At 42.5% G+C, this 144179-nt stretch overlaps 4 protein-coding genes and 5 pseudogenes across 20 annotated transcripts in view; 5 read left to right on the top strand and 4 right to left on the bottom strand.

Moving 5' to 3' along the window:
* PRR14L (proline rich 14 like) overlaps window positions 1-13028 on the top strand; it is a 47758-nt gene extending 34730 nt beyond the window's left edge. For 6 of the 7 annotated variants that reach the window (XM_039862029.1, XM_039862027.1, XM_039862025.1 and 3 more), the window contains 4 exons: window positions 442-613; window positions 1173-1279; window positions 7304-7375; window positions 8594-13028. In XM_039862029.1, coding sequence (XP_039717963.1) covers window positions 442-613; window positions 1173-1279; window positions 7304-7375; window positions 8594-8870 — 628 coding nt within the window. In that variant the 3' untranslated portion in view covers window positions 8871-13028. Of the gene's footprint in view, window positions 1-441; window positions 614-1172; window positions 1280-7303; window positions 7376-8593 lie in introns of those variants that run through there. The other variant, XM_039862032.1, reaches the window with a different exon arrangement.
* Window positions 13029-16022: 2994 nt separating this feature from the next.
* On the bottom strand, window positions 16023-20372 carry LOC120601923 (heterogeneous nuclear ribonucleoprotein A1-like; annotated as a pseudogene).
* An 8623-nt stretch (window positions 20373-28995) lies between these two features.
* On the top strand, window positions 28996-73356 carry PISD (phosphatidylserine decarboxylase). 7 transcript variants are annotated; one of them, XM_039862055.1, is made up of 11 exons: window positions 29057-29119; window positions 35294-35373; window positions 38418-38593; window positions 54646-54758; window positions 58692-58890; window positions 60484-60649; window positions 62066-62302; window positions 62495-62633; window positions 62856-63002; window positions 63257-63417; window positions 72102-73356. In XM_039862055.1, exons 3-11 carry the CDS (start codon window positions 38418-38420, stop codon window positions 72120-72122), a joined length of 1359 nt encoding a protein of 452 aa, XP_039717989.1. In that variant the 5' UTR covers window positions 29057-29119; window positions 35294-35373; the 3' UTR covers window positions 72123-73356. The 7 variants fall into 7 exon arrangements, with proteins under 7 accessions (XP_039717990.1, XP_039717992.1, XP_039717989.1 ...); XM_039862054.1 differs by lacking the exon at window positions 72102-73356 and adding an exon at window positions 64000-65264 and having other exon boundaries at window positions 62129-62302; XM_039862052.1 differs by lacking the exon at window positions 72102-73356 and adding an exon at window positions 64000-65264.
* SFI1 (SFI1 centrin binding protein) lies at window positions 65213-131799 on the bottom strand. The gene is given in 32 exon segments (XM_039862036.1): window positions 65213-65424; window positions 65502-65613; window positions 66068-66399; window positions 67580-67811; window positions 67963-68043; window positions 68733-68992; window positions 69065-69241; window positions 69378-69452; window positions 69869-69943; window positions 70375-70535; window positions 72983-73079; window positions 74526-74628; window positions 75724-75800; window positions 76321-76416; window positions 76910-76985; window positions 77724-77902; window positions 78227-78308; window positions 82457-82587; window positions 85972-86038; window positions 86921-87018; window positions 88623-88715; window positions 89671-89741; window positions 91388-91549; window positions 93133-93289; window positions 101851-101953; window positions 103600-103717; window positions 111318-111412; window positions 112368-112478; window positions 120730-120801; window positions 122047-122220; window positions 131661-131701; window positions 131704-131799. Coding segments are annotated over 32 exon segments (3876 nt in total). The 5' UTR covers window positions 131767-131799; the 3' UTR covers window positions 65213-65319.
* On the bottom strand, window positions 73477-73595 carry LOC120602040 (uncharacterized; annotated as a pseudogene).
* On the top strand, window positions 97091-97206 carry LOC120602071 (uncharacterized; annotated as a pseudogene).
* A 4461-nt stretch (window positions 131800-136260) lies between the features above and the next one.
* LOC120602034 (uncharacterized) lies at window positions 136261-136389 on the top strand (annotated as a pseudogene).
* Window positions 136390-138040: 1651 nt separating this feature from the next.
* Window positions 138041-138159, bottom strand: LOC120602076 (uncharacterized; annotated as a pseudogene).
* A 5339-nt stretch (window positions 138160-143498) lies between these two features.
* The window catches only part of EIF4ENIF1 (eukaryotic translation initiation factor 4E nuclear import factor 1), a 41522-nt gene continuing 40841 nt past the window's right edge, over window positions 143499-144179 (top strand). For 2 of the 5 annotated variants that reach the window (XM_039862040.1, XM_039862037.1), the window contains exon 1: window positions 143547-143692. The gene's annotated coding sequence lies outside the window, so the exon portion shown is untranslated. Of the gene's footprint in view, window positions 143693-143842; window positions 143992-144025; window positions 144147-144179 lie in introns of those variants that run through there. The other 3 variants (XM_039862041.1, XM_039862038.1, XM_039862039.1) reach the window with 3 other exon arrangements.

Genomic DNA, 144179 nt, shown 5'->3' with positions numbered 1-144179 from the left:
AGACATGGGGGAGGAGAGTCAATATCATTTAGCCAGCTCATTGTACCATAAGTTCTCTCTCGCGCTATTTCTTGATCATTTAGCCAACTTCAGTGTCTGAATGAGATCAGTCTCATCTAAGCATATTTCTTTTGTTTCGTTCACTAAATGTCTTCTTCCCGCTCCCCTCAAAAATCTGTTTCTTTTTACATTTTTCCTTATTCAATACATTTTCATTGTTTTATTGCTCTATACCAGTGAGGTGCCTGCCCGTACTCTTGCAAATTTTTACATGTGCAGACAGGGCCTGTGCCCAGAAGTGACTAGAGAACAGGTTGGCTGGAAATGTCATTGCTAGAAAAAGGCTTCAGCCCTGGTCTGAGTGTTAAGAAATTGAAGGTGCTGAGGTAGAAAGTAAATCCGCTCATATTTTCTTTTCTGGTTTTCTCTCCATGGTGCTAGGCTAGAGCCTCCATTCTCTGCCTTGGTACCAAAGTCTTGCTTGGTAACAGACTCAGCTGTCAGCAAGCTCCTGCTTTCAGCCTCTGAATTCCAGGTTCCTGGATTTGATGAACTGGATGGTGTGACAGCAGCGTGCCCCCATCCGCAGAGTAGCCCTCCGGAACAGAAAGAGGTAAATGGAAAGTGCTGGTTGGGTCAGGTGACAGTGGCACTAGAGATGTCCATCCATAACTGCAGATCACATGATAGATACAGAGAATCCCTGAGTATCTTTATTTACCATCTTTAGCTTCAGCTGAGACATTACCAAGACAGGAGGTTTTCCATCTGGCCACTAAAGGATACCCTGGATCTCTTAATCTACTTTGTTTCCCAGACTCTTTTTTCTTGACAACAGTGTTTAGAGAATTTAACAGTGTTTAGAGAATTAGACTGCAGAGCTGCTTCTTACATTTAAAGGGGATGAATGAACAATGGTGTTTTTTAATTTTGCAGCATCTACTGTGTCCAGTTGCACACTTTCATATTGATAACTCAGTATCTAAACTGAATGTGCAGTTCTCTTTTATTATAAAAGGAGTTAGTTGTTGAAAACACTTTTGGCAGGAGTAGGAGGGGAAGCTTTGTCATAAACTACTTATTAGAGTCATCTATAAACTGAGGAAGGGATATCTTGAGTGTCAAGAAAAAGGCTTTATATGACCATCTTTCTTTTCAACCCTTAAAAATAGTCTGAGCCAGAGAAGAGGCCAAAGAAAGTCTCACAGATTCGCATCCGGAAAACCATTCCAAAGCCAGACCCTAATCTTACCCCCATGGGCCTTCCTCGACCCAAAAGGTGAGCTCTTTTCTCTAACACGCATAGCTTCGCTTTTTTGGAAAATTGTTTGGCAGAATAAAATGACCTTTTAAATTATCATACACTCTGAGCTATTTATCATACCCCTAGGAAATTATTCAAAAGAATTCATTTGCAGTGTGATCAGAGATTTATGTGCAAGGATATTTAATGCATTCTTAATCATTTTTATTGAGGCATTTGTGCTGGTCCTTTGCATACAAAATCTCGGTTCACCCTCCAGTGATGCTGGGAGGTAAGCGCTGTCGTCCCCTGGTTTAGTGAGGGTGCTAAAGCTCTGGTTAAGAAACTTGTGTTAGGCCATAGTGTCAGTCATGGCACAAGTAGTTTCTGTCTCACAGGTTTTACCTGACCCTACAACCTAAGCTCACAACATTCTGTGCACAAAACTGAGAAGGGACCTAAATGTCATGAGGGAAAGAAGTTTAAGTTTAATTTTTCTAGAAAATGTCAGGTCCATGTTATGGTCTATATTATAGCCTTGAAATTTTTGTTTCTAAAGAGGTATTGTTTATGGCTGAGAAAATTGCTAACCCTGTAAAATGAAGTGGGAAGAAAAAAAGGTAGATTACCAAATTATGTATTTGGCATGATCCCAAATTATGTATTTGGCATGAGTCCAGCTTTGGAATTATGCATATCATTATACAGACACACTATTAAAATTTAAACTTTAAAAAGAAGATCTCCAGAGCGATATTTTCATGTGGTGGATTTCACCGCATTTCTCACTGGCAAATGGAAGCCTAACAGTGGTCCCTTAAGTAACCAAAGGTAAATTATTTAACTTCGCCGAGCTTCCAGAACTTATCTGTAAAATGCGAATACAAATTCCCAATGCTTGAGATTGCTGTACAGTCCAATTGAGAAAAAAATGAGTACTATATCTGTTATATTACTTCACATAACACAAATGCAAGAGTTAGCTATTACCATGATTTTGATTGACATTCCACTTTTTCTACGTAGTTTTTATCTGAATGTATTATATTTTTCTACGTAGTTTTTATCTGAATGTATTATATCTTTATCTGTTATTGATCATCCTACCATATGTCTTTTCAAGAGGTATTTTTTAAATATTTCAGGTATCCTAGGTTGAATAGTTACGGGGATGAAATAGGATTCAGAATCAGATATACTCAATCTTGCATTTATATGTAGCTATCTAAATTCTGAAAACCTTGTTTATATAAATAAGTAATTGGGAGTGGAGTTTCAATATAGTTATGACATTCAATTTTTTATCAACTTCTTTCAGATCATATGCCAGAAAAATCAACTGTCATCAAATTATATTTAACAGTTTATCACCTAATTTTTTTGAAAGCAAAGGATCAAAAAGTGATGATTTAGATAAGTTCTGTTATTCAGACACTGGAGGCAGTCAGTGTCTCAGTGGGAAATACACCAGAAAGATCTGACCACTAAGTGTCAGGTGCCTAATTTGTATGTTACTCTTAACACTTAGAGGTACTTTATGTAATCCATTCTAAAGAAAGGAGTTGAAAATATACAATTTTAATAAACCTTTGCCTAAGATATCTTTTGATAAAATGCTTTTATTAAAGTATTCTTTTGTCAAAAAACCTTGAAGTTGCAGATTTAGTGCATTAAATTTATGGAAAATTCTTGATATACAACTAAATTGTCAAAGGCAATTTTTACTACACAAGTCCATCAACCAATTCCTTCTACTTAACTCTTATTTTTCAACTCAAGTAAATGTTTTAATTTTCACCTTTAAGAAAATTAAACACACTTTCAAGAAATAAATTGTGAAACGCATCTTGTAAGGTAGATTTGTAAAATTAAAATCATGTATAAAAAACATTTTATCCATTTTAATAATACATTATTAAAACAACATGGTAATGCTATTTCTCATTACTGAATTTATAATGAAGCAACGTAATGTGTAGCTAAAATAATAAATCGTAAAGTGAAGAGTATGGTAGAAAATGTGATATTGCTTTAGTAAGTATGCATACATGAATCAAACTCTGTTATTAGACTTTTAGGAACAATAAGAATTATGTAAAAAAAATCAGAAGTAAATCCATTAATTTATATAAACCTCATGAGTGCTTCAGTATCTATTGTAAGAGAAAGGTATATTGTAACAAACCACCTGGCATAACAGTTCATTATATGATTTTTGTCATTAACCGGAGATAGAAATTACAACATTTTATAGAGGTTTCATGGGAAGAAAATTTTATTAAGACTTTTTTGTTTTATATAAATTATTTCTGTAGTCATGTCTTCTATAAACTTTTGTAAAAAAGAGACATAGTTCCTCAAAAATAATTTGTACCCACCCCCAAGTGCTTGCTGTTTTATCTTTGGCCTTGTTTTATCTTTAGCCTTATTTATAGATCTTTTCTCTCTAGGTCAGAGAATAAAAACCATTGTTACTTAAGCAGTTAGGTCATCTTAGGGGTTTAGTGTGCCCCAGTCATTTTCTAGGCCAAAAATGAGATGCCGTTGTTATATTCTGGATGTCTATATCAGCACATCTCAGCATCAAGACCAGGCCTTATTGCAGAGTTTTCAGTGATAGCTCTGAATCTGTCTTATTCATGATAGAAAAAGCAGCAACTTGTCCTATAAAATGCATGAACTTTAGGTGGTGAATTTACCACAATTTCATCATAAAATGATGTGGCCAAAAATAACCTTGGAGATTTTTAACTCTTGATTTTTGCCATAAAGCCAGTGAGGAACAGAACTATAGTTTAAAACCTATACAACCAGAGTCTGGTCAAGATGGCAGAGTGGTAAACGTTGTGCTTGCCTCTTCCCATGACCACATTAAAATTACAACTAAATTATGGAACAGTCAACCTGGGGAACCATCTGAAGACTAGCTGAACAGAAATCCTAACTAAAGATATAAAGAAGAAGCCACTTCAACATTGTCACATCAAAGATAAAAATAAAACCATGATCTTACATCTTAATTCCCATTTTATCATCCTTGTGACTTTAGGTGTATGTAGGGTAGGAATGAGGTGCTACAACTTTTTTAGCAATGTGGTAGATGCATTATCTTGCTAACTTTCCTTTAAAAAACAGATAACATGCTCAGTAAATATTAGCTTTTATGTGTATCAGTAAATTGTCAGAAGAATAAGGAATTCTTAGAGACCAAAAGCTAAGTGAAAGTAGCAGTCCAGAGAAAAAAGAGGTGAGTGATCATTAAAGCCAGCTTTTGCTTTGAGGGCATTTACAAAATCAGGGTTATACCGAGCTTATGTTTTCATTGGCCTCGTAGGTGCAGAGGACAAAAGACGAAATCTATTCCATTACTAAAATGAGAGTCTAATATGAGATACACATATACACTAAATCAACACACACCCAAAAAGGACAATGACTTCACTATGAACCAAAAATTAAACCTGTGTTCCAACCCTGCCTCAACTCCTTAGAAAACAGTAAAGGAAATTACCTTCCCCAATTTTGTCACTGGATGGAGGAAAAGAACTCACCTTTGAGAATTAATAGCCACAAGCTGGCCTTCTCACAGATGTGTATCCTGAATCCATGTGGCTTAGGCAGAGCGAAAAGACTTTAAGCTGAGAATTTAGTTTACAGTGGTCCCAGGTTAGTAGTGCCCTCTGGCTCCTGAAATAAACACATAGCTTCTCAAGGAATCCACTGCCAAATCTGGCCTTTTGTAAAAGTTAAGGGAATGTAAAACAACTCCCAGTAAAATAAATCTCAAAGCATGGAGGGAAGCAAGATTCCTTGCATGAGTACCAATGGAAATAACAGCAAATCAAACCTGAAAAGACTTATGATACTGGAATTACTGAAGAATATAATTTAGTATATGTTTAGGGAAATAAACTACATACTGTATTATTCCAACTATATGACATTGTGGCAGTTTTGATATTACTAGAATAACAACTATATATCAAGATGCTTCCTACTAGAGGGAAATCAAGTCATAAAACAGATCAAGTGATAGGGGGATCAAGGAACCACCAGGTGGACGACATTTCAGAGTAGACTCTCAACAAAGTCACTCCAGGCAAGATGGCATCTCCACAGAAAGTGTCTGTGCTTTCGAAGTAGACTGTTGTCTCACCACTTCTGGTGAGAGAAGTCCCTCTGAGGAAAGCAAAGTTTGTCAAGAGCTGTGGAATTCCAGAATCCAGTCTTGGCTCACCAACCTTCACCTCAGTTCAGAAACTGGATATATATACATACTGCTCTGACTTGCAAGTTGGAATGACTGCCTAGAAGCCTGATCTTTCACTTTCTGTTTGCCTATCCAACATCCTCAATCTAATGTAGCTATTACGGTGGTTAAGCAAAGTAGCTGCTGTTTTTTGGAATGCCAGCGCTGAATCACTATGAAAATCATATTCATGTTATTATTCGCGTATGATTTCCACAAGCATGTTCTTGCTGAATTGGAATTGAACTAAACTAAACCTCAGTTAAGATTTTCAGAAAGCCAGGAAGAAACTAAAACATGGTGCCCAAAAGTTAATTGCCATGCTCTGTAGTCTCTCCTTTTATCTGAAACAAGTTTAAGGCACAGAAACTTTGTTAATGATTTGCTCTTTTATAATAAAGTTATTATGTTCTCTGAAATTTCTACTACAAGTGGTGACCTGAAAGTTGACTATTATCTTTTACATTGCAGCAAAAAATTAACAGTAAACGAATCGAATATACTCTTAAATAAATAAAAGGGTGACTTTTATGGTGTATGAACCAGGCATTCCTTGAAGACTGATTACAGGTCTAGGGCAGGAAATGTACAAGATGGGTGTAAAATACCTTGTCATACCAGAAAGTGATGGAACGCTTAAAGACTGCTTGGGCCATTTCAGAGAGATTCAGGAACCAATTTGAAACTCCCACTGGCCACAGATGAAACAGCCTGAGTATCAAAAGGAATAATAAACACAGTAGATTGAAGCATATCAAATATGTTTAAATCCAATAGTTTGTAACACTTTTGAAAAAACTCATTGGCTACATTTGGATGATATTAGGGAACCAGTGAATTGTTTTGGAAATGGATAAAGGAACAGAACCAAGCACATGACCTGCTTTTCCTGTGCAAGCTGTACCTCGGGGTTACCAAAAAGCTGATAAGCACGAAGTTTCTCTTTAGATAGAATTCTGCCTAATGAAGAAGGAGTAATAGACTGTCACTATGTATGGCCCTAAAGAAATAATAAATGTGGTCATATTTGTAAGTGGCTATTCATATCATAAAATGTGACAAAAGGTATCATGTCCCTCGAGGTGGAAGTATACATCTAAAAATCTATCAAAACAGAAACACCTAAATCTGTGCCTCTGTATATAATTGCCAGTCTCTAGAAAGTACCTACAGTTTTTTTTCCCTTACGTTTGGGTCAGAGAAACATGTTAAATGACACCATGTAGATGTAATCAAGAAAACCTGAACTGTGGAAGCCACAGGTCTAATGTCCTGGTTTCTTCAACAAATAAATTACAGAATAAAAAGGGAGACAAAATAGAACACTAATAGCATATAAATTGGGTCAGTATCGCTCTGACATTAAAGTTCCAGGGACCTTGTGTGGAAGAAGGGTAAAAATATTGATGCACTTACGTTTCTAAGTTAAATATGCTCGTTAAAAGTCTTGCCAACCACTGAAAGAATAGAAGTGTATTTCTAAGCTAGGGGAGGGGAGGTAAGAGAGAGAGAGAGCGGGGCAGTCAAGGATAAGAAAAGAAACATTGAAAAGGTAGAACAAAAAGAAGCTGTAAAATAAGATAATAGATAAAAATTGTCATATCATTCCCAATAAGTATAAGTGAACTAAATTTCATAAAGCTGAAGAATGGGAGCCTGGAAAAGAAAATTCAGTGCATATTCACATGAGTCTCATCTGAAACTTACCACAAAAAGGTCGAAAGTAAACGAATTGAAAGGATAGATTTGGGAAGCCAGTCTTAATCTCGCTCTTCAGGGAACATGACAGATTTATTTTGTTCTCTTTTCAGGTTAAAGAAAAAGGAGTTTAGTTTAGAAGAAATATATACCAACAAGAATTACAAGTCTCCTCCTGCAAACAGGTAGGTACATATGAGTAGGAAATGATAGATGGGGAGGGCTTCTGAAATGATCAGTGTAAATCTCCAGTTCTTTAACTTCAGAAAGGATATGTTCAGTTCTTGGAAATAACTTGAGTTGATATTTTTAGCTCCCACCACTTGAATTGGAAGTCTTGGAAAGAAATGTGTGTTAGGTTAGTTAGATACAGAAAATGTAGTCTTTTAGTTTTGTTTTGAGTTTTTACTAAATATTCTGGCTGTCTTCTTCAAGACTAATAGTCATGGATCTTCAGATAAGAATCCAAACCCTAATGCTGAAAGAGCTTCACTTGGCTGGCTACCTTCGGGTATGAATTCAATTCAAGTCATTGAAAATTTATTAAATTCCTGTCGTGTCTAGGATGTAGCAGGAGAGTTCTGGTATTTTATCTTACAAGACACACAGTCGCTCTAAGACATTCATACAAGACTATTTACTGCAGCATTGCTAAATGATAGAAAAGGATTTGAAACAACTTAAAATATCCATATCCATTAATAAGGTTCTGATTAAATTATGATTCATTCTTATAATGGAATACATTGTATAGCCATTTAACAAAATGAATCAGATACCTTTGTACCAAATTGGAACAATCTTAGTTATTGGTAGGTCAAAGAGGCACAGTATGTGGGACAAAGTATGCAGTTTGCTACCGTTTAAGTATTGAAAAAAAACAAAGGATATATGCAGTGGGTTAGCAAAATTATAGGCCAAATCCAGCCAGTGGCCTGTGAGCTAAGAAAGGTTTCTATATTTTTAAAAAATTGTTTAAAAACAAAAAGAATAGGTAACAGACGTATGCGGTTCATTAATTTTAAAATGTTTACTATTTGGACCTTCACAAAAAAGGGCTGACTTCTAATATATGCTTATTTATGCATGTCTGTACATCAAATGACTTGGAAGGATACATGAAAAATGGTTGTGTTGCCAATGGGGAGGTGTTGATCTTACTTTTATTCTTTACCTTTTTGTCCAGTTTCAGTTTTTTCACTACATACTTAAAGTACGTATTCATATCTATATGTGCGAATGTGTGTATATGTACACACACACATATATATATATAATTTTTTATACATAAAAAGTAGATACTGGCCAGAGGAAACAGTTAAGAAGGAGTTTCAGCTACGTGACCAAAGCAGTTTCCCCATGAGTCAGTGTGTTGGTGATTCTGTTTCATGCCCCACCCTTAGGTGTTTAGAGACCATCTTTGAGGAACCTAAGGAACGAAACGGCATGCTAATCTCAATCAGTCAACAGAAGAGGAAGCGAGTTCTAGAATTTCAGGATTTTACAGTCCCACGAAAGAGGAGAGCTCGCGGTAAGGTCAAGGTGGCAGGCAGCTTCACCAGGGCTCAGAAGGCGGCGCTGCAGAGTCGAGAGCTGGACGCCCTTTTGATACAGAAACTAATGGAACTGGAGACCTTCTTTGCCAAGGAAGAGGAGCAGGAGCAAGCGTCTGGTTGTTGAGAAGCAGATTGGTTTGGGGGTCTCAGTGTTAGATTTTTCTGGGCCTCCTTGGAAGAGGTTGCCTAATTTTGCTGTATGCCCAAACCACTCAAAATGCAGTCCATGGATTTTTACCTGTTTCAAGATGCAGCCTTTTTTGGAACTGGTGAAGGAGGGTCCTCTACTTTTACTGCTGAGTATAGAACCTCAGGAATGCTCCCTTTCTCCTGGAAATGGTCCCAAATGACATCTTGCCTCCTCCTCCTACTCTGGCATCCACGGAAAGAGGACACAGCATACCTTCAAGTAACACTAGGATTCCAAGGACTCACAGCATTTGCACGTCCATGTGAAAGTTCTGCATTGTTTACGGTGGTGCTAGACCAAGATTATTTAGAGACGTTGCCTAGGGAGGTTTACCTGGCGTCCTGTCCTATGTGGTCTCACTGGCTCATTTCAGTAGTTGAGGAAAGATGAGCTTGTGATGTTTTCTAATCCTTTGAGTTCGTCTGCCTAGAACCTGGGGGGTGTGTGTGTGTGTGTGCACGTGTGCATGTGTGCGTGTGTGTGCGTGTGTGTGTATGTGCGCGCGTATGTATGTTGCTTTTCCCCATCATTTTTTTTCTCCCCTCTGTGACTGTGGGTCACTAGTGCCAGAGGAGCCCGTCCAGGCCCCATTCGAAATAAGTTGCACTTTTTAATGTTGTGGTGTAGATTACTTTCATTTGTTTTCTTTCTTTTTTTTTTAATTGCTGCATGTTTGGAGCCTTTAAATGTGATTTTAAAACAAAATTTTTAAGACATTGAGGAGAAAGACAGTACATGTCTTCAGAAAATATGATATAGGCATTTGACCCAGTTTATCAGTGCATGGTATGGGACAATTTTTCCATTCATATATTTCAAGCAATTCTTTCCCCACCTCCACCTTCTAGTGTAATTCATTAGAGGGAGCACTTTTTTCATCTGGGTTCTCATTCTTGCCCACTAAATAGATGGATTTATTTTAATGACAGAAGTAAGAACAGGTTTCTCTCCCAGTCATTTAAAAAGTACTAGGAAGGTTGGGTGTGGTCTTAATGGGTTTTATCTGAAATAGTGTTATGTAACAAAGCTGGGTACTGACAGCTTGGGCAGTGGTACCGACCGACCCAGAGTGTTTGCAGCAGTCAGAGCAACCTGCTTTGAGAGTGGGGAGAGGTGACGCGCTGTGGTTCAAACCCAGTGATGCGTTTTTATGCTGGGATCACGGAATTTCCATGGCCAGCCCTCTCTGAGGACACTTTATTGTACTCTGGGCTCCTGTGTCATACCTACTGGAGATTCTGTAGAAGCCGGAGTTCGGTGAGTTTCTTCTTTTGTACCCACAAGAGTCTGTGGGCAGAAGGATGCCGTGTGGGTCAGCAGGCCCAGAGCTTTCATTCCTTTTCCACTAACCCCTGTGCACCCTTACCCTGCTTCCCCTCCTCTCCTTCCCTGGTGTTTTATCCTTTTTTCTCTCTCTCAAAACAAGAGTTCAGAGAATTAACATTCCTTGGCTGGTGAATGGGATGCCAGATTCAGCCTCAGGACACTGGTCACCTCTTCCCATCCTCCTAGGAGCCACTGCTGGGAAGCAGCCGTCAGTGGCAACTGTCAGAGCTCCAGAGACATTTTAAAGTTAGCCTGTTAGAGGAGAGAGAGTGGTGCCGTCCTGGAATGTGTCTCCTAGGTTTCTTTTGTTTTCTCATTTGTCAGTGGGTGGGGGATGGGTGGGGTGGGGGGTCTCTATGTGCCTTTCCTTTGCAGGTTGACAGTCTATGCCACACTGGAGTAGAAAAACTGACATGAGCAAGAAAAAAACAAAGTGCCACGTCTGTCTTCTAGGCTCACTGCTTCAGACATAGCATTTAGTAAGTGAAATAAATACACACCTGGTAATCCACGGAGGCTTCTAAGGCCATGGCCAAGTAGCATTAGAAGAGAGCCAAGTTTCCACTCTGGCTCTGAATGATGTGAACCAGATTCTACCATTCTATATCCACTTCGCCTAGACTGTGTAGACATGACCTGTGTTTCACCTCAGTACCTCTCCCTTCCTGGGACAGGGTCCTTAGACACTAAATGCTTCTCTCCGTCTTTTTACTTAAGGGAGTGGGATGAGTAATAATACATTGTGCCATTGTACAAATGTTTTTAGGGAACTCCTGCTGGACAAGCTCACAAGCTCCCAGTGAGTCAGCAGAACCCTGTTTGCTAGCTCCATTGCTAGTGTAGACGAGTCAGTGATGTGGCAGCCATGTCATCTCACAGACTAAACTTGAGGTGAGCACAACTGTGGTATCACCATCATAGAGATACAGCTTCGAGTTTGCCCATTATAATTTGCAAGGGCCAGGAGCAGTGATCTGGAACATTGCCATCTGGGAAGGGAGAACTGGAGGAAACGGAGAGCTGGGCTCCTCCTTTGTCCCGAGAATGTAAGAGAGAAGCTGCTGCTCTGAGGCCAAACCTGTCTGTCTTTGAAATTCTTGCCCTGCCCTGTGGCTAGGGCCCTTCCCATGCTCCAGAGTTAAGAAGGGCCGCCCCCACCCCCTCCCCGCTGCAAACTTGAAATTGCTTACCTGAAGTTGGTACATCGGGTTCTAGCCATGCTCAGCCACACCTGTCTTAACATCTATTTTCACCATTGGCCTAACCAGCTGCAGTGCTATCTGTGGTCCTCGGAGCCTGTGGTACCTGCCCGTGACGGGAGACGTTAGTCGGCTGCTGGTTTGCCACCTGCCCAGAGCTACAGGAGGTCTGGTTCCAGGGTGAGAGTTGGTACAATTTCTGAGTTTGGGGACTTCCCACTGAAGTGGTGGGGAGTTACAGTTCACTATAACTTACTCAACTCTGGAGGTTTGGCATTGTTAATACGGGAAAGAGGAGAAATCTCAGGTCCTATCAGGGTTCTGCCTATCAGTTTTTCACTGAAACTTTCAACTATGGTTTTATTACATCTACCAGTTTATAGCTATATTTGCCTCCCCCACCCACCTTCCCCTTTTGGTCTCCTTTCCAGCTTCATTTCTCCATTAGTTTAGGTGTACTTTATCACCTGTTCATAGCAGATTATGTCCACTTTTTCTTACTGACCTTACTCTGAGAGCTACAGCTGAGGGAGGTACAGTGGAAAGATATGTAGCGTTTGCCTTACTTGGAGCCTGAAGAGCTCAGAAACTCATGCTGTGAATTCCAAAACTCAGTGCTCCTCCAAGAGCTGTGAAAATCATGACACTTTGTCACAATTTTGCCTGAAAGGGTCTTTTGAGCGGGTGCCAGGGCCAACCTGAGGTAAATTCCAGATCCCACCCTCTGGGCATGATCCTCCCCCATGGCGCATCCCCAGCCTGCCCAGCCACCAGCAGCACTGAGTGCAGGCTTCGGTGCAGCCTAGTGGAACGCAGAGCCAGTGGTCGCCTCCAGGCTGGGATTCCATCTCATAATCAATACCATGTACATTAAGATCCGCGAAAGACCAACTTTTAGGCAGTGATGCTTTTCTCCCATTACGGGGGTGGTGGGGGAGTATGCAGTTGGTGCTTTCTTTAATTCCCTTGTTTTGTTTCTGTAAGCTTTTCCCTCGGTATCATGGAAAGGACCCCTTAGACACCACATTGTGGGTGGCTGTTCCAAAGTCTAAATTGGCCAGAGGTGCGGAGTGACCTTTCTTGGATTCATGCAAGGGAAGGGCTTCTTACCACAATTGAACTTCTTATGTAAAAAGCTGGCTGGGGAGGAAGGCTCGATTTTAACTAAAATCAGATTTTAATATTACATAGCCACAAATTGAGCAGCCTAAAGGCTATTTTAATTGCAAAGTGAGGTTCCCCATGTAGCCCGCCAATCTAGTACAACATTCTTAGATTTGATGCTTGTTCATCGTGTCTTCACAAGCCCTTCTCTGGTGCTGAATTGGATTTGAATTCTTGGTGAGAGGTCTTAGCATCTTTTGGGGCTGGTCTGGGCCAGTACATAGCTGCCTGTGTTTATATATTATCATGGTCAATAGTTCAGTGAAATTTGTACATTTTTTGGTAACATTGGCATACATGATGCCCCTGCAGTTCCTTTTCTGTTTGGTAGTTTGTGACTCTAAAATTCCCACTGTTATGTGTGTTAATTTATGAAAATAAAAAAATTTTTTTGAAAACCTTTCAAATAACTCTTTAAGGCTGTTATTTTCTTCTTATGGCTTAGAAATGAGTTAAAATTTTATCTGTAATGTCATAAGGTTGTATTTTTTAATAGACAGTTTCAAAGTTACACCATGCATTATCCCTTCCAAACGGTCACCAGTTTCTGAGGACCATTCTGTGCTTGAGACACTTGTAGAACTAACTCCACCTCTCGCTGGTCCCCTGAGCCTGCAGTGGAGTTTTTTCAGTTTACTCAGTGGTGGCAGATCTCTCTTATGAGGACATTTGGTAATAGAAACAGCCAAGACTAGTTCAGATCCCAGTCATACCCAATTAAATTGGGTGGGGTTGCTGAGCAAGTATTTTAGGTGTGATTTTTTTAAATAGTGTGATTTACTTTCTCACATGACCAGGAAATCCAAAAGCAGTTATAAATTCTGGTCAAAATATGTTTCAAATATTAGCTACCTATTTGGAATAAGAGCCTGACTTGCTAAGGAGACTATATTGGGACTGTATAAATATGGTGGAGCACATTCATCTACTTGTAAAAAGTTCTCGCCTTTTAGCACAGATCCTTCTCAGCTGTATGTGAGGTTAGGCTGTGTGTCTTCTGGTTCTCATCTCTTTATTTAACCAATGGAAACTGGTGAAAGAATGACTGAAAACATGGCTCAACACTGCACCGACATGTTCTAGAAAGAAGCATGATTCCTGAGGTGGTTCTTCCTCTGTCCAAAGGAAAAGCAGGACCAGTTTTCCTTCTTGGCCTTCTTCCAGTTCTTGGACTTCTACAGTAAAGAATTCTGCCCATGTCACCTTTTACATTTGGAGAGCATTCTGCCTGACAGCTGTCTTTGTGCTTGTTTGGTTTCATGATTACTTGGAGAAGAGTACTCTCCTATACCTTTTATTTAGGAGGTAAAAGTCAGTTAACAGTTAACCCATTTGCCATTTAGAAGAAAAAAAAGTACAACTCACTGCCACCGTTAGTTTAATTTTACATACACGTTTTTGAGGCTGAAGCAAATCTGACTGGTTTTCAATGTGAAAAGAAAATATAAAAACTGTTCTAGGAGATATTTCTAAACAGAACTAGTCTCTAGTCTTAATGTAACAGAAATGTATACATAAATCAGATTCATCAAATGAATCTTCAGCTAACGACTTCAAAAACAATGTCAACATCATGCGTAAGAATGATACATTTTCTAGGATTCGACATTTTCAGTAATTGAGAATTACTGTATTTTGTAAATGGAAATACCACTACTAAAAACAGAATGCTATAAATAGAATAATGTCATTTGTTTTCAAAAACTTAATATACTAGAGCGATGCAGAAATAATAATAAAAATAAGATAATTTTGTGGCAAACTTTTGAGATAAGGTTAGTACTGTAATCCGTGAATTATCTCAGGGTGAACACTGCAGCCACAACCACTGCCAGCAGATATTCTCGGGCAAACAGGAAATGGGTTACGGCAGTGTTAACTCATTTAGCGTCTTCCATCACAGAACCTCAGCGTTGGTAGGTCCTCCTGAGAATAAGAGGACTAGTCCAAGTAGACTTAAGAGTCCTCTTTGGTGTCCTGCCCTCTTCCAGTAATGGAGACTTCATTTCTGCAGTTTCTTCTGGGATTTCTCTTGAGAGGTGTTCTAGAAAACTCCTAACTCTTCAAGCAACTCCCATGGTTATAGGTGAGTCTTTCATGACCTCTTTCTCAGAAGTCTGGTGTCAGAATTCTCTCTCACTATCTGCTAATACCTTTGCTTTCACATTTCACTGAGAAGCATTTTGAATGGATCCATTGCAGCTCCAAGGAGACCAGGCATAGTCCCACCTTATGATATGTTCACTTGCTGTCTGTCACCTGTGCCTGGAATGCTCTTCTCCCACACTTCTACATGGTTCCCTCGGGCACTTTATTCACACCTTTGCCTTTCCAGATCAGTCTTCCGAAAAGTGTCCCCTCCTGTTCTACATCCTCCTTATGATGCTTTTATAGCACTTACCACCACATTCCTGTGTTATGTTCATCGCTGTAAGCTCTGGCCCCTCAGATACCTAAAATAGTGCCTGATATATATGGTAGGAGCTCATGGGTGAATGGCCACTTTCATTCACAGACCTTGTTGCTGCCTGATACACCTGCGGAAGTCCTCTTCATCCTCCCAACTCCAGACAGTTGAAAACCTCTTAATTCTTCTCCCTTCAATTACTCTTCAAAGGATATAACTGGAGGCTACCCAAACAGAAGGTGAAACTGGGCACTTTCTGGTGTCTGATGCAGCCGCACCCACTGCTGACTTGGCGCTGTCTGATTGGCCGTAGCTCAGGTAGGGCTGGGCCTTAACGTCTGGCAAGGTAGGTGCTTGCGACCTAAACTGGAACCTGCTTCCGTGGCATGTGCTTGTCTGGGCGGGGTGGTAGGGGCAAAAGCTCGTGTGGATAGGCATCATTTAGGGAGTTTTTTCTCACTTGCAGTTTTAATCTCGGAGTTTTGAAAATGGGGGAAATGGCCCCTGAAAGAGTGCAAACGTGGAGGGAAATATCCCTAAGTATTTCAGCAGCTGACGATTCTGGGCACCTCTCAGGCCCTTTCCCTACTGTTGCCTAAGTGATCATTGTCAAAATAGTTTTGCACTGGTCACAGCCACTCCCTTACAATCCTTTTGTGCCTCTTTCTCTTTGACCCCAAATAAAGATAGTAAAACTAGCATGTATTGAACCCTGACCAAGTGCCAAACATTTTATATTTATTGCTTCCTTGAAGCCTCATGACAACTTGATGAAATGATATTTTTAATCCCCATTTTGTTGATTGGGAAACCGAGGCTTAAAGATAGGGTAAGTGATGCGCCTTTGTAGTAAGTGATAGAGCCTCAGTCTACTGACCTTGAGGCTGTGCTCCCAAACCCTGCGCCTCCACCCACACCTTCCTCTGTAGCCCCATTTCCCCTTTGGCGCTCTACCACCCCGAATTTCTAGTTCCTCATATCCTCCCTGCTGTCTCTTGAAGCTTTTGCACAAAAACCGTACCCTTGGCTGGAAGTATTTTCTCCCGCCTCTCCATTTGATGGTCTCTACTTCTTCAGATCTCTGGGGGTTTTCCCCAGCCCCGTCCCTCCCTACCCTCGGAACTGCCTGCTCCCCCATTACCCTGTGAGCTTCTGGAGGGCAAGGTGTCGTTTGCCATCTCCAGCCTCTTGCACAGCCCCAGCACACAGGCGCTCGATCTCTACTTACCGAACAGATCATGACTCACCTGGGCACCTGTGGCACAGAGCTATCAAGCCAGCCCTCTGGAAGGTCATGAACAGGTGAGAGAGACAGACACATGGGTCAGAAACTGAGAAGCGGCAGACTGGCAAATTTTATGATACAGATAGAAGTACGGAGGGGATAAGGTTGAAAAGACAGGTTGGTTTGTTTGTTTGTTTTTACAAAATAAAAGTTGCAGCAAAGAGCAAAGAACAACATAACAAGCACACATATTTCCACCACCCAGCACTAACAAGGGTTTACATTTTTCAATTTGCTTCCAGTCATGTTTAGAAGAAAGAAAACATTACAGATATCACCAAAGTCCCAATAAACTGTCGGTCCCTGCTACATCCTCCTTCTCCGTTCTAGAGATGGTCACTATCAGAAGGTTAGTATTTGTCCCTCAATGCCCGTTCTCCTCTCTGTCTGTCTCCTTAAGCAACTTATAACTTTATTTTTATGATTTTTTAAAAGATAGGTTTATTCAGTGTCATAATTGGACTATGACATTTAGCAATCAACAGCCTGGGCGCAAAAATGTATATTAAAACCCTTTGTTGTAATGTTTTACACTTTGCACTTTACACAGAACAGAAGCTAAAATAACCCGTTGTATAATTAGTCAAAGTCCTTGAGTTTGTCACCCACACACATAAATATTGTCTGAAACATGTCTTCTTTACAGCAGCAAGGCCTTGCTGCCACTGTGCTTGGTTGAATTCACAAATCTATTATAACCTGTAGCTTCCCTGTCAGAGTTTCCCCTTTTATGGGTCCGGAATTTGACGTTGTAATCGCCAAAATCACTATAAATCTTTCCACTTCCAAAACTGCTTCCATCATTGTCAAATCCACCATAGCCATCTCCACTGCCACCATATCCACCACCACCACCACATCTTCCGCCAAAGTCACCTTGACCACTGCAGTTTCCTCCATGACTAAACTTGTCATTTCCACCAAAACTACCATCATGGCCACCACCAAAGTTTCCAGAACCACTTTGGCTGGTCGAAGCACTAGCCATCTCTTCCTTAGACTGGGCTTTCCTCGCGTTACAGTTGTGGCCATTCATTCATAGGATGGTATTTCTGAGTGAGTTTGTCTACAAGGTCACAGTCATCAAAGGTCACAAAAGCAAAGCCTCTCTTCTTGCTAGTCCCTCAGTCGGTCATGATTTCAGTCACTTCAGTTTTCCCATCCTGTTCAAAATCATCTCTTAGGTGACGGTTTTCCATGTCTTCTTCAGTGCCACCCACAAAAATCTTTCTCACAGTGAAGTGGGCACCAGGCCTTTGAGAATCTTGTCTTGAGGCAGCCATCTTTGGTTCCACAACTCTTCCGTCCACCTCGTGTGGCCTTGCATTCGTGGCTGCAGCCACTTCCTCCACGGTGGCATACATGCATGACAAACCCAGAGCCCCTGGAGCGCTTGGTGTTTGGCTCTTTTTACCACACAGTCCGTGAGCATTCGCCACGGCTCAGAATGGCTCCACAGACTCTCCTCAGTTGTTTCAAAGCTCAACCCTCCCATGAAAAGCTCCTGGGAAACCGAATGTGACAACAGTGGGCGGAGAGAATTGATGCTCACTCACCAGCATCCACAGGCAGAAAGAACATGAACCATACACAACAGGTCCTCAATTAACGTTTTGTTCAACATCATCTTCTTATGACATTAATGCGGGGGGTGGGGTAGGGAATCAGTTATGGCTGGGGCCACTGACTCTGTGGAGTTTTTATGTGCTCTCCATGTCTGTGCAGTTTTTCTCTAAGAACTCCGGTTTCCTCCCATATCCCAAAGATGTGCACATGAGGTGAATTGGCATGTCTACGTTGTCCCAGTATGAATGAGGGTGGGTGCGAGTGTGTGCACCCTGCAATGGAATGGCGTCCTGTCCAGGGTGGGTTCCCACCTTGCTTCTGAGCTGCCGAGATAGGCTCTGGCCACCTACAACCCCGAAGTGGAATAAGAGGTTGGAAAATAATGATCTTACTTGTTTTTATTCATCTTTCTTAAATGTATGAATAGCTCACATTTATTTCAATGTTTAATATTAGAAGTGTTTGGGGTCTTTATTTGGAAGTAGAGTGATGTTTTGTTTTGTTTTGTTTTGTTTTTTACCAGAAATATGCTGTAGGAACTTACTCTTTTGTTTATATCAATTAGCCTGTGGGAAAATGGGATTCATTATGTGTCATTTCACTTAAAGTCACAGTTTCCAAGAACTGATCAATGACATTCAGTGAGGCTGTAGAGTACTTAGTATGTATCATTTGGGATCTCAGTTATTTTCATTCAACATTTTGTTTTTGAGATTTGCTCAGGTTGATGACATATGTAGATTTCATTGCTATAGAATAGATCATCATAGAAAGATAATTGTAGACTCTTATCGCCCATAGGGATTTAGAAAGATGATGCAGTTTATTGGAGGAGACCTGGAATTGTCTGTAGATCTCTATTTCAGGAAAGCAAAGGCCAAAGTGGGTTCTCTGGGCAAAGGATTTTCCAGCTGAGGAGTATGAACATAAGCCCATCATTAGAGCAAAGATGTCAAAGTCTTGATTCCTCTTGTTGGCCTTGGAAGAAAAATAACTTTAGAAGCAGGAGACTACATCCTCATTTAGCAAATTGCCTTATTTCCCTGTGATGTTCCATTTGGCTTTGTTGACGTGGTACATCTGCCAACTCCAAAACTCAAAGGAAACTTTCTTTTAAAGAACTGGCCATCGCGAAATGTTAGTAAGATTCTTGGCAAGATTAAGTCAACTGTGAAATAAACATGAGCACGATCAAAAATTATACATTGTTAAAGAATGTAGATTAGGAAACTGAGGCTTAAAGAAAAAATGTAAAAATAGAATATAAACTGTTTATTCCTACATCCTAGGTACGAAATTTAAATTCGAAGTGCTTTCCTAGTGCATATTAGCGATCTATTGTTGCAATATTGCTACCTAACAAATCACCCCAGATTCAGTGGAGGACAATCGAGCATTTGTTTTCACACAAGCACATTTAAGGCTTCTGTTCTGATATCTCAAAATGCTCCACTGACCAAAGCAAGTCACATAGCCAAGTTCACATCGACAGTCCCAGCTCCCTGCTTGGCCTTCTGTAACACCACCCCCGTGGAGAGGTTGAAGTTGCCTCATTACAGCCTGCCAAAGGAGAGGTCTAGGCTCCCCATTTCAGCTTTTGCTGGTGGGGGTGGCGCCAAAGTTTTTTCTGAGATGTTTGGCTAGGGTAGGGTGGTTATTGTCTAAAAGCTTTCTGTCTTGCTAGCTTTCCCCTTTTCCAGTCTTTTGGCTGGAGAGAGCAGGCTTTTGTCGTTGTTTTTCCTGTGCCCATTAGCATTTTCTGGTTGCCAGCTTTCTTGGGTCCACATCTGGGATGGATGAAGCAAAAAGAAAACCCAGGGAACTCTCTGCTGTGTCGTTCCTTATGCTCTGATGAGCCACCTAGCCACTCTGCCTCTGTTCAGCTTTCAGAGTCTTCTTATGTTTTATAAATAATGCCCAGATATTTTACTGCACAAAGCGAAAAGACCAGAGAAAAGTACATCTACTTTATCTCCTCAGAAGTGGAAGTTTGAGCATAAGATTTTCATTCACAGAGCCAATCGTGTCGCTTCCCTGCTCCACATACTTCAGTATATTAAGACAAACCCGAAATTCCTGCCCCATTTGCCCCCTTGCTGTCCTCTCACCAGCCTCATCTCGGCTCCTCTCTCCTCCTCTCCCAAGGTACGTTTCAGTTCCTCAAACAATGCTGAAGGGTTTGCACTGGCTGTTCACTCTGCATGGAACAGAATTTCCTCCACAGTCTTCCTGCTTCCCCTACTTCCTGCTTCCCCTACTTCTCCACTCTTTCAGAGTCTATATAGTTTCCTGCTGCTGCTGTCACAAATTACCACAAATTTGGCGGCCTAAAACATTACAGATTTATTATCTAACACTTCTGGAGTTTGGAAGTCCAAAATGGGCCTCTCTGGGCTGAAATGAAGATGCCAGCAGAACTTCATTCCTTCTGGAGGCTCTAGAGGAAAATCAGTTTCTTCACCTTTTCCAGGATCTAGAGGCTGTCGCATTCCTCGGCTCTTGACTCTCTTCCAGCTTCAAAGCCAGCAATGGCTGCTTGAATCATTCTCATGTTTCATCCCTGACTCTCCTACCTCCCCTTTCCACATTTAAGACTGCTGTGATTACATCGGGCCCACCTGGATAATCTTAATCCTGGTCGCAACCTTAATTCCCCTTCTCATGTAACAACCTATTCATGGGTTCTGAGGATTAGGATGTGGACATCTTGGTTGGGGGTGAAGAGACCTAGCACAAGGTTTCATTGCAAATCACCTCCTCTGGGAGCCTTCAGTACCAGTCACTGCTGCCAACCCAAATTAAGGAAGCTGCAGTACTTCTGAGTGCGCTTCTTAATATCTAACAGCATTAACCATACGTAAAGTTAATCATGTTACATGTGGTATATAATTTTTGGAATTGGTTACAACGCTTAGGTTGTATAACCACTTGTCTTCAGACTGTAGCTAATAACTTTAAAAGCTACACGGTGCCTTACATTTTTTAATAATGATTTTCCTTTATGCAACAAACATCATAGGATACAACAAATATTTTCGTTGGGGGGTATTGAAGCCTAAAAACACAGATGAAGAAACACCTCTCTCCGATGTCTTCTCACGCTAGAATATAAGCTTCATGAAGGCAAAGATGCCCACCCCTATGCCCAGCACAGAGATCCTACAAATACATACTCACTGAGTGAATGAACATGCCCACCCAGATCCTGCCATAAATGTTACAGCAGTAGTAGTTACTTCTTTTGAAATGGGATCTTTTCTGAGTCTCTCATCTTGTAGTACTGCTATTCACCAAATTTCTCGTATAATCCTAAAAGTCATTTTGAAGCCACTGTGTTTCTAGCCAATGAGAAGGGATGTTGGGTTCTGTAAAGTGAGGCTAGAGAACGTTAGCCAGCCTCCACGGCTGGACCCTCCAAGGCCACATAGCCCTCCATGTGATGACTGCCTCCACCCTAGAACCAGGCTAGTGACCGTCTGCCTCTAAATTTCCTTTTACATTGACAACTATTCTAGAACATATTGTCCTGTAGGCAGTAATTGATGTATATCTACCTCCTAGAAAACTTGGGACCACAACTGGGATACCTGGGTCTAACTATGGGCCTAGTATGAAGGAGACTCTCAGCAATGCTTGTTGAAGGCTAATCTCCTTTTTTTGTACTTTTCCAGGACACCTAAGATGCTTTTCTTTGTTTCTAGCACCAAACTGTCCTCCTGTCTCCTTCTCCATGTCCTGTTTGAACCCCAAATCTAACTCATGATTGATGTCCTCCATTTTTAAAATTGAGCTGACATTCATATAACATAAAATTAACCTTTTTTTGGTGAAAGAATAAAAATATTTTTATTTCCTTTTTTGATTTCCATTGTATTTTTATTGTGGTAATATATATATATATATCACATGAAATTTACCATTGTAATCATTGTGAGTATATAATTCAGTGACATAAAGTACATTCACAAGGTTGTACAGCCATCATTACCTCTATTTCCAAAAATTTTAATCGTCCCAAACAAAAACTCTACAACTATTAAGCAAAACTTCTGTTCCATCCTCCTGCGCTCCCAGCTTCTGGTAACCCCTATTTTACTTTCTGTCTCTATGAATTTGCTTATTCTAGGTGCTTCATAAGAATGGAATCACACGACATGTGTCCTTCGTGTCTGGTTTATTTCACTTAGCATGATGTCTTCTTCAAGGTTTATCTATGTTGTAGCATGTGTCAGCATTTCCTTCCTTTTAAAGGGGGAATAACATTCCATTGTACATGCAGACCTTATTTTGTTTATCCGTCTCTCTGTTGATAGACACTGGGTTGTTTCCACCTCTTGAATGTTGTGACTAGTGCTTCAGTGAAGACCACATACAAGTACCTGCTTTCAGTTACTTTGGGTAGATGCTTAGGAGTGGAATTGTTGGATCATAAGATACATTCTGTGTTTAGCTTTCTGAGGAGCTGCACACCGGTTTCTACGGTGGCTGCACCGTTACTTTCCCACCAACATTGTACAAGGGCTCCAATTTCTCCATCCTAACACTTGTTCTTTTCTTTTCTTTTCTTTTAATTATAACTATCCTAATGGGTGTGAAGTGGTGTTCAAGTCCTTTGCCCATTTATAAATTGGATTGTTTTTTGTGTTGTTAAAATTAACCATTTTAAAGTGAACAATTCAGTGGCATATAGTATAATCACAGTGTTGAACAACCATCTCTATCTTGTTTAAGAATGTTATTATCACCCCCAAAAAAAATTCTGTTGTGCCCATGAAACGGTTACTAATGTTGCCCCATTAAAACAGATGGACAAACAGGTTTTGAGACATTAAGCAACGGTTCAAGGTCGCACTGTGTTTGGACCAAACTGTGTCCCCACCAAAGCTTGTATGTTGAAGTTCTAACCTCCAGAATCTTCAGAGTCTGACTGTATTTAGAGAGAGGGTCTTTAAGAGGTCATTAACTTAAAACGAGATGGTTTGGGTGAGCTCTAATCTAATACAACTGGTGTCCTTAGAGGAAATTTGGACAGACAAAAAAACACCAGAGATGTGCACGTGCAGATGAAAAACCGTGTGAGGGTGCAGTTAGAAGGCAGCCATCTGCAAGCCCAGGAGAGAGGCTGCAGAAGAAAGCAAACCTGCTGACAACTTGATCTTTGACTTCTGTCCTCTGGGGAACTGTGGGAAAATTACTTTCTGTTGTTTCAGCCAGCCAGTCTATGGCGTTTTGTTATGGCAGCTCTAGCAAACTAATACATACCACTTATAAGAGGCACAGCCACGACTCAGACACTCCCAAAGCCCAAGCTTCTCTTATTGCATCAGGAATGATGGTGTACCCTCCCCATCACCACCCGGGGCTGACCTGACCAGTAGGCACATTAGGAAAAATGCTAGCGGCCATGCTATTGCTAGAGTCACACAGCAATGTCTTAATTTTAATTTACTTCAAGTAAGAAAAAATTAATATAATAATGAACCAGGCCTGGATTCTATTATCTTTATATCAACACTATTATAAAATATAATTTTTAATACTTTTTTTTATGGAGAAAGGGATCCATTAATGTTAACGTGCCTAGGGCCCACAAAAGCCATAACACAGCTCTGCCACCACCATCCACAGTGTGCACGACTTCTTTGCAAACTGAAAGTTGAATCACAGGGGATTGCGAGCTGGTTCTTAAATCCTAGGCTAATCCTGCCCCCTCGTGGCAGCAGGGAAATTTCAGAAGATGTTAATGCCCAGTAGCTGCTGGATAATTCGCACCTACCAGGGTGCTTTGAAAATGTACTGCATCATATCATCTTCACAGTTCCGTGAGGTAAGCGGCATCTGATGTCCAGATAAATCATCGAGGATCAGAGTGGTTCAGTCATTTAACCAGGGTTACATTACTAGTTAGTGGAAAGTTGGTTGCAATCCCTGCCTGGGACTACAGAGAATCCTGTTTATCTGGATTATTCATTGTCGAGATGGGAGCCTCAGGCAGATGAGAATTACATTAATAGTCCAGAGTTTCCAGTTTGGAGACAAAGCAGAACCTGTGGTGAGTTTTACATAGTCAGCATAGTCTATCGATCTGCATTTATTTAGAGCCAGAGACTGTGCTGAGGGAACTGTGATGGGGATTGTTTCTAAATGTAACTTAAGTTATCAGAGTCATCTAAGGAGGTTACATTTTCAAAGTAGAGAAGAGATCTGACTTTGATGCCTCATTCACAGCTCTTTGGAATCACATGTCAAACTGTCTATAGTAATAAGTATTCAAGTATTAAGTGTGCACAGGGAAAATGAATAGCTTTGTCACACACACACACACACACACACACACACACACACACACACACACACACACACACACACAGTGCTGATGGTTTCTCCACTCGCACACACACCACCAGCCTCTCTGAAAGAAAGGCACTGGGTGCTTTGACCCTCCTGGCTGTAGGAGTGGGTAGCAAGGACAAGTGTTGATGGGTAGAGAGCTTATTTTAAAGTTTGGGACTTTTTAAAGCCATTCAGTTATCCATTTCTTCTCCCATAAGCTTGGAAAAATAGGTTCTCTCTAACCCATCTATATTACAACGGATTGATATTTTCAGGGGTTATCGATGGCAACTGGAAGGGCTAGAATTTGGTTACTGTTGTCCAAGAGTCATCCAGGAGCTACTTTGGGGTAAGGTCTTCACTTTGGCTGCATCATGCAAACTGCACATACCTGTTTCAGGTAAATAAGCTACCACCATTTATAAGTTGCTCCTCTACTCCTATTGTACAAAGACAGCTTCTCCTGGGCCAATGAAGGTGGTCATGATCCTGCAGTGAACTTGGCCCCATTGCCTACATTTATTTATCTGCCTACAGGTCATGCACCACATTTAGGTCTGCAGCATAGCTTTGGAAGAACTTAGTAACGTTCTCTGAGAGCCCAGGGGCTGGAGGTGAAAGCTCATGACCCTGCCTGCCCTTCTTACGGTCTTTATGGATGTTTGCTTCTAACACTGCATCTTTCTTTTTTATCCCCACTTCTCTCCCTCCCTCTCTTTGTCCAACCCCTCTCCTTTATCTCCTTTGAAAAGACACAACTCAGAACTTATTTGATATTTGAAAATTTTATGAAAGAGAGTCCCAAATCAGACACATATTGTCTTAAAACCATAGAACTTCATAGCTGGAAGGAGGCATTAAAGATTTTATACATAAAGATTTTATACACATACAAACATATATACATATATGTATATATTCTTAAAACTTAAGAGGGTTAGAATACATGTGTATCCATTCTTAAAATGTAAGAAGGTTGTATATTGGTGTCTTATTTTTTATTGTTGTTCACTCTTGAAGTGAGTTGTAATGATTACCCTCCTCTGCAAAATTGTGCTAAGATTTCTATAGGAAGTTTCTGAGGCTATGACCTACGGATATGAGTGTCCGATTAGTGATTCTGCTGGAAACTATGACCTCTGCTTCTCTGGATTGGCTAGGTACTTACTTGACCCCTTGCAGCCTCTGAACTCATCAGCAAGCCTTCCCTGGCATTTTCCACAAGGATGTCCAGCTTTCCAGCAAGCCCTCTGTTTATTTCCCCCACATATTCTAGGACAGTGTTGGGGGAAGAAGAAAGTTCTTCACCCTCAAGCTTCTTTCTGCTGGTCTAATAATTAAATTTACACAAGACTGATTAGATTAACAAGAGACAATAGCCGAATTTAATTACATATATATGTATGAGAACCCCACACACGAGTGAGTCAGAGACAGAAACGGAAAATGAAGTATATGTGGCATTCTGGGCTAAAGATGAGGTAAAGTACCTTGGGACTTCAGAGAGAAAGGAAGGTCATTCGCAGGATGATAAGAGCAGATGTTCAGCAAGTAATAGTTTGCGCTGCCATATAGATAAGTCGTAAAAAGTTATTTCTGGAGATAACTCTTAGTAAGGGCAAGTCCCCTCATTTAAATTCTTTAAGGGAAAGATAAAAGTTTCTCATGAACCTGCAGGGTCTCTGTTGCCTTCAGCTCAAAATAATTCATATGCCCTAGTGGCACATTTTGGGATGACTCATTCTGACCACTACAACAACTAACCTGTTCCAAATCCCTCTTATCCCTGAGGTAGTAACTGAAAGTCAAAGACCAAAAACCTTATCCGGTAGAGATGCTCTTTCTTCTTAATGAACTACATCAGACTCCCCCCGCCATGTCTCCCCCACATTTCTTTTGAGGCTGTGGCCGGCACCCCTCACCCTGATGCCACCATCACTCTGAATGACAGGGCAGGAGCCCCCAGTCACTCTATGTGGCCATGCAGAGTGCAGACTAGAGGTTAGCAAACTTATTTGTGAAGGCCCAGATGGTAAATATTTTAGGCTTTGCAAACAATACAGTCTTTGTTGCAGCTACTTAACTGATTGTAGCTGGAACACAGTAATAGATGATATGTAAACAAACAGGCATGGCTGTGTTCCAGTAAAGCTTTATTTAAAAAACATGGGGATTCCTAGTTTGTCAACACTGCTCTGAAGGATAACCATCTCTATTTGGGCTCAGGAGACTCCTCCCACCAAGATTTTATCAGCAGACTCACCAATCCAATGTGTTTGTATGTGGGATGACAAGGGAAAAATGAGATGAAACAAAATCTGTCAACATATGAAATCCATATGCTGTTTGTTTCCTTACCCTAACCAGAGGAGACCATTGTCAACATAGAAGTAACTGGAAGTTTCTGGTCCAGTGTACATCAAAGGCAGCTGGGAAGTAGCTAGAGAGTTTGAAGTGGAGGGTTTCTTGACCATAGCAAATTCTCTCAAATCTATCTCAAGCAGCTGCAGTATTTCCTCCTTTTAATTCCACTAGGACCTGGTGTGACAGTGCATGAGCTGGAAGGAAGAGAGACTTCATATCCCTCACCTGCACATCAAGCCTGAGATTTAGAAGGATCATTTCAGAAATAGTCTCTGGAAAAGAAAAGTAGAAAACTGCTGATTTTTTTCTTCAAAACTTTTTTGGCTGTGGGATGAGTCAGAGAAAAACTGGAGAAGTTTTCATGAAGCAAACTTCTTTGGCCAGGCTTAATTCAGCAGTTGTTGTCTTTGTTTTTGGCTTTCCCGTGTTTTTTCATTTTTATTAATATAATTTACCAAGTGGAGAAAGCACAGAACTTACATGTATTGTTCAATGAATTCTGATAAATGTATACACTCTGTAACCACCACCTAGATATTGCCATTGCTCTAGAAAGTTCTCTCATGCACCTTCCCTTGTCAGTGACAGTGCTGGAAAAATTGGATAACTTTATGGAAAAATGAACCTAACTTCATATGCAGAAATTAATTTGAGATGAGCCATACACTGAAATATAAAAGATAAAACTACAAAGCTTCTAGGAAAAAAAAACAAAACGGGAGAATATCTTTACAGCCGTGAGTTGGCAAAGATTTCTTAGGATTAAAAAACTATAAAAGAAAAAATTAATAACTTACACTTCATTAAAACTAAAAACTTCTGGTCATAAAGAAACTCCATTAAGAATATGAAGACTAGACACAGATTGGAAGAAATACTTGCACTACATGTATCTGTCAAAGAACTTATATTCAGAGTACATAAATAACCCTGACAACTCAATAATAAAAAGTCAAATGACTGAATTTTTTATAGTGGGAAAAAAACTTGAGTAGACATTTCACTAATGAAGCTGTATGAATGGTCAATAAGCACAGAAAGTGCTCAACATCACTGTCTGGATAATATAATTTAAACCAAAATGAGAATATCACCATATTCATTAGATTGGTTAAAATTAACATTGATGAAAATGCGAAGCAATCAGAACTCATATATTGCTGGTAGGAATGTAAAATAATACAACCAGTTTGGAAAACTTGGACAAGTTCTTATTAAGAAAATATCTTCCTGCCCTACAACCCAGTAATTCCAGTCCCAAGAAAAATGAAAACTTCTGTTTACAAAAATACTTGTACAAGTAAGTTTTGACAACTTTATTCATAATAATCTCAAACCAGAGAGAACTCAAATGCCTATCAATAGGAGAAGGACAAACTGGAATGTTTATGTAATGGAATATTACTCAGGACAAACTGGAATGTTTACACTAATACAGTGCTAGAAGCTAGAACAATAATTGCCTATGGATAGCAGAGATTGTATGGAAGAGATTGAGGGAACATTGTTGGCTAATGGTAAGGTTCTAAATGTTGACCTGGATAGTGGTTGCATGGCTGTATACATTTATCAAATCTCACTGAATTATATTTGAGAATTTTGCATTTCTGTATGTAAATTTTACCTAAGTAAAAAAGGCAATACGTTTTAATCTATAGGGTAACCATTAAAAGACTAGTACAAAAGTTATAACTAATCAGTTAATAGATGAGAAAGAATAGAATAAGTAAGAAACCTGATCTATCCAAAAGTAGGTGAAAAAAGAGAAAAAGGAATGTAGAACGATTTGGTCAAATAAAAATCAATGTAAGATAGAATTAAATGAAAATCTATTGGTAACTTAATGATGGACTAAAAGCTCCAGTTAAAAGATAAATATTATCAGACTAAATTCAAAAACAAGACCCAATAATATGCTATTTACAAAAGACATGCTATAAATACATGGACACATAGAATTGAAGACATAATAATGGAAAAAGACATACAAACACTAAATAACGACAACAAAAACACATGGCATAGGTGTACTAATATCATATAGCTAGACTTTAAGATCAATAGAATTGTTAGAGACAGGGACATTCATAATGGTAAAAAGGGCAAATCCAGAAGGAAGATATATAACAAACTGCAATTTGCATAAAATATATTCAATAAAAATTATAAGAACTAAAATAAAAATAAACGAGTATATATTATAGTTGGAAATATGAACATATCCCTCTCAACTGGCAACACTGCACCTAAACCCAGGTTTAGCACAGAGGGAGCGATCACCTCCCCTACCTACCTTACCTGACTGCAGATTCCTGAAGCTGGTGGGGCGGAGAGCAACCGGAAGGAGGAGCTCAGTCGGCTCCGCCCACAATCCTCCGCGTTCCTCATTGGCCCCGTGAGCTCGAGGCTCGTGACGTCACATGCGTGCGCCCCTCGTGTGAAAGGGGGGCGCGGCTCACCGAGGAGGAGACAAGATGGTGGCGCCCGTGGGACAACTGTACCTAAGACTGCTGCGCGAGGTCACGCCGTGGCGGAACAGGTATGGTGCTTGGGGAGGCTGCCTCGGGACGGGGGTGGCCTGGGCCAAAGGGGAGAAAGGAGTCGTTTCTCTATCGCGGGCTCACTCTGAGGAGAGCTCGGTTGAAGACAGCCACCCACCTTCACCTCGAGCTCGGGAGCAGGTATGACTGCCGCCGCGTAGGGCGGTCTGGGTTTAGTTAGGGTCTGGCTTAAGCGCTCTCCATTTGCCCTTTCCAGCTAGGTGGAAGGGCACAAAGGACAAGAAAAAAAATGGAATAAGCTGCGTCCCCTCCACTAGAGTCGAGACAGGAGTGGACACCTCTCTCGGGGATTCGAATCCTCTTTAACGGATTCGAAGGGGCGGTGTCATGTGGGAAGAGCACTGGACTGAGAGTCCGGCGCCTTTCGCTTTGGATTGTTGTTCTTTGAAGCGAGGGGTTTAGGTTTGGTAGTCTATTATGGAATTGGGGTCTTGGTTACTGTAGTGACTCCCAACCTTGGATTCTTAGAGCTGGGAGACACCTGAGGGGTCATCTAAATCCACCTCTTTTTGGAGTTGGCAAAATCGAGGCCCTAAGGGAGGGACTTGTTCAACTTCACCAGAAAGTAGCAGAGCCAGGACCCCGACCCGGGTACCCTATCTCTCATACAAGAACTTTTCCCTCAGGCTGCTCACCGTTTGGGCATTTATTATTATCCCAATACCTTAGTAGCATTTGGACTCTCGAAAAATGGATTAAAATGCTGGTAGCAGTGACTCAGAGTCAGCTGCTGGGTATCATTTCAAAGAGCGCCAGTTTAAGAGACGCAGGGTACTTTTGTGTTTCCAGCAGGGTTCATTTTATCAGCGTGACCTAAGCTCGCTCTGTGACCTATCATTGTAATTTTGGGAAGTAGAAGTACACTGGATTTGGACTGAGAGGGAACAAAAACTGTCATTGGTTTTGTCATGAAAGCTTAACTCTCCCATTATTAACTATTCAGAGGTAGTGTAGCTCTCTCAGGAGGGGGCTCTGCAATGCGGTAGTTTAACTGTTCGGATTTGGACAGGTGGGGCTCTGTGGTTTCGTCATTACCAGGTGTGCTGCTGTCGTCAGCCATGAATTCTTCTAAACTGTGTCATGAGTTGGAAAGACTAAAAAATGACACTCCTAAAATGTTTTTTAAAAATGTACTCACTCAGTGTCATTAAAAAAGGGAGGAAGGTCACACTTTAGTGCCAATGTAGGTAGAAAAGACGATTTAGGTGCAGTGGTTGGGAGGGATGAGGGTTTGTGTACAATAAGAACTCTTAATTTTCAAAGGTATTATATAGCAAGACAAGAAACTATTGATACATGCAGACAACAAAAAGATAACATATTTTTGAGTTTTAAACAAAGCAGGATCTGTGAGACATAGATGAAAGCCTCGTATTTGCAGGTAAGTTTTTCAGTGACAGGGTGATTTGTGACAGGTGGTAGAACAAAGAGAAAACAACATCTTGGGTGATAATTTAGAGCCATGTTTCCCAGAATTAAATTTGATAAAAGAATGAGGTGGTTATTTATTAGAAATAGAGATTCCCAGATATATCTTCACCCTGTTGCCAAACTCAGATTCAGTAGGTGTAGGTGAAGGCTACAAATGTCCCAGATGATACTTAGGTTCAGGCAAGTATGGACATAGAACCTAGGGAGTGGTTGATTTTGCAAGACTTTCATTCTGAAATATTATGACATTCCTGGCACTGCAAACCACAGTGCCAGGAACCAAGAAGGAATTGGGGGGGAATGAGAAGAATTAAAAGACATATTTGAAATAGGCCTCATGTTTAAAGAATTTTGCAGTTTAGTAGAAGAGAAAGGAAACACACTACTGATATTAAGAATGCTTTATAAGCAAGACAATATGGGCACAGACCAGTCAGCATGGACACTGGTTATAGACAATTGATATGGCTATCCTAGTGTGTGCCACATGAATAGTAACTCTATTTTAATAATAGTAATATTATAATAGTGATGTGTAGGTCCCGTTTTTACAGGTGGAGAAACTGAGGTTTAAAATTAGTTAAGAAATTTCCTAAGGTCAAAGAGGTAATAAATGGCAGAACTGAGATTTGAGCCTCTTGATCAGACTTGAGTGCTTAATCAGAGGCTTTAATTGCCTACTTTTAGGATATTCACGTGAGTTCACCATGTGGAAGAGACATCTGATTGATCTTATCCATTCTCTCTGGGGCTTAATCTCTTTGTTGAGATTGTACTGCAGTAAGAAGACAAACCCATTCCTTCACTGAGACATACAGACAATATACAAGCAAATATATATATATTTAGAATCTGTTTCAGATAATAAGAAGTGCTATGAAGAAAAATAAAGAATGGTATTTCAGGGGTTAGAGAGTGCTTCAGGGGAGCAACTCTTGGGCATATGGTGGCCAAGAAAAACCAAACTAGCAACTCTTGGGCATATGGTGGCCAAGAAAAACCAAACTGAGGAGGAAACATTTGAGCAGAGAACTGAATGGTAAGGGATTAATCCACGTAGAGGGGTGTGCTCAGTAGAGCAAATAGCAAATGCAAAGGTGTGGAAGGGGGCACGAGTGTGGTGTGTACAAGGTTTGGCAAGGAGAATGAGTGAGGAGGAGAGGGAAAGCAGCAGGAGATCTGAGATTTCAGCAACTACCAATTATATAGGGTCTGGTCTTATTTTTTCTTTTGAAAAGATCACTCTGGCTATTTTGTGGTGAACAAGATATAGAGGGCCAAGAGTGGAAGCAGAGAGCACAGGTGGGTAAGAGATCAGGTAGCTTACGCTAGGGTTTTATTGTACTTTGGTTTATCGTGCTTCACATATGTTGCATTTTTTTACAAATGGAGGGCAAGACCTTCCACCAGCAAAAAAATTACATTATTGGGGTACTTGCTTTATTGCAGTGGTCTAGAACCGAACTCACAATATTTCTGAGGTAATGGGGGATATGAAAAATAGGGAGATAAGGATATATTTTTGAAGGTCTTCATGCTTTGCTAGTGGATTGAATGTAGATAGTATGAAAGAAAGGACTTAAGAATGAGTCCTAGGGTTTTGACTGGTGTAGCTGAGTAAATGATGGTGCCTTTTTCTGAGGTAGTGTACCAATTTTAGTAATGCTGCTACTATAACAGGTAAACCCCAGCATCCCAGTGACTTAACAGAGTAAAAGCGTTTATGTCTTGATCTTATAAAGTCCCAGTGAGAGCTCCTGTTAGGTGGGACAGCAGTGATTCGAAGACCCAGTCTTCTGTCATCTTTAGCATATGGCTTCTCAAGGTCTGTGTGTTTGTCTGCCTCAAGCAGGCTGAAAGGGGAACACCTGGAGGTGGATGCCTGGGAAGCCTGCATGGTCCTCACATTGATTAGAACTCAGTTCTGTGGCCACACCCTACTGCAGAGGAAGCTGGAAAACGTAGTCTCTTGTGTTCCCAGGAAGAAGAGGAAGAGGATTTGTTAGACATTTGGCTAGTGTCTACCACAGATGGACAGCTCTGGGAGAGGAGTAGGTTGAAGAGAAGTGAGGGAGGGTCAGAAATTCTGTTTTGGGCAGACTCGGTTTGAGATGATTGAGAGTGAGAATGTTGGATAGCCAGTTGGAAATATGGATCTGGAGGTCTCTGAAGGAGCATGAGGGAATCACCAGTATCTGGCTGTTTAAAGATGGGACTGAATGAGCATCTCTAGGGAGAGAGCGTAAACAGAGGTCTGAACCTTGGTATGGCACTGGTTTAAAGTTAGGGAGAGACCAGAGAGGTAGGAGGAAAATCAGAGTCCCAGAAGCCAAGTGAGGAATTTATTTCACGAAGAAGAGGGTGAAGGGGGTCAAAAGATACAAATTTCCAATTATTAAACAAGTCATGAGGATATAATGTACATCATGGTGAATACTGTTAATAATACTGAATTGCATATTTGAAATTTGCTAAGAGTAAATCTTAAAAGTCCTCAGAAGAAAAAAAACTTGTAACTGTATGGTGAATGATGTTAATTAGACTTATTGTGGTGGTCATTTTGCAGTATATACAAATATCAAATTATGTCATGCACCGGAAACTGATAGGATGTTATATGTCAATTATACCTGGATTAAAGAAAGGAAAAAAGGGTCAACTGTGGCAGATGCTACTGAGAGGTCAAATAACTTGAGGCCTAAGAAATGTGCGTTGATGTGGGCAAAGTGACATGATAGGAATAAAAACCTGGTTGAGTGGGATTAAGAGAAAGTGGGAGGTGAGAAGTGGTGACAGTGAACATAGCTCTTTTTAAGAGCTTAATATGAAGGAGAGCAGAAAAGTGGGTAGAAACTAGAGAGAAGGATACATAGTGGACAGTGTTTATGTATGATTGGAGGAAATATAACATTTATATGAGGATAGGAATGATCCAGTAATAAGACAAGTTGATATAATGGGTCATTTGCCAGGAGCTGAGGGCTACAGCACTGTAGGAGAAGCAAACTGGGTTCTCAGGCAGGGCTGCTGACGGAGGAAGACCCATACTCAAACTACCTGAGTGCCTTGCATCTGGTTACAGTGGCTAACCGATTATCTTCCATGTGTACCTCCCCCAGCCAAACAAACGAACAAACAGACAACAAAATCATTCAACAATCTACAAACATTCTTTTATTTTTAGTTGGGAGTTCAGAATTAATTCTGGAACACAATACAGTAGTGTACAGAACACAGTAATGTACCTTTTAATCAATTTTTACACTTGTTCTGATTGTTTGGAAAGCAGAGTTTTAGGCTTTTAGCTTTTGTGGTGGGCGTATCCAGTCTGAGATGAGTATTGTTGAATGCTGAAAGAATGGTCGTAGACCTTCTTTGTGTTAATAGCTGTACATCTTTCTGGCTTGAGGGATGGTGATCATCATGGTCTCATGCTTTTTTCTGTATACAAATCTTATTTGCCTATTGGAGGATCAGATTCATCACATTAGCCATACTTGCACCATGTTTCGAGGGTATTTTTAAGTCAAGGAAATTTCATGTGAAAAAATGAAGGTGCCTAAATCTGATAATGTTTACAGGATACTTATATAAGACATAACTACTAAATACCCATGAAAATAAATATTATCGTATGTATAAATGCAGTTGTTTTTCACAAAAATATCAATTTAGACATTTATAATAAATCATTCTATCATAAAGGGCTCCAAGGAAAACAGAAAGACTTATTGACAAGGACATAGTTTCTTTAGATTTCAGGTCAGCGAATGGGGAAACTGAAGTGCCGTCTGAATTGAAAGTGGAATGATTGCTCTTTAAGGGAGATCCAACTGTTAACCAAAAAGTCATTAATGCTTTACTCACGGGCACTGTCACTTACTGCCACTGGGGATATGTCAGTTTCCCTGGCTGAAGATAAAACAGAGAAGAGAAACTAAATCAGAAATATTTTCTTAGAGTTTCAAAGCTATGAAAATAATTGATTTTTTTTTCTTTAGGCTGTTTGAAACCTATTCACTGTGTCAAAGTAGCATTTGTGGCAAAGTAGCCACAAAAGATAATTCCAAAGTTCTAAACCATTGAGCCTTCCAGACTTGAAGTAGATTAGAATAGTTCAATATGACTTGTTTGTGCCTTTTTTTTCCCCAGCACACTTAAAATTTAAAACTTCAGTATTAGATTTAGGGTTAGGTGCTTACAAGGCTATGTACAGCTCTTCTTTTGTGATGCAGAAACCCGGCATTGTGTAGGAACGCTGGCTTCCCTGCTTATTATGATCTTATGCTTAGTTAAGAAAACTAATTTTTTATTGTGAAATAGTTTCAGACTTACTGAAAAGTTATAAAAATAGTACATAGAATTCCCAAGTACCCTTTACCTGGATTCTTCAAATGTCAACTGTATTTGCTTTATTATTCTCTCTCCCTTTCCTTTACTCTCTTCCTTTCTTGATGTGTATACATACGCATATATATTTTTTTCTGAAACATGTGAGAGCAAGTTACAGATTTGATGCCCCTTTACCATTAAATATGTCAGCATTTTTCCTACAAGGACATTTTTTTACATGACCATAGTACAGTGGCCAAAACCAGGAAATTAAGACTGATACAGTACTATTGTTGAACCTGTAGCCTATATTCAGATTTTGCTAGTTGAGCTAATTTTTTTTTAATTTTAAGAAAAATATTTAATGGTTCATTTTTGCTTGATTATAGCCTCCTTCACTGTGAAATCACTGCCCCGAGCCATTTCCTACAAGCCTTAAGGAAGCTTCCTCTCAGAGCCTTTTCTACAAGTAAGTAACAATTAGAGGTGATATTGGCCTCTCTGTGCTTCAGTTTGCTCTTTAGTAAATTAGGATACACATAGCACCTAATCCATAGATTCGTTGTTAGAATTAAGTGAAATCGTACCCATGAAGTGTTTATAATGTGCCTGGCATGTAGTGATTACTGAAGCACTAGCTATTATCTCATCGTTTTTGTGGGCTGCATAGTATTCTGTTGTATAACTGTACCATTCGGTGTTCTGCATTTATTTTCAGACTTCCCACTACAGGCAATTCTGTAGTAACATATCTTTGTGCATCTTTAGGATCAATTTATAGAGGTGTAATCGTTGGATCAAAAGATTTATGTATTTTATAGTTTGGTATTTAGGCCAAATTGCTCTTCAAAGAGGCTTGTCCCAGTTTACCCTCACATAAGCAGGAAGTGTTCATGAGTACATCAGTTCCCCACACCCACACTGTGAATCATGAACCTTTTTGATCTTGTAAGCAGCTATTTGAACCCCTCCGAAAATGTGTCTTGTCTTTAGAATCTAAATACCCTTTTTATTCTGTCATAACAAAAGCTATTTTTAACTGCCAAATAAGTACCTTAAGAAAATGAGATGATTGATGAGAACAAAGACATAAAGCTTATTGTAGAGAATAGTAACACATCTATGTGTCATTTAATTAGGACTTGCATGCCAGAACATGTAGGAATCACATGAAAGATAAAGGTGGGGAGCCTCAGAAATTAAGCTATAATCTTGGATCTGCAGAAAAGCTGTGCTTTTATTTAAAAAAATAAAACAGAGCAGTGGTCAGGAGTGGAGGGCACTCTCTATTTACTATCTCCTTTTGGAAGAGTAAAGTAACAAGAGAAAGAGACCTGTAATTGAAGAAAGGACCAGCGTCCCAGACACATTGAGTAGAGTGGGAATTGTCAGACTAGGATGCTGGCTCAAGGAAGGGGGTATTCAGCAGTTCTCTTGTCACCAGATATTTTAGAAAGACAAAACAATTTTTTTCTCGCTTTTTGGCAAGTCTTTCTCAGTCAGAGGTAGAATATTTAGTTATTAAGTAGTAAGGGTTCATTAAGAGTACGTAGAAGATGGGAGAGAGTAATGACACCCACACTTCCTCATTAAAAAAGAAACAGCAACAACCAAAACATGGATGGTTACGTGGGGAGCAGGACAGTTTCCTTCCATTGGAAGTCAAAGGCAGTATGAAGGGTATGCTCTTTGGTTTTGCACAGGCCACTAAGAATTCGGCTCTTGAGATTTTATTTTAATAATTTTATTGAGATACAATTTGCATACCATAAAATTCGTCCTTTTAAGTGTGCAATTTGGTGATTTTTAGTGGTTTTTACAGAGTTGTGCAGCTGTCACCACTACCAAATTTTTAGAACATTCCCTCCTCGCACCCCCCATCAATAACACTTGACCCATTAAACTCACTCCCCATTTCTCCCTGCCCCCAGCCCCTGGCAGCCACTAATCCACTTTGTGTCTCTGTGATATGTTTCCTGTACTGGACACTTCATACAACATGCAGTCTTCTGTGGCTGGCTTCTTTTTCATAATGTTTTCAGGGTTCATGTTATAGTGTGTCAATACTTCATTCCTTTTTATTATCAAGTAATATTCCACTGTATGGATGGACTACATTTTGTTTATCTACTCATCAGTTGATGTACATTTAGAATGCTTCCATTTTTTGGCTGTTATGAACAGTGCTGCTATTGAACATTCTTGTGCAAGTTTTTATGAAGATACGTGTTTCACTTCTTTTAGGTATGTTTCTAAGAGCAGAATTGCTGGGTTATGTGGTAATTTCATGTTTAACATTTTGATGAACCGACAAACTGGTTTTCAAAGTGGCTGCCTCATTTTACCATCCCACCATCAGTGTATGAGTGTTCAAATTTCTCCACATCCTTGCCAAGACTTATCCTTTTGATTATAATCACCCCAGTGGGTATGAAGCGGTATCTCACTGTGGTTTTTATTTGCATTTCCTTGATTACTGCTGATGTTATATTGGTTTGCTAGGGCTACTGTAACAAATTACCACAAACCAAGTGGCTTAAACAATAGAAATTTATTCTCACAATTCTGGAGACCAGAGGTCTGAGATCAAGGTGTTACGGGGTTGCTTCCTTCTGAGAGCTGTGAGGGAGAATCTGTTCCATGCTACTTATCTAGTTTCTAATGGTTTGCTGGCCATCTTTGGCTTCTTTGGCTTGCAGAAACATTACCTTGATCTCTGCCTCCATCTTCCCATAAACATTCTCCCTGTATGCATGTCTGTATCCATATTTCACCTTTTTATAAGGACACCAGTCATTGGATTTGGGTCCACCATAATGACCTTATTTTAACTTGATTACCTTTCTAGAAACCCTGTATCCAAACAAGGTCATATTCTGAGTTACCAGGGTTAGGGCTTCAACATGTGAACTTTAGGGAGACACAGTTCAACCCATAACAGATGTTGAGCATCTTTTCATGTGCTTATTGGCCATTTGTATATCTTCTTGGAAGATATGTTTCTTCAAATCCTTTGTACATTTTTAAATTATTTGCCTTTTTTATTGTTGAATTGTGAGAGCGTATGAGATTTTGCATTTGAGAATATTAGTGTCCAATCAGAAGTGGGCTTGGATTGTTAAGATCAGAGAGCCCTGGGTGAGAAGTGGTACCTGGATCCCAATCCTGAACCTATTGGTGGCCGACTGGGCAACCTTGGTTAGTTTCTTGCCCTCTTTGTGATTCAGTGTTTTCTTCTTAAATTCTGTGACTGTGGTGGCAATTGGGGTGCATTATAGTTTCATAGGAAAGATGCTTGTCCCTTACTTATAGATAGAATTTGGAGATAGAAGGGTCTTAGTAATGACTCAGGGTTGCACCTGCCTGTCAGAGCCATTTAGAGTCTAGTCACCTTTACTGAAGGCTTCAAAGATATATTGATTTTTCCTAGCCCTCCTGTTGGTGCTATGTTTGCATGACTCATTCTTATCCCTTCTCTCAGGCTCAACATTTTTCTTTTTGTTGTTTTTACAGATGCCAGAAAAGTCCACACTGCCCCTGCTCGAACCTTTTTCCGGCTGCGCCCACTTCGCTTACTGTTTGTTACAGGTGGAGGGTATGCAGGTTACCGGCAATATGAGAAGTACAAGGAGCAAGAGCTGGAGAAGCTGGGATTGGAGATTCCGCCCAAACTCGCTGGTTACTGGGAGGTAGGAATAAGGTGGAACCACCTTGATTTTTCATCTAGCACAACTGTCTTTTAAATGCCCCAGAGTAGAAATGTTTGAAAAAGTGAAATGTATTTTCTTGGAGCTCATGTCTCCAGTGGGTGTTTGGCCAGTTATAGAAGTTATATCTTCAGCGTCATGCCAGGTTTCCCATTTGTCTTCAGATCTACCCTTGGTTTCCCCAAGGGCTCTGAGTAGGAATTACCTGAAATCCTCAGAGTTCATGCTTTATGTTGGGGCTGGCATCCTGGCTGTTCATGCCCTTCTCAGTCTGTGAATGTGCTGAAATGGTTGGACTTTGGGATGTGGACAAGTTCTCACCAGGAACCAGACTGAAATAATCAATTTCCTTTGTTGTTAATTGCTCAGAATGCTCCTTTACATTAGGGTCACACCATAGGGACAGGCTTCGATGCTGTCAAACCAAGTGTGATACGTAATGAACCATCTTATTCATCTGTGTTTCCCGTGGCCCAGGGGGATACCTAACTCAGAGGAGATATTCAGCAAATATTGAAATTGAGTATAAAGGCCATTGGTTTTAAAATTGCCTTCTTTTCAGTTATAATTTAACAGATGAAAAATCTGAAATGTCAATAGATCCTGGTAACCTGGGCAAAGGAGGGGTGAAAGTAGAGACTTTATGGTATTTGGAACGATGCCTTTGGGTTTCTTCATGAGCCACTCCGTATTGGTAATCTAGCTCAGCTGAATCCAGTAGCCAGAGCATCTGGGTTCTGAAGGCAACTCCTAACCATGCTCCTCAGTAGCTGTGTAAACTTGGGCATGTCACTTTCCATCTGGCCCTCTGTGTCTTCAACTGTAAAACAGTGGGTTGGATTGGAACCTGATTCTGAGAGCCCTTCCTGCTCTGACACAGTTTATCTAGGAACCGTTGACATTTGCATTACATGCTACATATAGGCTTTCTTCCAAAATCCCGTTGTGAATTTTAGTTTTCACCCTCTTCCTCCAACAGAATCCAGTGTAAGGATTTCACTTGATTTGCAGCAGTCCTAAAACTGTGACTTACTGAAATGGCCATACAGATCCAGATGTGACCATTATTCTAAGAGGTCTGTGTGCTCATGTGTCCGTCTTTTGGCCTGTTCATATGCTTTGGACTTTACAATAACCTTCGTCAGACCAAAAGAAAAAAGGGATTTTCTGTTTTCCGGTAATAGATCACAAAATCCTTTTGGTGAAGCGTAATTGCGTAGCACCTGAGTCACACTTTCAGAGTATGCTGTGCTGTTTATTTCCTATAACATCGATGGTTTCCTGTAAACATACCCTTCTCCTTTAGGCTAATAAAGTATTTGTAAGACTGTGATCTTATGACTGCACTCGAGTGTTAGACCCAAACTAGCTTTTCTCTGATCCCAGGCATTTGTCAGGCTGCCTCATCGCTGTGATGAGCTCACATGCTCTTAGGAAATTCCCACTCATTTCAAAAGTATCCCAAGAGAATCTACATTTGGGAGAAATTGCTACTTCCAGAATCATGAAAGAAGAATGTCAGTAATTTTTTTTAACATCCACAGCTTATATAATTGAGATTATTGCCATATATGAGTCAGTACCTAAAAGATGATTGTTTGTAAAGAGGATGGAGTTTATTAGCTCCTAAGTTTTAGGACCTGAATACTAACAGGATACTGGTATGGAGTGGCCTAGTGTGGCGTGAGGTCTGAAGCCCCTATTGGTAAAGAACTGGGCTTAAGTTAGATACTGTTCTTTTGGTTGAGTAAAATGGAAACAGGACTGCTCCTGAATTTCAAAGTAGGGCTGCAGCATATCACTTTATGAAGGGGAAATGGACTCAGAGTGAACATTGTAAAATTTCGGGACAGGCAACTGGTTATGAGAGGGAGAGTTCTGAACTGGCAACTAGGGGCTGGATCCTAGCTCTACCCCTAGCCCCACCTGATCACTGTCATCTCGTACAGAAAAAGAGAGTGCCTCAATCTGGTTGATCGACAGAATTGTTGAGGAACTTTAAAAATTAAGGATTCTTTAGTTTTACCCTGAAAGGTGGGACAAGGCCCAAGATCTTTGTTTTCAGAAAGCACCCTAGATGATTCTGATGACAAGCCAGATTTAGGAACCGTGGGCAGATGAGCTGTAAGGTTCCCTTCAAGGCTCCATTTTTAAATGGCACATGGAAACTTGTGGTGGTGATTTCATTGGAATATATAATCTCTTCATATCCTGAGGTCAAGTCTGACATCTCTGGAGCTGAGCGAGAAGACAGGCTGATAATTACTGCTGAGATGAGCCCCTGGGGTCAGTGCCATAGTTGAGGTGATTGGATGATTTTGTTTTACCAAATAGCATTTTCTGGATTTCCAAGAGATAAACACAGGTGGAAGGGGCAGTGTAGCCTTCCCTACATATGAAGCACTCCTGTTAGCCCCTATGGGTCAGTGTGCCAGCAGGAAGCCTTTGTTCCCCTTTCCCATTTGTAAATTTCTCTTGTGGCAGAGAAACATCTGGTTATCACTCTGTATCAAAACTCTTTCAGAGCCCAGTTGTAACACCCTGTGTTGAACAGCACCTCAGTTTTTCTGAACCTTTTTTAGTTAACGACAGCTCACAGAAGTGGGCAGAGCAAATGGTAGAGAGACTTTACAAATGGAAAGACTAGGTGGTAGCAGAGTGGGTTCCAGAACAGAGATCTGTTGATGCCAAATCCTATACTCTTTGAACAATACCTTGTTACTGGTAAAAAGTGCTCTCAGTACAGAAGTTAGACAGTGACAGCAAGAGATGGAGGTGAGCTACCTGCCCACCAGGGCTTGCTGTGTATTTGAGGTGACTCCATGCTCTGAGGGCTCTGACTGCTTAAATGTGAGGCAAATTTGACTGCACTGACTTGAAAAGTTGTTTGTGGTAATGCAGATGAGCATGCACACTAGGCAGTCTTCCGCTAGCAGACTGCTCCTGAAGAATTTATACCAGTAGCTTTTCTTTATTGAAATAAAGATTTTTTTTTTTTTGTTAACAGTATAAAAGAAACCGTAATTCCAAAATCTGTGCCACCTCACTCACTGCAAGCTGCACTCTGGGGTGCGGGCAGAGGGCACAGCTCTTACAGAAGGGCAGGGAGGAGGGGGAGAGTTGGATAGGGTATAAAGGTACTTGAGCTCTGGGCGCCATCAGCTCTGTGACCTTAACCATGTTTCACCTTTCCGGATTCTGTTTTTACATATTTAAGAAAATGTTTCCAAGATCTTTGCCTGTTCTAGGACTCATGTTCTTTTTATACTGGGGAAAAAAAACTTGTAATTGGCCAAAATTACAAATGAAACCTAAATGCCTACTACTGTGGGATTATGGGAATTCTGTAATAGCAACAGTGTAACCTATTAAAGAGAGGCTTCAGTCTTTCTTTATATGGTCATGTGCTGCTTAATGACTAAGGGGATACATTCAGAGAAATGTGTCCTTAGGTGATTTCATTGTGCCAACGTTGTAAGAGTCTGCTTACACATGTGGGCTGTGTGGTACATCACCATTGTGTATGCGGTCCATCATTGACCGAAACGTTTATTCAGCGCATGACTGTGTATATAGTTTCACCTTCCCCAATGTAGAAATAGCTTTGTCTTTTATCTAATTATCTAATGTTCATTTAAAAAAAATCAGAAAGCATTGCAAAATATGAAGATGAAAATGACGACGACCCATAATCCCACAACCCACAGGAAACCGTAGTTGACGTTTTAGGGAACATAGCCTTTCCAGGATTTTGGCTGTGTTTAATTAATAATATGTATTGTTAATTTTTATTTTTAATGAGATAGTCTTTAAAATTTTAAATAAAATATAATCATGTAAAAATTTAAATAATAAAGGATTTACACTGATCTTCCACTCTCCACTCTTATCTACTAATCACATTCTCTCTAGAATCAAGCATGCATTTTTAACATTTCTTGTGTATCTTTCCAGAAAGTCTATCCATACTTATATTTTTCATATTTAAAGTTGATGTGATTTTTTTCAGTTTTACTGAGAAATAATTAACATACATCATTATATAAGGATAAGGCATAGAACATGATGATTTGATTTATACCTATCGTGAAATGATTACCACAGTAGGTTCAGCTAATCTCCATTATCTCATGTAGATACAATAAAACAAAAAAGAAAAAAAATGTTCTTGTGGTGAGAACTCTTATAATTAATTCTCTTAACAACTTTCCTATATGTTACACAGTAGTGTTTAGTCATTGTGTTGTACAATACATCCCTCAACTTATTTGTCTCATAACTGGAATTTTGTACCTTTTAACTACCTTCCTTCAGTCCCTCCATCCCTGCTTTCTGATGTCTTTCATGAGTTCGTTTTTTTGTTGTTGTTGTTAAGATTCCACATATAAATGAGATCACACAATATATGTCTTAGCATAATGCCTTCAAAGTCCATCCATGTCACAAATGGTAGGATTTCCTAATCTTTTATGACTGAATAATACTCCATAAAAGAATATTGCGTGTGTATGTGTATATACATATATACTATAGCTTCTTTATCCATTCATCCATCAGTGGATACTTAGGGTTGTTTCCATGCCTTAACTATTATAAGTGATGCTGCTGTGATCTAATTTTTTAAGTCATCTCTACTGAGGTATTATTTACATTCAGTTAAAATGCGTTTTTAAAGCATACAGTTCATTGGTTTTTGATAAATGTATACACTTGTGTAGTAACTGCCATACTTATGATAGAGAACATGTGCTCCTACTGTACTAAGGTGTGACCCTTCTAGGATATTTACTAAATGCCCCAGGTATTCAGTGAGAACTTTCCACCCGGCCCGTTGAAATGCAAATGTTTCCTGGTCCCTTATGAGCTCTGGGAATTGTTTGGCTGACAGCTCTCTAATTATTCTTTGTGAGCCTCATGAATTTAACCCTAGATAGCATGGCTTAGTACTCAATAAGAGAGTCAGGGGAACCCCTCTGTAGATTTATGGAGTTCTTCTCTGCATAACTCTCTCCTTTCTTGTTTTCTGTCTTAGAGAACGTAGCTCATAGTGGGTGCAGTAACCTCAATTTCATTCCAAACAAGCAGAACTCATTTCAGCACGGACACTTGGAGGGATCCTTATTATTAAAAGGTTCTGGAACCAATTCTAGTACATAGGGGTGAGGGTGGGGGGTGTTTCCGCATACCAACAAACAATTCACACCAGTTGGGTGGCCTACAGTTCAACTTAATTCTGACACTGTCTGCCCAGAGATAGCATTAGATTCCCCTTGTTGAGGGCTCAGTCCCACAAGACTGCCTTCCTCTTCAGATGCCAGTCGCAAATCCATGTTGTCATCGGTGCTTTTGACTGGCTGTAGATTGGAGGTTCCAGTAACCCTTCCCCCCTTGGGTTACAGGTTTTCGAATGTACTCAAAAAGAGCGAGGGTGCTTTAGCTAGAAATAAGTGACAGAGATTTATTTAAGGGTCTCAGGATTTGCAAATCATAAATACTGCTAGGCAATACCCAGAGTGTTCTGAAGGAGAAAGTAAAGTCTGAGAGCTTTTTAGTAAAAAGTACATTTTTGAGAAGAATCAGTTCTTAGCCCCTGGGTTGGTCCAGGGTGGTATTCAGCAGATGTCTGGTGGTCTGTACAAGGGAACATTCATTCATATGGTGAACTGAAGGTTCGATGTATGACCAGGCATTAAAACACGCAACTCACTGATGTGCATCTAGATATTGACACAGGATTGGAAAGTTCAAAAGTTTAAGTTTCCAGAGTTATTTAAAAAATAATTGTTTCCTTAAGTCTCAGCCCACTTGAGGTTGATAATTTAGCAGCTTGACCACAGTGACTCCATGTTATTTCTCTGCTCTATTCCTCAAGGTTAGGGCTCAGTACTACACGACACCCCTCCCCCCAACCTCAGATGCCAGTCGCAAGTCCAGGTGCTTCTAACTGAATGGTTTTAAGTCAGGTTTTCATGATCCCTTTCTTGGGTTCAGTTAATTTGCTAGAGCAGATCACAGGACCCAGAGAAACATTTTACTTACTATATTACTGGTTTATTACAAAGGATATTAAAGGATTCAAATCAATAGCCAGATGAAGAAATACATAGGGCTAGGTCCCAAACAAAGAAACTTCTGTCCTCTTGGAGTTTGGAACCTTGCTCAGTGACACGTGGAAGTGTTATGGTTCCCCAGCCTGGAAGCTCCCAACACTGGGTCCTTTTGTGTTTTTATGGAGGCTTCATAGCATGATTGGTTAAACCAGTGGCCGTTGATTCAACCTTCAGCACCTAGTTTCCCCCCTCCCCTGTCCCCCGGAAATCAGGGTGGTGGGATTGAAAGTTTCAACTCTATTCTTAGTCGGTTCCCCTGGCAACCAGCTGCCATCCTTAAGTGCTTTCCAGTAGTCACCTCATTAACAATAAACCCAGAGTGATGGAAAAGGGCTTGCTGTGAATCAAAAGATACACATTTCACCTTTATGGCTCTGGAGATTTCAGGACCCTAGACGAAAGGCCAAATATTGTAACAAAAGATACCCCCATTACTCTTATCACTCAGGAAATTCCAAGGGTTTTGAGAGCTGCGAGCCTGAAACTATGACCAAATATATTTTGGTCATCTAAACCAAATATGTATTTTTGATAAATTGTAACATCACAATTATATATTGGAAATGATTGCTCATAGAAGCTGTCACCACCCATTTAAGGCTCGTCAGCCCCTGTGTTGCAGTTATAAGACACCAGCTGCTCTTCTGCTCCTGCGCTTTGAGTTCAGGTAGGCCAAGGGCACATTCTACATGCTTCAGGCATCCTGAAGTCCTTTATGTGTTGCTGGTGATTTCACTTTGCTCACTGGATGAGAGAAGTGTATGGAAGAGCAGAAAAGATCAGAGGTCACATTAACATAAAACATGGAATTGGGGGCTATAAGACTGATGCCCCATAATCCCCGAGGAGTGCAGCTAGAGGAGAGGGACCTGGAGATCACCCTCTTTCATCTTGTTTCTCTTGTCCACTTGTTACCGACCTTGGGTTTTTAGGCTTTCTATGTAATAGAAATTGACGAGACCAAACCATAAGCTCAGACAAGGTTCCTTGAGGCTTATGCTTGAGCACAAGGGGATAGTAAGACAAGTTCTTTGGCGGGCTCTCCAAAGGGACCCTCTAGGGTTGTTGTGTAGGGCAGAGTGAAGGAGGGCTTGACATCAGCGGGGGTGATCTTCTCTCTTCCTGGTCATGGTGCCTGCGCAGACACAGGCATGCAGTTGACGCCGAGGTCCTGGCACCTGCTTGGTAGGCCTAACATGGTGGTGCTGCTCATTATCGCCACGCCAGGAAGATTGTACAGCGCTCAGCTCAGGGTTGCGTACGCATGCAGATGTGGGTATCCACTGCCTTGGGGAAGTTTTGCTGCTGGAAAGTTACATATCTCTGCCTGTCTCACACTATCTGTCCTCGTTGCCCCTACCCTCTGTGTGTGTGTCCTCTGTCTTCATGTCAGTCCATGTGCTCCCACCCCTTAATCTGTCCCTTCTCATCACCTTCTCCTGGGTCACTTTGCTGTCTCTTCTGACCCTTCTCTTCCTCTTCTCCCAGAAACCATTCAAAAATATTTTGGTAATGTATACTAACTCAGTCTTAGGGGTACTTCTCTCTCTTCTCTTTTTTTTTACTCCTGGTAAAATACACTGTCTTAGCTCAGCTTGCCATAACAAAATACCATAGACTGGGTGGCTTAAAAAACAGAAATTTATTTTCTCACAGTTCTGGAGGCTGAGAAGTCCAAGGTCAGGATGGTAACATGGTAGGTTCAGATGAGAGCCCTCCTCCTGGCTTGTAGACTGTGTCCTCACATGACAGAGAGAGAGCAAGCAAGTGCGAGCTCTCATGTCTCTTCTTATAAGGGTACTGTTAAAAAAATTCAGTGGAGTAAATTTCAAGATCTAATTGGCTTTATTAAACAGTTCATGAATTGGGGGGCATCCCATCTAGCAACTGAAAAGGCTTTCCCAAAGGTTATAGAAAATGGAAGGTTTTTATAGGAAGGTGGGGCAAGGAAGCTATTAGCGAAAGAAAAGAAAGGATTATTTTTGGACCAAGATATCTTCTTTTATGGGCAAGGGAATGACAAGTGTTTCTTATCATGCAGATTGCTGCTGCTTTCTTTGGGGGAGGAAATGGAGGGGGACCATGTGATTGACCAGTAGATTCCAGACCGGTTGATTAAAATTGTATTTCTGGGAGAAGTTGAAACACTATTTTGGTCAGGTATTAAATCTAGGTTTGGTATCATGGGCTTTTGCATGAATGATGCTGTTTTAGGCCTCTAGTTTTCTCTTTAATAGAACTAATCCCATTTTGAAGGCTGGACCTTCATGACCACATGTAAACCTAGTTATTCCCAAAGGCCCCATCTCCAGACACCATCACATTGCAGGTTAGGGCTTCAATATATGAATTTGGGTTGAGGGACACAATTTAGTCCATAGCATCCACATAATTTAAGATGTACCATTTTAAATGCTTTTAAGTGTACAATTCAGTGGCATTTAGTACATTCACAGTATTTTCACAATAATCACCACTATTCATTTCTAGAACTATTTCATCATCCCAAACAGAAACTTTGTAGTCATTAAACAATTGTTTCTATTCTTCTCAGCCCTCAGCCTCTAGTAACCACTTGTTCTACTGTCTCTATGAATTTGACTATTCTAGGTACTTCATATAATGGAATTATGCAACATTTCTCCTTTTGTGATTGGCTTATTTAATTCACCATAATATTTTTGAGATTCATATTGTAGCATGTATCAGAGTTTCATTCCTTTTGAAGGCTGAATAATATTCCATTGTGTGGAATTTTGTTTATCCATTCATCTCTTGATATTGGGTTGTTTCCACTTTGGCTATTGTGAATAGTGCTGCTATGAATATTGGTGTACAAGTATCTGAGATGTTGCTTTCAGTTCTTTTGGCCGTATAACTAGGAGTGGAATTGCTGGATCATATGGTCATTCCATGTTTAACTTTTTGAAGAACTGCCGGACTTCCACAGTGGCTGTACCATTTTACATTTCCACTAACAATGCACAAGGGTTCCATTTTATCCATATTCTTACGAGTCGTCGTTTATTTATTTACTTTTTATAATAGCCATCCTAATGGGTACGAAATGGTTTGGGAAAGGAAGAAACTCCTCTACTCCCTCGGTTCTTTCTGCTGGTCTAATAATTTACATGAAACAAATTGACAAGAGAAAATAATTTAATTACATATGTACGTATAGGAACATCACATACATGAAAGTCAGAAACCTTGCATATATGAGATGAGACAGAAAGGGAAAATGAGATATATATAGCATTTTGCGCTAAGGATGAGGTGAAGCACTTTGGGGCTTCAGAGGGTCATTGCAGGATAAGAAGAACGGATGTTTAGTAGTTTGCCCTGCCATATAGATAGGTCAAAAAAGTTTATCTCAGATGATCTCTTATTATGGGCAAGGCCCCCTAATTCAAATTCTTCTGGGTAGGTAAGGGGAGGATAGCAGTGTCTCTTGAGCCCAAAGGGTCTCGGTTGCCTTTAGCGGAAAATAATCTACATGCCACAGCGGTATATCTTGGGGTAACTCATTCTTAACCCCTATAGTTCTGTCTCATTGTGATTTTGATTTGCATTCTCTAATGACCAGTGATGGTTGACCATCTATTCACATGCTTATTGGCGATATATATGATATATCATATATATATATATATATATATATATATATATATATATATATATATGAGATATATATATATATGATATATCTATATATATATAAAGAGTTCTTTATATATGTAAAATATATATCTTCTTTGGAAAAATGTCTATTCAGGTTCTCTGCTTATTTTTTAAATTAGGCAGGTTTTTTTGTTGCTGAGCTGTAAGAGTTCTTTATATATTCTGGATACCTGACTCTTATTAGCTATGTGTATTTGCAAATATTTTCTACCATTCTATTCTTTTCACTCTCTTGATAATATCTTTTGATGTATAAAAAGTTTTTAATTTTGATGAAGTACAGTTTATTTTTACTTTTATTGCCTGTGTTTTTTGGTGTCATATCCAAGAAGTCATTGCTGAATCCAATGTCCTGAAGATTTTCTCCTGTTTTCTTCTAAGAGTTTTATATTTTTAGGTCTTATGTTTGTCTTCAAGTTTTTACACCGTGTAGGATTAGAGTCTGACCCTGTTCTTCTGCACGTGGACATCCAGTGTTCCCACCACCATTGTGATTGTCCTTTTCCCATTGAACAGTATTGGCACACCTGTTGAATCAATCTCATTCTTTTTTAAGTAACAGAAATGATATAATACTTTGATAGAATGTTAAAAAAAACAGAGGATAGTCATGATTCCCACCTATTCTCACCGTGTCTGTGATTGCATAGTCACGGACTTTGTCTCTATTTTTAGATGGATACACCTGTTTTGTATTTTGCCTTTTTTACCTTATGTGTATAGCTACATGCGATTTTGCCTGACTGCTTGAAAGCACGTTAAGTGGCTGTACTACTACAGTCGATTCTGGCGCAGCAGTAGTTTTTGCCATTGTGGATGATGTAGAGCACATCTTTCTTTGCACATAGGCCTTTTCCTCAGGGTGAATGCCTACGTGTAGAATTGCTGTCTGAAAAGGTTTGGACACCTATACAGTTTGTGTATGTGTTCGGCTTCTAAAACTTGTTTTTTGTTGCTAAGCCGTAGTTGGCATTGTTGAGCACTGGATATTAGCAAAACAGAAGTTGTCATAGATGAACATGATTCTTTTTTTCTTGAGTTCACGCATTCATTCAAACCTTTGAGCACCTGTAATGCCAGGCTCTGTTGAGATGCTGGGGATCCACTCGTGGATTGAACAAGAGTTCCTGTCTTTATTAGTGGGTAGACAGATAAGAAACAAATGGACACTTGGACATATCAAGTGGTTGAAGTGTCTTGGAGAAAACATAAACAGATAAAGGGCACAGGTAAGCCAGGCTGGGACTGAGGCAGTCAGGGAAGGAATGCCTTGCTTGATACCACATGACCAGAGACTGCATTAGCAGAGGGGAGAGCCAAGGGGCATCTGAAAGGAGAGCAGTCTAGGCTGAGGCTTGAGATGGACAGAGTATGTTTGTCACTGTTGAGGAAGAGCAAAGAGCCCATGTGGCTGGAGGTGCAAAGAGAAGAAAGGTAGGAAAGCTGGAGGACCCCCAACACATTCGGCCTGTCTTATAAGTGAGGGTTGGGTTCTGATCAGATGGCTCTGCCTGCTGTGGAGACAGACTGTAGGGGAGCTGGGGTGGAGGCAGGGGGCCTGCTTGGGAGACTCTTACAGTATCCCAGCAAGAAAAGGTAGGGGGTGGTGGGTACCATGGTGGGGGAAGGGACTCAATTTGGGTATTTTTGAGGGGAGGGCAGATAGGACGCACTGATGGTTAGGATGGGGGAAGAGGGGAGAAATGGAAAATGACTTATGGTTTTTGACTTGAGCAGATGGAGGAGTGTTAGTGGCTCTTCATTGACGGTCTCAGAGGAAATAGGGAACATCAAGACTGGTACCTTAATATGGTTTGTAATGTGCTTTTTAAAAATGTGAGTCCACTTCAACATTTTTCTCTTGTTTATTCTCTGTTTATATTGGCTCAGAGTACTTATAAATTGAACATTTAGACGGAATGGTACAGAACGAGGAACCCATGCTCCTCAGGAACAAGGCTCTCAGCCCTGGTGAGACCGCGAGGACGCTCCGCCCTTAGAGCAGGAGCCACAGGCAGGCAGAGATCAGGAGAGGAGGAGCCGCTTTCACGAGTTTCTTTTCAGGGCTCATGACGTCCTGGAAAAGCTTGGGGTTCATGGTCAGAGAGCCTGTTCATTCGGGCTGCCCAGGCCTGGCATTTGGCCTTCAGGAGGAGAGTGGTCGACACGGGCCTCTGCAGAGAGCTGGCTTTGAGTGAACAGCACACACGGGAGGGAAGGCAGCCAGGTGTGCCTGGAGCTGTGGCAGGTTCTGCATTTGTGTGGCAGTTATGATTTCAGAGATGCTGTCCTTTCGTCCCCATAAGTCAAAAAGGGGGAATAAAGGCTTCGTTTAGTATTTCTTAATGAGAAGGGTGGAAGGTGTGTAGCATCTGTACACCTAAAGTTACCGGGTGATGTCAGATGTCAGGTGTTTCGGGGAGTGCACAGTAACAGGGTTCCTCTGAGCGTCTAGGATGACATCTGGTGACAGATTCTCCTTGGTCTCTGGTATTTCTGAGGTGTTCTTTCTGCCTTGATCTGAGGACAGAGGTGCATATTGTGGGAAAGCTGGCCTGATGGAAATGGGGGACCCTTTGGGGAGGAAGCAGTCCACACAGCTCTCCTTTTGCAAGCCTCGGAGGTAACTCCATGGAGATGGGAGGGCCTGTAGCTGCAGAGTGGTTGCAGTGTAGCTGAGCCGTGGTTGGCAGTCGGCCTATCCCATCAGGCACTGGCCCCCAGCCAGGGGCCAGGCAGACAGAGTGCCGGATACACCTTGGCCGAGTGCTTGGGTCTTGAGTTGCTATGTGTGAAGCAGCAGCAGCAGGTGTGTGGGTTACCATGCAAGCAGGTCCTGCTTGCTCCCCCACACCTCAGAGCAAGAGAAGTGCTGTGTGGGGAGCATGGGCTTGGGTTTTTCTCCCCAGTAATAGGATTTAGAGCATTTCCTGTGTTTTAAAGCAAACACCCTTGATCGAACAGTTGTTAGTGTTTTATCATGTCTGCTTTATCTCTTTCTATATAATTTTTCCTCTAAACCATTTGCAAATACATTGCTGACCCCTAAGTACTTAAGTCCACATCTGGGCACAATAATAATGCCATTTTTTTTCATTTGAGCCTGGCCATGGGGGCTTATGATGAGGTCAGAGTTGTTCAGGAAGCGGCCGTGTGAACAGGCCTGTCAGGACGGGCTGTGTTCCGTGCTCACTCTCTCTCTGTTAGCACTACTGCCTTATTTCTAGCCTCGGTTTAGAATTTTTCAAATATGTGGTGCAACCTTTCAGTTTTTGAAAAGGAGTAAAGACAGATCACTCCATCCATTCTCCCACATTGCCCTGTGTCCTCATTTTTGCCCGCCCACTGCCCAGAGCCCTATCTGCCTGCACGCAGCGCAAAGCTGCGGTGTCCATGACCCTGGGCGGTAGTGAACATGTTCTGCACGTTTTTAAACTACGTACTTATAGCTTTATTCTTGTCTGCAAACAAGCTGCTATTAACTCCCTCGTAAAGTCGTTAAATGAGAACAATGTATGTCTAACTACCTGGTCCCCTGCTGGCAGGGAGCGGGTAGAGATTCAGTAAGTACTATCTTATTTTTCCCTAATAGGTGTTGAGAAAACAGTTGTGGCTGTTAAAATGGGCAAATAGTCAAGTTGGCAGGGAAGTAGATCTCCCTGCCTGCTCAGGTGCAATTTACTTACAGCCTAGCTCGTCCTCAGAGACTCTTAGGCTTGTTCTAGAGCAGGAGGTGAGCTCAGAGGCCTTGGGGCTCCTCCTTCACAGTAATGGTGGGAACTGTGGCAGCCACACCCCCAGGTAGCCCAGGTCCCTACTCCAGTCTTTGCCTCTTCCCTGCCTTCCTCAACCCCGGGACAGCTCTGTGTCTGTACCACTGGGGAACTGCTTCCCGTGGCTTTGAGCACAGTGTGAGGAGGAGCAGAGGACTCTGTCTGAAGATGTGGAACAAGACAAGGCTGAGCTCTGGGGCTGGAAAGAGTCCAAAGTGGCAACTCAGCCACCTTCAGGGCCCTTTCTGCTGGGCTTGCTCCACCTCAAAGTACTTTGTTTCCTTCATCATGCTGTAGGTGCTACCTCAGTTCCCCAGGGAGCTGCTGGAGAGGCTCTGCATGGGCTGTGGGGCATCAGAGAAGTCCTGTGGGCTGGTGGGACTGCTAAGAAACCTTTGCAAATACAAGGGCAGAATTTGGCAGGGCTGGGAAAAGCTCGTGGATGAAGAAATCGTCTGAGGGCATTTCATGCTAGTCCTGGCTCCTTGCGCAGTCCTCTGTGAGGCTGAGCCGTGAGACACCAGCCATCATAGATCTTTTCAAGGGGCCCAACCCGCCCCCAGGCAGTGAGAATTAGCAGAGAACACCTCCCAACCCTGTCCCACAGCTGCCTTGTGCCCTGGCACAGTTGTGCGTGAAATTCACTCTGTAGGGAGCTGCAGTGGTTGACCTAGAGAGGGAGGTTTGTCTACAGGTGTTGGCAGCCAAGTGGCCTGGAGCCTGCAGAGCCTTGCAGTGGCACTAGGTGGCACTCCTACCTAGGGAGGACTGGAAATTAAGGGGCCTCATTCAGTGTGGGAAAGTAAACTTACCAAAGGGTTTTTGTTTTTCCCAGAAATGATTTGTCAGCTGCTGTCAGGAATCTGGAAGGCATGTCCCTACTGGAACACCAAGTGGTGGTCAGATTAGAAGGTGGGGAACTGGTCTCAGGGCAGACCTTGGGCTGGTTTATGAGTTTTCTGAACACCAGTCACCTGATGGTCTTTGAGTGGTCATAAAGGAACTCTGAGAGATGACGTGGAGCCCCCAATTGATCATTTTAGAGAGAAGAGTGTTGGCACCAGGGGCTGCTCAGCAAATGAGAAGCTGGGCTTTTAATACACAGACTTTTATTTTTCCTCTAAAGGTCTAACTGGGGCTGGGCCTGGTCTGGAAGTGCTGCAGGCTTTGGGGATGTCCACATAGTCTTCCCTGATCTTTCTGGTTTGGGTATTTCGTGTTGATAGGATTCTGTGTCAGCATCTTGTGTGTTAACTCCTTTTTATCCCATTTCTCGTGTTTGCTTGGAGCTCTGAGGTGAGAAGGGGTCTGAAGTCTCCCCAGCTCCGAGAATGCTGTGAGCCCACAGTGCTGGACCTCTGTATGGCTCTGTATGGCTCACCACCCCTGCCTCTCTGCTCCTACTGGTGCATTGTAGGTGTGCAATACCATGGAAGGCCTTGTGGTCTCCCTGTTGTCTCCCCTTCTTCCACTGCAGCATCCCAGGTCTGTAGGTTGTCATGGAGCACTTGGGCTGGGTCCAGATGAGGACAGGTGTGTGGGCTGTCTCTGTACTCCATTTTGTCCTTTCCAGGCTGCCCTGGCCCAGCTGCCCATCCCTTCACAAGCCTGTAGGCTCTCTTCCTGTTCTGAGTGTTGCTATAGGAACTAAGTGCTCGGTGGTCAGAAGCTGGGGTTGGTTCCTTGTTGAATAGCCAAGAGCAATCTGAGGCAGTCTGACCAGTGGGTGGCGTGCTGCCCTGGGGCATGACCTGCACAGAGTAACCAGGCTCCTGAATTGCACTCTTTCTTTGGTTGAATAGTGTTCCCTGTCAGATCCTCCCCCTCCTGAAAAATGTTAAGCTGGTTCATTCCATCCTATGTTGAGATGGGGGGTATGGGGCTAGGGTGCTGACCCTGCAGGCTGGGCCTCTGCTCTCTAGTAGGGCAGAAAGACAGGGCACAGAATCACCATACAGGTTCTTTATCCTGCGTGCTGGGCCCAGGGGCGAGCCTTGCCCCATGAATCTTGTTTGCTGGTCAGCACAGGAAAATTTTTATGTCAGGGGATTTTGTACATCAGGGCTGTGTCTGCCTGGAGGAGAGGAAGTGGGACAGGGTGTATGGCTGGGGGAGCCTCTGTCTTCTGGATGGGTTATGGGAAGGAGCAAGGACTTAGATATTAGATACCTTCTGTCGCTTGGAGGGCCAGAAAAGGTGGCTGCAGGTGGCCATTTGCTCAGTCTAGAGAAGCCTGCCACCACCTGGAGGCCTGAGCCTGCCCGGAGGGGGAGCGGTAATCATGCAGCAGCCCCTGCTGCGGACAGACAGCTCCCAGCCCAGAAGGTGGGAGCCATCTCTGGGGAAGTCCCTGGTCGCCAGGGGGCTGTTCCCTTCTTCTCTCTTAAAGGGGCCCCCAGGGCGAGCGGGGCTGGAGGGCGGAGCAAAGCTCCCTTGCTTAGTGTCCGCCCTCCTGCCCCCGCCCTGGCAGTCTGAGTGGCTGGAGCCCGAGCCTCCGCCCGCCAACCCAAGGCTTCCGCGGACGAGCGGCACCTCCCGGAGTCCGCTGCGCCAGGAAGCCGATTGAGACGGGGCCACCTGCCGGTGAGTGAGCTGGGCTCCTTGGGCCCTGCCTGTCTAGCCTGAGAGGTGGCTTTTAGGTTCAGGAGGGCCATCCAGCCCCCTGCCTTTACAGCTTAGAGCCTGAGGCCCTGGTGCGAGGAGCCCACCCTACAGTCTAGACCAAGTTGTGGGCTTCTCCCGGCCCCACATGGCGGTCACGGGGCAGGCTGGATGAGCTCACTTCCTCCACGTCTTGTAGCATCTCCTGGCTTTAGGGCTGGGGAAAAGGGAAGTGCCGGCCCTGCTGGGGAAAAGGGGGTGGGGGTGCGGCTGCTCGGCCGCCAAGGCTGAGAGCTCTAACTGATTTTCTCAGTGCTGCCAAAAGGGCCCGGGGCAGGTGCCAGAGGGGGAGGGAGGTGGCACTGTTCCTCATTGGAACCTGGAGGTGCTAATACATATCACCATGTCACCTCCGAGGGCCGGGGAGGGGGTGACTTGCTGCCCTTCACCCCATTACCTGCTGGCACCAGGGATTGCTGGAGGAGGTTCCTTTCCTTTGGGAGAGTCCTGTCCCCACCTCCGCCCACCCTTCCCTGGGCCTCCTCAAGAGCCAGCTTGAAAGGTATCCTTGGGCCCATCTCTTTGCTTCCTCTTCTCTTGCCCAGGCTTCCCCAAGATGGCTTACCTGTTTCGCTGGAGAGATTCCTTTTCTATGTTCCCTACTTGTGAAGCTTTGTCTGCTTCTAGCCCAGGAATACGGGGGAGGGAGAGGTGGTGGCCCTGCCCGGACAAATCTGCCTCGGTTCAAGGGGAGGTGGGGCAGAAAGCAGCCCTGCCCTCCAGGGTGGGTGTGCCCAGAAAGTCAGGCTGCTGGGCACATGCTGTGGGGGCCCTGGGGTTTCTGCTTAGGCTTCTGCTGACCCTGGCACCCCGTGAGATTTCAGGGAGCAGGAGCAAATTCTCTGGTGGTCTTAGGCTGAACCCCAGCAGAGAGCCTCACTTCCTCACTGCCTTTCTGGTCTTGCCAGGACTCAAACGTGAATCTACCAGGGTCTGAGAACCAGACCGGTGCCCACACGTGCCCCCCAGTAACTGGTAACTGGCCCGGATAGATCCACTTCAGGCGGAACATTCCATTCCACTGAGGGGGGGACTGTTCCTTTCATCCTGGTTAGTGAGAGATGAGTGGGGGCGTCGCAGCATCACTCCACGCGTAAACCTCCAGAACAGTATGTTTTGACAAAGGTGACTCCTCCTAACCCCCATTGGTCTACTCACAGGGGCAGCCACTGCCCCTAGGTTTGGGCTCCCCTTTAAAAACTGACACCTCAGCCCTGTCCCTTCTTCCCGGTGGAACAAACATCTGTCCCCCCAGAGCAGAAAGGGAGGTGAGGCTGCATCGAGCTCTTGCACGGAACTGAGGCAGGGGGTTTCAGAGCAGAGTCATTCTGGGCTTTGGTCACTGCTGTGATCCAAGACTGCAGGTGGGGAGCAAGGGGAATGGCCATTCCAAGAAGCAAGGCCTTTCCCTGCTCTCAGGTGTGGGAAGGCAGCCAGGATTGCAGTAACCAGACTGTCCCTGTCCCCCACCAAATCTACTCTGAGTTTTCATGTTCTATGTGGCTGGCCCTTAGGCCTTGTAATGACTGGTCACAACCCCAAACTCATCTCCACAGTGTTTTTGAGACTCTCAGGAGGGAAGGAAGGTGTCCATACTTCCCTGCTTCAGGAGCTTTCCTTGCAACTACCTCGTCTGGCCTGGGCACCCTAGTCACACTCAGGGAGCTGAAGGGAGAGAAACTCCGGCTTGGGCTCCAAGGGCTGTCACAGGTTGGGATGGAAAGGGGTCTCCGAGATGGGCGGATGGGGAGGGCTCGAGCGCTGCTAGCTGAGAAAGTGAGAAGTGACCTCCTGGGACCCCCTTGCCTCTATCCAGCTGTGAGCTGGACAGATGGTGCCAGCCTCATTTCCTGGGGGACAACCGAATCCATGTCTGCTCCCTGAGGACCTTTTGGGGCCCATGGATGGTGATGTGGAAGAAGCTTGACAGCCCGGTCTCAGTGTCCCGTTTAGAAGAGGTGGTAGAAGAGTGGCAGAGATGGGACTGAGTGGCTAAGGACCCCAGCCTGGCCCCTTAGGGCAGTTCCTAGTCTCCAGGACAGCAGCTCCTTGGGCTGGTCCCTCTTGAGCTCCCTCTACTGTGTGTGTGGTGAGGAGGGTCTGCCCTGCCCCACTGGCTACCTGGCCAAGCCCCTGGGCCAGAGGCCCTGGGGGAGAGAGAATGAAGTGCAAGTGTGTGCATTGGCTTTGAGGACCCCTAGGCTTCAGGCCAAGCTGGGTTTGTCTGTGGGTTCCTGAGTATGCCTTTTTGACAGCATGCCGCAGTAGTCGCCATCCTGCATAGTAGGAAAGTGAGGAAAACTGGCAGGAGGAAGTGGGGGTTCCCTTTCCCTCCCACGAGGCCTCACTGGCCCCCACCAAGAATTCTAGATGTGCGCTCAGTCTGAGTTTTCTAGTTTCTAGAGGCAGGGAGAAGGCCTTGTCCTGGGAGCCAAGCACCAGACTCAACTCTGACTGCCCGTCACCCCTTTGGGCTTGTTCCTCTAGGGAGCAGCGTGGGGCCCAGGCCTACTGGGGAGGGGTGGAGGGTTTGCTCAGCACATGGGTGGTGTGATTGAGGCAACCTAACCATCGTAGGTGGAACTGTTACCAGGAGGTCAGCAGGACCTGGAGCAGGGTGTCCATGGGGCTGGTGGCCTGGCCCTTGGAGCTGGAGGAAGCTTATATGTTCATCTATTTGTAGGTGAGGCCTGGTGGGTGAGCTGGGCACCCTCCTGTCTGGCCCACCCACAGTGAGCTGTCCCTGCCACTCATCAAGACCAGTGGCTTAGGAAGATGAACCTGCTGGAGTGGTCTGGACTCACCCTGGTCTCGGTGGGCCAAGCCTTGCCACCTTCTTGGGTCAGGGCAGAAATCTCTGCTTATGTCTAGACCTTAGGTGGCCTTGTCCTGGGTCCCATAGGCCCCTGCACACTGGGGTATCCAGCCCCTAGGCAGGTGCTAGGCTGGTGTTTTCACCTCTATGGCTGAGGGGGCTGCTGGGTGTCAGACCATTCCACTTGTGTGGTAGAGCCACATAGGAGTTGGGGCTTCTTTCTGGTCACAGCGTGTTGGCCATGTTGGGTCCTGGCTGGGTCAGTTCTCTGCCTTCAGAGCCACTCTGGGGCTGCGTTTCTTCAAGTAAAGATGGCCAGGCGCCTGCCTCCTGCCATCCTATAGCTGGAATTGGAGGCCTGGCTAGTGGGGCATCCTCCCTGGGGCTTTGACTCCTGGGGCTGAGACAGCAACAGCCATGGAATGTTTGCTCTCCTCCTTCCCTGTTATCTGTGAGGTGACCTGACGGGCTTTGTGGAGGCAGCATGTCCTCCTGATAGCCAGGCAGGCCCCTGGCCAGAGAGCTGTCCCTGTTCCTAAGCAGAGATGAGGGGTGGGGGTGGGGGAGTGAATATGGACTTCAGTCCTGGCCTGTCCCCAGCTCCATGCCAGTTTTCCCTGAGGTCACCTAGGTGCTCATCTTCTGAGGAGGCCTTGGGGGGTCGCTGCCTGCTTGGGGGCTCTGAGGCAGAGGATGCAGTGAGGAAGAGCTAGAGTTGGTCAGATGCCCAGGGTCTCACCTCTCCCGCTTTCTCTCCCTCATTCCTCAGATGCTACTTTGTCACCTGAATGGAAAATGGGTCAGGTCCTGGCAAGGGAGGGGCCGCCTGAGCAGCAGACAGCGCGACGCTGGGTGCCTGCCTGGAGCGCAGGGTTCAGATTCCCACTTGTGCTCCTTGGGCCCAGAGGCGCCTGGTCCCCTCCCTGCCATCAGCTCACTGGAGCAGGCAGGTGGCCAAGCTTGGGGCAGAGTAGGCTGAGCTCAGGGCTGGTGCTGCAGGCCCAGAGCAGATGTGTGACCAGTGCCTGTCTTCGCAATAGCCCTGACTCTACCCTGCGCCTCTGAGCCAAGGAAGCAGCCCACCAGCCACCGAGAAGCAGTGACAGCACAGGAGCTCCTCTGGGGGGAAGGGAGGAAGGAGGAGGAACAAAGGCGAGCGTGCTGGCACCGCCCTCCCAGCCCGCCCACCATGTGTCAGTCAGAGGCACGGCGAGGACCGGAGCTCCGAGCAGCGAAATGGTGAGATGCTGCCGGCGGCCTCCTAACCCCGCTGTGCCCCGCCACGACCTCCGCAAGGTCAGAGTTCACGTCCAGCAGCCCCGAGGTGAGGGTGGTCGCAGGGTCCTGGGGGATCAGCTCCCGAGGTTGGAGGGGCCTGGCCTGGGGGGGGCCTGAGTCGGAAAGCCCGCTTCAGGTACTCAGGGAGGCGGATCTGGCTGGTGGCCCAATGTGTGTGCTGCACCTTAACTGCTGCCCGCCACCCCCACCCCTGGGCACCCCCACCCTACACATGTGCTGTGCAGCTCTTCAGGGATTGGTCCCTGTGCTTCTGCAGTGAGCAGGGTGGTGGGGGCAGTGGGAGTGAGGAGCAGTGATCTGTTCAGGCTTTGCTCGGCCCCTACTACTCTTGGGACCTTTTTAAAACACAATGGGGTGGGATGGGAGAATGAATGCAGGGAGCTGGGTGCAGTGAATATGCAGCACCTTCGTTGCCATCACTGAATTGGGCCCGGCCATCGGCTCATTTCTCCATTTTTTCTTTAGTATCAACTGAGGTGGCTCTTTGTTCCTTAGTTTGTTCAGCAGGTAGGGGCAGAGAACACAGCTTCTCCGAGCATGCACAGGCACAGATGGGAGCCTTAGATTATCCGGTTGAATGCAGTCTTTTTGCAGATGAGGAAACCGAGGCCTGGGGCATTCTTATGGTGGGTGGCAGTGTGGTCTCCTGCTGGCTACACTCGGGTCTCTGGAGCATTTTCTAGTGCTTAGGCATGTGACAAAGGGGACTTGGGCCTCACTGATATGCCTTAGGAGGTCAGAGTTCTGGTGGAAAGGTTGAGCTTGTGCTGATTGTACTAGGTTTGGGCTAGTACAACTTGAGGAAAGGCCCACCCACCTTTGCCGAAAGGAGGGCCCTAGGTCAGGTTGTAGCCCCAGCAGACCTGCAAGGCCTGAGGGTGCGGGCAGGCTACCCCTACCAATCTCTGGGTCGTTTCTAATGCAGATGAAGGGAGCAGTAGCTGCTAGGGATGTGTGTGTGTGTTTTTTCCTTTGTGATCTTGTCGGGCCCAACCACTTAATTTATCAGATGAGGAAATAAGATGCCTGGAGATGTAAAGAGATTTCCCCAGATCCTACAGTTGGGTGGTAGCATTTGCTTCCCCACTGCCATGTGCTGCTACGCCGGTAGGAGCTCTGGGAGATCAGAATGTTCTTGGCACCCCAGGAGGGTGGGGGCTATGAAGCTGGCTCTGCACCTGTCTTACCTGTCGACCCTGTGCTAGGCCCAGGTGGTGCTTAGCCTTGAAGGACCTTGCTGGGGCCCCTCCCATGTTCAGAAGCTGCTCTCTCTCAGAAGTTAGGAGCTGGGTCCAACCCTCTGTGTCTCCATTGCCGATGTCCCATGTTCCCCTCAGCTGGCAGGCAGGTGGGAGACTGGGAAGTGAGTCTGCTGACCAGAGGCAGCCATGCTTCTAACTCAGAGTGGGGTTGGGATGAGGGGCGTGGCCAATGCTAACAGACTCCATCGAGAAGTGAGCTTGCTGAGGGTGGGGAGGGGGCTCCCAGTCCCTGGCCACTGACCCTGGGCATGGACGGACATGTGCCCTGCAGGTTGCACTTCCCCCAGCTGGCCCTGAGGCGGAGGTTGGGACAGCTGAGCTGCATGTCCAGACCTGCCCTGAAGCTGCGCTCCTGGCCCCTGATGGTCCTCTACTACCTCCTGCCCTTCGGTGCCCTCAGACCGCTCAGCCGGGTGGGATGGAGGCCCGTGAGCAGGGTAAGTGTGCACAGGCTGCTGACCTGGCCCACCCCCAGGCAGCCCAAGGTTGAGACCCAGGAGACAGTTGTCAGATTAGAGGTGATGGCTGTGGGGGCTGAGCCCTCTGGTAGGATCATGTCGAAAGGCAATATGGTTGAGAGGGCCGGGCTGGTTGGTGGCCGTGTGGGTGGCAGGAAGGTGACTGAGGGCTCACTGTTCATTGCCTGCTCTCTGTCTGCATTCGCGCCATTTGGGGGCTGTGCTTCTGGAGGGAACCCACATTAGGCATTCAGAAATGGTGTTTGATTTCCTTAGAGGTGATTTTGAGAATCCAAATTAATTCCTGGATGCCAGAGGGTGGTTTGGGAAGCCTAGAGCCTGTTTGAGCCCTGTAGGATGGGGATACCTTTGGGGACCTGGGAGCCCCAGGCAGTCCTCCGGAGGACAGGCTGACCCCAAGGAGAAAACCTTGCTCCTGGGTCCTTGGAGAGCCCAGGTGGATGTTGTGAGGGCTTGAAAGGTCAAGGGTACATGAGGGGCCCTTGGCTAATTAGACCTAGGGTTGCACAGCAGCCTTGGCTGCTCCAGTGGACAGGTGTCATCTGGGAGGAGCTCTGGGATACTTCCTCGAGGTGTTTAAGGTGGAGTGAAATTACTTCTACACCTTGGGGATTTGATATCTTGGTTGTGTTCAGACAAGCAGCAGCTGCCAATTAGATGCAGGTCCCACTGCACCAGCAGCACCTGGAAGAGTCTCCTGGCCCTCAGAGCTTGGCTGAGGGGGCCAATTCCCTGTGTCTCCAGGGAGGAGCCCAGGTGCAGACAGCTTTGTGGACTGGCCCGTCATAGAACACCTCGAGGGCCAGGCAGGGCTCTACAGGGCATATCCAGGCCCTGAGTCTGGCCCTGGTGACGGTGATACAGTGAATCTGTGTGATGCCAAAGTCTCTGACTTTGGGAGGAGGAGGTGTGTTTTCCTGCTTCCTGTTAGGACGAGGATATGCACTTTGGGCTGTAGACTTTCCCGTGTGCCCAGGGCGCTCCTGCTCCTTTCCGTGGTCTGGGACACAGGCAGCACTGCCTCCTGCCACAGCCTGTCTGTGATGGTATCAGATCCATTTACACTCCCTCCCCTGCTTCAAGAAGTAAGGCTGTGCTGGGCAGTCTTTATCCAGGGACTACGGTGGCTGCTGTTCACTTCTGTATAAAATAACTGAAACACCTGAGTTGTAGGTTACTATGTCAGTCTCAGCCAGTACTCGTTTGTGAGACTATTTGGCAGCCTCAGTCTGGTTCCTAGTGAGAAACAACCACACCACAAAGCTACAGTGGGGTGCCCAGGCCTCTGGAGGTGACCTCCATGGTGGGAGGCAGCTGTGGGGGGACAGTGGACTTGAAGTGTGGTTGACTCATCTGCCTGCCTGTGGCCTGCAGGTGGCCCTGTACAAATCGGTGCCAACACGCTTGCTGTCACGGGCCTGGGGCCGCCTCAACCAGGTGGAGCTGCCCCACTGGCTGCGCGGGCCCGTCTACAGCCTGTACATCTGGACCTTTGGGGTGAACATGAAGGAGGCTGCCGTGGAGGACCTGCACCACTACCGCAACCTCAGCGAGTTCTTCCGTCGCAAATTGAAGCCGCAGGCCCGGCCCGTGTGTGGCCTGCATAGCGTGGTGAGCCTCGACCCTGCCTTCCACTCCTCCCTCCAGAAACGTGATCTTGCCTGTGCCTTTGGGAACCAGTCCCAGCAGCCTCCAAGGGCAGCCTAGGAGGGGCGTACCTCCCAGGGAGGAGCAGGTCCTGCCTTGTGTCCCCTTCCCTTCTTGTGTCCCCTCCCCGGCAGCAAACCTCTCCTTGTCTTCCAGATCAGCCCATCAGATGGGAAAATCCTCAACTTTGGGCAGGTGAAGAACTGTGAGGTAGAGCAGGTGAAGGGGGTCACCTACTCACTGGAGTCGTTTCTGGGCCCACGTACCTCTGCAGGGGACCTGCCTTTCTCACCAGGTGGGTCCTGGCCTGCAAGTTGTGGCAGGGCTGGAGGTCAGAGGGTGAAGGCTGGGAGTGGGTTGCGGAGGGATGCTGGGAAGGCTGTTGAACTTGAGAGCGGGCCCTGGGCCTGGAATCACTCTGCCCAGAGCTTCGGGGCCTCCCTGTGTCCAGATTGCACACAGGCCCTGTGTCAGGTGCTTGTCTGAGAACCTGGCCCTTGTGTCTGCCCCCCTCCAGACACCTCCTGCAGCTCCTTTAAGAACCAGCTGGTCACCCGAGAAGGAAACGAGCTCTACCACTGCGTCATCTACCTGGCCCCTGGGGACTACCACTGCTTCCACTCCCCTACAGACTGGACTGTGTCCCACCGGCGCCACTTCCCAGGTAAGCCAGGGCTGGCACGTGGCCAAGAGCTACTCCTGTGAGCCCCAGACGAATGTCCTCAGCTTCTAGGTGTCAAAAGATCCAGGCTGCAGATTTGGGGTGCTAAAGCTGGGAGGTGACTGCTTTAGTCTGGCCAAGAGTGGGAAATGAGGGTCCAGCCCACTCTGTATTTGAAATGACATGAGGGCGACGCTGGGCTCTGGGTAGCTGGTCCTTCCGTTGGGTGGAGAGTAACAGTGTCCCTGTTTCTACAGGCTCCCTGATGTCTGTGAATCCCGGCATGGCCCGCTGGATCAAAGAGCTCTTCTGCCACAATGAGCGGGTAGTCCTGACTGGGGACTGGAAACATGGCTTCTTTTCGCTGACAGCCGTGGGGGCCACCAATGTGGGCTCCATCCGCATCTACTTCGATCGGGTAAGCAGAGCTCAGACCCTGCTGAAGCCCAACGGCTGGGCCACTTGGGGTCCCCCTGCCCTGTCTCCTGTGCAGCCAGATCCATCATGACTAATTTCTAGGAAGGACTGGGCCCTGAGCTCCTGCTCTGAGCCCCTCCACACATACTTGCTGCTACTTGCCCTTCTGGAGGTGGCTGGAGAGGGAAGGACTTAACCTTCCAGCCTGGCACTTTGCTTCTGCTGGGAACCAAAGGGGAATATTGATCTTGGGTGGGGCGTGCTGATTGGAGGCCCAGTGTGTGAGGCGGTGGTCACCGCCCACAGCACTGCCTTTCTTGGTGTCGGTTTGTGACTGCCCCTTGCCCACCCTGGGTGCTGGTCTGGCAGCACCATTCATGCTGGAGAACAGAGACCTGCTTCCTCCATGTCCCTGAGTGGCCCAGTTCATAGCTGGTGTCCGGGATTATCTGGTTAGACCTAGCCTGTGGGCTGAATTGCTGTCCCCACCTCCCTTTCCAAGCTGAGTTTGGGACAGGCAGCAGAGGTTTGTTCAAGGTCCAGGGAGAAGGTCTTGACATGCTGTGCGCCTGGCCTCCCCCAGGATCTGCACACAAACAGCCCAGAGTATAGCAAGGGCTCCTACAACGACTTCAGCTTCGTGACGCACGCCAACAAGGAGGGCATCCCCATGCGCAAGGGCGAGCACCTGGGCGAGTTCAACCTGGGTTCCACCATCGTGCTTATCTTCGAGGCCCCCAAGGACTTCGACTTCAAGCTGAAAGCGGGACAGAAAATCCGATTTGGAGAGGCTCTGGGCTCCCTCTAGAGCGACTTTCCTGGCTTCAGCTAGAGGGATTTTTTCCAAACAGAAACAGGGGGGTCTCTTTGAGGAGAACCTCCGTGGCTATCCAGAGAGGGGACTCTCGGGGCCATGGGGTCTGACCAGGCAGGACCTGGGTGACTTCTGTTCCTGCTATCCCAGAGGTGCAGATGAGGAAGTCAGAGCCCTTACTCTACCCTAGACCTACTGCATCCCCTCTTCCCACCCTAAAGAGAAAGTTAAGTGCCGGGATGATCTCAAATTCCCTTTTGGAGGTTTTAACCTCTGTTGTATAAACTGGAGACCCTACGTCTCCTGGCTAAGCATTCAGTTGGTCTGGTTTCCGTTTAAGATGGTAAGTGGTAATGTACCTTCTTGCTGCTCCTCCCATAACTGCTTTTGGTCTACCCTGCATGGGGTGCCTCCTGGCACTGACTGTGGGCCTGTCCCAAAGCAGGGCCTTTAATGCAACCACTTTCTGTTCCCAAATTCACTCCACCCTACTCATGGGGAAAAGCTGTCTTCACTCTTGTGGCTGAATGTATCACCCAACTGCCAGCGTCTTCTGAGGATGGTGACTAATGGTGAGGCACACTGCAGACCCTGATGAGAGTGACCTGGAGCTGGCAAGTTCTTTTCAGCAGGCAAAACCGATTACTGAATCCATTTGAATGGGACAGGCACAGTGGTGGCTGAGCTGGGCCAGGGAGAGCTTATATCCCCTCCCCCAGATCTAGAAAGTTGCTGCTATTGATTCAGGGGCTTCTGTTGGTGGCAGAGGATCCTTGGTATATTGGGTTGGGTGGGGAGGCAGGGTCAGTGCCTAGAAAACCTGTCCCCAGGTGTGTAGGCCTTAGGAAGCCACTGATGATGGGGACAAGGCCAGGTTCACGTCTCCTGGGGACTCTGTGAATTTCTCCTGCAGGAGAAGCCATTTGAACTTTTTCAACTGTATCAGTAGCACAGTATTTTTGTATGAAAAGTGGGAGACTTCTGAACAGTAATTCATTTAATTGCAACATTTTGAAATAAAAAAATAAAACATTTTAGCTTTGTAGTCTGTTCCTGGAGGTGGGCTGAGGCCTCCCTGGGGCGATGGCTCTAGCACAGAGCCTGCCGCAGGGCCTGGACACGGGCACTGCAGGCACTGATAGGCTGGCGCCGGGCCTGGAGCTCTGCAGCCAGCTGCTGGATCTGTAGTTCCACCTGGGGGCCAGGAAGGGACAGGCCGAGCTGAGAGGCAGCACAGCCAGAGCCCATCCCAGGACCGCCTGGGGCCTCACCTCTTGCAGTTGTTCTTGCACCTGCAGCTCTGCTTCCTGGTCCTCAGACTTGGGTTCCTCCCGGCTCAGCTCCAGCCACCGGCGCAAGCTACTCGCTTGCCGCTGGTAGGACCTGAGGAAGTGAGACGCCTGCTGTCTGCCTGGCTGGGCCCTTGGTGGAGGCTTGGGGAAAAACACACAGCTACTTCTGATTTGGGTGGAGGGAGGAGAGCACCTATCCCAGCCTCCACCTTCCAGCAGACTGCAACTTTGGTGAGCCCAGGCAGAAACCCTCCCTGTCCCTCTAAGGTTGCTACTCATGGTGAGAGTCCCCAGCCGGGAGGACCCGTGCTACAGACCCAAACCACAGGCAAGACATGGCAATTCACTGTGTGCAGCTGGGGCCCGGGCCTGTCTTCCTGGGCCCTTTTTGTCCCATGTCACAATCACTGGGTTGACCACTTGCCAACTTTGTCCTCTTTCCCACAGGTAAGGCCAACCTGGCCTTCCTGAGCAGGACTGAGAGGTATATGGGGGACTGGCAGTGCACAGTGTGGGTGGATAGCAGGGGTGTTTCCGGTTCTTACCAGAGGTTCCGCTTCATGGTCTGGTAGTCCTGCAGTTGCCGCTGGATGTCCTCAAGCTCAGCCTCCAGGTCAGTGTGGCCCATGGCAACAAGAGAGTAAACTTGATCTTGACCACCCTCTTGGCTGGGCCCAGGCTGAACTGAGGGAGCCCAGGTGCCAGGAGTAGCCCGAGTACTTGCTGCGCTGACAGGCCTCAGGTACACACCTCTGGTTTCAGAGCCAGGCTGGGTGCCTGTGAAGTCCCCAGGAAGGACCAGATGGGGACTGGGGACACTGGCTAGGGATGGAAGGGCCTGGGGTGTAAGTCCGGGGGAGGTTGGCTGTGCTGAAGCCTGTAAAGGAAGGATGGACACTGAGCAGGGGAGTGGAAAAAGCCAAGGCCGCCCACTGCAGGGGGAGGGTAGGGGAGGGTCCAGGAACTGGGCTTCCCCAGCCAGCTCCCTCGGAGGCCTGGCTCTGCCTTTTATGACTCAACACCAATGGAGAAAGTCTCACAAGCAACCAGACCTTTGCAGTCCTGTCTTACCCCTTCCTTAGAGCCTGCCTCAGCACTGCCCCAAGCATCAGCTTCAAGCCTTACTGACCTTTCACTCATGCCTCAACTGAGCTGTGACCTTGCCTTTCAGTGAGAAAAGTAGAGGCAACTGTTCTTATCCAATCACCCACCTACAGCCCTCCTCCATTCCCTCCTGGTGACGACAGTGTCCTTTCTCCTATGACCTCTCACCCTCTCACCCTTCCCACAGCTCTCTTCAGGCACCAGCTCCATGGGGGTGGCCCAATACCGCTGCTGTCGCCTCCATCACTGAGAGCTCGTGCTCTCTCCTCCATGCCGAGTCCTCAACTTCAATGTCACCCACTCCTCCCAGGTGACCTCATTGGCTTCTAGGGCTTTACCATCAATCTATACTACGATTCTCAGTTTTGATCTCTAGTCCCGACTCCTTCCCTGAAGGCCAGCTTCAATCCTGTTGCTTTATCTCAAAATTTGACAGGTTCAAAAACACTCTTCATGCTTCTCCCCAAGAGGGGCCTCACCCCATTTTCCCTCTTTCAGTAGAACTCATTCCCTGAGTTATCCAAGCCAGACACCTGGGAGCCAAACCAGATTCCTTCTTTCACCTTTACCAAACCCCTCAAAGTCAGTCCTGCCAAGTCTGCGGCCACTAGCACCTTCTGCAGTGTCATCAGATCACAGCAGCCACCATCTTCCCCTACTTCCTACTCATTAAAATCCAAACTGACCAGGGCCTGCATGGCCCTGCATCATCTGCAGTCTCTATCTGAGTGGGGATCCTCACAAAGATATATATAACCTCATGAGCAAGGAGCCTCGCAGGTCGTTCACTACTGTGTCCCTAGGACACTGGCACCTACACTTGGTGAATGAATGAGTGGCCTCCGTGCATCTTCCAGAGCCAGGAGTATCCCAGAGGCAATAAGTATACCTTTGGCTACAGCACCAAAGTCCAGACGAGAAAATGGGACCCCAGGTGACCAGGGAGGACTTACTCTGGTGGGTGCATCCACCCCACGCAACATGAAGGAGGAAGGCGGCAGCAGCTCCAGGCCTGTACTTGCTGTGGGGGGTAACTTCAGGCCAGGGCGACTGGGCAGAGCACCAGGCTGGGGCAGAGGGCTGCTTGGGATCAGTGTTTTCTGGGCCTTTGCCAGGAAGGGCCTTGTCAGGGAAGGGCCTGCTGGCTGAGCCATGCCAAGGTCTTGCTCCCTCAGCACTTCAGGCCTGAGCAGAGGGAAGGCAGAAGCTGGTCAAGCTGCAGTATCCTGAGCAGGAAGGAAAGGGGGCCACCCACCCTCAGACCCCAAGTCACAGGCCCTGGATAGGAGTTAGCCCAGGTTCACATGACCTACCCCTGCCCCCCAGGGTGCCATACCGCAGGGGCCTCTGGCTCTGCAAGGGCTCCAGCAGGAAGTCTGGGCGTCGCGGCTGCTTCCTTGCTAAGCGCACAGCATTGCTGGGAAGAAATGTGGGCTTGTTCCTCCAGGCTGCTCAGGGGCTGCCAGGGGCCTGAGACATCTGTGGGGTAGCGGGGTCACCTAGTCCAACCTCTCCAATCCTATAGGGAAACTAAAGGCCAAAGGAGAGGTTCTTGCCCAAGGTCAGCAGGTGAGTTAGGGTGGGCCTGGGCCACATGGAACTTCGAGCAATTCCAAGGAAGCGAGCTTGATGCCACAGGTGCCTCACCCATGTCCTCTCATTTAACCTCTACAGTAACCCAGGCAATGCAGGTGCTGGTCCCATGTCATGAGGGAGCAGGCTTATCAGGGTCAGGAGTTGGGGTAAGGCAAGTGGAGCAGGACCAAGGCCCAGGATGCTGCCTCTCCCCGCCGGCAACCTTTCTTCCTGGCTCAGGAAGCACTGGTTACCCTGAAGGCCAACAGCTACATCAGCATGGTGTGTGGGGATGGGGCTAGAGCACAAAAAGTGAGGTTTCCAAGAGGGAGCCCATTTCCTGGCTTTAAGGGGAGAAGTGGGACACTGGCAGGCCTGGGGGCAGGAGGGCTGCCCTACAGCTATTCCTCTTGCTAAGTACATTCTCTCCCAGCACCTGGGAGGGACAGAGCCCAGCATCTCAGCAGGGACTCTCCCTCCTATATAATCCAAGCTTTTGTCCTGGGTGGAAGTAAGAGATGGGCTACTCACAGCTCCAGGAGTTGGGGGTCCCCGGCATCCAGGGCCAGGCTGCCGAGAGCCCCGTGAGGCCAAGGAGCTCGTGGTCTCTTGGTCTCCAGGGTGGCATCCCCAGCTGCAGCAATGACATGGTCGGGAAGGGGAACCTCAAACGTCACTCTCCTGCTAAGCATGGTGGATGTGGGGGGCTGAGGCTCCCTGCCTGCCCCCAGCACCTTCTGCTTCCAGAGCATGGCACAGCGACGGACTGCACGGTGGAGACTGTGAGCTGCCTGCAACAGCCACTGTCAGATCATGCCATGTCCTGCCCACTCCCCATGAGAAGGTGGGGCTCCCAGGCCTACCTGCACTTGCTGCTGGGCATGCATCTGCTGCCGGAAGGCCTTCGTGCCAGCTGCAAACCGCAGGAGGCGCGTGACGCCATCCTGGAGGAGCTCCTGGTGGTAGGCCTGCACCGCCCGCTCCAGCCGCGCCGCCTTTCTCCTCCTTTCCAGCACAAAGCCCAGCCACGAGGCCCACACCTCCAGAGAGAGGAGGAGGTGAGGCCCAGCTCTCCCTGTTTAGGCTCCCCCAGGGGCTGTGCCCACCCTGCCTTCCACTGAGGCATGGTCCTTTCCTGGGAGGAGCAGGGGCAGAAGGATGAAGAGACCCCATTACCTTTGCTTGTAGGGAGAAGGCCCAGAACCACAGGGCCCGGGCTGTGCCCTGCTGTTCCTGCTTCCTGTTCACCAGCTGCAGGAAAGAAGTCAGAGATTACAGAAAAATCACCTAAAGGGGGCCCTGGTCACTCTCAGACCCCTCCCTGCCAAGCCCTGAGGGGGCGGGTGACAAATGATCCTCTGGAAAGAAGAAAGGCAAAGAGTACTGGGGGAGGAAATCAGTAAGGGTAGGGTGCCCTGCTCACAGGAGAAAAGCTAAACAATCCAGTGAGAGGGACGCGTAAAGGTTTGCTGAGCAGGATGCAATCCTGCCTGGTATTTTAATTTTTGGATATTACCCTGACATATTCTTTTAATATGACACTCTAAAAACAGGGTCCTGAAATGACTTGGCCTAATACAGGTCACAGGTGGAAGAAAGCTGGCGATGCAGAGAAGTCACTGGGGGCGTGGTGGGCAGGGGAGGGAAAGGGGCTCAACAGCTCCCACCTGTTGTCTCCACTGGCGGAAGTAGGTCCGGCTGAGTGTCTGGGCCAGGAGTTGGGCACCCTGTCTCTGCAGGATCTGAGGGGAGAACAGGCGTATGGGGAGCTGTGAGGAGGCGCATCAGGTGCCCCATGCCCAGGCCATCAGGGAGCAGCCACAGGGTGAGACTGCGGGCCCAAGTGAAAGGTCCTGGGTCAAGCTAAGGGCCTCCGGGACCAGGCAGGGGCTTCTAGGTGACTCCGCAGATCCCCTAGCTCTGACAAGCCATGGTTCAGAGTAAACCCAGTTTCTCTGCTGAGCCATTTTCTACCCAGGGAGGCCCGATCCGAAGCTGGCTTTCCCCCAGCCATCCCAGAAGGGCTCTTGCAGCCTTGTGCCCGCAGGACCCCAAGCCGCCCAGCACCCATACTGGCTGCTCTGCGTTCTCCAGGAAGGACCTCTTCCTTCCTGGGAGGTGGTTTCCTGGCCTGAACAGTTCCACCACACAGGGGAGTTGCTGCCTGCCTCACCCTCTTCCTGAGGCAGCCCAGATGGTGCACCTTCCACCTGGCCAGGCCCTGCAGCTGCAGCTGCCGGCGGTAATGCTGTGCCGCCCTCTCCAGCTGGGCTCTCTGCTGGGCTGCCCTCTGGCAGAGGTCCCGCCAGCACCGAAACCAGGTCCTGAGATGGCCTAAGACAGATTCAAGTCAGTTTGCTCTTTTACAGGATTTATACAAACGACTATGCCATGGTCAACGTATAGAGTGGAGAACGGAAAGGGCTGTGTGGGGAGAGCGGGGGTGTCAGTCCACACGTGGTGAAACCACTACATGTGGACAGTGGCTACTCTTCAACTAAGGACAGCTCTGGTCACCTTGAGCAACTGTGAGACCCTAGGGACCAGAACCAGGTCTGCTGTTTGCTGTTGCGACCCCACAAAGGCCCACTTGCAAGATGCTGCTGGGTGACCTAGAAGACCTCTGGTCTGAAAGAGTGGGAGGTGGCAGCCCCATTTTGCCAGAGAGGAAAATGAGGCTCAGAGAAGTACACGCAGCCCCAGCCAGGCCTTGGAGGAGGCGTGGCGTCTGCTGAGCCATTTCCTCTGGCGCCCGGGCTCCATAGGCAGGAACCACATCCTGCATTTTGTTTCTGTGTCCCCAGATTGTCTCCTGAGGAAGCACTTTCTTCTGCTGATTTTACTTTGGATTTTTTCTTTTCTTAGGCCCTGAGAGCAGTTTCTTTCAGAGACAACAGAAGAGGGTTGATACCAGGGCACTGATGCCAAGATGGGGTGCCTTCCAGCACCGCCAGACGGGCAGGGAAGGTGGTATTCACAAGTCTGGAGGCCAAGTGTTAGTACTAAGTGCTGGCACTTCTTGGGCCATGCTTTAAGCGCATATACATTAGTCTCATTGGATCCTCATGACAACTCCAAGAGGCAGGCACCATTATCCCCACTTTACAGATGGAGAAACTGAGGTGCAAACGACTTGCCCCAGGTCGCGCAGCTAGCATATGACCCTGCCAATACTTCTTAAGCACCCTGTTTAACAAGACTTCTCACACCCTGCCCCTAGTCTGTCCTCCAACACCTGGCCCCATGCTTGGGCTGCCAAGGTGAGCCTGTAACTCGGAGGCCTTAATTAAGCCAAGAAATGGTCCTAGGTATTAAATGCACATCTACTATGTACTGAGAACAGTGTCTTGTCACATGGTCTTCCAAGTCCCTTGTATCATCCAATGTGTACAATCCCAGAGACTGCCACACACTGCCTGCCCCACAGTGCTGTAGAGACAATCAGCTTTGGGCAGCACCTGTGCCTATCACCTTAACTCCCCATGTGGCTGCCTGGGCTGGAAGCTGGCACCTGACCCAAAGTGGCGAGGCCTGGGCTGCACTGGGTGCCACAGCTCTGTCCAGAGACCAAGGGATAGGCTGAGCCCCTCGGTTTCTTTCTTGGGAGTGAACTAGAAACAGAGCACTCGTTTCTAGGGTTAAGAGCAACTTGAGGACACAGAGAAGCATGTCACAGGTGGAACAGGCGCAGGATGTCTGACCCCAGGGTTCTGTCTAGAGGAAAGTGGAGTCTGTGTTCATCGACACACACACTATAGCCAACTAAACCAAAGCTGATGAATTTGTCCTGACGCAAACTCCATCAAGCCAACATAACTTGATTTGTTTTCTCCATGGTCTGACTTAAACCATTTCCATTTGTATTTTCACTTATTCTAACCATGGGTTGTCTCCTCATAGTGTTGGATCCCCACACTGTGAGGTCTGTTTCCACCGTCTTGTGAGCAGAGGCTCCCATCCAGACTGTCTTCTCCAGGCTGTCGTCTCAGCAGATGGACTACCTGAAGCCAACAGAGCAAGTCCCTGCTCTCTAAACTTACAAGGGCCCAAGGATGCAAGGAAGCAGGACCCCTCACGATGGGGCTGACCTGACAAGCATCAGCCACTGAAGCCATCAAAACCACCCCACCCTAACCACTTTGAATTCCTTCATTTCACCTTCATTTCCTTATTTGCCTGCAGATCTCAAGCCTTGGCCTTTTATTTTAACATAAACTGATTGGCAATCATTTGGGAAGAGAATATTATGATGTACTAGATTGAACAGTTATGTCCTTCCATTTCATGACCACCCAGAACCTCAGAATTGATGTTATTTGGAAAAAAGATTAGTGCAGTACAATTAACTGACATTGTATTGGAGTAGGGTGGACCCTTAATACAGTATGACTGGACGTGTACTTATATAAAGAGACACAAACACACAGGGAAGACAGCCATGTGACTGTGAAAACAAAGGCCGAGGCTGGAGTGGTGCCTACGAGTCAAGGAATGCCAAGGATTGCTGGGAGCCACCAGAAGCTGGAAGAGGCAAGAAAGGGTTCTTCCTAAGCCTTTGGAGGGAGCATAGCCCTGTCAACACCTTGATTTTGGACTTGGGCTCCAGAACTCTGATAGAACAATTTTCTGTTGTTTTAAGCCTCCCAGTCTGTGGTGCTTTGTTACCTCGGCAACAGGAAACTAATATACATAAGAAGGAGACAAAGACTTGGGGTAAATACATAGCACACCACTGCAGATCCAGGTCCTTCGCAATGCTCAGCTTCCGGGACCCCGCTTACCCCGGTCCAGCACCTTCTGGGCCTCCCTGATGGCACAGGCCTCCTGTTGTCGGTAGTATATCTGCACCACCACAGCCTCCTGCCACTGGACCAGGACCTAAGTGGCAGACAAAAAGAGAGGTGATCACAGCATAGTCTGACTTCTGGGGGCACCCCAGCTCTACTGGCAGCTCTTCATAAAATGAGGCCAAGCAGTGGACTCACAGCACCCAACACATTCCAGAAGCGCCCACCACCCATACAGACCACAGACCACAGGCAACAGGACACAGCCTCCAGTCCCCTCAGAGGAAGCCCAGTATCTCGGGTAATGGGACTTTTCTACCAGAAGTTCAACTTCATACCATAAAGAAGTAAATGGACTTTCATATGTATATATGTATGTATGTATGTATGTATATATGTACGTACATATGTATGTATAAGGCGAGGCAACCCTTGGTTGACCTCACAGATTGCAAGGACCTTGTCAGCTTATAATCCCTTATTTTTTATGCCTACAGCACCTGGTCTTTCTAGGTGGTCTCCTATCCAAGTACTAACCAGGCCTGACCCTGCTTAGCTTCCGGGATCAGATGGGATCAGGCTTGTTCAGGGTAGCATGGCCGTAGACTTGTTCTAATATTATTTGTTACACAGAAGCCAAACATTACATAAACTCTTTCGTACGTGAGACTTAATGAAATCACACCAACAGAGCCCTTTAAAAAGGAAGTGCAGCAGCCAGGGGAATGCCTGGTGCCTGCTCCCCACACAGTCACAAACTCCACTCCTCCCTAAAAGGCCTCTTCCTTTCTGAGCCATGAAGCCAAGCAGAGAGTCCTGACCCCCCTTCCAGGGCGGGGGTCGCACACCAGCCTGAACAGACCGGGCCTTGACCGTATGCAATTGTTCCTCATCTGCGGGACACTCTGAAGTTGTCTGGACCATCCCAGCCTTCCAACAGGATCCCAGCAAACAGCTTTCTTCTAAAACATCCCTGAGTCCAGGGACCACCTGTCATTTCATTTGTAGGTGTCCCCTCCATCCTGTAATATGTCTTCTTCCCGCAGCTACATCCTGCCACTCCCTCTCTCCCCTAGCACTTAGGACCAGATCCCACCACATGATATTTTGGGGCCACTTCCAACCAACGATGACCAATGGCCTCACATTCCTGAGATGCTCTATGTTTTCTAAAAAGTCCCACAGCCACGAAACTTGAAAGCCGATGAGCAGGAACAAGCATTCTCTTATGACAGATGAGGAGACAGAGGTGTGGCGATATACACGGTCTGTCCCAGCGGAAAATTCCACATATGTAGAAAATACTGGTTCTGATACAAAATAGTTCACCATGTACCATGTTTTTGTTTTAATAAATAATGAATAATAATTCAATAAAATAAATAAAACCCAACTGCTCACACGGCAGAGGAGAGTTATCCCATTTTCCGGGTTCCTTGTTCAGTTCAAATCTCTGGCACCACCTCCCACACCACTGCCTCATAGGAATCTGGTCCCAAACCCTCCTGGGTGACCAGATGGCCTCCCCATGCCTCACCTTGAAACACAAAGTCCTTGTGTAGTGAGCCCTTGCTCGAGAGGTTTTCTTTGCTTCGTCCACACGGGCCACGGTGTTCTCTCTCCAGCGATGTAATACATCCCTATAAGTACACAGGCCAGAGATGGGGGTGACACCAGTATGGAGAGACAGTGGGCGTTTCCGTGACTCATTCCTGGTTACTCAGCCCACTCCTGAATCAAGAATGCCTTATGCCTGCGAACGTGTTTCACTGACAGCCATGATTATGTTGATAAAGATGTGCGAAAAACAGTTGCTGAGCACCTGCCTGTGCCAGGCACTGGGGACACCATGGTGAACAAGACCAAACACTGCATCCTCACCCATTTATGTGCAACGGAGAACACAGCTGTAACCAGGCTATGATAATACAGGTGACTCGTGCCATGATTAGGGAGGCACAGAAAAACAGGGAAGCTGGAGGAAGGGTACTGGAACCTCAGAGCCTTGCCTGGGTGCTGAGTTAGTTCAGGGACTCCCTCTTTCTATGCTGCTCTGAGGAGCTGGGTAGGCACTTTATGGGACTCTGAAGGAGGGACGGCACTATTTAAAGTCCACAAAGGGCACCATCCACTAGAATAGTGTGTGCTGAACAAATCAGAAGAAGGAAAAGACAGAGAGGAATGAGGGAGGCCTGCCAGGGAGGAATGAGTTTAGAGCTTGGCTTAGCAGGTGCTGGAGGATGGGCTCATTAGGGAGCTGGAGCCAAGGCAGTGAGAGTGACCTCCAAGGGTGGCGCAGATGCAGACGGTCCTGAGGGTGAAGAGATGACTCTGGAGAGTCAGTGAAAGGCCCAGAGAGCCAAGGGGGTTAGCAACTGACTGGGAACTGAGAGGCAGCTTCTAGAGCAGGAGAGGTGCTGAAATGGCCCCTCGAGAAGCTGAATCTTCCAGGTCTGAAATGGGGAGGGAAAAGTACAAGATAAGCAGGAGATCTCACAGGTGAGAGCTGCTTCCCAGAGGTCTTTGCTTTGCACACAGCTTGGATTCAAGACATAAGAGGTGAACCAGTGAATGAAGTGCTCACTGTGAAAAAGCCAAAGCTATGCTATGAACAACACAAGGTAGCCAGCCAGGCCTGTCCTCTGCCTGGCCCTGGATAAAACTCCCTACCTGCCTTGGTCTAGAATCTGTTCCCCGATCCTCAGGCTGGGCCTGGGAGACGCTGGGAGACTCACCGTAGCAGCTGCCTCTTGTGCTGGCTCTCCCTGGCTGCCACCTCTTGTAGGACACTCCGTACCTGGCTCTGGTAGGTCTGTAGGAGACCAGGAAGGCTGGAGGCTGCCCCTGGACCCACAGCGCTCCCTATTCCCAGACAGGCCTCAAAAGTACATTCTCAACAGGGACTATAATGCCCAGAGCTCACAAGAGAGTTGAGGGAGGTTAAAAGGCCCAAGGTCTAAGACCAGGAGACCACTCAAACAACAGGGAGAGGACTGTCTTGCTAAGTCCTTACCTAATAAGTCAAACCACTGGACGCCTGGACAAGGGGCCATTTTGATGGTAAGGCTGGTGACCCCAGATAGCACTTATATTTATTTCATTTTCTTGTTTGTGCTCTACTGAGCAAGGATGGAAGAATTTAACCCTGTGGTTATAAGACCCAGTGTCCAGGGTACTTGCTCTGCTTGAAGCTGGTGAAAGTACTCTGTTCTGAGAAGGGCAGGGCTCGAAGAACAAGGAGTGAAGAACAAGGAAGAGAAACAAAGTCTCCAGAACCCTGCCCCTCCCCCACCCGGCAAAGGCAAGATTTGTAGGAAAGCAGCAGCTCCTACCCCCCAGGTCTGCAGCGCCCTGTGCAGCAAGATGTGCTGGCGATGCAGGTCTGCTCGCATCAGCTTCTGTTGCTCAGCACCCCGCAGGGCCAGGAACTGTAGACAAAGAAGAGAGGTGGCCACCGAAGGCCGAGTGGGGCGGGCTCAGCTTTGTCTCCACTTACATGCAGTTTGGGTGAGCTCGGGTAAGGTACGAAACCTGGGAGCCCCAGCTTTCTCATTTATAAATAGGTATCTTTGGGGGTTTTGTGGGAATGAGGTAAGTGCCTGACTTAGGGTAAATGCTCCAGCAAGTCAGCATAAACATTTTTTACCCAGAGTAAGATGCCTATAAATGGTTAGGCCAGGAATTTTAGATTCAGTAAGTTCAAGTAAGAAAAGCCTAGCACCTAAAAGAAGTTTTGAGCCAATTATCTCACAAAACCAGGTTAAAACTCTTCATCTGCTGCCTGGCCTCTTCCCTCCACTCAGAGGCAGGTGGTTTCTGAGGGACTGGGGAGGAGGCCATATGTCTGCTTTGAGTCATGCTGACACATGGCTCCACCTGTCTACAAGCCACACATAGGTGGCACCTGTGCCAAAGACTTACCTCCCTCCACCTGTTCCAGGCCCAACGCAAGAGCCGTGCTGAGTGGAACTCTGCAGCCAGCACCATGCCCACCTTTCTGTGGGGAGAGAGTCAGAGCTCAGTGCTGCAGCCCAGACCCAGCTAAGACCCTCTTGATGGGCGTCCCTTCACAGTCCCTGGCTCCTATCTAGTGGTTCTTAAATTTGGGGACAAGTTAAGACCTTCTCGGAAGAGCTGCCAAAGGATGAGTTCTCCCCGCAGAAAAGTGCTCATATAATCAAATTTTTATGGACAACCTCACAGGGCTTCAAGTACCACAGACACGTACTCATGTGCAGGTGACTGAGGAAGAGGTTAAATGTAGCCAGAGTCCGAGAAGTAGGGAGCCTCTCAGAGAACAAAGTAGATGCAGAAAGGCGCCAAAGCAGGACAATGTCTGCAGTGGACACGTGGGCTGTCTGTCCTGCCCTCCTGACCATGTGGTGTGGTAATAACTGCTACAGCCTGCCCCTGGGCGCAGCTGCTGCTCCTGGGGAAGGGAGGTCAACTATCCTCAAATGGGCCAATTAGTCCATTCCTTGGCCATGGTCACTTTAAGGGGCACGTCTGTCTCCAGTCAAGTTCCTGAGGATGGGAGTTCCAGGCGGTACCCCAGGATTCTCTCCTTATAGCCCTGGTTTTGCTTAGATGGTTTCCAATTGAATTTCTGGAACTTAAAATCAGAGTCTAGGCTAACATGACCCTCTGGATGGGCACTCAAGAGCTGACAGTGCTGCTACTATGTCAAAACTGGTCTGAGATGGGAAAAGCTCCTGAGGCAAAAGCGGCCACTCACTCTGATCTGAGCCCTCGGGCACTATCCCTCCAGATACAGAAAGCCTTCATGAGCCGCCTGTGACGGTGGTGGGCACAGGCCACTGCTTGCCATTGCCGCTCCTGACGATGTGCTGCAGCCTGCTGCTCCCACGTAGACCAGGACCTTTGCAGAAGCTTCCGCTCTGCATGAAGGATAGCCTGTGGCAGGATGGCAGGAACAGAACAGAATGGGTCAAGAAGGAGGGGGTACAGAAGCCAGAAAGAACTAACATGCCATAAATAATGACCAAGGCAAAAGAAATGGACATTCAGGAGCTAGCTGCCCTGGCCCAGAAGCCACCTGTACAAAGCAAACAGATGCCCCAGACTCTGGCCCTGCCTTGTGAGTCTTGGACACAGGCAGGACGTGCTTTGGTATGGGTTTGGATTCCAGGTGATGTCCTGAGGAGAGAACACAGTGACCGCAAAGGCTTGAAACAGGTCTTGCCCATCGTGGGCACCTCCTCAGGGAAAACCACTTACCATTCTTTCTGCCAAGCGGTTTTCTCGAAGCCGAAACATCTTCTGCCACCAAATAGCAAATACTTGCTTCTCTAATGTCTCCCTATAAAAAAATAATAGTAAAGCACTTAAAATGAAACAAAACAACTACAAAAGATTGAAAAGTTCCAAATAATTCGATTTTCTTCCCACACTGTGCTATTAAGAGACAATTGAGGTTGGATGAGGGAAAAGCAAAGGGGAGGGGAAGGAAAGCAGAAAACAATAGCCAAAAACCCACAAACAACTCAATACTTTTCCAAGTTATTTCTGGTGTCAGCCAAGCACTCAGACAGTATACAAAAGTCTCAGACTTTGAGACCCTTGGTTCTTTATCAATTCCACCTGAATTACCAACGATGCCCAGAAATCATTAGTGAAAGCTGTCCTAGCCCATGCCGATCAGCCAGGACACAAATCCTTGCGGGGAGTGGTTACAAACAGATGCCAGACCCACAAGGCTGACTGAGAAGGTCTGAGGCTGCCCTAGAAATGGTGTGTAAAACAAGAGTTCCAAGTGAGGTAGACAGGGAGACAGGTTTGGGAACCACTGCTTTGTCACCTCTGTCTCAACCTTTCTGCTCACCATAATGATGTCAAAACCTGCAAAAACGAGATTGGGATAACTGGTCAACAGTCACCAGGGGCTGTGCACTGGCAAAGCCATGGGGCAAAATACATGAGGCAACTGTTATCAGATCCTGGACAACAGGCAATTCAGACTGATTCTTGAGAGATTGGAAACATATAAGGTGAGCCCCTTAGCTGCCCGGGCTTTCTGCCTGGGGCACTTTATGGACAGTGAGGGAAAGGAGAGGAAGTCTAAGCAGAGCATAACAGCCTCACTAGCCTAACTCAGCTGAGGCAGAAGACTAGTGTTCCAGACCACAGGAGGAAAACTGTGTGGACCTGTGTGGACCTGTGTGGCCTTCCTAAGCCTGGGCAGGTGGACACCTAACCCCAACCACCTGTCTCCCTCAAGGCTGCCACAATGCCTGAGTGCCTGTGGCCAAGGGAGGCCTTCTAACATACAGGCACACGCACGGACACCTTGCACAGTCCACAGAAGAAACACTCAGAATTCTATCTGAGGCTGTCCCAGATCTTCAGTTGAGGATACACAGGTAAACTCCACAAGGACTAGCACCTAGTGGCAGCTGGAGGGCTAAGAGCTAAATGGAGACACCAGAGAGGTTGGATAGGACTGGAAGATGGAGTTCCAGCCCATTTAGAGTGGAGCTTACTGAGAACCTCAGAACTCAGAAAGGTTAAGCCTTAGGAAAAAGAGCCATGCCCTAACAATGAAGGCAAAATCAAAAAAGACCCACACAAAGAAAGAATAAAACCAGACTTGACAGAGTCAACAAGAACCACCAGAACAAAACCCACCACTTGCCAGAACAAAATGCAACACCTTTTAAAGGAAAAAAGCTGTCAACAGAAATAATGACCTAAATGTTGGAATCAACAAAAACTTAAAAACAGCTCTAATAAATGACTTTGAGTTCTTAAATGACAAGATGAACAAAATTAATTACCAGACAGGGAATTTCAGTGAAAAATAAAAACTATAAAAAGGACCAAATAGTTTGGTGGTTCCTCAAAAAGTTAAACATAGAATTACCATATGATCCAGTAATTCTACTCCTAGGTATATACTCAAAATAACTGAAAGCAAGAACTCCATGGGAAAGGGACATGAAGAACTTTCTGGGCTGATGGACATGTTCTATATCTTGACTGGGGTTTGGTTATCCAGGTATGTAACTCATCAAACCGTTTACTTAACATCTCTGCCTTTAACAGTACATAAATTTAGTTCGGTTAAAAAAACTTTCCCTGGAAGGTTAATACACTATCATTTTTATCCATAATTCATGAGATCCTACCATAAATTCTGTTCATATTCCTAAAACATTAAAAAAACCCTAAGAATTATGGAAAGAGAGAATATACATATTTATTTGGAACTCTGATACGCTAAACTCCAAACCAAACCTGTGAAAACTAATTTACCATGAGTTACAATTCAATTCTAAGGGGGTTCAGGGGACAATTAATATTTTGTGCTGGGCACTCTGTATTTTACACAGATTATCCCACTTAGTTTCATGACAACTCTATGAGATAAGGATTATTATCAATTCATCTCCATTTTACATTTGAGGAAACTGAGGCTAAGAAAGACTGAGTGGCTTGCTCAGGGTCACAGAGCTGGCAAGTGGCAGACTAAGGGTCTGAACTTGGGCCTGTCCAGCTTCCAAGGCAGGCTCTTAGGTACTATGCTCCCTCATGAACCGGGAGGGCAGAAACCTGAAAAACTAAGTTTTCTACAAAGAGCCAACTAAACCAAACAAGATAAAATCTAAACCAGGCTTTTGCAGTCCTTCAAGTCTCCTGGCTACTCCCTGTCTCTAATTCGCCCTCTAAGCTTTGTCTCAAGTGTATAGTTGTAAATTCACCCAAGCCCACTCCGCCAAATAATCCTTTAAGAAGCTCCTCTTGGCTATTTCTAAGGTACCCTCAATTTTTGGTCCCTGCGGCATGCCAAAATACAAAAGAGCAATAGAATCAATCATGACTTTATTTGTAAAGGAAATAAAGGGTGTATGTTTTAAGTAATGAAGCCATTTTTTGAATGAATCTTATACCAGACTTCAATACAGAAACTAGGTAAAAGCAAAGCCACTCTCTGTAGGAGAAAAGGCAGAGAGGTAAATGCTATCCCGTCAGCCACTATTCCCTGTGACTGGCAACTAAAAACATGTCTTTGGACTTTGTGCTAAGGAGCCCCTAAGTTCCGGCTAATCTCCTGAGACAAGCTTTTAGAGTCCTCCAAAGTCAAGATCACTGCAACTTCTCCCAACGCATGTCCCTCTCTTCTTGTTTCTCTGTCCTAAATGGATATATCCCATACTCAGGTCATTCTTCAAAACTGTCACTTTATTAGATGCATGTACCTGCTCAACATCCATTATCTATCTATAGATCAGACGTCTTCTCAGTCTGGCTCTCCTCATCCTATACACTCCCACCATCTATCCTCACCCCCTCAGCTCACACCCAAGTCTCCTCCAGGTTCTACCCTAGGCAATAGCTCTGAGCTCTAGAAGAATTTGTAGCTGACATAACTGAGGACAAAAGGATCTATTCCCTTGAACTGTTCTTCAATTGTTTCAATTGTGTAACAGTCTTATCTCCTCACAAAGATGTAAAGTTCCTACAAAGTCATTAAAAAGATCTTCCTCCAGGGACTCTGGAATCAGGGAGATCTGAATTTAAACCCTGGCTCTGCTCATTACTGATTGTGTTACATTTATCACTTTGAACCTGTTCTCTCAGGAACGCTGTGAGAAGGAAATTATTAATGAAGATGATGATACTATTTGTTTCCTTTCTCCCATCATTCCATGCCCACCACAGTGGCAGACACACAGCGATTAATAATTTTTTTTATTAGAGTTGTTTTATTTATAGTTTTGCAAAGTTGGATAACTTCAAATGATTAAAATCTTATGTTACACTTAAAGTAATGTTCACCTAATGACACGATTATTATTCCATTCCTGCCCTTAATTCTAGCAGGTTTTCTCCTTTAAAAGCCATTAATTTGTTATAATTTGGCACAGTAATTTTTATGTCATATACTCTGCCACCTTGACCGGAACTCTATAGTGATTAATAATTTCTTTATTACATTCCACCAACATGTAGTATGGACCTGCTATGGGGAAATTTGCCCCTGCGGGAGCTAAAATGATATAGCTTTGCTCCTTGCCTTTCTTAATTCTGTTGATGACTATAATTTCAAGACTTCAAAAAGCTATGTCTAGCAGAACAAGACCAAGCATTTCAGGGAAATCATACTCAAGAATGCTTGCCAAAGCAATACAAGGTCCACCCACACTCTGATCCAGAAAGCTAATGGGCAGCTTTAATGGAGCTCCCTGTGGCTTGTAATGAGGAAAGGGGCATAAAACCTAGGCTGTTTTGAAAGCATGTGCAATAAAGATGGACAAAAATTTTCCCAGGGGAAAATACTGGCTGTCTTCCTGCTAAATTAAATCAATGAGCCCACATTATTGAAAAACCAGGAGGGACCTTGGCCTGGGGGGCTGGGAGGCTGAAAAGCGAAAAAGCAAATGGTTATAAAGGTGGCAGAAACGGACCCAAGTAGCCTGCCCCAATGCAGACAGGGGCCATAGAGCGTACCTGTGAAAGCGCGCTGCTCTTGCATTAAAAATACTTTCTTGCTGGCGCCATCGCCAGAGTCTTCTCCATGCCCAGAAGGCCGCAGGCAGGGCTCTCCGCTGGAAGTGACTGTCAGCTCTGGCCTGCAACAGCTAAAGTGAAAGGATGAATGACCTTCATTTATACTTTACATTAAAAAAGAAAATGACCTTTCAGAGTCACACTCTTGAGGAAGGTTTGCTTTCTACGCAAAATTGAGAATAAGATCAAAGCATTATTTTTAATCTTTGTCATCATCATAGGTGAAAACTGAACTATAGGTAAAAATTTTTCACTTTAATTAAAAGCGGGTTAAGCATCTTTTCATATATTTATGTGTGTATGTATATTTATATTTATCTAATTTTTTTTCCCTATGTCTTAAGTGTTTATACCCATTGCTTGTTTTAGTATGTCAGCATTTAACTCAATGATATATATGTGGGCTTTTCGAACCTTAAGAAATTTATTAGTCCTTTGTCATGTCTGTTATCAATATTGTTCTCACCCTGTAATAATATCTTTTGATTTTGTTTAAAATGTTTGTAATAGATTCTTTAAATTTTTATGTAATTATAAAAGTCTACTACTATTTCACTGATACATTAGCAGGAAGACAGACAACTGACATAAGAATATATATGCCTCCATCATCTAAAACCTTGTGGAGAAAAAACATGTATGCGTATGTGGCGATTTTTAAAACAGGACTACAAATTCTTTGATTCTCCTTCACTAAGAAGTGGTGTATGTTCTCTCCTTTTGAATCTGGGTGGGACAGTGAATGCTTTGACCAACAGAGAATGGTGAAAGTGACACTATGTGACTTCCAAGGATAGGCCATAAAGGGCCATAAAGGGCCATACAGCTTCTGTCTTGTTTACTGGAATACTCACTTTTGGAGTCCTGGGCTGCAACACAGGAGGCTACCACGCTGTGAGGGAGTTCAAGCCTCTTGAAGAGGCCACATGTAGGCACTCTGGTTAATAGTCTCAGGTGAGGCCAGTCTTCAAGTCATTCCAGCCCAGGAACCAGACATGTGAGTAAAGAAACTTCTAGATGATTCTAACTCCTTGCCATTAGAATCTTCCCAGCTGAGGCCCCAATAATCATGGAATAGAAACTAGTCATCTTTGCTATATCTTATCTCAATTTTTGACCCACAGAACCCTTAAGCATAGTAAAATGGTTGTCCTGAGCTACTGAGTGTGGGGTGATTTTTTTATACAGCAATAGATAACTGAACAGTATGCAAACGTGTGGGTGTATACATGGGTACACACACTCCTACCCACACAGAGGAAAAAAGATACCAGGTTTACTCACCAAATGTCATCTTAAGAGGCAAGATGATGGGTGTTTTTAGTTTTTCTTTATGTCTTTCTACACTTCCAAAATTTTCAATAATGTCTATATACTATTTTCTTTTTATTTTTATTATGGGCATTTTCAAATGTAAACAAAAGTAGAAGCCACAGTATAATGAATCCTCATGAACTTATCGCCCAGCTTAACAATTAGCAAATATTATGCCATTCTTTACATATTACTTTTTAAAAATAAAGAAATCCATAATTAATATTTGTAAAAATAAATTTAAAAAATAAAAATAAAAAAGCTATATTTTTATCTGTTCCTGAAATAGAAAGAACTGATGTGTTCCTTGGATATCTAAATGAAGAGATGAACTTCAGATTGTTAACTAAAGATTAAAAAAAAGTAACAACTAAGCAGGGCTCTTACTATTTTCCAGACCTTCTACTATGCAGGCCATGCTGACAGTATGACAGATAAGAGCACTGACCCCAACCTTCTACCAATGCTGGGCCCCCGTGTCAAGAAGCTCTCTTTTGCCAGGACGGAACTAAAAGAGACCTTCTGCTTCTTTTCCACTTTGAATAAAAACACCTGTCAACTCTGGCACTCACAACCTTTTTCTAATAGATCTCTTTACATTTTGTTGAGTTTGCATTAAATGAGCTTAAGAAATCAAGTGGCAGTGTTCTTTCAGAAACAGCCACAAAATCCAAAGGGACATCAAAGAGTGCAGCCATTCTAAGTATTTTCTAGGTATGGAAGGCAAGCCTGACAAAAACAAGCCATGCCCTGGGCTAACTATTCAAACTCCAAGAACTGAGTCAATCCTTAGAGAATACTCTAAGCAATCAATGGTGTTTGTTCTTTACGTTCACTCATTTATTCATTCATTTATCCAAATACTAGTCAGCACCTACCCTATGCCGACCACTATGTTGGGCTAAGGAGAAGAAATAGGCTATACCCTCAAGAACCTCACAGCCTAGCAGGGAGAGAAGCCTGTAAACAACCATGAGATAAATACTCTGATAAAGATTCAGCTGGAATGGAGCTGTGGGAAGAGGTAACTCCTGAAGTGAAAGGGCAGCAAGGAATAGAGAAGTGCAGGTACAGTGAGAAGCAGGAGAGGACAGAATACACTCACCGAAGGACTGACAGCTTAATTAGTCAGGGTACAATTGTGAAGGAACAGAGACTGTGGTAACTGGAAAGGGCAGAGAAAGAGACAAGGATCAGCTCCCAAAGGAGTCTGTATGCCTCACTAAAAATTTTGGATTCTCTCCCAAAACTATGAGGAATCAGCCAAAATCTTTAGAATCACATGTTAAGACTCTAGCAACAGATGGAGGTGGAGATAGAGAGGGCAGCACAAAAATAACTGGAAGGAGTTTGGTCTGTGTCTTGCCCCATTTCACTGCCAGGCATGGCCAAAAAGAGGCAGGTGCAGCACTTCCAACCGCAATGCCCACGTAGACATCAGTTGAACACATTGCCCTGAGCCTGAACATGGCCTCGAAATCCTGCTCAGTTCAGCACTTTAGACAGCTACCCCTCATCATTAGAGCTGGCCTGAAAGGTCATACTAATTTGCCACCCTCAGGCTAAATAACAAGCCCTGCGAGAGGAGGAGCTTTGTCTGCTTTGTATCACAGCCATATCCTCAGTGCTTAGGGCAGTGTCTGAGGCATAGGAGCTGCTCAATAAGTCTTTCTTAAATGGAACTGAATCTCTTTCTTAATCTGGCTTTGCCAGTTCATCAACCTGACCCTCGTCTCCTCTCACATACTGTGGATACCTGTGCCTCACACTATTTAGCACTGGAATACAGCACTTATGTTCGGCACCTTTCCTAAAATCTCCTAAAGGTCGCACTGGGTCATGGGCTGGTTAACTAATACAAGAAATTAATTTGAATAAAGGTGTGAACAGAATGAAGGCTGATAAGAGTTCATCACTTTCAGAGAACATCTGCATTTTCACAGCAGATGAAAGAATGACTGTTATGCATATTTCCTGACATTGCCAGAGGGGAAAATACCTTTGAGCCTTTCACAGCACCCTCTCTTCCAAATCTGAGCACTAATACTTCTTAGGCATAGGCCTTTTCCAAGAATCTTCCCAAAACAAATGGATCCAAGAATGTAAGCCCAAAAAGCAATCTGCTATGAAGTACTCCATACCTGCTTGTATCGCCTCTTCTGAGTATGCTGTAACCACAATTTGATACTCTTGCACAGCAATGTTATTCTGAAATAAAACACAGAACACCAAGGTACTGCCTATCGAACTTTCAGGTTTTAGGTTTTAAAATTTTTGTTTTGTTTTTAAGACAGGTAAATCTAAGTGTAGTTACATCTTTAGTGTTAAAGGCACCCCATAGATTTCATTCTAAGAGAGAGAGAAATAAGAACTTGATATCTAACGTTAAATCCGTCAACCCTGATTTTGCACGGTGGTTTGCTCCAAAATTTTGACAACTTTCTTATAAACCTAACTAGAGCACCAAGCACAGTGTCTCTGGGACTTAGATAATATGCATGAAGCCCCCAAATATTCTTCTGGTTTTATGGCCAAACACTGGGGCTTATTTATGACCACCCAGGTCTGGGACATACTCCTTTCACACAGTGATTCTGAGAGTGAGAACCGCATTTCAGTTTTGTAAATCAGGATTTAGAATAAGGGTAAACCCTGGTAACTCCAAACAGAGTCAGTTAAATATTGGGATTCACACTGACTAATTAAATGACTAATCTTAAAAAACTGAGGACACTCTCTGCACCCTTCAAAACCAAGCCACAAATATTCACCTGACCTAAACTTCTTCTTTAACAGTATCGCTGCATGAATTTGAAGACATGACCATCCCTAAAGCCTGAAGGGCTGAGGCACTGAGCTAGCAGGCACACACTTTAAGCTACGGTGGTTAAGAACCAGTATGAACATCCTCAGCATACCTCTCCCCGATCAACCAAAAGGAAAATGCAAGCTCAGGAACCACTGGCTTACAGTAGGGTCTTTCGGAATCTGCTGCAGTAACACATGGAAGGGCAAGTGATCACTCCTGGAGAAGTGTGAGTCAGTCACAATAGGTGTCTGGAAGGTGTAAGGGGAAGGCAGAGGCCCTACCTGTAGTGCTCCCAGGCAGCACGCAGTAAGGGTTGCTGCTCTCTTTCCTCCCTCTGCTCAATCCAAGACTGCCAGAGCTTCCAGAACCTGCGCAGCAGCTGAAGCAAAATAGGAAGGAAATGGAAGTTTATTAGGGAAAAAGGTAAAATGATCTCTCTCAATCTATTAGTTAGCAAATTCTTACTCCAAAAGCAAGAATTAAGCAATATGGAGCACCCAGCATATAACAGGCTTGCAAAATAATTATGGCTAAGCTATATGGAGCTATTCCAGGCCAACATAAAAAGCAAAAAGGAGGATCTTTCAGTCTATGAAAATTAGAAGCTATGCCTAATCTGGGCCTCATGGAAGACAATATTTTAGAAATTAAAAATGATCTTACCACATATTACTGCCTATGAAGTAGTCTTGCCAAAAAATGTTTAACTTCGATCTAATCAAGCCCTCAGATCTAACTTCCAGTTTATAGGAACAACGTTAAAAACAAGGAAATCAAATGACATTAAAAGGAAACAGATAAATCGAGAATATGAAATACTGTACAAAATAACTGGTCTTTTTTTAAAAAAAGTCAATGTCATTTAAAAAAAATGTCTACATTATGATAAATGGAATCAGCCAGTCACAGAAGGGCTAACACCGTCAACATGAGGTACCTAGAGTAGTCAAATTTATAAAGACTCAAAGGAGAATGGTGGTTGCCAGGGGCTGGGGAGAACGAGAATGGGGAGTTACTGCTCAATGGATAGAGTTTCAGTTTTGCAAGATGAAAAAAATTTTGGAGATGGATAATGGTGATGGGTGTACAATAATGTGAATACATTTAATGTCACTGAAATATAGACTTAAAAATGGTTAAGATGATAAATCTTGTTATGTGTATTCTATCACAGTTAAACAATAAATATGTTAAACAAAAGAAGTGGGGGGGGGCAGGGGGTTTTTATTAAGAGCCTTAAGAGATATAACCAAATGTAGTAATCAATCCTTAATTGAATCCTGGTGTGAAAAAAAAAGCTTTAAAAGATTTTGAAGGCAATAGTGGAAATTTGACTATAGGCTGAGTATTGGATAATAGTGAACTGGTATTCATTTTGTTAGGGATCATATTGATATAGTGGTTATGTAAGAAAATGTTCTTTTTGGGTGATGCATGCTGAAATATTTGGATGTAAATGTCATGATATTTGTAGTTAACTTTGAAATGATTCAGAAAAAAAGCAAATATTACCAATTGTTGAATTTAGATGGTAAGTACATAGTAGTTTATTACATTATTCTTTATATTTTCTATGTTTGAACATTTTCATAATTAAAAACAAAACAAAACAAAAAACCATCCTTCTATGCCCGGAAACACAATCTACATAGAACATCTGTTGCCCTCAGGTATATGAACCCCTGAAGAGAACAGACTTACAGTGTAAACACAACCAAAGCCTCCTAGAGTATAGACTTAAAGTGTATTCCCTAGGTCAGGGCTGGAATCTACTGTCCCTGACCTCTGACTCAAATGTCAACTTTCTTAGCAAACAGATAAAAAACGGGCTTCGACAAGGCAAAAACCAGGGATTCTCTATCAGCCAGTATGGATTGCTAAAGAAAATAGACCCTAAAGTTTCAGAGTCTAAAGGTCTAGGGAGAAATCTGTAATCACAAAGGTTAAAAAGAGAATGGCTATCAGAAGAGGTCTGACCCTCACCGTGATATCATGCTGCTGGTGAGCGAGATTCCTCCTTATTTGTTGGAGGTGGGCACGGGTCACATTGTCTTTTAGGGCTCTAAAGCAAAAGTGCTGTGAAAAAAAAGGAAACAATCAGTATCAGCAGTGTCTATAAAAGTAACGGCAGTGTCCAAATCAGGTGGCAAGCTCAGTCACAGCTATTCACAACTGTGCCCATGTCCCCGAGAGTGTTACTCTGCTTTGAGTTTCAACTGGGAGCTTGATACAAGCCAGGCCGTACAGTAGGCACTTAATAGCTGTCGAACCACCCCTTGCCATCTACAGATAATGCACAGGTACAAACACACCACCTCTGACTAGAAGAGGTCCCTTGACTCAGATGAGAACATTACAAAGATTAAAAACATCAACTTTGCCTCTCATAAAGGAGAACTTTTAGCCTATGTTTTTTTGGTTTTTTTACCATGTGAGGTCAACGTATTTACCTGTACAATTATAAATGCAGTTTGCGAGAGCAAAACAGAAGAAAGAGAAGAAATACTTGGTGAGTACAGGGTCAGGGTAGGGAAGGACATACACACCTGCCTCCATCAATAATGACTCACATGTGACCTAAGCAAAGCCCATCCCCCCACACCCTGCGCTTCAGTTTTCTGAGACAGAATTCTCAGGGATTCTCATACTGCGCTCTGTGGAACCACATAGGATACTAAAAGTATTGGTGAATAGAGGAAAAGCAACCAGTAGAAGAGTGACTACTCCCCAGGCCTTGCTTCATTCACACCATCTCTATTTTGGTCAATTTCACAGACCAGGCTTCAGCCATTAAAAAGGGGGCCCGCCATATAAAAAGCCCCAGGGCTAGATCATCTCTAAGGTTCCTTTAAGTTCCAAACCCCTCTGACCCCACACTATTACCATCTCTGAGCCAAAATGAGAACAGAGACACCCACAATGAAAGAAGGCTTTGTGACCGAAGCTCACCACATGACCAGATACAAAGAGTATGACGATGTAGGTGCGGGTTCCCCAAGGGTGGATGCCTGAGCAAGGCTGACAAGCTTACCAGCAAGCTGCGCCTACAGTGCTCTTCTGCCACCTTCCACTGGGCAGCTTCTTCTGCACACAGCAGCACATCTGCCAAGAGTTAAGGCCTCTCGTCTCAACAAGGTTCCCACCTCCGCACAGTACAGTCCTAGTGATTCCCTGGCTGCAGGGGATCACAAAATATGACAGGTAGAATGTCCACCTTTCTCCTCCTGATGACTCGAGGAAAAGTAGGCAAAGGTGAACCATGTGAGTTACTTCAAACAGCTGGCCTTGCCTTTCCCCCGATGCTCATTTCACGAGGCAAAAATAGTTGAGATAAATTACCACCAATTGCAGTAAACATTTCAAAACTGCCATATCTAAAGCAGAACGCACCTTTTCTCCCACATTCTCTGACAGTCCAGTCAGATGTTTCAGCTAAAATCTCTGAAGTTATGGTAAGAATCTCCTCATATAACTGGTCTCCCTGTGCTAGCTTCGCTCCTTCAATCTAGATTTAGCCTTTCTAAAGTACATATCTGCTGCACGACTTCTCAAAAACTTTCAGAAGATCACCAGTGCCATCAGGATAAAGCCCAAATTCCTAACCATTGCATATAAGGATCCCCAGCCTGCATCTGCCTGCACTACCCTACTGCTAACCTCCATCCCTCAACTCACTACTGACCCCGTCGCCATCCTTGCTTTTCCTCATCTATGCCTGTGTAAATGCCATTCCTGCCACCTAAAACACCCTTCCAGATTTCTCCTGAGAGAACCTGTCAACCCCTAAGATTTCAATTCCGCTCACACATCACCTCCTAGGCTGAATTGCCACAGTAGCTCTCACAGGACTTGATACAAACCTTTATGACAGCACTATCACACCATATTGTAAAGACTCATTTTCACTGTCTATTTTCCCCACTAGACAATGAACTACTGTTAGTCTTTGAGTTTTCCCATATTCCAAATCTTAGGCAGGAGTTTAAAAAGAAGCAAGAGTTCATGAACAAACAAACGCATGGCTGCACATCCCACGCAGTCTAGATCCTCACGCCTGGGCACATTCCGTGGTAAGGGCAGTGATCAAGAACATGTGCACTGGAGTCAAAAGCCTTACACTTAAAAAATCTTGGCTCTGTCAATGACTTGCTGTGAGTGTAAAAATCACTTAGCTCCCTTGAATCTGTTTCCTCATCTATAAAATGGAGATAGTGATACCCACTCCACAGAGTCACTATAAGGATTAAGGATAATGCATAATGCCTGCACGTAGTAAAAGCCCAATAAATGGAAGCTATGATCGTAATGATAGGTCCGCCAAGAACAGATAGCTTTCTGAAACAGAAATGAAATAAAATGAATTTCTGAAGCAGAAACATTTATGACAGTTTCCACCATCTAGTGGGTAGAGAAAAGCTATGAAATAACACAAAATTCAGGATAGTGGGATTAACTCTGAGGAAGAGGAAAGGAATGCAATCAGGGAGGAGCAGACAGGGGTGTTAGCAATAGGTATATAGGTGTTCATTTTATTATTCTTTAAACTGTAAACGTATGTTATATATACCATTTTGTGTGAATATTCCCAATTAAACAAAAAAATTTAAAAAGAAGCCAACACAGATCAGGACTGTCAAACTGCTTAGCAATTGTTTCCCCTGTATCTCCTGACTCTTGTCTTATAGGCTGCTGAGATCACACTGTCTTGGCTGAGGCCGTGGACAGGGCTGGGTAGCTGAAAAGGATACAGTGTTTCCAGTGAGTAAAGGCTCGACGCAACATCATCCTCGTGGCCAGTGCCTCCACCTGTGCCTGGTGGGTATACAAGCTCTCCCTCTGCTCCAAGGCCCATTGCCAATCACAGAAGTGTGTCTGGAGCACAGTGACTCGATGGAATTGCTCAGCCATCTCTGCAACAGAGAAAATAACTGAAGTACTGCCCACCTCCCCGAACGTTGGGCAATGAGCTGGAAGCATCTTTAAAACAAGCTGAAGTCCATTACTGGCAGACAGCAGATATTCAAGGCTGCTCTCCCAAAGAATCTCAGAATAAACATTTTTTAAAAAAACATGGGAGGGTTATTGGGAATCCATTAGCTACATCTCTTCTCTCCAAGGAAAGAGAAAGGGTCTGTAATTTTAGGGACGAGAATGCTATAAAATCAGTAATATCAAAACACTGAGGCTCCTAGTTACTGCTGATGAGTAAGAACGGTGACTGCTGCTTTTAAAGAGTCAGTTTTACTTCTGCCTCTTTACTGATGTCTCCCAGATAAGACTTTAAGGGCTGAGTCAATGATATACAACTTAGCCAACATGCTGGCAAAGGCTTTTTTGAACTTTCAGTCAGGCTGATCCAAGCAGTCAGCTTCACCTCCTTTTAACACTAATTAGCTAATGGCCTGATGAGCTAAAGTCCAAGAAGTGGAAGAAAGTCAGTCCTGGAATTCGAATGCTGTAATGGAGGAGTGTTAGTCTGCAGCTCATCATGCTTAATAGCTTACTGTCTTCACCTTACAGGCTTGGACAACCAGATGTTGGTCCCCTGTCACTATTCTTAACTTGACTCATTCAAATTCTCCCAAGAGACAGTGTTAGCAGCCTACAACAGGGGTCCCCAACCCCTGGGCCTCAGACTGGTACCAGTCCATGGTCTGTTAAGAACCAGGCCACACAGCAGGAGGTGAAAAGCAGGTGGACAAGAGAGCAAAGCTTTATCTGTATTTGTAGCCGCTCTCCAGCTCTAGCATCACTGCCTCAGCTCCACCGCAGATCATCGGGCATTAGAATCTCATAAGAGCATTGGTCCCTGGTGCCAAAAAGGTTGAGGACCACTGGCCTAGAAGATATCTGCAGGGAGGCCTAGGTCAAAGCTGGAGAGCCCAACCCAGTGTCTAGAACAGTGCTTAAGTCACATCTGCATAGTCTTGAGAAACCAAAGAACAAAAGTACAAAGTACTTACAATCATGACCTATGTATTATTACTTCTGAACTCTCGCTGGGAAATAAATCGTTTGAACAGTGTTCAAAAAACTCACCATCATAAATCACATGCATTTGCATTATCGGGGAGAAACAAACAATCCAAACATCAACAGAAGAATGGCTAAATAGATTAAAGTAAGCCATCCTATAAAATGCAGTCTTTAAAAAAATAACATTTGTGAAGAATACTTAGACATAGGAAGGTGTTGGTTAGTTATGTAAAAATAAAAAAGCAATATATAAAACTGTATGTATATTAATCGTAATAATCACAGTAGTTACAGCATAATTAAAATCCTATTGAATAAAATACATGCATAGAAGGCCAAAATAGAAATAACTAAATATGTACCAAGGATGACGTATTTTCCTCTTTAATCTCCTTTTTTCAAAATTTGTGGCATAATATGGTTGCATTTCTCCTTAATTAACTAGTACAACTGGCGGAAGAAGAATGGAAATTGTGATCCAACCCTCTGTCTCTCAAGCCCAGGACATCTTGCTCACCGTTCTGCTGTCTCTTCACTCTTCGGACCTGTAGGTATTTAAGCCAGGCCTTTAGGGATCTCCACTTTTGCCAGTGCTGATGGTGTTTCACTGCAGAGACCACCTTCTGTCTCTCCCTGTGTACGTGCAGGAGCTGTTCCTGCCACTGTGACCAAGCCTGAAAACCAGAGAAAAGACAATGATCAAAGGAGAGGCAGGGAAGCAGAGGTGAAGTACGGATGAGAAAAAAAAGACAGGCACACTAGAAAGGCTAAAATTAGAAACGAGGAAGTAGCAATCCCTAAGCAGGATCATAAAGTATGGGAATTCGGGGTGAAAGGATCTTTAAAGAGTGCATTCTGCTTTCAGAAAGTAAGTTTTTCTGGATTAAGAATAAAGAGAAATAAGAAAATCAATGAGTAGACAAGCAGCAGGGACAATCCAAGGAGCGATATAATTAATTTAGATTTGGGATAGGTGAGGGTCTGACTTTTCTTCCAAAGTGGGAGGAAGCCTATTGTTAAGAGGACCTCTCTCAGACACATTAGTTTCCTGAAAGCATGCCTACAAAAACTGAGGGTCTACAAAAGGATTCCCTTAAGACTATCCATAAACATGCCCCCTTAGGAAAGTCTTCGTGTACATTCAGTAATATGCACTCTCTAGTTTGAAGATGACTATCTCAGACGACTTCAGACCTTCTTAAACTTGCAACACCTTTTTGCCTTTCCTTCAAGCTGAGTATCATTCTTCCTATTTCACCAAGAAAATAAAAGCAATCATCAAGCTCCCCCTACTCCACCCACTCACCTGACTAGAGGATATGCCTTCCCTCCTGGATAAACTGCCCATGCTTCCATCAAAGGCCACCCCTCCCCCACAATGGATACATCCTATCTTTTCTATCTCAAGTTTATCACTCTGGCAATTTCCCCCACTTCTGCAGCATTGATTTTCACTCTCTATTAGATTTTTTTTAAAATCAGCATATGAATGCGCTATTATTTCTCCCAGTCTAAAAAAGAATCCCTTCAGGGATGTGACAAGCAAAAGCAACAGGTGACCTGAACCTGACACTAAAATGGCAACAATATACAGTTTGAATATAAACTATATTTTAGATATTACCATATCGATATTCAGTTTCTTGGATATGATAATGATATTGTGGTTATATAGGAGAACATCCTTATTTTTAGGAGATATAAGCTTAAACATTTAGGGTAAACTTTGCAACTTTAAAGTGGTTCAGAAAATATATACCTAGAGAAAGCAAATGTAGTGAGATGTAAACAACAGTTAAACTAATGAAGAGTATACAGTATCTATCTTTTCTGTGATTTGGTATTTGTCAAAAATAAAAAGTTGGGGGGGAAAGATTACTGTGACAAAAATACTTCTAAAAAGGAATAAATCAGTAACTCTCAAAACAACCAACACCCCCTCCAGACCACACTTTGCCATCCAGCTAACTCCTCAAAATAGCTATTTTCTAATTTCTCTTCTCCCAGGCAGGTTTCCTTGAATCCTTTTTCCTCAGGCTTTCTGAAACTGCTCTTATCTAGTGAATCAGTAAATCTCCACATCTCAATCCAAAGGTCGAATCTCAGTCCTCATTTTCCCTCAGCTGCCAGAAACTTCTGACATAGCTGATCATGCCTTCCTTCACCTGACTCCTGGGATACCTCTCTGGTTTCTCCTTTGTTTCCGCTGTTGATTCCCATCTTACAAACTCAGTCCTGGAACCTCTTCACTAGCTATTCACTCCCTTTGTGCTTTCATCCAGTCTCATAGCTTTAAATACCATCTGTATGCTGAGGACTCCCAAATTTACATCTCAGATCTGGACCTGTACTCAATAGTCCACACATACATATCCAACTGCCTCCTTGACATCTCATGGATACTCAAAAGGCCTGTAAGGCCGAAGACACGGAGCTAAGAATGGAGCGCCTCCTAATACCTCTCCGCAAACCTGCCTCTCCTCTGTCTTCCCCATTTCAGTAAATGGCAACTCCACCGTTCTAGTTACTTAAACCAAAAACCTGGGAGTCATCTTGAATCCTCTCTGAAATTTCACTTCTTATCTACCCATTAGCAAATCCTGTTGGCAATACCTTCAAAAAATACCCAGAATCCAACACCATCTTGCTATCATCCTTGTCAAAAATCTCACCTGGAATTTTATAATAGCTTCTTAACTGTTTTCTTTGCTTTTATTCTTCATATCCTATGGTCTATTCTTAACCAGAGTGTCCTTTCTCATTTGTTTTGATTGTTTTATCACTTAAGTCTCTCCATTTTATGTGACAATTTCCCTCCCTGCCTTTTTCTCTTTCATGCCACCAATTTGTTAGAGAAACCAGGTCATTCAGCCTATAAAATGTCTCACATTTCAGATTTGGCTGACTGTCACAAGTTTCCTTAAACTCGTTCCTCTGATCCCTGTATTTCTTCCCATGAAATGATTGTTAGATTCATGTTAGGCTTGGGGGGAGTCATGTTCAAATTTCTAGACAAGAACATTTCTCGAGTGGTGCTAAGTACTTCCCATTATTTGTATCACGATGCATATCATGATTGGCTGCCAGTTTTATCAGTGCCAAAACTGTTCCATAGCTTCAGATGGCATCAGTCCAATCCCTCCATTATACTTCCTCCATCATTTTTTCACCTGGTGATTGCTGCCTAGATCCATTTTCTCATTAGGAAGTGGCAAAACAGTGACTTTCCAATTTCAGTGCCCTCTCATTTATTAACTGGAATTCTATAAAGAAGTCTACTCTCTCATTAACCCTCTGGTTTCTCAGAGATTAGTTTGCACAGGAAAGGAAGGATAAAGGCTTAATTTTTACCTTCATTAATTTTCAAAGAAATGAGTTACTGCTCTAACAATCCAAAATTGTGACTGATGAGTTCCTTTTTATTTCTCATCATGAATGCATTAATTTTTATGTATTTGGTATGTTTTCAATCCATTGTAGTCATTATTCTTTTTGATGCTCAAATTGTTCTATTTTAAGCCTATGGTAGTCCTGACACAACCCCATTAACCTTTGTTAATTTCCTCACTTTACAATTACTATATTTTAGGATTATGATGTCTATTTCCTGCTCTAGATATGGAACCAGACATTTCTCCAAAAAAATCTCAGTTCCCTTTAGTGGAAAACAGTAGACTTGGGTCACTGGGGATGCTAAATGCTATATTATTGCCACTGCTTCTACGTCCTTTCAGTAAATAAAGTTAGAAACAGATCTTTTAGGTAAAAAAAAAAAAATCTTAACTCCATATTGATATTTACATTTCCAGTTTCAGATTACAGGGCTCTTATTTTCTTTGATTTTATACCTATAATCTTTTCTTTTACCCTGAAAAATGCTGATTCCTAATGACATTGCCATAGTTATTTGCTTTATCTTACAATGTAGCTATAATCATTTTAATGTAACAATTCCAGACCTGCTACTAACAATAAGACTACTGAACACAGTTTTAGATTTCTTAGCAGTTCTTTGTGTCCTTACATCCCACTAGGGACAAACAGTCAAAAATATTATATTTTAAAGTTACTTGAAGTAATTATTTCTTCTGTGTAGTCATTGCTACAAACTTGATATGTTTGTTTCAGTGTATTTTAAAATCCTAGGGATTGCTTTTTACCTTTTTTGATTTGCTTTTTCAATTATATTTAAAAAATCTAAGTGGTTCTGAAGTTAAAATATGTAACAAAGTAAGTTCACAAAAATATTTTGTTCTCACACTGTTCTCTTCTTCTCCCTACAGGTACCTGTTTTTTGTTAGTTTTTTTGTTTATTTTTCCATTATTCTTGCAGACACACACACACACACACACAAACCTCTCCCTTCCTTTCAAAAGGCAGCACACAGGATGTGGTTCCATAGTGTAGCAGTTAGCATGTCTGCTTTACATGCAGAAGGTCCTGGGTTCATGCCCCAGTGGAGCCATAGTCCATGGTCTACGGCCATGCCACCCTGAACAAGCCTGATGTCTGATCTCGGAAGCTAAGCAGGGTAGGGCCTGGTTAGTACTTGGATGGGAAACTGCCTAGGAAGACCAGGTGCTGTAGGCATAAATAATAATAATAATAATAATAATAATTAATAATAATAAAAGGCAGCACATAATAAACCAGAGGGATCCTATTAAGAGGTAAGTGTGATCATATCACTCCTTTGCTTATTCCACCTCCCCTGGAATAAGAGCCAAAGCCTTATGGGCATAGCCTGCAAAGCCTTATAGTTTGCTTGGGTGTCCAAGCAATTCAACTCAATTTTGACACTATCTACCCAGAGACAACATCAGATATCAGATTCCACAGGCTAAGGGTTCCATCCTGCAAGTCTGCCTTGTATCCCCCAACACACACACTTTGATGTCAGCCTCCAGCCCAACCTCTTACCTGTGCTTTTGCCCCACTGGCCACTGACTGGAGGTTCCAAGGACCCCCCTCTAACTCAGAATGCCAAATGCAAGGTCAGATTGTTACCTGTACTTCTGATGACTGCATATAAAGCAGAAGTTCCCACAACCACCTCCTTTAAGTTTAATTTGCTAGAACAGCTCACAGCACTCAGATCACTGGTTTATTATAAGAGGATGTAACTCAGGAACAGCCAGATGGAAGAGATACATAGGGCAAGTTATGTGAGAAAGGGGCATGGAGCTTCCACCCCTCTCCATACATGCCACTCTCCCCACATCTCCACATATTCACCAACCTGGAAGATCTCTGAACTTCATCTTTTTGGGTTTTTATGGAAGTGTCATTAGTCATGATTGATTAAATCATTGGCCATTAGCAACTGATTCAACCTCCAGCCCCTCTCCCCTCCCTAGAGGTTGGGGGTGGTAAGTGAAAGTTCCAACACTCTAATCTCACAGTTGGTTCCACTGGCAACCAACCCTTATCCTTAGATGCTTCAAAAAGTCACCTCATTAACATAACAAAAGACCCCTTTTCCCACTCTCAACACTTAGAAAATTCTGGGAGTTCGAGTTGCTGTGTGTGAGCTAGGAATTGTGGATGATCCCATATACTCAAGAAATATATACTGGGTCATTTGAATGACCCAGTATATATTTCTTATATATCGCAATATTACACCTTCTCATGCTCATCAATATCAGGAGATTTATCAAGTTCATGGATAAAATAACCATCATACACGTGACAATTTTCCTAGTAGGCCTTGTTGTGGAACTTGAGAAGTTGACCCTAAAATTAATAAGAAAGAGTAAAGAAGAATAGCTGAGACAATTTTAAAAAAGAACAGGAATAAAGAAGATCCCTTTCCATATATGAAGACTTAGAGCTGTCCAGTAAGATTAGGAGTGGTAATAAACAGCATTTACTGAGCATTTCCATATTCCAAGCATCACTCAAAGCATATTACAAATATCATCACACTTATTCTTCAACAATCCTATTAGGTAGTTAGTAATATTATCTATTTACAGGTAAGAAATCCAAGGTACAGGGAGGTTAAGTAACTCATACAAAGGCACAAAGCTAATAGTTAACAAAGGCAGAATTTCCACCTCGGCAGTCTGACTAGAGAACCTTTGCTTTTTCTTTCCTGCTTCATTAAATCATAACTGATACAGTGTGGTATTGGCTCAGAGTAAGACAAACAGACCAATAGAATGGCGAGCCCAGAACATACCCATGAATAAATGGGAACTTGCCCTATGCTGGAGGTGGATTAATAATAAGTACAAAAAAGATGAAGGATGGACCAATCAGTAAATAGTGCTGCAGCAATTAATTATCCATATGGAAAATGACAAACTACGACCCTGTTTCACACAATTTATAAGTTAAACCCAATATGTATTAAAGATCAAGCCATAAAAGAATAAATTAGGCTACACTGAAATAATATCTGTATGAAAAAAGGCACCACAATGCAAAAAACAAGCTATAAGACTGTAAGAAAGTGCCACAACATATGTAACAGTCAAAAGATTAGTAAGCAGAATCTACAACGTCCATAAATCAGTAAGAAAAAGCCAAATAACCGAAAAGGAAAAAGGAATGAGGGTTATAACAAGCTCAAAAGCAGAAACCCAAACAGCAAACATGCCTCTGAAAAGATGCTGGGCCAAATAAGGAATCATTGAAATATCAATTAAAGCAACAATGAATTTATCATTCTACACACATCAAATTGATGAAAATTACCAATATGGCAATGCAAAATGCTGGTGAGGCTGAAAGAAATGGGAACTGAAACATTAACATGTAAATTGGTAAGGCACTAGAAGGCTATTGGGTGATACCTAGTAAGGATGAAGAGATGAATACCCAACGATGCAATAGTTTCACTTCTAGGAACCAGATGAGAGAAACTCTAAGACTCTTGCACAAGAATACATGTTTAAGAATGCTCTGCAGCATTATGTGTAGCTGCAAAAAAGTAGAAGTAATCAACAGTTCATCAACAGTGATAAGTTGAGCCATATTACACATAGTTAATAAATCTATATGTATCAACGTGGATAAACTTCAAAAAAATACTGTTGCAAAAAAAAAGCAAGCTTCAAAGTAAATATACAGTATAACAACATTCATAAGTTTCCTAATTATGCAAAGTCATAGCATTTATTCTTTATGGATCTGTATGCACACATTTTTACAAGTAAAAAGAATACAAGAGAACAACGATTTCAGTGTCACATTAGTGGCTATGGTTGAGAAGGGAAGGTGGCAGAAGGGAGAAAGAACAGGGGTTGAGTAGTGTCCATTTACATTAAATTCTGGGGCAAGTATGGGAAATGCTAACACCTTTTAAATCTGGGTGGTAGGTACTTGGATTATCTGTTAGTACAGTACATTTTTATAAATGTTTCATATATAATGTTTCTATGTTTGAACTACATAAATTGAATTTTTAAAAACTTCACACATCTCATGATGTCTGTCCTATGTAGTTCAGAGACATGAGCTTTAAGAGAAAGGACTTAAGTATATAAGTCCTTGGTAAATCATATGGTGCTTATCAGGCACAAGGCATTATTACTTATAATCTGCACAATAAAATCTGTGTCTTAGAATCTCACATAGCTTTTGGCCCATATCAATATTATCTTGATTACTCACATTTTTCACAGGATTTGATTCTGAATGACTTAGCTGTTTTATAAGTTAAATCCAACCTCAAACCATAAAAATCCACTATGACTAAACATATTTAATCAAATTTGTTGTTGCAAGTTCTAAAGACAATTGTAAAAAATGAATTCTAAAAGTGTTCCGAGATATAGCAGCCATCAGTAGAATGAGTTTATAGGCTCCCAAACTGGCTATTTGAAAGGAAAGAAAACTTACAAAGTTGTAGTCCATCAGTGACAGACAATCAGTCTCATTATGTTCCTATGTTTATAGCATTTTCACATTTGTCAGTTCCATCTCCCTCCTGAGATTACAAGTCTATTAAGGGCAATGCAGCATGATGGTTAAAAGAATGACTCTGCAGTATTCTGGATGCTTGGGTTTAAATTCTGGCTCCAATGTTTGCTAGGTGTACACCCTTATTTAAGTTATTTAAACTTCCTAGTTTCCTCAATAATGAAATTTTTAATAAAGAATTATGAAAATTAAATGAGACAATGCATGTAAAGCACTTAGTCAGCAGCTAGCACAAGACCACAACAAATGCTATTGCTGTTGCTGTGGCTGTTACTGTTATTACAAATGGAAAGACCTCTGATTCCTTGCTATTGCCTCAAAAGTTCTTATGAGTTCAGAAATCAACAAATTTTTTCTAAAAGGGCATATAATAAACATTTTAGGCTTTGCAGGCCACCCATTCTCTGTTGCAACTATTCAACAACTCGACCACTGTAGCCTGAAAGCAGCCTTAGACAATACATGAATGAATAGGTATGACGGTGTCCCAATAAAATTTTATTTACAACAACATGCAGCAGGCCAAATATGACCTGTGAGCCAATGTGCTTACCCCCTGGATCTGTATGATTGTATATGCTATTTGCTTGTGATCTCCATACACTACATATACTTGCATGGACAATACCAAATGTTGTCAGAATAAAAAGATATTACTTTACTGGATCTCATTAACCAGTGTCATCATAAAAAAAAAAGATATTACTCCTACATATAGTAACAGGAACTTCTTTTTTTCTTCTTCCCTGTTCTATTCTCTTTGACTTAGCAGTCCTATAGGCACAAAAAAGTGACAAAAATTCAGAGAGTCTATCAAAAGCTATAAGAGCTTCACCACAGCACAGATGTTAGGCCTTTTTACTGACCAAAAGCTACTGGCTTTCCCAAAAGAAACCTCTAAGATAAGCAAGATTATATGAAAAAGAAGCCAGGTTTTCTTTCAGTCTTAGTTTCTTTTCTGTCCTCATTATTTTCTAATTTGCTGTAAGAAAACGATAATGAGTAAATAAAGAATATACTGTTTCTTTAAATATATTTATAACTAATTCATAAATCCCTCTCCAGCTCCACAATTAGCCGTTCTCTACAAACCACTGATCACATCTAGCAACCTCTGTCTGTTGAAGAGCCCAGAGTCCAGCCTTTCAGGTTGCTTTTGTCTCTCTTCCAAGGAGGGGCCAGCAGAGAAGCAGTAGCATGATGGCTGGCCTTCTGCTTGGGAGTCTGACCTCACTCTCTGTGGGTGTGGGGCTTGACTTGACAACATGGACAGAGGACATGAAAACTCAAGTCTGCTGGACTCACCTGCAGCTGGAGACTCAGGGTCCTATGCTTCACAGCTGAGGCACAGAGAGCATGGCCCATACGGACCTGTCCTAGTTGCCGCCTCCACTCACTCCACCACACCCTGTCAAAGAGCAAATTGAATTTGGAACCAGTCAGAAAAAAAGCTACTCAGAGAAAAGAAGGGTAGTGAGAGCTGGGCCTCAGACCATAAGCTCAAACCCCTCTCCCTCATAGTGCCATCTCTAGACTGACATCTTAGAGCCACTGCTGAACAACACAATCAAGAAACAGTCCTAAAGCTGCCAATTAAAGGTTGGAAACTGATGGTTCCTAAGGCCAGATACAGCCTTAGGGACTGTATACACGCTGTTTGGCCTACATAGGTTTAAAAAATATATATGAATTATTGCCAAAATTTAAAAAATCAGGAGAGTTCACAGAACAATCTACAAAAAAAATGACTCTTAGATTTCCAGCCTTGATGGATCCCATCTTTTCCTACTGTCCTGGCCAGGTTTCATTTCAGTCTTGGTTTCTTATTTTCTTATTTGCTATAGGAAAACAATAATGAGGAAATGAGAGTCTCCAACATTTATTTTACAAAAACACTCACTTTGCTTGGTCACTCTAATCAAATTCTCTCTTTCCTCCTAACCTAGGCCATGCTAGCTGCATCACTCATTTCAAAATCGCAAGCTATTTTGCATTATTATCTTTTTAAGCACTTATGGAATCATAAATTCCCTGAATGCAGCCCTAGCACCCAATATAGTACCAGGAACATTTCGAGCCCTCAATATACATATATATTGAATAAATAAACTGAGGTAAAAATATCCCCTATAGACTCTAGTAGAACTGCATACTTCTTAAGCATTTTTAAATATTTGCTGAATAACTTTTAAATAACTTCAAAATATAAGTAACTTCTTTATGTCCACTGATATTCAGGATACTATACTAAATACTTTACAGATATTACCTTATATTTATTTCCCATGATAATCCTGAAAGATACTTCATGGTGTGCCTATTTCGCAGATGAAGAAAGTGACACTTAGAGAGGTAAAATGATGCAAAAATACATGCTGGAGCAGGGATCTGAGCTCGTCAGTCTAGCTGTAAAGCCTGTGTTCTTATTCAGACTATAGACAGGGCCTAGCTCTTTCAGGCCGGAAATGGACTTTAAATCGTGTCCTGCTATTCAGGACACTAGAAGACCACTAGAGACAATGTACAGTGGAATCAGTCCCATTATAAAGTAGCTCATTATTACACGTATCTGGCTTTTGAAGTGGACTAAATCATGTCCCTCCAATGTGCAGGAAATGCTGATGAGATGCAGTGCAGGGCAGCAGTTAAGAGCATGGGCTTTGGCATCAAAAAAATGGGCAGGTGAGCCCTAGTTTTGTCGATTACAATTTACATGAGCCCAGACAAGTTACTCAACCTTTCTGAGACTCGTGTATCTTAATCTGTACAATACCAGTACTTATTTTATAGTTTATGGTTAGGATTAAATGAGACACTTTGCATTAAAAAAAATCACACAAACTTAACATAGGGTTTAGAACCTCAAATAGCGTTACTTATGATTATGTGAAAACCTTTTCTTATAGTTGAACAAGTTGTCAAAAAGTATTTATTAGGTATCAATAATGTTTGAAATTGTTTTAAAGTGGGTTTTCGTGCTGCTTTCCAGCAGCATAAAACAAGGCTGAAGTAAAATGATAGCTGCTGATCTGTAGGGCAACTGAGCACACTCACCACAAAATACTCTGCTGCCTGAACTGCAGGGCGGCGGTCTGCATCTGAAGTTTGGTCCTTCGAAAAACCACGTAGATCAACCAGGACTTCCAGGCCTGTCGCATCTTTTGCTTTGCATCTAGATGCACCGAAGAGATTTTCAAAAGGAGTATAGGGAGATGGATTACTCTGGGTTACAATAAAAGCTCACAGGCTCTCTGTAATCATCCCTTCCTTGAATATCTAAATTTCTCCAGTCTTCAAATGCCCCCTGCTGGAAAAGCTGTGAAGCTCCACAAAATTAATAAGGAGGCAAGTGCATATGAAAAATGGTTATATATGTGATGACGTTTCCAAAATGTTTAAAGGAAAATCAATACACTGCACTGTTCAGAAATCCTTTATTTTAAAAGCCTTTATTTTTTAGAGATAGACTATGCAATATTTACAGATGAAGTGATGAGAATAACAGGAAGCAAAGAAGTGAGACGTGTGAGTTGATAATTGCTGAAGTTGGGTGGGTGCATGTGAAGGTTCATTATTCCATCTTCCAATTTTGTAGCTTGAAACCATGTCATATGTCAGAAATAACTTTTTATCTTAAAAATCCAAGTATCTTTTCCTCCTACTCTGTAATATGGCTGTATTTATTATACTATAAACAACAATATAAGACAAGAGAATGCACATTCCTCAAGTAAATATGGAGCATTCACAAAATAGAACATTATCTGGCCCACAAAATAAAACCTTAACAAATTTAAAGAACTGAAATCATACTAAGTCTAGTTCTCTAATTAGAACGGAATTTACTAGAAAATCAATACTAGAAAGATACTGGAAAATCCCAAATATTAGAACTAAACGTATTTCTAAATAATCTTTGGGTCAAAAAGGAAGTCTTAAGGGAAATTAGAAAATATTTTTTACTAAATGAAAACAAAACTGCAAAATATTAAAATTTGTGGAATGCAGTTAAAGCAGTGCTTAAAGGAAACTGTATAGCAGCAAATGCATGTGTTAGAAAAAAGGAAAGATCTCAAATCAACAATATCAGCTTGCATCTCAAGAAACTAGAAAAAGAAGAGCAAACTAAAACCAGACTTTGCAGAAGTTATATAATGATATAGGAGCAGAACTCAAGGAACTTGAAACCAGAAAAACAATAGAAAATATAAATGAATATAAAACTTGATTATTTGAAAGACTGATAAAATTAATAAAGCTCTCACCAGACTGACCAAGAAGAAAAGCCTGATCACACAAATTGCCAATATCAGGAATGAAAGAGGGGCTATTGCTACAGATCCTGCAGATACTGAAATTATAATGATGAAATACTTCAAATGACTCTATGCCCATAAATTCAACAACATATTTGAAATGGCTATTCACAATAGCCAAAAGGCCATGAATAGATGAACAGATAAAGAAAAGGTGGTATCTAGAGGACATACGAATGGCCAACAAATATATGAAAAGATGTGCAACTTCGCTAGCTATTAGGTAAGTGCAAATCAAAACCACAATGAGATACCATCTCACACCTGTTAGAATAGTTATAATCAACAGGACAAGTAATAACAAATGTTGGAGAGGATGTGGAGAAAAAGGAACCCTTATACACTGCTGGTGGGACTGCAAATTGGTACAGCCACTATGGAAAACAGACAGTATGGAGGTTCCTCAAAAAACTAAGACTTGATCGACCATATGATCCAACAATCCCTCTACTGCATATTTACCCCAAAGACTTGAAAACTCATATCCAGAAAGATACTTGCACACCGATGTTCATAGCAGCATTATTCACAGTGGCCAGGACATGGAAGCAACCAAACTGTCCTATGATAGATGACTGGCTAAAGAAGCTGTGGTACATATATACAATGGAATAAGAAGAAATGAAATACTGCCATTTGCAACAACCTGGATGGACTTCGAGATAATCATGCTAAGCGAAACAAGCCAGACAGAAAAAGTTGAAAATCACATGATATCACTTATATGTGGGATATAAACCTAAAAGCAACAAATGAACAGGACAAGCAAACAGAGACTCATAGACATAGAATATAGACTAGCGGTTATCAGAGGACTATAGACTAGTGGTTACTAGTGGTGCGGGGATGAGGCGGGAGGTAGATAGGGTAAAGGGGGTCAAATATAGGGTTTAGGGGGAGGGTGAAGTGGGTAAAGTGGATCAAATATATGATAGCTGAAGGAAACTTGACTTTGGGTGGTAAACACACAACAGAATATACAGATGTCAAATGATAATGTACACCTGAAAATTATATAATTGTATTAACCAATGTTAACTCAATAAACTTAATTAAAAATTAAAAAGAAAAAACTTGAATTCAAAGTTTAAAACTCTCCAACAAAGAAAATTCCAGTCCCTGATGATCTATTTCAATGGAGAATTTACCAAACATTCAAGGAAGAAGTAATACCAATTCTACAAATCTCTTTTAGAAAATATAAGAGCATGAAATACTTCCCAACTCTTTCTGTGAGGCCAGTATTACCTTGAACCAGAACCAAAGAAAACTATAGACCAACATCCCTCATAAACATAGATGCAAAAATCCTCAACAAAATATTAGCAAACTGAACCCAGCAATATGTAAAGTATAGCATTAATCTGAGGAATGTAGGCTAATTCAAAATTCAGAAATCACTCTCTATAATTCACCATATTGACATACTTAAAAAAAGGCCATATAATCATCTCAATAAATATAGACAAACAATTTGACAAAATTCAACATTTATTAATGATAAAAATGCTCAGAAAACTAGAAATAAAACTTCCTTAAGCTGATAAAAGACATCTATAAAAAACCTACAGCAAACATCATACTTAACAGTTAAAGACTGAATGAATGCTTTTCCCCTAAGATCTAGAATAAGACAAAGATGTCTACTCTCACCACTCCTATTCAATATCATACTGGAAGCCCTAGCAAATGCAAAAAAAAAAAAAAATTTAGAAAGGAAGGAATAAAACTGTCTCTGTTCACGAATGATTGTCTGCGGAGAAAATCCCATGGAATCTATATAAAGTCTCCTAGAATAAATGAATTTTAGTAAGGCTGCAGGATATTTGAGATCCATATGTAAAACCAGAGAACTTTTAGTTGAAAACATAGGTGAAATCTTTGTGACTTTGGGTTAGGTAGAGTTCCTAGATATCAGAAACACACCCATAAAACAAAAAAAGGATAAACTGGACTTCATCAAAATTAAAAAGTTTTACTCTGCACAAAGGAAACTGTTAAGAGAATAAAAAGATAAGCCACCAACTAAGAGAAAATATTTGCAAATTATGCTTTTGACAAGACTTGGAATCAGAATACACTAAAAAAAAATTTCTCTCAAACTCAACAAGAACACATGCGATCCAATTTATAAGGATAAAAATATCTTAAATAGACACTTCACCAAAGAAGATAAATAGCAAATAAGCACTGGAAAAGATACTCAACATTATTAATCATTAGGGAAATGCAAATTAAAACTTTGCAAAGAGATACCGCTATGTAACTAGTAGTTAAATTTTTATTTTAACTGGCGATACCAAGTGCTGGTGGAGACGCAGAGGAAGGGGAACACTCAAATTGCTGGTGGGAATGCAAAATGATACAATTGCTCTGGAAAACAGCTTAGCAGTTTCTTATAAAATTAAATATACACCTATTATATTAACTAGCAATCCTAGGCCTAGATTATCTAGCCAAGAGAAGTACTCACATAAGAACCATATACGAATGCTTACAGCAACATTACTCATAATTGTCTGAAATTAAAAAAAAAACCAGATGTCCTTCAACTGGTGAGTGGATAAATAAACTTTGTTACATCCATACAATGGCGTACTTCTCAGCGATACAAAGGAATGAACTACTAACAAATGCAACAACTTGGATGAATCTCATGTGCATTATGCTAAGTGAAAGAAGGCAGAGTCAAAAGGCTACATACTGGATGATTCCTTTTATATGATATTCTAGAAAAAGAAAATATACAGTGATAAAGAACTGATTGGTGATTGCCATAAGTCAACTGTGGAGGGAGGGTGCTAGAAGGTTAGCACAAGGAAATTTATCAGGAGCCATGGACTGTCCTGTCTCTTGACTATGCTGGTGATTACACGAGTATGCATTCCTCAAAACTCACAGAACTGTAAACCAAAAAGAGTGACTCTTACTGTGTAAATTAAATAAACAATGAAACAATGTAGTTACTTACCAGCTACATATTGAAATAATGTATCCAGTATGATACCTAAGAGGCCTGAGTAAGAGGTTTTACACTTTGGGAACAGAGATAGGGAAAGGAAGAACCCACTGTGCTGGGGGAGATGAGGGAACTCTATATGGGAAGGTGACATTTAAAATGGGCCTGATGAAGGAACTGCAGGGGTAAAGTGTAAAGATATGAAAGTACACATCCACTGTGGCAAGGGTTTAGGGTGTATGGGAAGGCAGGGCAAGACAAGGAGTGTTGACTTTATTCTGTAAACAAAGAGGAAACAAACACATTTTTACGGACAAGAGTGACATGACTTTTTCTGTCTTACCACTCTTGTACCTATACATACACACTAAGAAGGGGGAAAAATAAATGCAAGGAGATGAGAGGTACTTATAACACTCTGGGGAAAAGAAAAGGATTAATCTCAGTAGCAAAGAAAAGAGGACGAGTGCAAGTGACTTCTCAGAGGGAGATCTTGTAAGAGTGGATAACTGAGTGACATAAGGCATGAGGAATTCACAAGCCATTCCTGTCAGGCTTCTCCTTTAGCTAGGAAAAGTATGAGGAAGAGCAGGTCTAAAAGGGGGCGAGCTAACAAATTGTATTTGTGACTTGCTAAGGTTAAGGTGCCGGCATTCATGTGGAATGGCTATGAGGCAGCTGATAATTCAAGCTGCATTGTCATTTTTGAAAGTAGGTGTCTTTTTCACTTAGACTCCCCAAAGGTTTCTGGGCTTAACTCAGAGAAACCAGACAGGCCAGAGCTAAACTGGTCACAGGATCATTAAGGAGCAACCTGGGCAAAGTGAAGCAAAGTGAGCACTGCAATTTGACACATGGCAGCAAGACAGACAACAGCTCCAGGTGTCATGGGAGAAACAGCCAGTACGCTGCACAAGTAGGGAAGGAACAGCCAGCTCACACAATCATGCTTAAATGAGTTGCAGGTGCTAAAAGCATGCCGCATGGAGAAAACCGTAGGGATGTGATCATGCAGGAGTCCTCATTCTGAGATCACAAATTCTGGAAAACATGAGAGGGACTCAAACAAATCTTAGAATTATTATTTCTGAGACATTGTGCTTGTCCTTCCAAAGAGCTTCTGCAAAAGTAAATGCGGACTTTCAGTAAACTAAGAAAAGAGGGGATTTTCCTCAACTTGATTTTAAAAATCTGTAAAAAACCTGTATCATCCTTAATGGTAAGAAACTCGAAGTTTTCCGACTAAGATCAGGTACAAGGCAAAGATATTCCCTCTCACCATTCCTTTTACACATGGTACTAGAAGTTCTAGCTAATGTAATAAGATAAGGCAATAAAAGGTATACAGATTGGAAAAGGAAAAACAGATCTTTGTTTGCAGATGACATGATTATCTATGTGGAGATTCCAAAAGAATCAACAAAAACAAAAAAATGGAATAAGTAATCCATAGCAAGGTTTCAGGATGCAAGGTAAATATACAAAAGTCAATTCTTTCCTATGTAACAGCAATGAACAAACAGTATTTGGAATTTAAAAATGCAATACCAATTACATTAGCACCCCCAAAAATGAAATACTTAGGTATAACTCTAACAAAATGTGTACAAGATCTGTATAAAGAAAACTGCAAAACTGTGATAAACAAAATCAAAGAACTAAATAAAGATGGTCCATATTCATGGAAAGACCCAATATTGTCACGGTGTTAGTTTTTCCCAACTTGATCTATAGATATGATGCAATATCATTTAAAATCCCAGCAAGTTATTTTGTGGATATCAACAAACTGATGCAAAAGTTTATATGGAGTCAAAAGACCTAAAATAACCAACACAATGTTAAAAGAACAAAAGAGTTTGAAGACTGACACCACCCAATTTCAAGACTTACTACAAAGCTACAGTAATCAAAAGTGTGGTATCGGTAAAAGAATAAACAAATAGATCAATAGAACTAAGAATCCAGAAATAGATCTAAATAAATATCAGTTTATCTTAAAGCAGCAAAGGCAATACGATGCAGCAGTCTTTTCGATAAGTGGTTCAAGGAGAATTGAACATTTACATGCAAAAATATATATATAGACACAGACCTTATACCCTTCATAAAAAATTAACTCAAAATGGCTCACAGACCTAAATGCAAATACAAAAATTTAATATTCCTAGACAATAACATAGGAGAAAACATAGATGACCTTGGGTATGGTGATGATTTTATAGATACAACACCAAAGGTACTATCTATCCATGAAAGAAAAAACTGATAAGCTGAACTTCACTAAAATTAAAAACTTCTGCTCTGCAAAAGCTCATGTCAAGAGAATGAGAAGATAAGCCACAGACTGGGAGAAAATATTTGCAAAAGGCATATCTGATAAAGGATTGTTATCCAAAATATACAAAGAACTCGTAAAACTCAACAAGAAAACAAACAACCCAGTCAAAAAATAGGCAAAAGACCTTAACAGACACCTCACCACAGAAGATATACCAGATGGCAAATAAGCATATGAAAAGATGCTCCACATCATATGTCATCAGGGAAATACAAATCAAAACAACAATAAGAAACCACTATACAGCTATAAGAATGCCCAAATCCAGAACACTGACAACACGAAATGCTGGCAAGGGTGTGGAGCAACAGAAACTCTCATTCATAGCTGGTGGGAATGCAAAATAGTACAGCAACTTCGGAAGACAGTTTGGCGGTTTCTTACAAAACTAAACACACACTCTTACAAAACAATCCTGCAATCGCACTCCTTAGTATTTACCCAAAGGAGCTGAAAATTATGTCCACACAAAAATGTACACATGGATATTTATAGCAGCTTTATTCATAACTGCCCAGACTTGGAAGCAACCAATATGTCCTTCAATAGATGAATAAACTGTGATGCCTCCAGACAATGGAATATTATTCAGCGCTAAAAAGAAATGAGCTATCCAGCCACTAAAGATATGGAGGGACCTTAAGCTCATATTACAAAGTGAAAGAATCCAATCTGAAAAAGCTACATACCATATGACTCCAACTATATGACATTCTGGAAAATATAGAACTATAGAGATAGTAAAGAGATAAGTGGTTGCCAGGGGTTGGTGGGAGGGTGAACTGAATAGGTGAGGCATGGAAGAATTTTAGGTCAGTGAAAATACTCTGTATGATACCATAATGATGGATACATGTCATTATATATTTGTCCCACAGAATGAACAATACCAGGAATGAATCCTAATGTAAACTATGGACTTTGGGTGGTTACAATGTGTCAATGTAGGTTCATCAGTTGTAACAAATGTACCGCTTTGGTGGGGGATAGTGATAATAGAGGAAGCTATGTGTAGGGGCAGAAGGTATATGGGCAATTGCTGTATCTTCACCTCAATTTTGCTGTGAACCTGAAACTGCTCCTAAAAAATAAAGTTTTTATAAAGAAAAAAAGTCAATGTGGACACTTTCTTTAGACAAGCACTTCCTCTTCTTACCATGATTTTCGGCTCTCATGTACTTGCTCCTCATCTCCTGCTGCTGATACACGTAGATCTTCCAAGTCTGGAACATCAGGTTATACAAATAATATCTGAGGAGCCAAAAAAAACCTAAATGGCATTTCTTTAAAACAATTCCTAATTTGGTCAGTACTCAGGAGAAATTAACATGGACCCTTATGATACAAAAAAGCCATATCTACATCCTAAGCTAAAATTTCATTTCCTACAGTCATGGTGAAACCTATTGTCCTTGACAGAGCATTTTTTCCACACCTTATAGTGTTACTGAAGAAAAAAAAGGCTTAACTTCTTTGAGAATAACTTTACCTTCTGCATCCACAAAGCTGTGATGTTTGGAATGAGAGTCATATCCACACTACGTAAAACATTACTTCTTGAACTAAAACATGGTCAATGACACTTTTTCCTTTCTCTTTTCCTTCTCGACACATACACTAGATACATTAAGACCACCAGTCCCTCCATATTTTCACTACTCCATTTCCTAAGACTTGATTTCATACTCTACCAGCTTATTAGAATTATTCAACATGTCTATTTTATCTGAAATATACAAATCAGAACCCCTGCCCCAAAGAACCTAAATAAAGAAGTGATTATAATGAGAGTAAACACCATTTTAAACATACAATGTGTAAGATATATTGGGCACATATTTCTTCTACAATCAGTATAAATTAAAACAACTTATGTTAAAGAACGGAATATTCTCAGAATTAGAAGTTATACAGAAGTGAAAGTCAGGGAGAAAACCCTATTCAAATCATTAGCATAACTAACACATAATGGTTACTTGAATGAAAGGAGTGTGCGTGCTCACATGCACATGTACTTGAATTTAATTTAGCATTTAATGTAATAATTTAGTATTTTAGCATTTTGATCTTGCTTACTCTAAAAAGAATTTGAAGAAAAACAAAATGATTCAGAACTTTTCCCCTTTGACCAGAAGCATGCCAACAAGTACTTATTCGGTAACATGTATCAGTCAGTATACTTGAAGTAACATAAATAAAATCTGACCTGTAGTGACAGTCGGCTCGAACACAGAGTTTCCACTCTCGATGGAAAACCCACCACTCTTCTTTCCATTCTTCAAAGACCTTTCGTAGTATTTTTTGCTCATAGTAAAACCTAGGACAATGGAAAAACCAGAAAGAGATATATGATGATGTTGGAGCCAATATCTATTCCCAAATCACAGTTTCATATTGCTGTTGCTTTCTCATAAAAAAGTGTGGCTCATTACTTAATAATACCAAAATAGATTAAAAAGAGACATATTTTACTTCTTTCAGATCAAAATCGTAAAGCTACTTAAACAAGAAATGAAGTTTAAAACTTTTATACTACAGATCTTATCAAAAATGTTAAAGTAAAATAAAAAGCTGACTTTTCAAATACCATAGTGAGTTGAGAATTTTATCATTCTGAATTTTTTTCACTCACAGATTAAATATTTCTGATTAGTAAAAAGTAGTAGCTCTTTTCTCATTTATATACACAGGTGAGTAAAAATTATAAAATAAGCCAATGCCTAATGGTACTCCTAGTAGGTAACAGGAATAGAGCATATTAGTTTAACTGAAATCTGGCCAGAGGAGTTATACAACAAATATAAAAAAAAAAAATAAGAGAAAAAGGTAATAAGGAAGAAAACAGAAGAGGCACAACATTGTGTTGATGCTAACAAGGCACTGTCAAGATGATTCATAACTCAAGAATGCTGGTCTTGTCTGTTGTTTTGAATTTCTTTTCATGGTTCTGCAGGTTATTAACATGTACCCCCCTCCTCACCCACTAACAGCTTCAAAAATCTGGCCTGCGAAGATCTACCTAGGGAAATTCACCTCACAATTAGTAATAATAAAAAAAGGAAACATTACAAATGCCATCAAAGAAGACAAGTTAAATTCAAGCATTGCCATTTTTTTTTTTTTTTTTACAAATGAAGTAGAGCTAAGGATACTGAAATGGAGAGATGCCTTAAAGTTATTAGGTAAAAAAATTAAGTTATCTCACAGTATATGATATCATTTCTAAAAAATATTTTGTTGTATTTCTAGTATCTATATGTTGGAATTTTTAATACATACTCTATACATGTTATTTACAAAAATTCATGTCCACACATACATATTTTTACATATAAACACACATGTGTACATATCTAAATGATTATATTACGTGTGAAAAGCCTGGAAAGATCTCCGGACTACCAAACTATTACCACTACTTCTCTCTCAGTTTGGGATTATAAGAAACTAGTGTTTCCTATATTACACATTTCTGTTGTTTGAAAAATTTTTTAACAACAGCTTTTTTCATAATTTTTAAAAATTTTAATGGGAAAGAACTACTTCCATTTGCACATGTACTTCCTTCTACCATCTACTATTTATCCATCTACCTCCTTCCTTTCCCAAAATCCCACTAAAGTAACAGCAAATACATTTCCAAAAGTGTAAACCCACAAAGACAAAGAATAAGAGCAAAAATGATAAGAGATGTCAACAGATTTAGAGGATGGAAAGTGCGCAGACAAGTAGCAACTGAATCAACAGCTCAGAGAAAGCAGAGAAATAAGTGCCTTGTGGTAGAGAAATCAAGAAGTAACCAGCTGGTGGCACAAATTCCAGAAAGGGGGGAACCAGAGACATTGGGAAGGAGGAAGTCCTGGGTGGAGATGAAACACAAGATTATTTGCAAGCCTGTGTGTAAGAAGCAGTTTACCCCTGGATCCCATTATTCACCCAAACAGAAATTCAGGTTTATCTCCAGACAGGATGAACCAGAGGAGCAATGGACTCTAGAATCCCAGGCAAAGCTCTGGAGAGGAATTTAAAACAAGAGTCTATTACAGAACAGTGAGACCCACATTCTCTCTCCTCTGCTTGCAGTCAAGCTTAAACCACTGACACCCACCTCCACCCTACCCCAGATAAAGTTCGGAAGTTCCTCTCCTCTGGGGAAAACTGATTAACCAAAGGGAAAAGGCTTTCAGATACTGACAGAAGGAAGTCCTCCAGTGAAAGCATCTGCTCTGTGCTTCAAAAGCCTAAAGTTAAGCCCTGGATATACAAGTCTCTATGCATACATATAAAGGCTTCTAAAATTAGTGTTTTAATGCCTAACTCAAATATGAATGGACAATAAAAGGATCTCTTGACATTTGAGAAAAGGTTTCGACATGAGACAGAGACCAAAAGCACACACAAAAAGGCAGCTTAAAAGAAACAGATAAAATGAGCAGAAAATCTTGAAAACAAATTACTACATTATTCTTAAAAAATTATGAGCCTCCAGGATGCTATTAAAAAAAGAAAATTCAGAGAACAAAAAAAAGCTCTTGAATATTAAAAATGACAGCATAAATGAAAAAAGGTCCATAGACGGGCAAAACAAAAGCTGATTGGCCCTGCAGGCCACAGTAAGGACTGTGGCTTTTACCCTCAGCAGGATGGGAAGCCACCTGAGATCTGAGCAGAAGAGTGATATGACTTAACTCAGATTACCTGCTGAGAAGAGACTAGGGGCAAGGCCAGAAGCAGGAGACCAGTGAAGAGGTTCATGGAGTCATTCGGGGAGAGATAACGATGGCTGGGACCAGGAAGGTAGCACCTGGAGGTGCTAAAAAGGTTGGAGTCTGAATATATTTTGAAGATTGAATCAACATAATTTTGGCATTTAGTATTTTAAAAGAAGTCAAGGATGACTCCCAGGTTTCTGATCTGAGTCCCGGGAAGGCTGGGAGTTTCCGTTAACTGAGGGGAAGACTCAGCAGGGAGGTTTGTAGGGAAGATCTAGATTTCAGTTTTGAACATACTAAGCTATAACATCTATTAGGCACACCGTGGAACTGTCGTGTATGTAGTAGTCCAGAGTTCAAGGGAGAGGTCTGAGCTGGGTGTATATATTTGAGCATCATCATCAGATTTAATGAGATTGCCACCACTGTGAGACACAGAAGCAGTACAAAGACTTGGTGTAGGGTATTTAGATGAGGTAGAACCAACAAAAGAGTCAGAAGAAGCAGTCAGAGAAGCGGAAGGAAAACCATGAGAGAATGGTAACCTGGAAGTGGCAAGAAAGGGCTTCTTGAAGAAGAATGGACTGTCCAATGCTTCTTGGTAGGTCAAATAAGAGGAAGTTTAAGAATTAACCATCAATTTTAGCAAATTTAGTGACCTTAACGAAAATAGTTTTGGTGAAGTGGTAGAATCTAAAGCCTTTTGGGATGGATTTATCAAGACTCCAAGAAGAGGTTTTGAAGACACTGAGTATGGCCAGGAGATTTGATGTAAAGGGGAGCAAAGAGATGGAGTGCTAGCTGCAGGACCAAGTAGGGTCAAAGAGAATTTTTTTTTCATGATGGGAAAAATAACTGCATTATACGCTAGTACGGATGATCCAGTAAAGAGAGAAAAACCGATGATGCAAAAAGAGAAAAAAACTGCTAGGGTGATGGCCTTGAGTAGGCAAGAGGGGAATATAATACAAAAGTCAACGGTTTTGCCACAAATGAGAGCATGGACAGTTCATCTGCCTAACAGTAGGGAAAGCAGGCTTTATGGTTAATAGATGCTGGCTCTGGGAAGATATAGTGGAGGGAGCTTGTAGAGGTCTCTTCTGCTGCTTCTATTTTCTCAAGAAAACAGAAAGCAAGGCCATTAGCTAAGTATGAGGAAGAAATATGAATTAATGCCATAAATGAACATGACTGTTTTATCTACTTCTCAAATTAGCCAAAAGCTTTTGTTCAGTTCTTCTCTTCAGAAAAATAGGTGACTACCTCATATTTAAGACTGCCTTATATACAGATACGGACACATACTGTATTATTTTTGCCCTATTAATTAATTCAGTGGTCATTTTGGTTTGTTTGTTTGTTTGTTTATTTGGCGGGGCAACCCTTGGTTGACCTCACATATTGCAACGACCTTGTCAATTTACAATCTCTTATTTTTTTATTTTTACGCCTACAGCACCTGGTCTTTCTAGGTGGTCTCCCATCCAAGTACTAACCAGGCCCGACCCTTCCTAGCTTCTGAGATCAGACGGGATTGGGCTGGTTTAGTTTGTTAATGACAAAGCAACTCCAGTGTATAAAAGTTATAACATTCTCCAAAAACATAAGGTAATATTCTACAGTTTCTGGTATGATACCATTCCCCTCTAAAATTCCTAAAAGTGAGAAATAATTCGATATGGAAAAAGACTTAAAAAAAAAAAGCAAAGATCAGTATGTCAACCCTCCCCAAAGTAACAAACAACCCACCTGATTTAAGAAAAGATTGCAAGTTGAAAACAACCACACCACTACAAATTTCTAAGTCAATGAAAACACAGTATCAGAATTCTGGAGGATGCTAATAAAACAAATATTCTCCCTCTTATATTTTGCAATTTGAGAAATGGAGGCCCAAAGCCATAACTTATATCCAGATCACACAATTAGCTAGGGTCTGGGTTAGAATCAACACTCAGGTCTCCTAAACTCCAGTCCAATATTCTTTCCCCTATATCTTGCCACTACTCAAGAGCAAAGAAAGTAAAAAGAGAAAGTAAAGCAGTATAGCAGACATCAGCCACTAGCTAACCCAACACCCACTGCCAAGCCTCTGCTTCCTCACGGGAATCCATTTATAGGCTAGAAAGGTTTCTTTCCCAGCTTCCTCTGTATTTAAAGGTGGCCAGTGAATAGTTCTGGCCAATGAGACAGAAGCAGAATGCAGTTGGGGGTTTCTAGAAAAGTTTTGCTTTCCTGATAAAGAGACAGATGGAGTTGACACCACCCTTCCGCTCCTTCCTATGTAAAGCTAGAACAGTCATCTTGCAACTACACAGTGTCATCTCTGAAGACAAAGGGCCAACATGCTAAGGATGCTGAACTAGTAAGGTACTAGAAGATTGAGTCTTTGATGGCATCACTGAACAACTGAACCAGCACCAATCTCTAGACTGCTTCTGGGAAAAAGCAAACCCCAATTTGTTTAAGCCACTGTCAGACTTTCCTTTCATAGTTATTTCTAACATAACCAGCATTTCTCAACTACTTGGAATATAAATAGATATTATTTGAAAAGAGGTTTCCAGTTAAGAATGGGTCAAATATAAGTTAATTAAATTAAACAGGAAAAGAATTTGTGGAAGATAGTGGAGTTAGCAACATAGTTTTTCAATCTCTGAATCCCCATAAAACACAAAGAACAGCCATACAGCCAAACTAAAAACTCATGTATCAATTACGAAACTAGGTGACAAGATATCCCCATAAATCTAAAATGCAAGCAGGTGAGGACAAACCACCCACAGTCAGAAGATCTGCATGATTTTAACATTTCTACATAAGGAGCAATGAGGTGGCATCTGAGGAATTTGAGAACTGGAGAACCCCAAAACAACTAATAAATAGTCACTAGAAAGTGCAGAGGACCAACTGGAGATCCATGCTGAAGCTGAGAGCTTTGTCCTCTCCAGTACTGGGCTCACATAAGAACTAAAACAGCCAGAGCAGTCCAGCACCAGAGCCTCAAAACTGACCTGGCAAGCTCCCTTCTAGGACAGGACTTCATACCGAGGAGAAACTTCTGAGAATAAAACAGAAATTGAGCAGAAAAGACATCTAAAATGAATCCTGTATGTCAACTCTAATTGAAAAATGAAAAATGAAAAACAACTGAGCAGGAGAGGGGCAATAGAGATTAAAAAAAAAAAAGGATCAGACCAAGAGTGGTAGGGGAACAGAACCAACATATTCTAGAGAGCAAGCAATTGTATTTGTGAACACTACAAAAATGATATATATATATAACAAAGCTCTGTGAAATTAGGAAAGCTTAAATGAAACTTGTCTCACTCTAAAAGTTCAGAAAAATTAATTTTATATAAAACTGAGCAATCCTATACAAAGTTATTGTATGAGGAAAAAAAAAGGGAGAATAACATGCCTAGGGACAAAGAAAGTATGCCAGAAAGATGTGCCTGCAAAACAGAAAAACAAAACAAACTCTGTAACCTACTATCTAAAAATAAGCTAAAAGACCTTAAGAAAATAAATCCACACCTAGGCATATCATATTAACACTTCAAAAAATATGACAAATGATGAATCCTTAAAAGTGACAATTAGACCAACAGCTTATAATGAAATATCTTCAAAGTACTGGGGGAAAAAATGGTAACCTAGACTTCTACGCAGTGAAATATCATTCAAAAATGAAAATGAAATAAAAACATTTTAGAGAGAATCTGAGAAAATTCATCACAAGCAGATCTACTCTAAAGGAAATGTTCAGGGATGTTCTAATAATAGAAGAAAAATAATCACAGGTGGAAATCTGAAAATGCAGAAAGAAAAAAGAGCAACACGAAAGGTAAATATATGAATAATTTAAGTAAATACTGGCTTTATAAAATGAAAATAATGTTTTATAAATTTTAAAATATTAAAATACGTTACAATAAGGGCATATAAGTGGGGAGGGAGATAGGCAAAGTTAGTGTTCTAAGGACCCTGCCACATTTGGGAAGAGGGCAGAAGGACCAATTAACATTAGATTCCAATAAAGATATACAGCAGTACCCCCTCATCCACAAGAGATACTTTTTAAAACCTCCAGTGGATGCCTAAATCGCATAGTCCTGAGCCCTATGTATGTTTTTTTCTTATACATACATACCTACGATAAAGTTTAATTTATAAGTTAGGCAGAGTAAGATATTAACAACAATAATAGAACAATTATAACAATATACTGGTATAAAAATTATTTGAATGTGTTCTCTCTTCTTCCTTCTTCACGATATCATGAAGATGTTTTTCTCACTGTTTAACCTCAGCATACAATTTTTTTCTCTCCTTATTAAGTCAAGGACTTTTACCTTTTCACTTAAAGGAAGCACTTTACAGCTTCTCTTTGGCATATCTGAATTGCCAGCATCACTACTCTTGCACTTTGGGACCATTATTAAGTAAAATAAGGGTTACTTGAACACAAGCACCGTGATATCCCAAGTGATCTGATATCTGACATAGCTACTAAATGACTAACAGGGCAGGTAGCATAGATACTCTAGACAAAGGGATGATTCATGTCCTGGGCAGGACAGAGTGGGACGGTGCGAGATTTTATCACACTACTCAGAAAGTGCAATTTAAAACTTATAAATTGTTTATTTCTGGAATTTTCCATTTAATATTTTAATACCGCAATTGACCACTGGTAACTGACACTGCAAAAAGCTAAACTGCAGATTAAGGGACTACTATATATATTCTTTAGGGCAGTCAGTAAAAGAAGAATACAAGTATAACTTCTAAGTTAAGGGGAAAATTATATAAAATGCTCAACAGAATAAAAAAACAAAACAAAAACAAGAGACTTCCAATAATGGCAAACTAGGTAATTCAGATCAATTCTTCCACTGAGGACAAGAAAAGCAGGACAAGAAAAAATTATTTGAAGGCACTGAAGAGCTACCAAAGCAGTAACGAAGGACAGGGCTAAGGTACAGGAGAAGAAGGGAAAAGCAGAGGTGAACTATGCCTAACATCTGCAGGTAGAATGGGCGTTGCCACATTGGGATCTTAAATGGTAAAGACACACAAAGAAGATGGGAACAAGAAGGCCCCCTACAAGGTAGATTAGGAAAAGATTTCAGAAAACACACAAAGGTCAAATTTGCTTGAAAGACCTTGAATCAAGAAACCTTGGGAAATGTTCTAGACTAGGAAGGCCAGACTCAGAAAAATGAAACAGGAAAGGTTGTAGTAAGGGGAGAGGGAAGGTAGTAAGAACAAATAACATTTTTTTTTAAATATGCTTACATTCTCAGTGGTTGCCAGTTCTCCCTCTGAAACATACCCTACACTGGGCCCCTTCTCTCCATCCCCACTACCTCCTGCACAATGTCCCTAAGTCCCATGGCTCCCCCTTGCAGTCTACTCTGGGCACTGCAACTAAAACTTTACCAAAACTGGAGGCAACAGTGGCAGCTTATACCAGGTGAAGCTATGGCAGAGGGACTTTATCTTGACTAAAATTTCATTTCTTTTACCAATGTCAACTTTCCCCCAAGTTCTGCCCTAGGATCAAGTCAATTTGACCATCTTGCCACTTACCTGAAAGAGCTCATTTACTTCTTCTGGGCAAATACTTTTTTTCCCAGAGGGTCTTAATTGTCCTGGTTTACTTATGATTCCTTCATGCACTTATTCAAACTAATATATGTTAAATTACCATTATATTATATGCTACTGGAGGCAGGGAGAGGGGTTGGGGAGGAATGTTAAACATGTCATAATAAAGGTTATATAAAGGCTTAATAAAGAACAAAAACCCAGAACCAACTCAGAAGTTTAGTGTTCTGAGCTAATCACTACCTGGCTTTAGAGGGAAATACTCTTCCAAAAGTCTTTTGAATCCACAAATACAAGAACTTTCTGGCCACACATCTGAAAGAAGAAAGGATATACACATTTTAAAACTTCATTTGGCTTATGTCATCAGTTTTCTGGAAAGGAGAGGAAAACTTTAAGGTCCCAGGGGGAGAGATGCTAGTATAAGTCAAAAGGTGAATCATAGCTAATTTTGCATCACAGAGCATAAAATGTGACAGACATAAAAAGTTAAAATCAAGCAGATTAAAATATTTTTTTAAATATTTTCAATATCAAGTATTTTGTCAAGGAAGGCTTCAGAGTTGGGGAAAAGAAAGTACATAGTAATGCTTTTGTTTGTACTATTCTTCCTGCCTAAAACACCTGGCAAATGCCCACTTATCCATCTAGAATCATCTTTAATACTTGCTCCTATGTGACGCCCTGCTGGACGTTCCCCAAACCAAACAGAGTAGCTTTGTACTCTCAACCACACTGTTCCAACCCTTAGTGTAACATCATGACACCAAATCACAGTCACTGCCTTGCAGGGTGCCTGCTGTTCCCTCTGCACTGTGAGCCCCCGAGAGCAGGAACCATGTCTTACAGTATCCCCAGAACTTAGCATAGTCTTGGAACACACACAAAAAAAGTTGCTTATCTTGGCCAGTTACTCTCTAGGTTTGGCTAGGAACGCTCTTCTTCCTCTCATCCTTTCTTATTCTTACATTATCCTTCAGGATTCCACTTAAACTCCACTTCCCCTAGCAAGGCACAGCTGGCTACTCGGGCGTGGCCATCCTTGCCACATGGGCCTGTGGTACCACATCCTCTCCTTTTACTATACTTACCATACTTTGTTGTTGTGGCTTGTTTAACAGTCTGTCAAGCCTACCTGATTTTAAGCTTTCATGAGGTCATGGACCAGGAATATCTTATTCACTTTGCTCAGCATCTAGCACAACACCTGGCTTAGCAGGCACATGATAAATTTTACTGAATGCATAAATGGATGTCTTCAGACCTAATTAAAAGAAAATAATCATTTTTCTTGAACTATGTTTAGACTTTTTCTGGAAGACTCTTTATAGCTTACAATTGTGGGGTATAACTAGAGAATGTGAATGAAAAGAACACTCAGTGACAGATTTTATGTCTGCAGGGTCCTAACCATTCTTTTCTTCTGAACATTCCACCATGAGGAGCAGGCATCAAGGTATCCAACTAATTGAGAAAGGAGAATAAGAATCATCCCCTCCTTTTAACCAAAAAGGGAGAATGGAAAAGTCACTGCAGGTAGGTGACCACTTGTAAGCTCACCTGATGCGCAGTTCTCTTAACCGACCCCTTTGAGTCCAAGCATGTGAGGCATGGTACTGCACTGGATGACGGGCACGAGGTACCTCACTCCGGATCCCAGAGACGGCAGAAGACTTCTTGTTGGACAGCATCTTTGGAGAATAAAGTTTCTTAACGGCACCATCTCTAAAAGATCTTAAATTTGAGGAATAAGGGGAAAAGGACAGAATCAAATTATCCCTGCATGTGATGCAAATACCTTTTAACATACAAGCTAAATTAGATAAGCTCATTAAGACAGACTGATAATAACTATGCTTCAAGGACAATAAGCAGCCCAATCTCTGATAGAAATACCTGCCAGCTTCAGGAGGTAGGTACTGCTGAGATGGCTCTAGGCAGAAATTACAGAGCAAGAGGGTACCTGGATTCATTAGTCCTAACATTTTAATGTGTCATTTTAAGGGTAATCAATAAATTAGAAAGATTCCTTTATATAAAAACAGTTAGGAATGATTTTTAGGTAATGTGACTTTTATATCAATATGAAACCACATACTTTTACTAAACAGTAATTTTTTTACTTTTAATTCCATTTTAGAAACATTACTAGGATGAATCATGATTTAAAAAAAAAATGTATAGCAGAGCTCTGCCTGCAGGAAATACCTAGAAACAATGACATCCCATTAGCAATGACCATACCTAGGACTTAAATCTTGTTTATTGTAAAGTACCATTCCCTACTAAACGAAACCAGAGCTCCTTGGAGATATGGCTAAATTTCAGGTCCGGAACAAGAAAAATACAAGAGAAGCCTGGAATATCTTTTTGGGTCAGAAAATAAAGAAGCATTCAAAGAATGATGAGAGTATGTCAAAAGGACACAGGAGCGAGGAGGAGAAATATATGGTGTAGATGATAGAGCCTCTGTTCATCCCTCTGGTGACCAAATCAAAGTTGTGATGGAAACAAGTGTGACAGCCTGCCGAAATGTGAAAAGGTTAAAAGATAATTAAAACCTGAAACTGGACAAAGGAAGTCTATACCTTAGGCCTAGTTTCTGGAACCCCTAACTGCATTCTGTTAATCATGAAACTTGTAACATTGAGCTCATACGCTAACTGCCAATTTTAGCCTGTGTAACCCCGCTTGCTTGCATGGCATGAAAAATAATCAATTGTATATAAGCTGAAAATTACTGTTTGGCCATCGCCCATAAGAATACTGGCTATTGCCCATGGGAACATAGGCGATCACCCATAGGAACATAACATTCTAACAACGAGCTTTCTGCTTCTGTACTCCCCGCTTGCACACCTCGACCTATGGGTTGACAGGTAGTGAATAGGAGAAAAATAGACCTTTGTGTTTAAGATAGAATGAAGAATGGGATTTAGGGCTTAAAAACCTTGTATCTTGGCATTTCGGGGCTGCTCCTTTGTATAGGACAGCCACCGGCTAATAAACAGCCTTTGAGAGCATACTTGGTTTGGTCTATTCTATACAGGCCACAACACAGGGAGCAGCAGCAAGGAAAAATCACCTGGGATCTAGATGAATAAGCCATACAACTACAGAGAAATCCAAGAAATCGCCCTGCAATGGCAGAAGGTAGGATGGGGAGAGGATGCGGGGCTACCGGTCCCAAGCGGCTGAATGAGATGGAGGGTGTGGCACTAGCAGATGCCTCTTAAAAGGGCCGGGTCCGCAAGCGGATTTTTGCGGTGACGGACCTGCTCGCTCTGAGTGCCAGTGCTCATTCAGCTGCGCACAGGGGGCATGAGGGACTTACAGGGAGATATTATCAGAGTGAGGGCCGAGGTGAGCCTTGTTCTGTACAGAAATGCCAGTGGTATCCATTGTTCCCTGTTGAGTCCTTCCCCCTACCAGTGTGCCAACACAGCACCGCCATAGCTGTGACATCATCAAACTGGATAATAGAGGTAGCTCAGCCTAGAGGATTCCTTGAAACCCCGTCTCCCCCAACTCCAGTCCCACCCAAGCCACATCCAGGTATATCCTCAGTAAGTCAAGTGTTTCATGCTGAGCAGCGCTTAGACTCACACTGGAAGCAGCCTCAGTTTCTGGCTAGGCCTTTTGAGGCAACTATAAACACAGCATCTGTGGATTGCTTGTTGAATCTTGATAGGTGGCCCCGGAGGGGTAGAGGCTTGGGCTAAATTTGGCCTGCAGTTGAACCCCTCTCTGGACTGTGCCACTGGACACCTACTTCACAAATCCACACTAATAAGACCGGTGAAGGAAATGGACATAAGACCCCAGGAAGCTCAGAAAATTCCAAAAATCAGGAATCCAAAGAGGCCCACACCAAAACACATCATAATTAAAACGCCAAAGGTCAAATACAAAGAAAGAATTTTAAAAGCTGCAAGAGAAAAAAAAATAATTATATATAAGGGAACACCCATATGACTGGCAGCTGATTTCTCAAGAGAAACTATGTAGGACAGAAGGGCTTGGCAAAAAATATTTGAAAGGATGAAGACCCAGGATCTACAACCAAGAATAATTTATCCAGCAAAGCTATCATTTAGAGTTGAAGGACAGATAAAGAGCTTCCCAGACAAAAACAAGCTAAAGGAATTTGTCACCGCCAAGCCAGAATTACAGGAAATTTTGGAGGGACTTCTTTAAGAAGAAAAAACATGTATGAAAAACAGGAATAAAGAATGGTAACAACTACATTCCTATCAATAAGTACCTTAAATGGAAAAGAATTAAGTGCTCCAGTCAAGAGATGGAGTGGCTGAAAGGATAAGAAAACAAGACCCCCACATATGAAAAGGAAGGGAATGGAAAAAGATATCGCTGTGATGAACCTAGAAGGTATTTAAGTCAGATAGAGAAAGATAAACACTATATGATTTCACTTATATGCAGAATTTAAGGAATAAAAAGAACAAACTAATCAAAAACAGACACAAATATAGTGGACAATTGGCGAGGGATAGAGGGGAGAGGGGTGTGAGGGGCTGGGAGAATGGGGTGAAGGGTTAAAGAAGTACAAATTAGTAGCTGACAGATGGTCATGGGGATGGGAAGCACAGCATAAGGAACGCAATTACCATAAGGAATGCAATTACCATTAATACATTGGCTAGGTTGAGGGTCAGGGGAGGGAGGGAGCAATTGGGGGGATCATTTTACTAACTATATAGATGTCTAAACAATGTACAGTATACTTGAACTAATTAAAATTTAAAATGTAAAAAAATTTAAAAACATAAAATCAATGAATCAGCAAAAAAAATACATATACACACACACACATATGTATATATATATATATAAAACGACTTATTGTGTGACTATGTTAAGTAGACTAATGTAATAGACTATGTTAACTAGACTTATTTGGTAATCATTTCACTATAAACAAACATTGAATCATCACGTTGTACACTTGAAGCTAATGTTATATGTCTATTATATCTCAATAAAAAATAATAGAAAATAAAAATAAATAAAAAATAGATACCAAGGGCAGGGCGGGGAGACACAGGAGCTGGCCTGGAAGGGCTCCCACTGGTCAACTCTGGGACAATAGATGAAAATCCACTGAATAAAATAGGAACCCATAAATCCATACTGATATAAATAAATGAATAAATACACACAGGAGAATGGAAAGCTCTACTTTACAGTAGAATGCCAACTAACAAATTCAGAAGGAATGAGAGAATTAGAAAAGTATCATTTAGGAACCATCATAGTATTAACTGATTCAGACAAGAGTCATTAATGATGCAAAAACAAGTGGGTGCTACTTTGATAAGGAACACAATATTAATGTGGTTTCAAAAAGTATCTCACCACAAAATACTTATTCATTACTTTATAGTGGAGAAGTCTGGCAGACAACATCTTAACCAAGTGATAAAAGTTAACATCAATGGTAATGGGACCAAATCAACATAATGTGTCTCCTGATATTGATGCAATGAGAAGAACATAGCAACACTTCTATGATATTCCTGCCAAAAATGCATAACCTGAATTTAACTGTGAAGAAACATTGAACAAACCCAAACTGAGAAATATTTGTATAAGGTTAAGTGGTCTGAACTCCTCAAAACTGTTTAGGTCATGAGAGATAAGGAAGGACTGAGAAAGAGTTCCAAATTAAAGGAGAGAAAAATGACAAAATGCAATATGTGATCCTGGATCAGAAAGGATAGGAATAAAAAGGGAAGTTTTTCTTATATTTTATTGTTTTCTTTTTGCTGTAAATAACATTTTTGGGACAACTGGCCTCAACTTACTCTCAAAAGGTTCAGGGCAAAAATATAGATACAGATATACAGGCATATATACCTCTATCTATAGAGATATAGATATAACTGATTCTCATTATTTGCAGTAATTATGTTCTATAAAGTCAAATAAACACTGAATTAGTGAATATATCTATTATGTCTCTATAGAGGTTAGGTTCCCATGAACTTTCAAAAATATTTCCATCAACCAATCAATACACAACCTTGTTTCATGTGTACTTCTGTTTAAAGACATCTTAAAAAAAATAGACATCTTATTTAATACATATTAGTTCATTACATAATACACATGTTAATATATATAATTCATTAACACTGAACTCACAGCCAACAGCATTATAACTCATGCCTGAACAAAGTTTACCTAACATACTTTCTCCATAAGATACATCACAGCCTTCTTGAGTTTAGGAGCACTAGACAGCAGTTCAGCACTGTGCATGAGGGCCATTTTAAACAGCAAAATCGTCAACAAAATGCACAAAACTGTGAAAATATGGCACTACATAAACTGCAAAAATGACACTTGTTTACAGTATGAGAGCTGAAACAGGAAGACAGAGCACTCACTGCCTTGTTTCATCTCAGCTGGGAACACGTGCACTAGGTGACAAAAATTTTTTACCCCTCTGCACATGCCTGCAAATGACATGAAAATGCTGAGAGAGAGAAAGATAGACAAATGAGGTAAAATGTTAACAGTAGAATCTAGGAGAAGTGAGGTATATAGTTCTTTGTCATATTCTTGCAACTTTGTTTGAAATTATTTCAAAATAAAAGGTTAACAAAATTTTTTGAAAATAAATAAGGCTTTCATCCCACTGGGACAATAGATGAAAATCCACTGAATAAAATAGGAATCCATAAATCCATAATGATATTTTGCCACTTTAAAATAAAAAGAGGCCCTTTAAAATAAAAAGGTTAAAAAGCCCATGAAACAGCACATTGATAGAAGGTATGCTGGGACAGTACCCATTTGAAGCCCTGCTATATAACCAGACACGTAGTCTGCACTCAACAGACCTGGAAGCCCAAGCCTAAAGTCATCCTTGTCACTGCCCTCTCCATTCACCAGTCTCTCTGGGCTCCTCCCCATAAGTAACAAAGGAACTATTTTTATAGCTCTGGATGTTTAAACACCATAAAGATATCAACACTGGTGTTAAATCAGGTAGCCCCAGAAATCTAAGTTATTCTAACAAAATCAACACCTGAAGGAAGAGATCAGACTGAAACTATGTTTGTTTACCTACGCGTCGTTTCCCTTAACCTATCTGTAAGCTTCATGACAACAGAGACAATTTATATTTGCTAATATATACTCAGCCTCTAATACACTGCCAGGCACATAGTAGGTACTCATAAAACATCTGCTGAATTAGGGCAGAAGGATAGAAAGGACAGGACTAAAGAAATATAAAATGGATAAAACAGAAGACATTTTTAAAACATAGTATCAGTAAGCCAAAATATCATGAAGAACAGGGGAGGATCCTGGCTTAATTAAGAACATCAGAACACATTATTTTTTTAATGTCAAAGGAAGAGTATGATTAACCAAGATATACAGAAAAATGAAAGTGAGGAGAAAGACAGAATTTGAAAATGTTCATCCAAAAGTGCCTATAGTCTGTGGAGATGACAAACAATGAGAATACCTACTATTAAATGCAATGAAAGGGTGTTGTGGGAATGTACACAATAGGTACTTAATCTATACTGGGTTGAATAGTGGTCAGAAGAGGCTTCCCAGAGATGATATTAGAGTTGAGTTTGGAAATATGAGTAGAAATCAGCCAGGAATTAGGGTGCAAAAAGAGAATTGGAAGGAGTTGGGTAGAAATACTCAGTGTAGAAGAAAAGTTCATGGAGAAGTGAAGGAACTCCAAGTAGTCTAGTAAGATCTCAGACTGATTTATATTAGAATTACCTAGGGAATTTGTTAAAAACCTAGATGCTCTGATCGCATTCTAGATCTTTTGCTTCAGAATATCTGTACTGAAACAAGCATATATGTGTACGTGTATGCATATGTATATACATATTTTTAATTAATAGATTTTATTTTTAAAGCAGTTTTAGGTTCACAGCAAAATTGAGCAGAATAGAGTTCCCAAATACTCTTACTAAGGGATGTATATCTTAAAACAACTAAGTTAACTATGTTTAAAGAAATAGAAGTCAAGCTTGAACACATTTGTAGGGCAGAAGTATATAACTATAGAAAGTGAGGTAAGAGCATTATTCACAATAGTCAACAGGTGGAAATGACCCAGGTATCCATTAACTGATAATGGATAAACAAAATGTGGTATAGCCATACAATGGAATATTATATAGCTATAAAAATGAAGGAATTCTGATACATGCTACAACATGGATCAACCTTTAAGACATTATGCTAAGTGAAATAGGCCAGACATAAAAGGCCAAATATTCTATGATTCTACTTACATACGATGCCTAGAATAGTCATATTCATAAGAACAGAAAGTAGAATGGTGGTTTCCAGGGGAAGATGAGGAGTTATCGTTTAATGGATATAGAGTTTATGTTTGGGATGCTGAAAAAGTTTTAGGTACAGATGGTAAGTAGCACAACATTGTGAATATATTAATGCTACTGAATCGTACACTTAAAAATGGTTCAAATGGTAAATTTGTTATGTATATTTTGCCACAAAAAAAACTTCAGTGAATATTATAAAACCCATGGAATTGTACACTTTAAATAAGTGAAATGTATAGCATGTGAACTGTATCTCAAAAAAGCTATCTTTTAAAAGGCAACATAGGACCATTTTAGAAAATTTGAAAAATATGGAAAATTATACATAAAAACAGCCTATAATTTGAAAAAGTTTAAAACTGCACAAGCAAAACTAAAGTGTTTAGGAATGCACAGCTGGATGATAAAACTACAAAGAAAAGTAAGAAAGTAACTACCATTCAAATCAAGATAACAGTTACTCTCTGGAGTATGGACAGGTACATTTGGAAGGAGGCTCTGGAATGGCTGACAAAGTTCTATCTTTTTTTATGAGTGGTGGTTACAGAGGTGTTTGCCTTATAATAATTCACCAAGATGTACATTTTTATGCTGTTTTCTATACTTGTGTTGTATTTATCAATGAAAAAATATTATAAAAAAAGAAAGGATATGTAGAAATAAACTGTCCAATTAAAAAACTAACATGATCATGCACTGGGCCATAAGCAAGTTTCAAAATTTTTCAAATGCCTGAAATCATACACAGTAAGTTCTTTGATCACACTGTAATTAAACAGAAATCAAAAATCTAAAGGTAATTAGAAAATCTTCATATATTTGGAAATCAAGAAACATTTCTAAAAACAAGTCAAAAAAATCATAATAAAAATTAGCGAATATGTTCAAATGATAACAAATACACTACATATCAATATACGGAATGCAACGATAGCTGTGGTTAGAGAAAAATGCATTAGATGCATGGGTTTCAAAGGAAATAAGATTGAAAGTCAATGAGCTAAGCATCCAACAAATTAGATGACTTAGATGAAATGAACAATGTCCAGAAAAACAAATTATTAAAATTGACTTGAGAATAGAAATTCTGAATAGAGCTATAACAAGTAAAGAAAATGAATTAGTAATTTAAAATTTTTCCTACAAAGAAAAGCACAGGTCAAGATGGCTTTACTGATGAATTCTATCAAACATTTCAAAAATAAATGATATCAATACTCTATAAACTCTTCCAGAAAATAGAAGAACACTTCAAAATTCATTATTTGAGGCCAGTATCACGCTCATATATCAAAGGCAAAGGTCTGTCTCTGCCTCTCTCTCGCACACACACACAAAATACAGACTAATATCCCTTATGACTATAAACACAAAAATCCTCAAAAAATATTAGCAAACCAAATCTAATATATAAAAACCATATAACAAACACCATGACCAAGTGGGATTTTATACTGGAATGCAAGGCTAGTTTAACATCTGAAAATCAATTAATGCAATACACCCTATTAATGGAAGAAAGGACAAAAACTATATGATGATTTCAATAGATACAGAAAAACCATTTGACAAAATCCAGTCATGATAAAACCCCCAAGAGTCCCAAAGAAAACAGGTGGCATACTAAAACAGCATAATTTGAAGACAGCGTATTTACGAAGCTGTGGGTGTAAATGAACCACAAGGGCCAGTGCAGGAACCTGAAGCTAGTAGAAGCTAAACTAGTCTAACTTCTAGGCCCAAAGGGATAAGAGGAAGGAATAATTACCAGAATCCAGAAGGAAAGTCATACAGAATGTGCTGCCTTATAAAGTACTGTGAACTTCAGTGGAGGGACATGGCCAACCAAGTATCTTTCAAGGAAGGAGCCAAGAGAATTAATAGTCTGGCCTCTCACTCTTCTCTCCTTACCTCCTGCCAGGGCTCCTCTTTAGCCAAAACCAACAGGAAGCCTGGATGCCAACAAGTGGAGGTTAGATCTGGAGAGATAAAACTGAAGATATCCAACACAAAGATAATTCCCTAGCTTATGTACTTTGAAATAATTCTGAACTACAGCCTCAAGGACTAGAACATGTGTCTCAATATTATTAGGTCCTGCTGCTTCTCTTGAGTGTGCTGACCTGCTTACCTCCTACAACACAGGCTTCCTGTTGCCTCTGCATAGTGGAGACTGCAACCGCTGTCATAGCAACCTTTGCATTAGATAGGCCTCTCTCTTTAAATGGCTGTCTCAGCTTTAGAGAAAAGCCTCTGATTAGCCCTATGTGGTCAAATGCCCATCCCTGAACCAATCACTGTGTCTAGGGCAGTGAGATACACTTGACTGGCCAGCTGAGAGTCACATACCCACGCCTGAGTCTGAGGTTTATTAGTAAACTGCGGTCTGTCTTGTAAATTCCTTCCCTTTGCCTAGGCTAGACAGAATTAGATTCTGTTATCTGGAATCAAAAGAACCCTAATGCAAGTTGAAAGCAACCATGATTAAAAGTAGAAGAAAGATACAGTAGCCAGCCAGCCTTAATGTTGTAACTTCTAACCTCAGAAAAATCATCCTCATTCCTGCTCAAAATCAAAATTTTAATGATATTTCCACACATGCAAAATGATCTTTGACTGTAACATTAGGTATGAAATATGTATTATACTCTAGATGAGAAATCTAAATATCAACAACAGAAAATCCTTATCCAAACTTCCTATCTCACCACTCATGATTTAGGAAAAATTGCATTTTTTATTATTTTCACACTCAAAATGTTTACAGATTTTTATATGGGCCATAATTACAGTTATCTTTTTTTGTCAAGCCACATCACTCACCTGGAGTCGACTTTCCTCTCCATTCTCCACTTAATCTCTGCTTAATCTTTTGATGGACATTCAACCAGTGGCTTGATATACACTTCTTAGTGAGCAGATTCTTCATGAAGAATCAAAGTCTTTTATCTTCCCCCTTCTAACTATAAGAAAAAGGGAATAAAAGAAAGAGTAAATTAGAAGCCACATTTTTGAAAAGCTGCATGCCAGCTCCTGGTCTCCTGCCTCTCCTTCTTAATTCAACACTAGATGAACATAGAAAGTCTTTGATCTAAAATTAATTGCATTTTTAAGAAGTTATTTTCTAAGAAAGGAAATTGAGAGGAGAGTGAACTACACTCAAAAAGTTATGACTGGCTCATTCTTCCTGTCCAGGTGACGTTCTAAGACCTTCAACTTCCCTTCATAAGAACACCAATAGATGCCAAAAATTTCCCAGATTAATTTTTATGGTTGTCAATGTTACCTATAAGACTCTTTGGGCAGTTTTTGATCAGTAGTACAGTACTGTGTACAATTTTCATTTTCATTTGGTGATAATTCCTACCAATAATGTTCATTATTGCAAAGAATAGCAATGCTATGAGTTAAATTGTATTCCCCAAAAAGATACGTTGTGAATATGACCTTATTTGGAAACAGTCTTTGCACATGTAATTAAGATGTAAGTTACGATGAGGTCATACTGGAATAGGGTGAGCCCTTAATCCAATATGACTGACATCTTTATAAAAAGAGAAGAGACACAGGGACAGATATACACAGAGAGGAGAATGGCATGTAGAGACACAAAAACAGTATGTAATAATGAAAGCAAAGATTGGAGTGATGTGTCCACAAGCCAAGGAACACCAAGGACTGTGGGCAACACCAGAAGCTAAGTGAAAGGCATGGACCAGATCCTCCTCCAGAGCTTTCAGAAAGAGGATGGCCCTGTCGACATATTGATTTCAGACTTCTAGCCTCCAGAAATGTGAGACAATAAATTTCTGTTGTTTTAAGCCACCCAATTTTGTGGTATTTTGTTACAGTAGCCTTTGGAAATTAATACAAGCAATAAAACAAAGGAGTAAGTTCATGGTGGAGCAAAGCTAACTGGGTGAACATGTCCTGTGTTGGGGAACTGTGATATATTCTTAATGAGACATTCATTCTAAAAAAATGAAATCACTCTTTATAATCAAGTTCACTCTTATAATCAAAGTCACACATTTCACTGACAATCAGACAAGGAATTAGCTACAAAAGAGTTTATCCATGCAAAACAAATAGTTCTGAGATCAAACCTACATACTAGTCTTTCTGGCATTACACTCCAAGGGACAAAGGTCACCATTAGTGACTATTTCCGTAAATAAATTTAATTGAAGGATGATTCAAATAGGGATTTTTGGATAAATACTGCCTTAATAAATGGGTCATTATAATAAGACATGGGTTGATGTCTTGTTATAATGATTCTATAGGATATTATCTTCAGTGAAAGACTCCTTTTTGTTATATACTCTATGCCAACATTCTAATTACTTGTACATATCTGCTTTTTCCACTTGTGTATAAATCCCATGAAAACAGAAGCCATATCTGACTTTCTCATCACTATATCTTCAGCATCTAAAACAATGTCTGGAATCTGACAAGTGATAATATAAATACTGGAAAGACTGGGACATAGGTTTGATCTCAGTAAGAATATGAATATGAACTTGCTTCTGAGTTGGAGTACACATAATGATAACCAAATATAAAAGATAGCCCTCCAAAAAGAAAGAATATCAGGTGTTGACTCCCAGTTAAACAAACATACAGATTTCCCTCCTAAGATAACAGTAAACAATAAAGGGTATACAAGAGATGGGAGAAGCAATCATAGAAAGTGAAAGATTTCTACAAATTTTGCAACAATTTTGGAAAGAAGAAAATTAACTGACCTAATAGATTTGAGGAAGTAAAAACCAACAGAGATACCAAAGAGAAGCAGGCCAACAGAATTCCAGAAGAGCTCAGAATTAGAAAGAACAAGAAAAGGCTCCAAGAATTGAAGCCATAGGCCCAAATGTGAGGACTGAATGAAAGCCTGCATGGTGAGCATTTGGGGCCCCTGGTCTCCTCCCCAACATGGCCAGGCAGGTTTACAGCTTCCTCCCTACATCCTGCTTCCAAAATTCTGGCAGCTAAACTGGGAGGTCCCAGTCAGGGGAATGGAAGTCTTCTCAGAAGAAGCTAAGAATTAACAGACCTTCAGATTCTGACATCTGTGCCCTACCTTCTCCAATGAAGAGGCAAGCTTGCCCCTACAGAGCAGCTCACAAACCTACACCTGCTCAGACATGGAGGGTCCAACAAATTTCTCAGGTGCTGATACGTAAGCATGAATGGACAGCCTAGAATCATAAGACATTTGGAAATGACCTCTAACAAGAAAGAGACCGAAACAAAGGAATCAAAGGAAGTACCATCACCTGTGATTCCTGCCAAAAACTTGAATCTAAATATTAACAAGCCTCATCTAGAACTAAGTATCAACTTACAAAAAAACACATGAGACAAATAAAATGACTTTGCAATCAGCAAAATCGATGATGTGGGAATGTTATAGAACAAATGACCTAATTCCTTCAATAAATAAACTACAACATGAAAGAGGGGAAAACTTACACATTAAGAGACTTAAGATGCATATTAACCAAATATAATGTATAAACTTTGATTTTGGATCTTGATTTTAACAAACTACAAATGAACTGTCAAACAAAAACCATGAAATGAACAGGAAAATTTTAACTTAAAAATGGTTTAATGTTATTAAAAAATTATTAACTTCACAACCACCACTGAGGCAGATTGGACTCACTAGTTCACGTGCCTTGCTCTACTTCCTCTACAACCATGTCTGACAAACCCAATATGGCTGAGATTAAGAAATTTGATAAGTCGAAGAAAACAGAAACGCAAGAGAAAAATCCACTGCCTTCAAAAGAAACAATTGAACAGAAGGAAGCAGGTGAATCGCAATGAGGCACGCATTGCGAATATGCACTGTACATTCCACAAGCATTGACTTATTTTCTTCTGTTTAACCTTTGTGAGATGCATAGAGGTTGGATCAAGCTTAAATGACTGTGCTGCCCCCTTTCACATCAAAGAACTACTGACAACAAAGGCCACATCTGCCTCTCCCATCTGCCTGTCTGGCTGGCAGAGAAAGAAAATAACTTGCATGTTAGTGAAGGCAGACTGGGTGGGACAACAGGGACATCTAAGGTATCCTGCAGGCTGTTAAATGCACATATATACATACATGGATATATACATATATACACATATATTTTGTTGTTATCAAAATGGTTTTAATTATTGGATGCACAATTTTTTTAATATGAAAATAAACTTTTAAAATCTAAAAAAATTACCATTCTTTGTTATAGTGGTATTAGTGTTCTTTTAAAGGACACCTTATCTTTTACAGAATACACAGAAAATTTTACAGGTAAAATGAGAAATTTGAGCACCAAAATAATTAAGGACAGTAATAAATTATAACACATTAAATGAAATGGGAATTCGCGATTCCAGGCTGATAATAAAGAAAAGAACAGAGAGACATAAAGGGGAGAGGAGGGAGGACTCATCCTTACGCAGAAGACCCACTTAAGAACGTGGAGGAAGTTGTAGAGCTGGAAAACCCCCACTTTGGAACCATCATGGAACAAATAATTTTTAAGGGGGAGCAAAAAAATTAAAAAGTAGTAAATGTGGATTAAGGTATGAGGATTCTGTTTCATTCTTACAACTTTTCTGTAAATTTGAAATTATTTTTTTAAAAGAAATTATTTCAAAATAAAAAACAAAAATAATCCAGTGGGGACAGAGAGGTACAGATGAAACAAGATAGTCCATGAACTGATAGTTTTTAAAACTGGGTGTTGGGTACATATTATATGTTTGTAATTTTCCTTAATGTTGGAGGAAATAATTCTGGAAGAAACAAAGACAACGTGAGGAACAGGAAAAAAGAAAACCCTATAACTAATATCCTCAAAGAGATAAAAGAACATATTATATACCCAAAGAATAAAATAAGAACATTAGGTTAAAGAATAACAAGAAACAGGAAATCCAAAATAGTTGAAGGCTGCTGACAAAGGTGAAGAAATGTCCCAGAAATAGGAAGTGGGGAGGGGAAGGAATGACAGAAGGAAATAAAACTAAAGAAAAGGTTAGAAAATCAGAGGCTCAATCCAGGGGGTCAGATATACAACTAGTAGGAATTCCAGAAAAAGAGATATGAAAGAGGAAGAAATTATCAAAAAAAAAAAAAAGAAAGAAAGAAAGAAAAAGAAAAGAAAATTTCTCAAAACTAAAGAATGCAAATCCTCAGATGAGAGGTCCTGCACTAAGGCCAAATATCAGGGTAGATAAAACACTTTTTCCAACAAGCAAGAATAAAAAGCATAAAACAGCCCTTAAGAAGTTACAGCAAAAATTGGATACTGTCAAAATTAAAAACACTTGTGACTCAAAGATTCTATCAAGGAATGGGAGAAAATATTTGCAAATCTGCTAAGGGCCTTATATCTAGATTATATTTTAAAAATTCCTAGTCTACGGCCATGCCACCCTGAAGGTGCCCAATCTCGTCTGATCTCGGAAGCTAAGCAGGGTCGGGCCTGGTTAGTACTTGGATGGGAGACCACCTAGAAATAATGTCTACACACAGATGCTGTAGACATTAAAAAATAATAAAAATAATAAATAAAAATAAAAAATAAAAATTCCTACAACTCAATAATAAAAAGACAAATAACCAATCTAAAAATGGACAAAGGATGTTAACAGACATTTCTCCATAGAGGACATCACAAGATGCTCAACATCATTAGCCATGAGGGAAATGCAAACCAAACCACCATTAGGATGGCTATAATCAGAAAGACAGGTTGGTGAGACTACAGAGAAACTGAAACCCTCATACGATGCCGGTGGTAATGTAAAATGGTGCAGCCATTTTGAATAAGTCTGGCAGTTCCTCAAAAAGACGGTTACCATTTGATCCAGCAATTCCACTCCTAGTATATCCAAGAGAACTGAAAATGTCTCTACAAAAACTTGTACATGAAATGTTCATTATTTTTAATAGTCAAAAAGCGAAAGCCCAAATGTCCACCAACTCCTGGATTGATAAACAGAATGTCGTCTACCCGAACGATATTATTCATCCATAAAAAAAAATGTGGTACTATTACATGCTAAAACATGGATGATCCTTGAAAACTTTATGCTAAGTGAAAGAAGCCAATCACATTGCATGATTCAGTTTATATGAAATGTCTAGAACAAGCAAATCTATAGAGTCAAAAAGTAAACTCGTGGTTGCCAAGGGCTGAGGAATGAAAGGAAATGAGTAGCAACTACTAACAGCTGAGTACGAACATTCTCTTTGGGTGATGAAAAAGTTCTAAAATTGATTTTGGTGATGGTTGCATAACTATGTGAATACACTAAAAATTGAATTGAACACTTTAAATGGGAGAATTGTATGATAATGTGAATTATATCTCAATAAAGCTGTTAAAAAAAGAAAAGCAAGTAGTAGTAGTAATAGTAGTAACTTCAGGAGAATGTGCTTCAAAAGCCAAGGAAGCAAATAAGGAAAAAAATTAAAGGGAATCCGGCCAACAGCAAATCCAACACAAATGATTAGCAAAAAAAAAAAGCAAATCCCAGGACAGACGTGAAAAGAAGTCCCTGGATTAAAACGAAGTACAGGAGGCACAGAGTCACCAGATCAGATTAGAGCAGAGGAAGGTCTCCAAGAAAAAGATCAATCTGACAGTTTTAAGAGTATGCAAAAAATGAGCTAGCCATATGAGAAACGTTAAAGCATTCAGAAAAAAAAAATTAGTGATCTGTGCATGGAATATTAGGCAAATGACAATTATTAATTCTCATAAAAATGATGGCATGTACAAGGGTTTCAGTACTTCACTTGGTTGAGCTGTAACTATTTGTATGTAATATAAACACTAACAAATTACCACAGAACCCCATAATAATGTAAGACCATGAACTAATCGTCTCCCATGGAACAGTCAACACTTAATGTGTAAAACTAACAAATCACAGGTGAAACACAGGTGAAAGAAATATCACCCATAAGGATATTTACTTTCAATTTATAAATGACATCAGGAGAAACAGCTAGAAGAATAGAACGTAGAAATGGAGCGTGGGGGCTATTTTTTTTTTTTTTTTAGACGAGGCAACCCTTTGTTGACCTCAGATTTCAGGTAATCTTTATTTTTATGCCTCCAGCACCTGGTCTTCCTAGGTGGTCTCACAGATTTCAAGGACCTTGTCAGCTTACAATCTCTTATTTTTTATGCCTCCAGCATCTGATCTTCCTAGGTGGTCTCCCATCCAAGTACTAACCAGGCTCAACCCTGCTTAGATTCCCAGATCAGAGGGGATCAGGCTTGTTCAGGGTGGCATGGCCGTAGACAAGGGGGACATTTTCTATAAGCTTTTAACATTAGTTTTTTAAATTATGGATGTTAATTTGAAAAACATAATTGTAAAGTATCTTAAAGAAGGTTCTTAAAGTATTTTTCAGTTTCTAACATAAATGAATGATTCTACTAAAGCAAGGAAATACAATACCTAAATTAATCTTAAACCCCAGAATAAGTTTCAACTACTTCCAGAAAGCCTTCCCTGACACCTCCAAGCCTCATGCTTTCATGGCATGCAATCTAAAACGCAGAGATTATATTCAAAATGACATTTATGTAGTAGGTACTCTGTGCCATGTATGATACTAAGAACTTTTCACTAATTACCTGTTTTTTAATACAACCACCCAAACACGGTCACCAGCTACGTCTACCACCTGGGACTGGTTCTCAGGTCCCTAACATCATTTTCATTCAACAAATATTTACTATACACCTACACAGAGGTTAACAAGAAATCTGAACGGTCTCCCAGCAAATAAAAACGATGCACTAATGAGGAGGAGGTTTCACAGTGTTTTCCCAGCTGGCCCCTCCCGGCTCACATGGGGCCCCTAAGGTCTGTATACACAAGCCCCTCGCGGTGCTACACAGTAAGAATCCATAAACCCCCAATTCGGATTCGCGCATGCCAAAGAGCCTTGCACGGACGCGGGCATCGGTACCCGCCTGCGGCACACTAGCCGCACCAGAGGATGCTGTGTCCCCGGACCCCACCACAAGACGCTGACGAGAAGCAACACCCGGCAAACAAGATGCCAGCGCCGCGCTGGGCGAGGAGAGCAGTCCTGCGCGCTCTTTTCAAATCTCCTCCACTCCTCACCCAACCCGAGACTCTCACAGGAAAGCCACCCATCCCAGTTTGGAGGGGCATGCGCTCGCCGCTGGGCTCCTAACCGAAGAGGCCGAGCCGCTGAGAAGCTGGGTATGGTCCGACTGGGCCTTGTACCTGGGGACGCCAAGCCCTCTGGACTCGCGCCTCAGGGAAGTCTCTGCGGGAGCGGAGGTACGCTAAGCAGACTAGTAAGGCCCGCGCGGCCAGAGCCGTCTAAGCGCTTCCCGCGCCTCAGCCCGCAGTCTCGCGCCGACCCCGCCCACTTCTCCACGGCGATGCGGCGTGCGTAAGGGACGCCCCTCCAGGGACCCAAGAGTTCGCGCAGCCTCAGTCCGGAAGGTGACACGCCTCCCTGTGGCAGCGGTAGAGCGCCGGGAATACGAGTTAGGCGGGAGCGGGGTGGATAAACGCACCCTCTGAGCTACCTTACGGAGGGCTCTCTGCCTCCTTGGCCCGCTAGCTTTTGAGCTCAGTTTCCTACTACTGCCCTTAAGACAAGTGGCGTGAGAGATGCTTCGAAGCGGATCCTTGAGTTACGCTTCGCAGGGCAAGCACTAGGTACCCGTCTGGAGGCCGGGCCGAAGAATCCTTCCCCTACCTCCAGTTCCTGCGTAAGCCTCTCCATGATTCTCGGGGAGTACGAGCCCGCCCGCAGAGAGTAGGGCGTGCGCATGCGTAGACCAGGAGGCTGTCAATCTGGACTGGCGGGGGTGAGGGCGTATGGTTTCGCAGACCCCGAGTTAAAATTATCCCAGGCTGATCTCTTCTCTTAACCCTTCCTTTAAAACTGCAATTAACAAGTTCTAGTTAATAAATACTTAAATTTTTAAATTTGGGTCCACACTGATCATCTCAAAAATAGAGATGGAGGACGGTAGGTGAGACATTTTTATATGCTTTTCTCCTGTGCTTTTTAAAACATCATTTGAAAGCATATGACATGTTTGGTGGAGAAAGGAAAGGCTAGCATTATGCATGTAAATGCTTGAAAGATTTCGCGTTAAAAAATGAAAAATAACTTTTTGGGTGTCTCGGGAAGAAAATCACAGATAACTTTCATTTTTGCTATATTTTGCTATGTATGTTAATTTTTGTAATTTGAAAGTGTTTAAAAGGAGAAATTCCACTTTAGCGGAACAATCTTTTAAGGACGCCTCTTATCTGAAGATATATGGCCAAGTAGTTTTAAATAATTTAGTGAATTTCAAACTCCTAGTTAACACTGTAATATTTACTTATTGTGAAATCAGTCTTTCTTATAAGAACTTTATATAAATTAAGACATATCCAAAATAATAAGCAAGTATGCTTTCTAGATGATTTGCTGGTGCTTTGTCACATGCATTTACCACTATAAGCTTTGACTAATTTAGAAAGGGCTGAAAGGGCTATTTGAGTTATAATGAAAATAGCCCTGTCAGTAAAGATTAGAACATAACAGTATATAATAGCTAAGGCAGCAGCACTTACATGTCAAGCTGTTTTAAGTACTTCCCATTCATAAAATCAAACATGTAGAGTGCCAGGTCTAGGCTCTGCAAATAATTAGCTGTATGGTCTTCCGCAAGTCCTTTAGTAGTCTTTTTTTTAATAGTCTTTAACCCGAGTGCATGATGGCATAACTGTAAGACTGTTCATATCCTATTTTCTTGGAACTAAGAATTACCTTAAGAGCAAAAACAAAAAAAAAAAAACTGAGTAGGAAAAAGACCTTTTAGAGAAATGAAGGACAGTTGAGGTGTAATCCCAACTTTCTGACTTGAGGCTGCTCTCATATTTTCCAGGTTTCTAATATTTTCATTTGCTTCTCCAGTGTTCTCGGACTGCTAATTTCCCCAACTCACTGAATCTTTGAGTCCCTTTAGGTCAAACTTTGAACCAACAATGTGATCCTAGGAATATTAATCAAGATCCTAGGAATATTTAGTAACCAAGTGGAATAAATCATTTCTCTTTCAAGGGATTTCCCACAGATATTGGAAATTAGTTGCAAAAAAGGGCATTTAGAATTACAAATTATCATTCCTGCCAAGGAAAATAACATTCAAAAGCTACAATGAAACAAGTATTTGCAAGCATCTAACTTTTACATGGCCTCATTTAGTAAACTATTACTTTTATTCCTAGGTAATAATTGTCTTCTATCACAAGGACGAATTGAGACAGAGGTGAAAAGTGAGACCAAGGTTCTACAAAACATTAAAGAAGAACCTGGTGGAAAAGTATATATTCTAACTAGGATAGGCCCAGGAAATTAGCTCCAGGCCAAGCCAATATCAAGACAGTAAATTCCTTTGACCAGATTTTCATGTGTCTTGTAGTAATCTTAAAATATGCTCAAATTTTTTTTAACACTCCTCCCATGTAAAGGTGTAGTCTAAGTCCTCACCTCTTGAATATAGGCCAGTCTTAGTGACTCCTATCTAAAGAACAGAATGATCTTGAGAGTCATCAGCTGACTCTTGTTCTCTCTGGATACTTGCCCTCAGAATCCAGCCACCATGTTGTAAGGAAGCTCAGGCTACAAAGGCAATGTGTAAGTGTCCCAGCCAAAAGCCACCATCAACCACCAAACATTTGAGACGACATTAGATGATCCTAGCCCCTACCCTTCCACTGCTTCAGTTGATGCTGCAAGGAACAGAGATGACCTATGCTAGTTAAAACCAGCCCAAATTGCAGATTTGGGTGCAAAATAAATGTTGAGTTAAGCCACTGAGTTTCAGGGTGATACGTTACACAGCAATAGATAACCAAAACAGTGTTTTTAATATGTTATGTCTAATTTCCACAAGCTTAAAAAGTCGATACTGCTATCCTTTTTTGACACGTGAGTAAACTAGTCCAGAAAAGTGAAATGACTTGCTCAGGTTTAATACATGTCAAAGATTAGGAATTAAGAACTTCAAATGGGCCTTCTCCACTACTGCATAATGGCAAGGGGGTTAGACCATTTCTCCAGCATTAGGAAGAACCTGGATTCCAAAAGCAATTTGGTTTTTAAAAATAAAAACAATCATTGTTCGCTCACTTACAATGTGTCTCTGTATAGACTTTATGAAAGGCTTCATAAACAGCTTTATGAAACTTGAATAAGGCTTTTTACTCACTCTTCCCCATTTAATCTTGACAACAGCCCTGTAAATGGCTTCTTACCAATTCTACAGATGACAAAATCAAAGCTAAGAATAAATGGCCTAATTCTCCACAGCCTGTAGGATGCGGTAGGGCTGGGATGCAAACTGCACCAATTTGCAAGTGTTTCCCTCTGCCTCTTGCCTGCAAAGTTTGTAAGAAACACTTTTTATTCAGTATTACAGAGGAAAAGAAAAACGTTTTCATAATTGTTTTCTGTTGCCAAGACTCATAGGAAGAAAACAGGTCACTCGCAGTCCAATATCCTGATTTCATAAGTGAAGAAAGTGAAGCTAAAAGAAAGTAGACCCCTTCAAAGGAGACTTTCGATACCATTTAGCGAGAAAAATTACCATTCCCTCCATGCCTATGTATCATTTAACACAAACCTTAGGCGGTCCCACTGGGCAGAAATAGGGTCCTGATGATCCTGCAGAGCAGGCTCACACAGGTGATCTCGGTCAAACCTTTCCTGAACGCTCCTCCCCCGCACAACAGTTACTCACATTGCTAAGTAGGGGAAAATTTGCATTTGTGTCACCTCAGCCAGAGTCTCGGCACTGAGTACTAAGCGCTTGACATTCGCCATCTCATTTTCACCCAAACACATTCGCACTTCCCCTTCCTATGCAGACTTCAGATTATGAGCAGTAAAGAACATTTTATAAATTTGTCGCCCTTAGCTCAATCAAAAGCAATCGTGGCAACTTTGCCTAGTAATGCAACAACGCGTGATCTCATTTACTCAAATTTATATAAACAGGCCATTTTAGAAAGGTTAAGAGCTAAACACAGAGAAGTCAGAGCTTTGCCCAAGATTACAACGCTAGTAAAAAAGCTGAGGTTCAAGCCCACACCCGGAAGGCTCAAAGGCCCGAGGTTCGCCAAACTTAAGACTCGCAGTGCTTAAGCCCCAGAGTTCTTTGCGGGCGCGAACCGTGCAAACACACGGGTCCACGTACTCCCAGATCGCGCCAAGCCGCGGACCCCGGCCCACTTAGTACATGCCACCTCCTTCCCAAGAAAGCAGCCTGGCAGGGTCGCGGGCTCCAAGCACCGCCCGCCCCGTTGCGCCCCGCCCCAAAGCGCGCGTGGGAACGCCGCGTCCTCCCCGGGGCTGCCCACGACGACCGCCTGCGCGCACCAGGAAGGGCTTCCGCCACCCCCCGCCCGGCCTCCTACCCTCTGCTGCCACCTCCAGCCCGCCTCCGCCTCCCCGCCGCCGAGCGCACGCAGAGGCCGGCGCCCGAGGAGCGCGCAGCGATGTTTCTCTTTTCCATCCGGCACCGCCACGGCCACCTCACATCCGGGCGCGCGGTGGCGAAGGCGGTGCTGGGGAGCGGATGCGTGGAGGGAGTTATTAAGGGGGGAGGGGGTGCGGGAGGAGGAGGGGCGAAGGGCTGGGCCGTGGTTACGGCGGCTGAAGGGAGACAGCTCGAGCGGGTGGGGGGGGCGAGAGCGAAGGCCTCGCGGAGCAGCCCTCGGACCGGCGCGGGCGGCGGGGAGGGGAGCGACGGCCAAGAAGAAGGGCCGCCGAGCGGCGGAGGCACCGAGTAAGGGCCCGGTGGCGGCAGCGGGGTCCGGGGCGCCGCGCGCCAGGGCCCGCAGTGAGAGAAGGGGCGCGGGCGCGCTGCTCCCGGGGTCGCGTGCGTGAGCGCGAGCGCCGGGGCGCGCGCGGGAGGCGGGCAGGGAAGCGAGGCCAGCCGGGCGGCCGGCGGGCAGCGTGCGGGCGGGCTGGCCGGGCCCGAGCCGCCGGTCCGGGGCGGAGGGCGGCGGGCCTGCGCCGGCTCCCACTCTGAGCGCCCGGGCCAGGGAATTCGGCCTCCCAGCTCCCTCCGGCCCGCCTCCCCTCGTGAGTACTATCCCGCCCTTCCTCCGAAGGAGGCCGCTGGGCCGGGGCCTGCGCGAGAGGCCGGGGGTTGAGGTGGCGGCCCGGGGAAGCTGAGTTTCGGAGCTGAAGCCGGCTCTCGCCGCTTCCTTGCCACAGCGCCCCTGACATGGTCACAGGTGCGGCCGACCGGGCCAGGGGCGCTCGGGCTC

The sequence above is a fragment of the Pteropus medius genome, unplaced genomic scaffold (assembly GCF_902729225.1).
Source record: "Pteropus medius unplaced genomic scaffold, Ma_sr-lr_union100, whole genome shotgun sequence".
NCBI classification, from domain to species: domain Eukaryota; kingdom Metazoa; phylum Chordata; class Mammalia; order Chiroptera; family Pteropodidae; genus Pteropus; species Pteropus medius.
This window is presented reverse-complemented; position numbering and strand designations above follow the sequence as displayed.

Coding starts and splice junctions, on each gene's coding strand:
- PISD (XM_039862052.1), top strand. CDS start 38,418: ATGCCAGAAAAGTCCACACTGCCCCTGCTCGAACCTTTTTCCGGCTGC. Junction 38,594..54,645: donor AACTCGCTGGTTACTGGGAG/GTAGGAATAAGG, acceptor CCGCCCTGGCAG/TCTGAGTGGCTGGAGCCCGA. Junction 60,650..62,065: donor GATGGAGGCCCGTGAGCAGG/GTAAGTGTGCAC, acceptor TGTGGCCTGCAG/GTGGCCCTGTACAAATCGGT.